The 111,170-nt window shown below is 47.7% G+C and overlaps 3 protein-coding genes across 13 annotated transcripts in view; 2 read left to right on the top strand and 1 right to left on the bottom strand.

Annotated features, from left to right (window-relative positions):
* The first annotated feature begins 4,003 nt into the window (after positions 1-4,003).
* Positions 4,004-68,233, top strand: FAF2 (Fas associated factor family member 2). The gene is made up of 11 exons (XM_032158777.2): positions 4,004-4,122; positions 36,098-36,166; positions 43,167-43,301; positions 45,769-45,845; positions 49,308-49,446; positions 51,107-51,192; positions 51,292-51,383; positions 53,639-53,816; positions 56,382-56,553; positions 57,463-57,606; positions 64,923-68,233. The coding sequence occupies exons 1-11, from the start codon at positions 4,060-4,062 to the stop codon at positions 65,103-65,105; spliced, it is 1,338 nt and encodes a 445-aa protein (XP_032014668.1). The 5' UTR covers positions 4,004-4,059; the 3' UTR covers positions 65,106-68,233.
* A 14,153-nt stretch (positions 68,234-82,386) lies between these two features.
* Positions 82,387-99,264, bottom strand: RNF44 (ring finger protein 44). Of its 11 annotated transcripts, none has more exons than XR_009213911.1 (12): positions 93,191-93,354; positions 87,871-88,021; positions 87,509-87,698; positions 86,970-87,137; positions 86,333-86,506; positions 86,067-86,228; positions 85,759-85,883; positions 85,405-85,492; positions 85,197-85,318; positions 84,962-85,061; positions 84,651-84,764; positions 82,387-84,422 (listed from the first exon to the last, which is right to left on the bottom strand). XR_009213911.1 is itself a non-coding variant. In XM_032158752.2 (11 exons), exons 2-11 carry the CDS (start codon positions 87,975-87,977, stop codon positions 84,702-84,704), a joined length of 1,299 nt encoding a protein of 432 aa, XP_032014643.1. In that variant the 5' UTR covers positions 87,978-88,021; positions 99,013-99,264; the 3' UTR covers positions 82,387-84,701. The 11 variants fall into 11 exon arrangements, 8 of the variants coding, with proteins under 8 accessions (XP_032014643.1, XP_032014648.1, XP_058296171.1 ...); XR_009213913.1 differs by having other exon boundaries at positions 82,387-83,294; positions 84,264-84,764; positions 93,191-93,353; XR_009213912.1 differs by having other exon boundaries at positions 82,387-83,083; positions 84,264-84,764; positions 93,191-93,353.
* The window catches only part of CDHR2 (cadherin related family member 2), a 54,648-nt gene continuing 41,944 nt past the window's right edge, over positions 98,467-111,170 (top strand). The window contains exon 1 of the mRNA XM_032158776.2: positions 98,467-98,522. The gene's annotated coding sequence lies outside the window, so the exon portion shown is untranslated. The remainder of the gene's footprint in view (positions 98,523-111,170) is intronic.

Raw genomic sequence — 111,170 nt, 5'->3', positions numbered from 1 at the left:
AAAAAAAAAAAAAAAAAAAAAAAAAGTTTGAGTTTCTTCCCAGGTCTGCTTCTCCCATGGCAAACAGAGGCTATGAGGCTTCTTCCAATTCTGGTTGACTTGCAGAGTAACTTTCTTGAAATTGACACCTTTTTTTTGAATTGAATTAGTTGACACCTTTTTTTTTTTCTTTTTGTGACGGAGTTTCATTCTTGTCTCCCAGGCTGGAATGCAATGGCGTGATCTCAGCTCACTGCAACCCCCGCCTCCCAGGTTCAAGTGATTCTCCTGCCTCAGCCTCCCAAGTAGCTGGGATTACAGGTGCGGGCCACCACGCCTGGCTAATTTTTGTATTTTTCATAGAGACGGGGTTTTACCATGTTGGCCAGGCTAGTCTTGAACTCCTGACCTCAGGTGATCCACCCACCTCGGCCTTCCAAAGTGCTGGGATGACAGGCATGAGCCACCGCGCCTGGCAAACACCATTTTTAAGTGGGGAGATTTCACATGGAAATCCAAATGTGTAGAATTTTTCTTTTCAAATTAGCATATTTTACTTTTTAAGGTGTACAATGTGATGTTTTTCAAATAAAATTTATCATGTATGACACAATGTTTTGAAATATGTGTACTTTGTGGAATGGCTAAATCAAGCTGATGAACATATGCATCACCTCACATTTATTTTTTGGGGGTGAGAACGTCTGCACTCTTAAAAAAATGGGCAGTTCTGGCAATACATGGAAGCCATCCTCTACAGCTAAAAGGCAGAAACCATCTGTTTTTTGTTTTGTTTTGTTTTTGTTTGTTTTTTTTGAGACAGGGTCTTGCTCTGTTACCCAGGCTGGAGTGCAGTCATGACTATGGCTCACTGCGACCTCTGCCTCCCGGGTTTAAGTGATCATCCCTGCCTCAGCGTCCTAACTAGCTAGAACTACAGATGCCTGCTAACACAGTCAGCTAATTTTTTTTTTTTTTTTTTTTTTTTGAGACAGAGTCTCGCTCTGTTGCCCAGGCTGGAGTGCAATGGCATGATCTCGGCTCACCGCAACGTCTGCCTCCCAGGTTCAAGCGATTCTCCTGCCTCGGCCTCCCGAGTAGCTGGGACTACAGGCACCTGCCACCATACCTGGCTAATTTTTTTTTATTTTTAGGAGAGACAGGGTTTCGCTGTGTTAGCCAGAATAGTCTTGATCTCCTGACCTCAAGATCCGCCCACCTCAGCCTCCCAAAGTGCTGGGATTACAGGTGTGAGCCACCGTGCCTGGCCCACACTTGGCTAATTAAAAAAAAACAAAAAGTTTGTAGAGGCAGTCTCACTATATTGCCTAGGCTGGTCCCCAACTCCTGGGCTCAAACAATCCTCCCACCTTGGCCTCCCAGAGTGCTGGGATTACAGACATGAACCACCGCGTCTGGCCAAAAACCAGCTTTGGACAGGGAATGGACACTCCGGGTTTTCACATCTTGTCCCCACACGGAGGCACATTAGAGTTTTAAACAAATGAATTATTTCTTGTAACCAAATCTTTATTGAAAGAAGAAAACAGGGCCAGGCGCGATGGCTCACGTCTGTAATCCCAGTACTTTGGGAGGCCGAGGCGGGCAGATCCCGAGGTCAGGAGATCGTAGACCATCCTGGCTAAGACGGTGATACCCCATCTCTACTAAAAATACAAAAAAAATTAGCCGGGCATGGTGGCAGGCACCTGTAATTCTCAGCTACTCGGGAGGCTGAGGCAGGAGAATGGCATGAACCCAGGAGGCGGAGCTTGCAGTGAGCCAAGATCGGGCCACTGCACTACAGCCTGGGCAACAGAGCAAGACTCCGTCTCAAAAAAAAAGAAAGAAAGAAGAAAACAGAAAGATAGACAAAGAAAGTGTAAGTTTCTTTGAGGAAGTGAAGAAATATTCAATGGTGTTTAATATAACTACAAATTAGGTCTGTTGAAAGAATATGTTACCCAGGCTGGAATGCAGTGGTGTGATCACAGCATATAACAGCCTTGAACTCATGGCCTCAAGTGGTCCTCTCACCTCAGCCTCCCGAGTAGCTGGGACTACAGGCATTTGCCACCATGCCTGCTGGCAAGTATATATCTTAAGTGAGAATTACACAATTCCTGAGGACATCTGACTTTGCCACCCCTCATTTAGTTTATCCGAACCCAACGTTATTAGTGAGATTGAACAACACTGAGTCTCCTTTGAGCTTTGAGCTGCTGTAATAAATTCTCTAGAGTAGCAGCTGTCTGCTTCCGATTTTACCTTCGGGGGTTTTTACTTAATTGACATATTATTCATTTATTTATTTATTTATTTTTGAGACGGAGTCTCACTCCGTCGCCCAGGCTGGAGTACAGTGGGGCAATCTCAGCTCACTGCAACCTCCTCCTCCGAGATTCAAGCGATTCTCCTGCCTCAGCCTCCCGAGTAGCTAGGACTACAGGTGTGAGCCAAACCCTGGCTAATTTTTGTATTTTTAGTAGAGACAGGGTTTCGCCATGTTGGCCAGGCCAGTTTCGAACTCCTGACCTCAAGTGATCCGCCCGCCTCGGCCACCCAAAGCGCTGGGATTACAGGCGTGAGCCAAAGAGCCCGGCCGATACCATTTTTAAATGGAAATATTTCATATGCAGATCCAAATTTGCAGGGTTTTTGTTTTGTTTTTCAAATTAGCACTTTTTTGGGGTTGTGTTTTAGGGCGTACAATGTGCTGTTTTTCCAGGACGTCGTGGTTTGTGCAGACCTGGTAAGACCTGAAAAAGTCCTGAAAGAAGCGGCCAAAATTTCATGTACTCTTCACAGAACCAGCTCTCAAAGCCTTTTCTGTCTCACCGGATCAACCCTGCAAGGGGATGAGAGTGGGGCGCAGGCAGCCGACAGCCTTGCTGGGAATCACGCAGGTAGTCAGTCAGTGGAAAAGCGTGTACCAGACCCAGGCCTCTCTGGAAGGTGGGCAGAGGAGGCGTTGGGCGGGAGAGGTGGAAATGAAAACGGGAAATCTAAAGAGAGGTGGCGGACTAGAAGGGGCAAGGGACGTGCAGAAGAAGATAGAGATTGAGGGCAGGTGACAGGGTAGTGTAAGCAGCAGAAGGGCAGGGGACTGCCTCGAGAAGAAAGGGCAGCGGCAGCACGTCAGGGGCTTTTGGGGGAATCTCATTCAACAAATGGCAAAATGGAGCCCAAGTGGTTTGCCCCAGGATGTCCAGCAGTTGGCAAGGTGGCAACTAGAACCCGCGTCTCCTAATCCCGGTCCAGGGATCTTTCTTCGCCTGTCACAGGGACAAGGGGCCAGTGCAGCGCTAGTGCGGAGAGACAAGGCTCCAGGCACGGAAAAGCAGACGCCAGGCCGGGACTCCAGCGCTGCAGCCACGGCGGTGGACGGAAAGCTGTGCGTACGGCTGGGGGCGCCATGAATCGTCGAGGATCCGGGGAGCCGAGTCCAGACCTTCCTAGCAAGTGACCCCGAAGCGGCAATGGAACGGTGGCCGAAGCCTGCCCACAGCTTCCGCTTCGAAGGCGGCGTCGGAAATGCCGCGCCAGTATCCAGAGCCCTTCGGAACCTCCCGAGAGATGGTCAGGAGCTTTTGGAAACTTTAGGTCAGGGGCCAACGATCAAAAGGCTGGTATTTCGGAACGGCTACATCTCCTGAGAAACCTCCAAGAGTATCTGAGGTTGCCGGAAAATGGCTTAATGAGCGGCCGAAATCAGCCGAATGCCATTCGGGATGCTCCGGAGCTTCTCGAGGCACATTCGGGCCCTCTCGGCTCTGCAAGACTGCACTGTAATCTTAGGTCTCCTTTCGTCGCCTAATCTTGGCAGATCCTTTCGTCGCCTAAATGGTAAGAGCGACTTGTACCGATAGTCCCTCGGCAGTTTCCGGAGGTGTTCGGGATAGGCCGAGCGTGACGCCCTCTGGCGGCGGCCAGCGGTGGGGTAGGGGGAGTGGGTAGTGGGCTAGCGCGCGCAGACGCAGTTGCGCGCCGGCGGCCGTTCAGACCGGATGTGGTTGTGGCTGAGGTCAGTTCCGGCGGGTGACGGTGCGGACGGGTCAGGAGCGTAGAGGCGGCGGCAAAATGGCGGCGCCTGAGGAGCGGGATCTAACCCAGGAGCAGACAGAGAAGCTGCTGCAGTTTCAGGTAGCAGCGAGTACTCGGTGCAACAGATGCCACCGCGGGATGGGGAGTAGGCCCCTAGAGGAGTTCAGAACCCTCCTCAGATTGGGTTCAGTTCCTTCTCAGACCAGCAGGCCGGTCCCCTCCCCCCAGACTCCAGCTGCTCTGATTCCCCCGGCCCCCAAGCCTCTGTTGGACCCTAGCTTTCCAGCCATCGCTGCGGCCAGACCCGCCTCGTCTGTGCCTGTGTGCCCTCAGCGTGTCAGCTTCCCTGGTTTCCCTTAGCGGCGTCAGTCATCAGCCATCCTTCCCAGCCCGGTTACCGGTCGGACCCTCTCCGCCCAACGAGTCTGTATCTGCTGGAGACGCTTAGTCCCCACCGCGGAGTTTGCGTCAGTTCGGGTCTCGGACAGGAAAACCTCCCGCCACCATCCCATGCCATTTCCACAAACACTCCCACAAACTGGGGCCTCTTGGATACCTCTTGGTTTCGTGTTGGGGGTTCCGGTCGGGGAGGGGGCACCTACACACAGATCTGGTCCCCGCCCTAGAGGTGTGGGAGGACACCAAGTGAAGAAACAATGCAAGATAAGTGTCATCAGTGGTCTGTCGGGATCTATTACTTTTGGCTTATTCCTGGATTCCTGTGCTTGACTATGCTTGAGGAGGGTGGTAACTTGCAGGAATGTTATGTTAATACAAGATGTTGTATTAAGAACATTTGCCACTAATCACTCCCCTGGGCTGGAGAATGGTTGGAGGATACCACTAGGGTGGGTAACCTTGGCACTTTGTTACCAGTTTCCTTATCTCTGAAAAGACTGTCTTAAAAATATCTACCCCCAGGCCAGGCGCGGTGGCTCACGCCCGTAATCCCAGCACTTTGGGTGGCCAAGGCCGGCGGATCACGAGGTCAGGAGTTCGAGACCAGCCTGGCCAATATGGTGAAACCCCATCTCTACTAAAAATACAAATATTAGCCGGGCGTTGTGGTGTAGTCCCAGCTACTCGGGAGGCTAAGGCAGGAGACTTGCTTGAACCCGGGAAGCGGAGGTTGCAGTGAGCCGAGATCGTGCCACCACACTCCAGCCTGGGCAACAAGAGTGAAACTCCGTCTCAAAAAAAAAAAAAAAAACTACCTCCTGAGGATGTTCTGGAGATCAAATGGACTTATGGATGTTAGAAGGGCCTTGCAGACTGCAAAATGCCCCCAAATACTATCTCTGCTATTAATTTGACTTAGGATAGACCTAAAGTTATTGATACACTTATTTCCTTATATAAAATGTGTAAATATTCATTTATTCAACTATATTTATAAAGAACCTTAGTGCGCAGCGCTGCTAGGTAGAATCCCACTTACTATTTCAGATGTAAGTACTTTGTAAACAGTTAGCATATATAACCTCATTTAATACAACAACCCTATGAGGTTCATACTGTTACAGTCCCTGATTTACAGATGAAGGGTATCAGGACTAAGAAATAAAATGCTTAGGTTACACAGCTAGAAAGTGATGGTGTCAGATTTAAAGCTATGTCCATCTTCCAGAACCCTTCCCAGGCTTCTGACTTCTGTCTTGTGCAACTTATATTTCAGTGTACAGTTGAGTGTGGAATGCAAATGCTGAGAAAATAAATATTTTTTTGGCTAGTTCTCACTTTTTTGCAATTTCCTTGAATAGACTTCACTATAATAAATTTTGAAGTGGTTATTTTTTCCCCTCTTAAATTGAGCAGTGGGTTGGAAGTGTATACATGGAAAAATGCTGTCATAGATGTAATTGACATTTGATTGGAATTTTTGGTAGAGAAATTGAATTGATGACCCAGCAAATTATTATTAGAGAATGAGTTAAACAGATAACCAGCTTACACTTCCAGGTAGACCACCAATTTCAGAGTGTTGTTTAACTTTGGCAGACCATTTTACCCCTTAGAACTCTTCAGGGGTAAGCTAACGTGGTTTAAGTGCAATGAAGTAATGTGAGTTATAAATTATGGTATATTTAGTCTCATACTGGAAGAGCATGAATATAAATTTATGATAGCATTTCTGAAGTGAAGTGCATAGGAACCTCCATTTTATCTTCTGCGGAGATCTTTTTTTTGAGACGGAGTTTCGCTCTTGTTGCCCAGGCTGGAGTGCAGTGGCGCGATCTCGGCCCACTGCAACCTCCGCCTGCCGGTTTCAAGCGATTCTCCTGCCTCAGCCTCTCAAGTAGCTGGGACTACAGACACGCGCCACCACATCCAGCGAATTTTTTTTATTTTTAGTAGAGACGGGGTTTCACTATGTTGGCCAGGATGGTCTCGATTTCTTGACCTCGTGATCTGCCCGCCTCGTCTGGGATTACAGGCGTGAGCCGCTGCGCCCGGCCAAAACTGTGGAGATCTTTATTAGAAGAGAGGTAGGTAGCAGGTTCGAGCTGTATTAAGATTGCCTTATGAAATTGGATTTATTGAGGGAAATGCATCTTTCATTTTTCTATTCTATAAGCAATCGCTGGATCAGATTCATTATCCAGATTGCTGTTAAACAAACATTTGTTGAAACTTACTAGATGCCAAGCATTATACCAAGCTGCTTGGTATAATGAAAATTATAGAAAAATATTTTAGGCCGTGTGCGGTGGCTCATGCCTGTCATCCCAGCACTTTGGGAGGCTGAGGCAGGTGGATCACCTGAGGTCAGGAGTTCGAGACCAGCCTGGCCAACATGGCAAAACCCCGTCTTTACTGAAAATACAAAAATTAGCCAGGCATGGTGGCATGTGCCTGTAATCCCTGCTACTAGGAGGGCTGAGACAGGAGGCTCGCTTGAACCCGGGAGGTGGAGGTTGCAGTGAGCCAAGATCGTGCCACTGCACTCCAGCCTGGGCAACAGAGCAGGACTCTGTCTCAAAAAAAAAATTTTTTTAAAGTAGAGACGGGAGTCTTGCTATGTTGTCCAGGCTGTTCTCAAACTCCTGCCTCAGCCTCTCACAGTGTTGAGATTACAGATGTGAGCCACCACACCTGGCCCCTTAACTCTTTTACACCTTTTAATATAACAGTGTAAAGGGTTAATCTTGTTCATTTTAATAATGAAGAAACAGGTTCTGAGAGGTCAAATAGTTTTCACAAGGAGTAAGTGGTAGAGATTTAGAAATTTATATCCACAACCATCTTCTGTGTAACTTAATGGAGAAGTCAAGTACACACATGAATAATGGGTATGCGATTGTGTGTGTGTGTGTATACGTACATCGTATATATACATATATGTATGTGTGTGTGTGTGTATATATATATATATATATTTTTTTTTTTTTTTTTTTGAGACAGCATATCTGTCGCCCAGGCTGAAGTGCAGTGGCGTGATCATAGTTCATTGCAACCTCAAACTCCTGGGCTCAAGTGATCCTCCCACCTCAGCCTCCTAAGTGGCTAGGACCAGAAGTGCCCGGCTAATTTTTATCTGTTTGTTTTTGAGACGGAGGCTTGCTCTGTCGCCCAGGCTGGGGTGCAGTGGCGCGATCTCGGCTCACTGCAGCCTCCGCCTCCCAGGTTTAAGCTGTTCTCTTGCCTCAGCCTCCTGAGTAGCTGGGATTACAGGCGCCTGCCACCATGCCTGGCTAATTTTTGTATTTTTAGTACAGACGAGGTTTCCCCGTGGTGGCCAGGCTGGTTTCGATCTCCTGACCTCAGGTGATCCACCTGCCTCGGCCTCCCAAAGTGCTTGGATTACAGGCGTTAGCCACTGGACCTGGCCAGCAGGTAACATTTATTAAGTATCTACTATGCCTTAGGCATGGTGTTAATGTATAACTATTATATTTAATCCTTACAGCAGTTTATAAAGTACCATAAGTGGTATGTGTAAGGAAACAGATCTATTGATGTATTTACTCTAGGTTATTAAGCTACTAGGTAGTGGAATTCTAGTGGGTCTAGATCTGGACTTGATGGCTGAGTTCTTACCAATATACCTTGCTACTTTGGAAGAGGAATAGAATTTCAACAGCTGTTGGGCAGAATATTCAAAGCTAAAGAAATAGCTTGCACAAAGTAGGGAGATGGGAAAGTGAAGTGTCTGTGGTGAAGAACTGAAGAGTATTGAAAGTGGACAATAAGCCTAGAAAGGTAAATTAAAGCCAGATTTTGGAGGCCTTTCAAAGCTATTCACAATGTTTAAACTTTAATCTGTAGACGAGGGGAGCCATCAAAGGATTTTTCAACTAGGGAGTGACACTAGGTTTCAGGTTTGCTTCACTAACAGTATGGAGTATGTGTCTGGAATCTCCACGGAGTCCAGGACAGAACAGGATGACACTGCTAGGAGTTGGTTCTCAATATGTTTCTTCATTTGGTGTATTGAAATCAGTAAAAGTAAAATATTTTGGAAATCTCAGGTTTCCTGTGTTTCCATTTTTTTGTGACGTTATTTGGTTAGAACTCCCCAAGGCACTTTATTTAATATCATGTGTCTCAGCCCATTTGATGTCTTCCAGGATTTTTCTACAGTTCTCCACTTCTGTTTATTTTGGAACCAGTTGAATATGAATAACTATTGCAGACAATTGTTTTCAGCTATTTCAGATGGGAAAGAATAAGAACATAGGTTTTAAGGAGAGCTAATGCAGGTATGTGGAAGGTTACTTTTATTGGCGTTCATTTTCCCAAATTTCCAAATATAGCAGACTCTCCTAGTGCCTTGGTTTACTGCCTCTAGGTTGCTGTTTGAACAACTGGAGAAGGATGACATGGACAGAGAGAAGGGGGAACTAAAGGAGTTATGCAGGCCAGCAGAGGAAGAAATGATCCCTTTTCTGCTTGCACAGGAGGAAGAAATTTATGACCCTCATCCTTTTAAATGATAGCCCGAACGCTGGGCTGTAGAATCAAATTTATAACTCATTTTGAAAGTCTTTCTTTTGGCTTCACCTGACTATTACCTAAAGGAAAAAAAACACATGGTGCTTTTTGTTTGTGTATTTAAAACAGAACATACAGTGGTCCATTTGAGGGTTTTTTTGCCAGAGAATTTGGCACTGTTGAGAAAACAAGAGCTTTGAAAATCCAGGCAAACATGACTTTTCAACAGCTTCTGGTGAGTTCTGTGATATTGAACAGGTTCTCACTTCTTAGAACCTCTTTCATTTTCTATAAAATGGAGATACTGGCTGGGCGCAGTGGCTCACGCCTGTAATCCCAGCACTTTGGGAGGCTGAGGCTGGCAGATCACGAGGTCAGGAGTTCGAGACCAGCCTAGACAACATGGTGAAACCCCATCTCTACTAAAAATACAAAAAAATTAGCTGGGTGTGGTGGCAGGCGCCCATAATCCCACCTACTCGGGAGGCCAAGGCAGGAGAATTGCTTGAACCCAGGAGGCGAAGGTTGCAGTGATCCGAGACCACACCACTGTACTCCAGCCTGGGCAAGAGCGAGACTCTATCTTAAAAAAAAAGTTGGATATACTATTATCTAGTTCACAGCATTCTTTTTATTTTTTTACTTTAAAAAATCTAGTAGGCTGGGTGCCGTAATCCCAGCACTTTGGGAGACCGAGGCAGGCAGATCACTTGAGGCCAGGAGTTCGAGACCATCCTGACAAACATGGTGAAACCCTGTATCTACTGAAAATATAAAAATTAGCCAGACATAGTGGCATGCACCTGTAATCCCAGCTACTCGGGAGGCTGAGGCAGGAGAATCACTTGAATTCTGGAGGTGGAGGTTGCAGTGAGCCGAGATCGTGCCACTGCACTCCAAGCCTGGGCAACAGCGTGTGACTCCATCTCAAAATAAATAAAAATAAAAATACAAAAAAAGTTAGCCAAGTGTGGTGGCACAGGCCTGTAATCCCAGCTACTCAGGAGGCTGAGGCATGGGAATCACTTGAACTCAGGAGATAGAGGTACCAGTGAGCCACGATCGTGCCACTGCACTCTAACCTGGGCAACAGAGCCAGATTCTGTCTGAAAAAATAAAATAAAAAAAAATCTAATAATACATGCTTGTTGGAAGTTAGCAACATACGATTGTATTTTAAAAAATAATCAAATCTTATTTTATTTCCCCATTCTAATTCCAGGTTTGTTGTTTATCTTTGTGTATTTTTGTCTTCTGCATACACAGATCTAGAAACGCTTAATGTGGAAGCTCTCTTAACCTTAACCTTCACTTGACTGATTAATTGGAGCAGATATCCTCCCTTTCCTAAACTCTATTCTGTAATATGTTCAAGCATTTCTGCAAACTCTACCCTGTAATACGCTCAAGTGTCTCACCAGTCGAGTTGTACTTCTGACAAGGAGGCAGTTATGTTTGCTCCCAAACTAGTGTGTGCTGGTTATGTTTGTCATGTGCATTTAATTAAACACCACATAAACCTATAAAATACCAGTGCAAAAAGAGTTTTCATTGATATGAAAACTAAATTAAAAGCTTTAAACAGGCTCTGTCTGGGGAAATTGCTAAAAAAAAAAAAAAAGTGCTGTTTAGTTAGGTGTGGGCAAGTTAACTGTAAATGACTTAGGGAAAAATCATTGAGATACAACACTGTGCACTTACTGCTTGGCAAGTGTTTAAGGTTGCACTCCACTTAAAGAAATCCAATCAGTATGGGTTATGCTAAAAAGATCCCAGCCTGGGCAACGTGGTGAAACCTCATCTCTACTAAAACTACAACAAAAAAATTAGCTGGTCGTAGTGGCGCATGCCTGTGGGCCTGTGATCCCAGCTACTTGGGAGACTGAGGTGGGAGCATCACCTTAGCCCAGGAGGTGAGGGCTGCAGTGGGCCGTGATTGCACCACTGCACTCCAGCCCGGGTGACAGAGTGAGACCCTGTCTCAAAAAAAAAAAAAAGTGAAAAATAGCCGGGCACAGGGGTGCACACCTGTAATCCCAGCACTTTGGGAGGCCAAGGTGGGCAGATCACCTGAGGCCAGGAGTTTGAGACCAGCCTGGCCAACATAGTGAAACCCCATCTCTACTAAAATACAAAAATTAGCCAGATTTGGTGGCGGGTGCCTGTAATCCCAGCTACTCAGGAGGCTGAGGCAGGAGAATCGCTTGAACCTGGGAGGCAGAGGTTGCAGTGAGCCGAGGTCACACCAGTGCACTCCAGCCTGGGTGACAGAGCGAGACTCCCTCTCAAAAAACTAAAAATAAAAACTAAAGAAATTCCAAGGAGTGCCAGTGGATCCATTCCCTAAAGAAAAGGATAGGCTTTTATCAAAAAGTTGTGTTCATGTGAGTACTTTATGTTAAAATGAAATATTTACGTAATGTATAGAATATTTTTATTACTTTGACTTCAGTTAATTGATGAGTTATAGGTCTCATCCTCATTGGGTAAGAGAACTTCTGCCTTTGTCTTATAGAGATATGATTGTATTATACTTAACTCTGCATAGCACAGGTAAGTAGTCATGAAGACTGACTGGATTTGTTTGTTTGTTTGTTTGAGACAGAGTTTTGCTCTTGTTGCCCAGGCTGGAGTGCAGTGGTGTGATCTCAGCTTACTGCAACCCCCACCTCCTGGGTTCAAGCAATTTTCTTGCCTCAGCCTCCTGAGTAGCTGGGATTACAGGTGTGTGCCACCACGCCCAGCTAATTTTTGTATTTTTAGTAGAGATGGGGTTTCACCATGCTGGCCAGGCTGGTCTTGAATTCCTGACCTGAGGTGATCCGCCCACCTCGCCTCTCAAAGTGCTGGGATTACAGGCGTGAGCCACCGTGCCCGGCCCAAAATATAGTTTTAAAACTTAAAATGAACAACTCAATTAAAAGGTAGGGAAAAGATCAGGACAACTCACTAAAGAAGATATACAGATGGCATGTAAGCATGTGAAAAGATGCTCAAATCTTTAAGGATTTGAGGTCCTTAAGGAACTGCAAATTAAAACAACAATGAAACAGTAACTCTCCTGAGCTCAAGCAATCCGCCCACCTTGGCCTCCCAAAGTGCTGGAATTACAGGTGTGAGCCACTGCACCCAGCCTCAACTGGAATTTCTGTTCCATTCGTCTTTCCCTATATATGCCAATATTACGCTTAATTATAGAGGCTTATGATATATTTTGATCTGGAGGAACACCCCTGCCTCCACCCCGTTGCTCTTTTTCAGAGTTTTCCTGGATTTTCTTGTTTATTTGCTCCTCTAAAAGAAATTTGTAATCAACTTTTTAAAGTTGAAATTTTATGAAATTTGTAAATGAATTTCAGGGGTTGTAATTGACATCTTTATGTTGCTGAATCTATTCAAGAGCATAGTTATATCTTGGAAAGGTTTTGACATACTTATTCAGTAGTGTTTGTTGGCCTCCCTTTTTTGGGGTACTTCTTTGTTTGACAAGTACAGACACTTATGATCAAGTTGGTTCAAAATGCGTTATTTTTTCAGAGTGGGCTGGGCATTGTTATTGATGAACTCCTCTAAGTATTTAAGAGGAATATTTCTGAAGCTTGCAAAGTAGTATACATTCTGATTACTCTGAGTAACAGATTACCTTTACAGCAGATATTCTTTTAGAAGTAGCTCTTTGACTCATTAACGAGTTAATGGGTGCAGCAAAGCAACATGGCACATGGATACATATGTAACAAACCTGCACATTGTGCACATGTACCCTAAAACCTAAAGTATAATTTTAAAAAACCTGAAAAAAAAGAATATATTATATATAACCCAATATGGTCAAAATATTATGATTTCAACACAATCGATAAAATTATTAATTCAAAAAAAAAAGTAGCTCTTTGAGATGGGTATTGATAAAATTAGTTTTTTTGTTTTGTTTTTTTGAGATGGAGTTTTGCTCATTTCCAGGCTGGAGTGCAATGGCACAACCTCGGCTCACTGCAACCATTGTCTCCCAGGTTGAAGTGATTCTTCTGCCTCAGCTTCCAGAGTTGCTGGGATTATAGGCGCCCACCACCACTTCTGGCTTATTTTTTGTATTTTTAGTAGAGACAAGGTTTCACCATGTTGGGCAGGCTGGTCTCGAACTCTTGACCTCAGGTGATCCACCTGCCACAGCCTCCCAAAGTGCTGTGATTACAGGCGTGAGCCACTGTGCCCGGCCATAAAGGTTAATTTTGTCATTTTTATTTTGGACCATCTGAGGATTATTTCACATATTCAAGGACTCTAGCTGCCATTTCTCCAACATTGTATTTTTGCTTAAAATTAGTATAAAAAATGAAATAGTCATAAAACTGATTATTTGAACCGTTTTCAGGGAGGTGTGTGTGTGTGTGTGTTTAATACTACTGTTAGTGAGAGTGCCAGAAGTGATGAATAGCAGAAATCACCGTGAACACTTGAGGGGCCTGTGTGTGGGCCTTGGACTTTTCCACCAAGGAAATTATGAAAACTTTCTCACAGTCCTGGAATAAATTTGAAAGAGAACAATTTTTCTTTTCTTTTTTTTTTTTTTTTTTTTGAGACGGAGTCTTGCTCTGTCCCCCATGCTGGAGTGCAGTGGCGCGATCTTGGCTCGCTGCAAGCTCCGCCTCCTGGGTTCACGCCATTCTCCTGCCTCAGCCTCCCGAGTAGCTGGGACTACAGGCGCCCGCCAACACGTCCGGCTAATTTTTTGTATTTTTAGTAGAGACGGGGTTTCACTGTGTTAGCCAGGATGGTCTCGATCTCCTGACCTCGTGATCCGCCCGCCTCGGCCTCCCAAAGTGCTGGGATTACAGGCTTGAGCCACCGCGCCCGGCCTAAAGAGAACAATTTTTCATACTAAATCCTGGGGAATATTTTTAAATGTGTGTTTGTAAATTCTTATTGGAGTTAAAGTCACCAAAAGCCACAGTCCTTAGTTAACCCTCTTGTCATATGCATTGCCACTGCCTTAGTTTACACTTCATTTCTCCTCTGGACTAAACTTTTATAACTGGTACCCCCCATTTAAAGTCTTTTCAATTCAGCCTTCTTACTTTTTCCAGAATATTTCTATTCTTTCTCTTTTCTCTTCTCTTCTCTTCTCACTCCTCTTCTCTCTTCTCTTCCTTGTCAGAGTATCTGTCGCCCAGGCTGGAGTGCAATTGTGCATTCTTGGCTCACTGCAGCCTCTGCCTGCTGGGCTCAAGCAATCTTCCCACCTCCCTCTCTCGCGTAGCTGGGAGCACAGGCACGTGCCACCACGCCCAGCTAATTTTTGTATTTTTAGTAGAGATGGGGTTTCGCCATGTTGGCCAGGCTGGTATTGAACTCCTGGCCTTAAGTGATCCACCTGCCTTGGCCTTACAAAGTACTGGGATTACAGGCGTGAGCCACCATGTCCAGCCTCAGAATAATATTTTTCTTTTTCTTTCTTTCTTTTTTTTTTTTTTAAGACGGAGTCTCACTCTCTTGCCCAGGCTGGAGTACGGTGGCTCGATCTCGGCTCACTGCAACCTCCACCTCCCAAGTTCAAGCGATTGTCCTGCCTCAGCTTCCCGAGTAGCTGGGATTACAGGCACGTGCCACCATGCGCAGCTAATTTTTGTAATTTTTAAGTAGAGACGGGGTTTCACCATGTTGGCCAGGCTGGTCTCGAACTCCTGACCTCGTGATCCACCCACCTTAGCCTTCCAAAGTGCTGGGATTACAGCATAAGCCACCGTGCGTGGCCCAGAACAGTATTTCTAACAAAAATAATTGGAGTGGCATTGATTAGAGCAGCATAAAATTTTTCTTTGTACCTCATGGTCTGACTTCACTGTCAAACCTTACATTTTTACCCTTTCTATTTCTATTCCAGTGATACTTTTTAATTTCCCTAACATATTATTCCTTCTCATGCCTCCGTACTTGCTCTTCCCTTGTCCTGAAATTTCTCCTTCCACTAGTTTTCAGCTCAGAACCTTGATTTCTTCCTTGATAAGTTCCCTGAAGGACTTAAGGATTTGTTTACTGGTGTGTTGTAATTGTCATAATAATAAAATAATTTACATGTCTTTTAACTCCACAGAGTTTTGGGGGGTTCAAACTGATTTCTTTGTTTTGTGCTTGCCGCATGATAGATGCTCAATTAATATTTGTTCAATGAATAATTCACCAGAAATCTCAATCCCAAAGAGTTTTTTGTTGTATTCTTTTTTCTCTCTTTCTCTCTTTGTTAAAGCAATTCCAACATCATTAAGTATCCTATTTTTAGAAGAAAGAAGAAAGCCAAAATTCCAGTTAACCTTTTTTTTTTCTTTTTTTCTTTTTTTTGAGATAGGGTCTTACTCTCGCCCAGGCTGGAGTGCAGTGGCTCATTCATGGTTCACTGCAGCTCCAACCTCCTGGGCTCAGGCACTCCTCCCACCTCAGCCTCCCAAGTAGCTCGAAATACAGGCCCACGCCACCACACCCAGCTAATTTTTTTATTTTTATTTTTTGTAGAGACATGGTCTCCTTATGTTGTCCAGGCTGGTCTCAAACTCCTGGGCTCAAGCGATCTGCCTGCCTCAGCTCCTTTTTTATTTTTTTTTGTTTTTTGAGCATTGACAGTTAACCATATTCTCATCTTTGCAGCAATGTAGGGGAAGGAGGTCTATATTAGGAACTTGGCAATTTGAGATCTCTGACAGTTACTTAATCCTTCCAGGCCTCAGTTTCTGTATCTGCAGAATGACATAGATATTTGTGTGGGTGCAGGTGTGGTTGTTTTGTTTTTTCTTTCAACTTTCATTTTAGATAAGGGGGTACATGTGCAGGTTTGATACGTGAGTAAATTATTTGTTGCTGGGATTTGTTGTATGAATGATCCCATCGCCCAGATTGTAAGCATAGTATCCAACAGTTAAATTTTTCGACACTTGTCCCCCTCCCACTCTACCCCATCTAGTAGTCCTCAGTGTCTATTGTTCTCATCTTTGTGTCCATGCGTATCACTGTTTAGCTCCTACTTACAAGTAAGAATGTGGTATTTGGTTTTTTGGTTCTGCATTAATTTGCTTAGGATGACAGCCTCCAGCTACATCCATATTGCTGCAAAGGATGTGATTTTGTTCTTTTTTATGAGTACGTGGTATTCTGTACTGTATATGTACCACATTTTCTTTATCAGATCACTGTTGATGGGCATCTAGGTTGATTCCATGTCTTTGCTATCGTGAATAATGCTGTGATCAACATATGAGCGTGTGTCTTTTTGGTAGAACGAGTTATTTTCCTTTGCGTGTATACCCATTAATGGGATTGTTGGGTCAAATGATAGTTCTGTGTTTTTTTTTTAAGTTCTTTGAGAAATCCCCAGACTGCTTTCCACAGTGGCTGAACTAACTTACATTCCCACCAATGTTGTATAGCATTCGTTTTTCTCTGTGGCCTTGCCAATATCTAGTTATTTTTTTACTTTTTAGTAATAGCCATTCTGACTGGTACAAAATGGTAACTCATTGTGATTTTGATTTGCATTTCTCTAATGATCGATGATATTGACTATTTTTGGCCCTGTGTGTGTGTGTGTGTGTGTGTGTGTGTGTGTGTGTGTGTATTTTTTTTTTTTTTTTCCTTAGGGTCTCACTTCGTTGCCCGGGCTAGAGTGTAGTGGCATGATCTCAGCTCACTGCAGCCTCCGCCTCCTGGCCCTGTAAATGTCTTCTTTTGAGAAGTGTCTGAGGCGGGTATGATGGCTCACGCCTGTAATCCCAGCACTTTGGGAGGCTGAGGCAGTGGATCACTTGAGCTTAGGAGTTTGAGACCAGCCTGGGCAACATGGTAAGACCCCAACTGTACCAGAAATCCAAAAGATTTACCAGGCATGGTGGTGTGGGCCTGTGGTCCCAGCTACTTGGGAGGCTGAGGTGGGAGGATCACTTGAACCTGGGAGATGGAGGTTGCAATGAGCCAAGCAAGATGGTGCCACTGCACTCCAACCTGTGTGACAGAGTGAGACCTTTGTCTCAAAAAAACAAAGAAGTGTCTGTTCATGTACTTTTGCACCCACCTCCCCTTTTTTTCTTTTCTTTTCTTTTCTTTTTTTTTTAGACTATGTTTTATTCTGTCGCCTAGGCTGGAGTGCAGTGATGCCATCTTGGCTCACTGCAACCTTTGCCTCCCGGGTTCAAGCGATGTCTCTTGCCTCAGCTTCCTGAGTAGCTGGGATTACAGGCGCATACCACCATGCCCAGCTAATTTTTGTATTTTTAGTAGAGACAGGGTTTCACTGTGTTGTCCAGGCTGGTCTCGAACTCCTGACCTCAAGCAGTCCACCCACCTCGGCCTCCCAAGGGGCTGGGATTACAGGTGTGAGCCACCGCGCCCAGCTTTTTTTTTCTTTTTTCTTTTTTTTTTTTTTTTTTTGAGACAGGTTCTTGCTCTCTCTCTCTCACGCTAAAGTATAGTAATGTGATGATAGCTCACTGTGGCCTCAGAGTCCCAGCTCAAGTGATCCTCCCACTTCAGCCTCCAGAGGAGCTGGGACTACAAGTGTACACCAACCACACTGGGCTAATTTTTTTTTTTTTTTTTTTTTTTTTTTTAAGAGATAGGGTCTTGCTATGTTGCCCAGCTTGGTCTTGAACTTCTGATTTCAAGTGATCCTCCCACCTTGGCCTCCCCAAGTGATGAGGTTACTGGTATGAGCCACTCCTCCTGGCTTTTGCCAGTTTTTTTAAATGGTGTTATTATTATTATTATTTGCTTGTTGAATTGTTTCTCATATATTCTGGATATTAGGCCTTTGTCAGATTCACAGTTTGCAAAGATTTTCTCCCATTTTGTCTGTTTACTCTGTTGATAGTTTCTTTCACTGCGTAGAAGCTCTTCAGTTTAATTAGGTCCCACTTTCCAATTTTTGTTTTTGTTGCAAATGTTTTTGGGGACTTAGTCATAAATTCTTTGCCAAGACCGATGTCCAGAATGATCCTACTAGGTTTTCTTGTAGAATTTTTATAGTTTTAGGTCTTACATTTAATGACTAATATTTTAAACTTTACAGGGGTATTATAAGAAAGGATCAGAAAAGCTAGGTGTGGTGGCTCATGCCTGTGGTCCCAGCACTTTATGAGACAGGTGGGAGGATCACCCGAGGTTGGGAATTCGAGACCAGCCTGGCCAACATGGTGAAACGCCATCTCTACTAAAAATACAAAATCAGCCAGGCATGGTGGCAGGCGCCTGTGGTCCTAGCTACTCGAGAGGCTGAGGCAGGAGAATCGCTTGAACCCAAGAGACAGAGGTTGCAGTGAGCCGAGATCGCACCATTGCACTCCAGCCTGGGTGACAGAGTGAGATTCTGTCTCCAAACAAAACAAGAAAAAAGAGTGGATCAGAAAACACATACTATAGTGCTTGGTTAATTGATGTTTAATAGGCTGCACGCCGTGTCTCACCCCTATAATCTCAGCACTTTGGGAGGCCGCGGCAGGCGGATCATGAGGTCAAGAGATCGAGACCATCCTGGCCCACGTGGTGAAACCCCATCTCTACTAAAAATACAAAAATTAGCCGGACATGGTGGCGCATGTCTGTAGTCCCAGCCACTTGGGAGGCTGAGGCAGGAGAATCACTTGAACCCAGGAGGCGGAGGTTGCAGTGAACCGAGATTGCGCCACTGCACTCCAGCCTAACGACAGAGCAAGACTCCGTCTCAAAAAAATAAAATAAAATAGATGTTTAATAAATAGTTGAATCTAAATCCTAGAGCATCCTCTTGTGTCAAGTTTTAAGATTGAAAAGTGATAAATTTTTAACATTTTGTGACTTGACATTAAATTTTGCTAATGTATACACATCTTATGCATGTGAAATTCTAGGGGTGTGATTTCAAGCTATTTTGAAACATAATGGCAGAATTTGTCAGCCTAGAAGGGATGAGGGATGGGCAGGGGACAGGCAAGGTCAAATTACTAGATTATTTTTGGAGGACCAATAAAGTTTGCTTCCCTATAATGTTTTTCACAAAGAGGATAACAGAAATACCTTCATTTCTCTTGAAACAACGTTTCTGCTTGAATCTGAGCGGTAAAGTCACATTTAGGAAAGGTTGAATATAGCCAACATACTTTTTGTTTTGTGTTTGTTTTAGTGGAATTAAGTCTGTTAAGTGAAAGAATCAATACTAGAATAGGAATTAATGGGGGCCAGGCCTGGTGGCTCATGCCTGTAATCCCAGCACTTTGGGAGGCTGAGGTGGGTGGATCACCTGAGGTCAGGAATTTGAGACCTGCCTGGCCAACATGGCGAAACCCCATCTCTACTAAGAATAAAAAAAAAAATTAGCCAGGCATAGTGGCAGACTCCTATAATCAAGAGGGTGAAACAGGAGAATCTCCTGGCCCGGGAGGCAGAGGTTGCAGTGAGTCAAGAGGGTATCACTGCACTCCAGCCTGGGCAACAGAGTGAGACTCCATCTCAAAAAGGAATTAATGAAAGATAATTTATTTGGCCCCAAAATCTAATTGTATTACTTCAGAACCTTTTAAGCTAGTTCAGACTCATCTCACAGTGCTTTACAAATGTCTCCTTAATGTGTCCTTCATGTTTCTTTTTTTTCCTCACTCAGATTCTGGAAGACCTCATGTTTCTCAATAGTAACAATAGCTAACCTGTTTTAATCTGCACAACCCAAGGAATTAAGCACTATTTTTATTTACATTTTACCAATGAGGAAGCTAAACCTAAGAAAGATGCCTGAGGTTACCAAGCTAGTGCATGGTAGAATTAGAATAAAGAGTTATTGCTTGTTTTTTTGTTTTTTTGTTTTTAATTTTTCTTTTTTTTTTTTCCTTGAGACAGAGTCTTGCTCTGTTTCCCAGGCTGGAGTGCAGTGACGTGATCTTGGTTCACTGCAACCTCCGCCTCCCGGGTTTGAGTGATTCTCCTGCCTCAGCCTCCCATGTAGCTAGGATTATAGGTGCTCACCACCACACCTGGCTAATTTTTGTAGTTTTAGTAGAGACGGGGTTTCACCATGTTGGCCAGGCTGGTCTCGAACTCATGACCTCAAGTGATCTGCCTGCCTCAGCCTCCCATAGTGCTGAGATTACAGGCGTGAGCCACTGCGCCCGGCCTTAAATTTTTCTATTGCTGCTGCACAAATTAAAATTGCTTGTGTCTCTAACTTTCCAACAAAGCTCAGCCACTTCTTCCACTTATTCTTTTTTTTCTTTTTCTTTTTTTTGTAGAGACAGGGTCTCACCATGTTTCCCAGGCTGGGTGCAAACCCCTGTCCTTAAGGCCTCCTGCCTTGGCCTCCCAAAGTGTTGGGATTACAGGTGTGAACTGCCACGCCCAGCCCCCACCTATTTTAATTGCTTGGATAAAGAATATTGTGGGGGGTTTTTTTGGAAATGTTTATTCATGTAGTATTTATGTATATTTGAATATTTATACAGTAAACATCCACACTCGTGTAATGCCATTTGAGTCTAATCAGTTATCAAATATTTGAGAATCTATTATTTAAGATTAAGATATGGTTATATCTTGATTTGCACAGACCATTTGGTTCCACTTCTGATGTTTCCAAGCTGATTCTTTTTTTTTTTTTTTTTTTTTTTTGAGACAGGGTCTTGCTCTGTCACCTGGGCTGGAGTACAGTAGCACAACCATAGCTCACTGTAGCCTCGACCTCCCGGGCTCAAGTGACCCTCCCACATCAGCCTCCCAAGTAGCTGGGACTACATGCATGTACCACCATGCCCAACTAATGTTTTTATTTTCTGTAGAGATGGGTCTCACTGTGTTGCCAGGCTGCCAAACTGATTCTAAGTGAAAATTCTTCAAGGGATATTAGTATTTTTTTTAAAAGACCTTCCCTTATGTGAAGTTGTGAGATTAAATTTTCTTTTTTTCTAGAAGCAGAACCTTTCAAAGCCTTTACAAGATTATATTGCAAATTCCTAAAAGGGGTATTTGAAAAGAGGTATTTGATATGCACTTTTTTTTTTTTTTTTTTTTGAGACAGTCTCACTCTATCGCCCTGGCTAGAGTGCAGTGGTATGATCTCAGCTCACTGCAACCTCCGCCTTCCAGGCTCAAGTGATTCTCTTGCCTCAGCCTCCTGAGTAGCTGGGATTACAGGCATGCGCCACCACCATGCCCAGCTAATTTTTGTATTTTTAGTAGAGACGGGGTTTCACCATGTTGGCCAGGCTGGTCTCGAACTCATGACCTCAAGTGATCTGCCTGCCTCAGCCTCCCATAGTGCTGAGATTACAGGCGTAAGCCACGGAGCATGGCCACATATGCACCATTTTCTAGTCTTATTTGACCCCAAACCCTTTGTCCATAGAGAAAAACTGTATCAACATGTTTGTTGATCTTATGCCTAAAGGAGAACAGTTTTATATACATCTCCAGGCTGATATTCAGCTACTAGTATATACAATAAAGAAACTGAAATTTTCTTTTTCTTTTTCTTTTTTTTTTTTTGAGATGGAGTTTGGTCCTTGTCATCCAGGCTGGAGTGCAGTGACACAATCTTGGCTCACTGCAGCCTCCACCTCCCAGATTCAAGCAATTCTCCTGCTTCAGCCTCTTGAGTAGCTGGGATTGCAGGCACCTGCCACCATGCCTGCCTAATTTTTGTATTTTAGTAGAGACAGGGTTTCACCATGTTGGCCAGGCTGGTCTCAAACTCCTGACCTCAGGTGATCTGCCCTCCTTGGCCTCCCAAAGTGCTGAAGTTACAGTTATGAGCCACCATGCCCAGCCCAGAAATTGAAATTTTCTGAATTAAGGATTTATTGAAAGCTATTTTAGCCAGGCACAGTGGCTCATGCCTGTAATGGGCACCTGGGAGGCTGAGGCAGGAGAATCACTTGAACCCAGGAGGCAGGGATTGCAGTGAACCGAAATCATGCCACTGCAGTCCAGCCTGGGCAACAGAGCGAGACTTCATCTCAAAAAAAAAGAAAAGAAAACGATTTCAAGTAATAATGGGAGGCATTTTGGCATAAGAGAGAATCTGGGCTTTGGAAGTAATTAATCTAGATTTCAGTCTTCGCTCCACCATTTACCATTATCTAGATATTCCTAGACAAGGCATGTAACTTTTTGAATCTTTGGCTTTCTCAGTGATGAAAATAAGGGTTTCAATACTTACAGTATCCATTTGATTACACGGTAATAGATGTTTAGTAAATGGGAGGTGCTGGTACTTAATTTGGAGTATCAGTAATTCAATGTGAATAATAAAGATCTGAGTGTGTGTAAGAGTTTAAATTACTTTAGATCAGAGCCTAGCCATGATCACTTAATTTCCTGAACGGATTTCAGATTTCATTTCTCCTGCTACTATCAGAGAAGGCATACTGCCTATTATATAAAGCAAAGCAAAGCTGTCTGTGTGGTTGGAAGGAGAGAACAAAGATTCCTAGTTTTTGCCAAGTTTCTCTCTGGGAATAACTGAAAACAAGACCTAAAATATGCATTCTTAGCAAGCTAAAACCAACAAGCCAATTGGAATTTAGAGAGTACTTAAATCTCAGCTGAGATTTCACACCAACCCTGTGCAGCGTTTGTTAGTATAAACAGATGAGATATGGAAAGATAAACTCCACTTAGGAAAATGAGGAGATTACACCCTGGTTACCCAATCCCTATCCAAATAGCTGTTTGAGCCATCTGGTTAAAATACTACACACCATCTATTATTGTTTGTGATACCTTCTCTGAGTCATGCTTTAGCAAGAGATAGATCAGGGATCACAGTATTTCAAAAGCTAGTCTCTAAGTGACTGACACCTTCTTGTCTTCTGACTTGGGAGAGGAGGAAGTTTGACCAAAGCTGGAGTAGGAAAGTAGTTCACACACTTCTGCAATCTCCCCTATACATTTTACTAGATGTTTGACCAAAGCTGAAGTAGGAAAGTAGTATAGAATAGTTCACACCCTTCCCCAATCTCCCCTGTGCATTTTACTAGAGATTGATTGGGGTTCAGTCTCTAGTAAGATGCCCCGAAAGTAAATAATGCCTTTCTCCCACTGATACTATCAGGCAATTACATTTTTAACTTGCTGTAATTAAATGCAGTGCTCTCCAAAATCCTTGGGAAGTCAGTTTATGGAAGGGGAGTCATCTCTGAAGGCAGGAGGAAGGAGGGAAGGGATCATGGAGCAAGGGATTTTTCTCAGTAAGACAGATTGGGATGGGCCTGCCCAATGGCTGTTTTTTTTTTTCCTTTTTTTTTTTTGTCACCTGTCTGTCCCAGACCAGTGGGGGATTTATGGTAGCAATTGATGACATTAGACACTCGGCCCTCAAAGATTAGAGAGAGAAGGGGTTGTCATAATTAACCTTTGTATCCATTGCAGCTAATTTGTGCAATGCTATCTCAAGCCACCTTAGATGTCAGTAGACTTTTTTGTTTTGTTTTGAGTCAGTGTCGCTCTTTTTGCCCAGCCTAGAGTGCAGTGGTGCCATCTCAGCTCGCTGCAACCTTCATCTCCCAGGTTTAAGCGATTCTTGTGCCTCAGCCACCCGAGTCGCTAGAGATTACAGGCATGCACAACCATACCTGGCTAACTTTTTTGTATTTGTACAGAACCAGGTTTTGCCATGTTGGCCAGGCTGGTCTCAAATTCCTGGCCTCCCAAAGTTCTGGTATTATGAGCGTGAGCCACCACGCCCAGCCAGATGTCAGTAGATCTTAATGTAAACCAGAGTTCTAAAGAGGATGCCAGTTTTATTTGACCTTTATTAAGCACTTACTGTATACCCAAATTGGTATGGGATACTTTCACATAATTCTTTTCAAAGATTCAGTATTCTCAATTGATAATGGGCAAGATAGCAATATCTGTCTTACAGGATTGTTGAGGAAAATGTGAAGATAGCTATGTTAGTTCTTGACAGAGAGTAGGAATAAATGAGTAATAATGAGAAGATCAGTGTTTAAGAAACTAGAAGGCCGAGTGTGGTGGCTCACACCTGTAATCCAGTACTTTGGGAGGCTGAGGGGGGCAGATCACCTGAGGTCAGGAGTTGAAGACTAGCCTGGCCAACACAGGTGAAACCCTGTCTCTATTAAAAATACAAAAATTAGCCGGGTGTGTTGGTGGGCACTTGTAATCCCAGCTACTTGAGAGGCTGAGGCAGGAGAATCACTTGAACCCTGGAAGCGGAGATTGTGGTGAGCTGAAATCTTGCCACTACACTCCAGCCTGGACGACAAGAGTGAGAATCTGTCTCAAAAAAAAGAAAAGAAACTAGAGAGAGATAAACAAAAGTTGATTGTTAGACTGAGGAAGGATTCATTCATTTATTCAGACATTTCCTATTTTATGCCAAGGCATTGCACTGGGTCTTGGGAGTATAGTAGTAAATAGAGGCTGGGAGCAGTGGCTCACGCCCTGTAATCCCAGCACTTTGGGAGGCCGAGGCAGGTGGATCACAAGGTCAGGAGATCAAGACCATCCTGGCTAACACGGTGAAACCCCGTCTCTACTAAAAATACAAAAAATTAGCCGGGCGTGGTGGCGGGTGCCTGCAGTCCCAGCTACTCGGGAGGCTGAGGCAGGAGAATGGCGTGAACCCGGGAGGTGCAGCTTGCAGTGAGCCAAGATTGCACCACTGCACCCCAAGCTGGGCGACAGAGCGAGACTCTGTCTCAAAAAGAAAAAAAAATAGAAGTAAATAGATTCCCTCCTCAAAAGAAAGTTCCTTTTAAAAGAGAATTATGGGGCTGGGCACATTGGTTCACACCTGTAATCTCATCACTTTGGGAGGCTGAAGTGGGAGGATCACCTGAGGCAAGGAGTTCAAGACCAGGGTGAGCAACATAGTGGGACCCCCCAATCTACCCCCCCAAAAAACAAAAAGGTGAGTATGGTGGTACGTGCCTGTAGTCCTAGCTACTTGGGAGGCTGAGGCAGAAGTACTTGAGCCCAGGAACAGATGGTTACAGTGAGCTATGATCATGCTACTATACTCCAGACTGAGTGACAGAGAGACCCTGTCTCTAAAAAATATAAAAAATTTTAGGCTGGGCGTGGTGCCTCATACCTATAGTCCCAGCACTTTGGGATGCCAAGGTGGGCGCATCACCTGAGGTCAGGAGTTCAAGACCACACTGGCCAACATGGTGAAACCCTGTCAGTACTAAAAATACAAAAATTAGCTGGGCGTGGTGGCATGTGCCTGTAATCCCAGCTACTCGGGAGGCTGAGGTGGGAGAATCACTTGAACCTGGAAGGCAGAGGTTGCAGTGGGCCAAGATCACACCATTGTACTCCAGCCTGGGTGACAGAGTGAGACTCAATCTCTAAAAATAAAAATAAAAAATTGTAGAAAAAGAATTCACTGTAACCACAGGGAAGCTGAGGCGGAGGCGGATCACAAGACAGAGATCCAGACCACACTGAAACCCTCTCTACGAAGAAACCTCAAAAAATTATAATTGGAGTTCTGAAGAAATTAGTAGGAAGTTGAAGCCTGTGACTGATGTTAAGTCTAACATTCCTCTGCTTCTTTGTTTTACCTCTCTTCCGGAAGTGCTGATAGCCAAACATTATTTTATTGCTGAGCAGAGAATTGGTAGCAAAGCTAATGGAATGTCTCCAGCCAAAACTGCAGTATTCTTTCTCTCTGAACAAAGCTGGCATTGCAAAACTTAGGTTGGCACTGAAATGGCAATGAGTATTGGCTTGAGACGTACTTGGCATTTGACTCATATTGAATCCAGCCCTTGCAATGTAAATTGGAATAGTCCTTTGGAAATGCATTTTGGCACTGTGGGTCAAGAACTTTAAAAATAATGTATATTCTTTGGCTCCAAGTTTTACCTAGATGCAGAAGAAATCCTAAATACAGGCAAACTTTATAAATAGTGGTGTTCATCATAGTGCTATTTTAATAGTGAAAATTGGAAGCAGCCGTAACATCTATATGTAAATTGTGGTAGCCAGTTAGAGTATTGTATAACCATGGTTATGAAGAGTGTATTAAGTTTATGAAGAGTTAAAAGGGAGTATTTCATCAAATAATGTGCACAATGTCTGAAAGAGAGGAGTCTCACACAGGTAAGAGAAAATAGAGAAGGCTCCTCAAACCTTGACTTGTATGTAGTGATGTGAGAGGGTGGGGTGGAAAAGCTGGTTTTCCAGCCAGGAGAGAAAACACCAGAAGACTCCTGTAAAGATCAAAGGCAGAGATGAATGGATTTTCCTCAGCGTGCATACAGTCTAGAATGGAGAAGAAAAGACCATTAAACAGTTTCCCCTATAATAATTTTATTTAATTGTAAAAGAAGTTGAATCAAGCCCTAAACCTTTTCCTTGGAGTGTGGGGAACTGGAAGGAAATATGTAAATGTAAACCAGTTGTATTACTAATGGTTGGAACCACCACAGGGTAGCCTCTCACCCTGCCCCATTTCTAATCTTTCTCTAATATTTAAACTTTAACAGCCAGGTGTGGTGGCTCACGCCTGTAATCCCAGCACTTTGGGAGGCCAAGATGGGCGGGTCACCTGAGGTCGGGAGTTCGAGACCAGCCTGATCAACATGGAGAAACCCCCGTCTCCACTAAAAATACAAAATTAGCCGGGTGTGGTGGCGCATGCCTGTAATCCCAGCTACTCGGGAGGCTGAGGTAGGAGAATCACTTGAACCTGGGAGGTGGAGGTTGTGGTGAGCGAAGATCGCGCCATTGCACTCCAGCCTGGGCAACAAAGAGCGAAACTCTGTCTCCAAAAATATAAATAAATTAATAAATTTTACCTAATTTATACTAGGTTTAAAAACACACACACACACACACACACACACACACACACAAAAACTGATAGAAAACCCAGGTAACCAACCCTGTCTGAGTTATGAATGCAACTGTTTCCAGACAGTGGCAAATGCCAAATGAGTTCAGCACACTAGCTTACTTTGGCTTTTTTAAAAGATCACTAGAAAACGATCCTGCTGACTAGCAGTGAGGTCAGGTAGTTCTCACACAATGCATTTAGTGTGATGAAATAGTGTTTTTACCTTCATCTGGCAGTCTATTTCCACTTTTTCCCATTCTTTTTACCTTTTTAAAGCCACTCAAATTTAGCAATGAGGGGTTATATATCTCTTGTTCTTTTTAGATAGATTTACTTTACCATACATAAAAATTTCTCACAAAGGCAAATAGTTTACCTCCTTCTTTGTAAATAACACCGTAATTCCATTTGCGTAAGCCTATGAGTACACCTTAATATTTCTCTTCCACCCCCACATGTTTAATCTATCATCTGATCCTTTTGGCCCTACCTCTAAAATAAACCCCAAATATGTCCCTTTTCTGTTTCACTGCTGTCATTCTATTCTATGCCATCATTCTCTTTCCCCTGGACTTCATCTATATAATCTTCTTGCTGGTGTCTTGCTGTCTTTCATGCCTTCTACAATTACTTCATATGCAAACAGGATGACTTATTTTAAAATATGCATATGATCATGTCACTGGCACTAAATTTAGAATGAAGGGTCTGGATTGGTGATTCTCATCCCTCTCTGTACATTCTTTTTTTTTTTTTTTGAGACAGAGTTTTGCTCTTGTTGCCCAGGCTGGAGTGCAATGGTGCGATCTCAGCTCACTGCAACTTCTGCCTCCCGAGTTCAAGTGATTCTCCTGCCTCAGCCTCCCGAGTAGCTGGGATTACAGGTGCCCACCACCACGCCTGGCTAATTTTTGTATTTTTAGTAGAGACGGGGTTTCACTAGGCTGGTCTCAAATTCCTAACCTCGTGATTCGCCCTCCTCGGTCTCCCAAAGTGCTGGGATTACATGTGAGAGCCACCGTGCCCAGCCCCTATCTGTACATTCTAATCACCCGTGTAAGTTCCCTTTCCCTATAGGAAATAAACATGGCCTTTTCCTAGGCACTACCTTCAGAGAATCTGGTTGTAGAGACGGGGTTTCACCATGTTGGTCAGGCTGGTCTCAAACTCCTGACCTCATCATCTGCCCACCTCAGCCTCCCAAAGTGCTGGGATTACAGGCGTGATCCACCACGCCCAGCCTGTTTTTGTTTTTGTTTTTAAGCAGAGAACAGGGTCTTGCTATGTTGTTCAGGATGGTCTTGAACTTCTGGGCTCAAGTGATCCTCTTACCTTGGCCTCCCAGAATGCTGGGATTACAGGTATGAGCCACTGCACCGGCTTGTAGCTTTTTTTTTTTTTTTTTTTTTGAGACAGAGTCTTGCTCTGTCCCCCAGGCTGGAGTGCAGTGGCGCGATCTCGGCTCACTGCAAGCTCCGCCTCCCGGGTTCACGCCATTCTCCTGCCTCAGCCTCTCTGAGTAGCTGGGACTACAAGCGCCTGCCACCACGCCCGGCTAATTTTTTGTATTTTTAGTAGAGACGAGGTTTCACCGTGGTCTCGATCTCCTGACCTTGTGATCCGCCCGCCTCGGCCTCCCAAAGTGCTGGGATTACAAGCGTGAGCCACCGCGCCTGGCCTGTAGCATTTTTTTTTCTCTTTTTTTTAATTAATTTTTTTTGCACACAAACCAAACATTTTCTAAAAATACATACAAACAAAAAGATGCGTATCAAACATTAGGAAGGTTGCACATGGGAAGACGGGGAATAGAAATGGGGAATGGGAATTAAAGAAAATAAATGAGAGAGGGACTTTGTATGGATCAATGATAATAACTCAATCCTCTATTTGACGAAGAAGGAGAAGGAAGAGGAAGAAAAAGAAAGTGGGATAAAGGATCAGAAAGGGAGGAAAATAGAAAAAATTAGAGTATGACTCCAGGGTAGACCTGTTTTGTTGTCGCTGGGTTGGTTGGTTGGTTTGTCTGTTGTATTTTTCATATGTTTCGCCATGTTGGCCAGGCTGGTCTCGAACTCCTAGCCTCAAGTGACCAACCCGCCTCGGCCTCCCAGAGTGCTGGGACTACAGGCGTGAGCCACCACGTCCAGACCCCACATTGCTTCTGGCCTCCGTGGTAGACCTCCCAGACGGGGCGGCCGGGCAGAGGCGCTCCTCATTTCCCAGATGGGGCGGCCGAGCAGAGGCGCTCCTCACTTCTTCCCAGATGGGGCGGCCGGGCAGAGGCGCTCCTCACTTCTTCCCAGATGGGGCGGCCGGGCAGAGGCGCTCCTCACTTCCCAGACGATGGGTGGCCGGGCAGAGGCGCTCCTCACTTCCCCGACGGGGCGGCCGGTCAGAGACGCTCCCCACCTCCCAGACGGGGCGGCGGCCGGGCAGGGGCTGCAATCCCAGCACCCTGGGAGGCCAAGGCAGGCGGCTGGGAGGCGGAGGCTGCAGCGAGCCAAGACCACGCCACCGCACTCCAGCCCGGGGAGCACCGAGTGAGCGAGACTCCGTCTGCAGTCCCAGTACCTCGCGAGGCCGAGGCGGGCAGAGCACTCGGGGTCAGGAGCTGGAGACCAGCCTGGCCAACATGGCGAAACCGCGCCTCCAGCCAAAGGAGAAAAAGTAGGCAGCGGTGGTGGCGCGCGCCGGCAATCCCAGGCAGCCCGCAGGCCGGGGCAGGAGAATCACGGGAGCCGAAGGCAGGGAGTCTGCAGCGAGCCGACTAGATTCCAGCCTGGGCCAGAGAGGGAAGAAAAGAAAAGGGAAAGAGGAAGAAGGAAGGAAGGGAGGGAGGGAGGGCCTGTAGCATTTTTTAAAAAGTTCCTTCATACACGCGCACCATGGTGGCTCATGCTTTGGGAGGCTGAGGTGGGAGGATCGCTTGAGGCCAGGAGTTTGAGACCAGCCTGGTCAACGTAGTGAAATCTTCATCTCCACAAAAAAAAAAAAAAAAGAAAGAAAAAAAAAAGAAATAAAAGGGCTCCTTGTGTGGTTCTTGTACAGGTAAAATGGAAAAATATTGCCTGAAATGAATGATCTTTCCCCTGCCTACTTCTCAGACCTTACCTGTCAACTTGCCAAGCTGGTTCTGTCTCCAGTGCTTCCTCCCTTCTTGTTTCCTTCCTCCTTCAAGTTTTCTTTTACTTTTTAAATAAACTTGTCATTAGGAGAGATTTAGATTAACAGGAAATTGTGAAGATAATATAGAAAATTCCTAAAAATCTCATGCTGAATGTTTCTTATTAACACCTTGCATTATTAGTATGGTACACTTGTCACAATTGATGAACCAATATTGATACACTATTATTAACAAAAGTCCATTCTTTATTCTGATTCTCTTAGTTTTTACCTGATACTCTTTTTGTGTTCCAGGATCCCATTTAGGGTACTACATACCATTTAGTAGTCATAACTTAGGTTCCTCTGGGCTGTGACAGTTTCTTGAGCTTTTCTTGTTTTTGGTGACCTTGACAGTTTTCAGGAGTAACAGGTATTTTGTAGTATATTTCTCAATTGACATTTGCCTGATGTTTCTCTCATAATTGGGGCTGGGATTATGGGTTTTTGGCAGGAAGATTACAGAGGCAAAGCGCGATTTTCACTACATCAAAGCAAAGGTACTCTCAGCATGCTTTATCACTGTCGATGTTTTGGCCTTGATCACCTAGTTGCGGTAGCGTTGGTCAGGTTTCTCCACTGTTAATCCCCCCGCCACTGTTTCCGTACTATACTTTTGGAAGGAAGTCATCATGCCTAGCCCATCCTGGGAAGGAATGAAAAGTTATGTTCTACTTCCTTGAAGGTAAAGGTAAAATATCTACATAAGTTACTTGGAATTCTTCTGCATAGGATATTTTTCTATTCTCTCCAGTTTATTTATTCAGCCATGTATTTATATCATGCGTATTTATTTTATTACTGAAATTGTTCGAGCTTTAGTCTCTGGGATATTTTTCAGTTGACTCCTCTATCCTTTTTTTTTGTTGGTAGAGATGGGATCTTGCTGTGTTGCCCAGGCTGGTATTGAACTCCTGGCCTCAAGCGGTGCCCCCACCTTGGCCTCCCAAAGTGTTAGGATTACAGGCATGAGCCACCACTCCCAGCCTCCTTTATCCTTTTGACCACAAGATTCTCTAGGCACATCTTATGTATTTCCGGCCCCAGTCCTAGAATCAGCCACTTCTCCAAGGAGCCCTGATTCTTTTTATTAGAGAATGGTATTAGAAACCAAGATCTAAGCATTAGGTGTGCTTGCTAGTGGAATGTTGTTGCTTGTAGGGCCTTTCAGCTGACTGAGCAAGGGATATACATGTATGTATACTGAATTAAGTTTTTCTGTATGCAGTCATCTGTATCTGTATTAAGCCAAACATGAGTTGATGTTTCCAATTCTATCCATTACCACTGTATCCATTCTAGCCTTCTTCCTTTGGTTATCTGTCACCTCCCACTTCTACAGTGAGAAAACTGGCTTTCGTCATTCACCATCTTTTACTTAATTGTTCAAATCTGGGATACATATGCAGATATAGTGGCTTCAGAATTAATACGTACTCCCATGGAGAAAAGCCTTATCAAGTAGAGGACGGTGCTTATTTGTCGTTCCTGTTGCCTTTAGTCTTATAGACTTCATTTCCAAAGTTTCTTAGCACCCCCCGTCCTCCTTTGGTGAGGTTGTTTCACATATTTTCTAGACAATTAGATTCTTTTGTCAAAGTCTTTGTTCCATCCAGAGATCCTCTGATCTCTTAAATGATTTTTTAAATTTACATACATTAAGGTTCACTGTGCTGTAAAGTTCTGTGGGTTTTTATCTGCCTCACAGTTTTTGCATATGTTGGCCTCCTGCCTGGAATACTCTTCCCAGATATTTCCCCATGACTGGCCCCTTATCTTTCATTCAGATCTCTGCTCAAATATTATCTCCTTGAGGAGGCTTTCCTTGAGCACCCAATCTAAAGGAATCTTCTAGAACAAAATGAAAATTTTGTTAGTGTATTTTCTTCAGTATGTGTGGTTTGTTTTGACCAGTCTTCATTTACTAGGATGAAAATTTAAAGAGGGCAGGGACTGTATCTGTATCCTGGATATATAATGAATGTATGTTGATACATTGATATATGAATGAATAATCCTGTCCCAGGTGTGTCCAGCATCGCTTATTTCTAGGGCATAGTTTTAGTACTGATCAGTAGTGATTGAAAGCAGGCTTGTTCAGTTGGGTTTCCAGCTCACCCTGCTTCACTACTTAAAAAGTGTTTTGGTTGCAAATTAGGTTAAGTGTTTCAGTATATTAAAGATGGCAGTCACTCTGTTCTCTCCTGCAATGTTTATAACCATTTATTTAAAGTTATTATTATTATTATTGAGATGAGGTCTCTCTGTCGCCCAAGTTGGAGTGCAGTGGCGCAGTTTGCTGCAGTCTTGATCTCCTCAGGCTCAGGTGATCCTGAATAGATGATACTTCTTGAGTAGCTGGGACTACAGGCGCGCCACCACACCTGGCTAATTTTTTTTGTATTTATTATAGAGATGGAGTTTCTCTATATTGGCCTGGCTGGTCTTAACTCCTGGGCTGAAGTGATCCACCCACCTTGGCTTCCCACAGTGTTAGGATTGCAGGTGTGAGCCACTGTGCCCAGCCTAAAAGTTATTTTAGTGAGGGATTTATAATCTCTATTCCTACTTAGAATTACATATCAATACTGGCCGGGCACAGTGGCTCACACCTGTAATCCCAACACTTTGGGAGGCCGAGGCGGGTGGATCACCTGAGGTGAGGAGTTTGAGACCAGCCTGGCCAACATGATGAAACCCCGTCTCTATTAAAAGTAGAAAAACTGGCCGGGCCTGGTGGCAGCCACCTATAATCCCAGCTACTCGGGGAGCCGAGGCAGGAGAATCACTTGAACCCAGGAGGCGCAGGTTGCAGTGAGCTGAGACCGCGCCGTTGCACGCCAGCCTGGGGGACAAGAGCGAGACTTCGTCTAAAAAACAAACAAAAAAAAGAATTACTATCAATACCACGGATTTCCCAGCTCGGCTATACATTAGAATCAGCTGAGGAGCTTTAAGAACAGACACTGCTTCCTGAGCTCTTTCCTGACTTACTGATTTTCGGGAAAATTCTACAAATTCGTAATGTTTTAACAACCAGCTTGGCATCTAGTCAGAACATTTGAAGTTAAAAAACCCCAGTAGCCAGGTATGGTGGCTCACGCCTATAATCCCAACACATTGGGAGGCCAAGGCGGGAGGATCGCTCGAACCCAGGAGTTCAAGGCCAGCCTGGGCAACATGGTGAAATCCTGTTTCTACCCAAGAAAAATAGAAAAATTAGCCAAGCGTGGTGGCACGCACCTGTGGTTCCAGCTACTCAGAGGCTGAGATGGGAGGATCATTTGAGCCCGGGAGACAGAGGTTGCAAGTGAGCCAAGATTGTTCCACTGCACTCCAGCCTGGACAACAGAGCCAGACAGAACCTGTCTTAAAAAAAAAAAAAAAATCCCAAAACAAAATTAAAAAAAAAAAAACAGTGTATTAATGTAAAGTGAGATTTTGTGATAATATCTAGAGGATTTCAGCTTATAGCTATGATGACTGAAGCTTATACAAAAAGCTCCTTTTAACTTGGACTGATTCTTCTACAATTTAAGCCCATACTATGTGGTTGGTGCTAGTGAATATTACAGTGAATTGTTAACTGCTCTCAGAGAACTTACATTACACCCTCTGAGAAGGCAATAGAATGAATGTAAATAATCATAAGATAGGAAACAATAGGCACATAAGAGACAGGAAACAATTTTGGTATTTAGAGGAGGGAGCAGTCATTTGCACACTGGGAAGATGGTAAGATTAAGAGTCCAATTCTTTTTTTTTTTTTTTTTTTTTTGAGATGGAGTCTCGCTCTGTCACCTAGGCTGGAGGACATTGGCATGATCTCGGCTCACCACAACCTCTGCCTCCTGGGTTCAAGTGATTCCTCCGCCACAGCCTCCCGAGAGTATCGAACTACAGGCACGCAGCACCACAATGCCAAACTAATTTTTTTTTTTTTTTTGAGATGGAGTCTTGCTCTGTCGCCCAGGCTGGAGTGCAGTGGCGCGATCTCGGTTCACTGCAAGCTCTGCCTCCCTTGTTCACGCCATTCTGCCTCAGCCTCCTGGATAGCTGGGACTACAGGCGCCCGCCACAATGCCCGGCTAATTTTTTGTATTTTTAGTGAGACGGGGTTTCACCGTGTTAGCCAGGATGGTCTCGATCTCCTGACCTCGTGATCTGCCCACCTCGGCTTCCCAAAGTGCTGAGATTACAGGTGTGAGCCACTGTGCCCGGCCTTTTTTTTTTTTTTTTTTTTTTAAGTAGAGACAGGGTTTTAACCATGTTGGCCAGGCTGGTCTCTAACTCCTGACCTCAAGTGATCCGCCCACCTCAGCCTCCCAAAGTGCTGGGATTACAGGCGTGAGCCACCATGCCTGGCCTAGAGTCCAATTCTTAAAGAGAATCCACAGCGAGAAGGAGGAACCCTGGACATCCCAGTCCTTTAGTGGGTTGTAATATAGGACATTGAAAGTTAAGGGAGTCCTATTAGAAGCCAGAAGGGAATAGGCAAATGAGAAGAGTCCTGTAATGGTCAGGACCTAAAATCCAGACTCAGAACTGTCAAAACCAGTGGTTCTTAAAGGAACTTTTCTATTTCAGCATTTTAAACATTAACATTTTTTATTGCAAGTTTTTGTACTACATGTGTAATTATAAAAAATGAAAACTTGTATACCTAAAAATCCAAATTTCGGTTTTTGAATTTTGTTTCATTTTTTTCAGCTCTGGAAAAGAAATGCATTCCACATTAAACCCTTCACATTGCACATAAAAGAAACTAAATTCAGAGTTAAAATGTGCCTGTCCATGGCCATAGGGTGCAGAATTAGGCAAGAACTTCAGTTTTCAGACTCATCAGTCCATACTACTACATTCTTGTCAGGTTGAGATCAATCTCTTTGCCCTGAAGCTTACTGATTGTTTAGAGGAGTTTCTTGAGGATAGAGACTATATCTTATTCATTTTCTGTTCCTCCAACATAGTAAGTGCTGTACAGAATAGGCATGTAGCACACATTTGTCAAATGGAAGGATGGATGGATAGATGGATGGTTTTGGCTTTTATATTAGACTTTGAAGGAATGCTAGAGTTCAGCTCTGTGGAAATTCTGGGCATGAAATGTATGCATGAACTGTTAGATTTGCTGAATATTGGACATCTGAAGGGAAATAGTGAGAAAATACTGTAACTGCAGTGGCTCACGCCTATCATCCCAGCACTTTGGGAGGCTAAGGCAAGAGGATTGCTTGAGCCCAGGAGTTGGAGACCAGCCTGGGGAATGTAGAGAGACCCTGTCTTTACAAAAAACATCCAAAATTTAGCTGGGTGTGGTGGTGCATACCTGCAGTGCCAGCTACTTAGGAGGCTGAGGTGGGAGGATCGCTTCAGCCTGGGAAGTTGAGACTGCAGTGAGCAGTCATTGCGCTATTGCACTCCAAACTGGGTGACAGAGCAAGACCCTGTCTCGAAAAAAAAGTGGCAGCGGGTAGGGGGGTCGGTATGTTAGGTTTTACACAGTTCGTATTATAAACTAGGTTAATACCAGTATATAAAATGAAATAAGTTAATGAAAGGCATGACGTTTTGCAGGAAAGGTGCATTACATCATTATGTAGAGGTTGAGTATTCCTTATCCAAAATGCTTGGAACCACAAGTGTTTCAGATTTGGATTGTTTTGAGAATTTGGAATATTTACGTTATCCTGAATGAGCATCTCAAATCTGAAATGTTCCAGTATGCATTTCCTTTGAGACATGTCAGCACTCAAAATGTTTCAAAACATGTTGGAGCATTTTAGATTTCAGATTTGGGATGCTCAACCTGTACTATCAACAGAATAGCTGTTTAGCATTAAATAATATTTTGCTTAGCCCAAAGGTTGAAAAATCTTTAATTTTTTAAACTTGAATTTGAGAGGAGAATATTGATCTTAGTCAGTACTCCTAATTGAAAGCCTTGAAGTTTTAAAAGGAATTATCATTTTTTTAGTTCTTTACACATCTAGAACAGTTAGCTGTATAAATTCTGAATCAGTGAAGTTTTACCATACTTTAACACCCACTTTTAACATTTTTTAGTGTATTTTCCTAGCAGTATTTGGTGTAAAAATACTCACATGTGTACTCTTGGTTTTTCTCTAAGTAACTTTTTGTTTTCATCCTTCTTTTCAGGATCTCACTGGCATAGAATCTATGGATCAGTGTCGCCATACCTTGGAACAGCATAACTGGAACATAGAGGTATAATAGGATGTGCTCTGAGCTTATTTCTTTTTCTCTGGTCTGATTAAGAATCAAAACCATATGTTTTTCCATAGCAGGAATCTTTTCAGTAGATTTTTTTCAGAATTATGACTCTAAAAATAAAAGTGCAGGAAGGTAAAGAATGTGAGAAAGTTTATAAAATCATAGAAAAATTTGTGACTAAATCCCTCAATATAGTGCCCCACCCCCTACTGATTGTTAGTATCTTGTTGGGAAAACAATTGGTTTTTGTATATTTAGTTTTTAACCAGATGTCTTGATGTGAACCTTCTTCTTAAATATTTTATAGTTTATTCTTTGGGGTTGTCTAGGTAGTCATGTTCTCTGCAATTCTTCTCCTTGACCATTGAATTAGCAAGAACTTTAAAACACTGTCAGTTGATAATGGTAATAGCATTTTGTCATCACTATAATGCCTCTGATTTTTTTTTTTTTTTTTTTTTGAGACAGAGTCTCGCCCTATCTCCCAGGCTAGAGTGCAGTGGTGTGCTTTCGGCTCACTGCAACCTCTGCCTCCCAAGTTCAAGCGATTCTCCTACCTCAGCCCCCTGAGTAGCTGGGATTACAGGCGCACACCACTGCACCCGGCTAATTTGTATTTTTAGTAGAGATGGGTTTCACCATGTTGGCTAGGCTGGTCTTGAACTCCTGACCTCAAATGATCCGCCCCGTTCAGCCTTCCAAAGTGCTGGGATTACAGGCGTGAGCCACCGCACCTGGCCATGCCTCTGATTTTTTATTAGCAAGTGTGATGTTAGTTGTTAAGAGCAGAGATTTTTTTGTTTTGTTTTTACTGCTGTATTCCCAGCATATAACATGGAAATAAATATCTGTTGGCTTTTCCCTTCCATTCTTAGTATATTAATAGTTTATACTGAGTGGATGTTGAATTTTGTCAAACACCCTTTTGATCCCAAATTACTGTTTTAAATATTATATGCTATCTAAAAAGGGTGCTGGATTCCTAAAAACGTATTCCTTTTTTTTCCAGTTTTTTTTTTTTTTATAAAACATATTCCTAATATGATTTCGTTATTCAATACATTTTTTGAGCAATTAAACTCTAGGCTCTGGCATTGTATTAGTGAAGAAAAATAAGTCCTTACTCTTTTTTAATTTTTTTAAGACGGGGTCTTGTTCTGTCACCTGGGCTGGAATGCATTGGCATGAGCATACCTCACTACAGCCTTTGACTTCTGAGCTCAAGCAATTTTCCTGCCCTAGCCTCCCAAATAGCTGGGACTACAAACATGTAACACCATGCCCAGCTAATTTTTAATTTTTTATGGAGACGAGGTCTTGCTGTGTTGCCCAAGCTGGTCTTGAATTCCTGGGCTCAAGCAATCCTCCTGCCCCAGCTTCCCAAAGTACTGAGATTACATGTGTGAGCCACCACATCCAGCCAAGTCGCTACTCTTATGGAACTTAATTCTAGAGAATTTCAGTTTGTAATAAATGACGGGAGGGGAATATCACACACGGGCCCTCTCGGGGGGTGGGGGGCTGGGGGGCTAGGGGAGGGATAGCATTAGGGGAAATACCTAATGTAGATGACGGGTTGATGGGTGCAGCAAACCACCATGGCATGTGTATACCTATGTAAAAAACCTGCACATTCTGTACATGTATCCGAGAACTTAAAGTATAATTTAAAAAAAATGAATAAATGACAAATGAGACGAGCATAGGAAATGGAACAGAGGATCTAGAGAGTTTTGCTTTTTGTTTTTTGTCTTTATTTATTTTTATTTTTTTGAGATGAAGTTTTGCTCTTGTAGCCCAGGCTTGAGTACAGTGGTGTGATCTTGGCTCACTGCAACCTCTGCCTCCTGGGTTCAAGCAATTCTCCTACCTCAGCCTCCTGAGTAGCTGGGACTACAGGTGCCCGCCACCACACCTGGCTAATTTTTTGTATTTTTAGTAGAGACGGGGTTTCACCGTGTTAGCCAGGATGATCTCGATCTCCTGACCTTGTGATCCACCCACCTCGGCCTCCCAAGGTGCTAGGATTATAGACATGAGCCACTGCACCTGGCCTTGTTTTTTTCTTTTTAAGAGACAGGGTTGGGCCAGGCGCGGTGGCTCACACCTGTAATCCCAACACTTTGGGAGGCTGAGGCGGGCAGATCACGAGGTCAGGAGATCGAGATCATCCCGGCTAACATGGTGAAATCCCATCTCTACTAAAAATACAAAAGGATAGCCAGGTGTGGTGGCGGGCGCCTGTAGTCCCAGCTACTCAGGAGGCTGAGGCAGGAGAATGGCGTGAACCTGGGAGGCGGAGCTTGCAGTTAGCCAAGATCGCGCCACTGCACTCCAGCCTGGGGGACAGAGCAAGACTCTGTCTCAAAAAAAAAAAAAAAGAGAGAGAGAGACACAGGGTCTTACTCTGTCACCCAAGCTGGAGTGCAGGTTTGATCATAGCTCACTGCAGTTGAACTCCTGGGCTCAAGCATTCCTCTGACCTCAGCTTCAAGTAGATGGGACTATAGGCCCACGCTACCACACCGGGCCCTAGTGTTCAAGTTCTTGTGTGAATATGTGTTTTCATTTCCCTTGGGTCTATACCTAGGAATGGACTTTGCTGAATCATATGGTGACACTATGTTTAACCTTTTGAAGAGCTCCCAGACTGTTTTCAGAGTGGTTATACCATTTTAAATTCCCAACAGCATTGTAGGAAGGTCTGAATTTCTCCACACCCTCACCAACACTTGTTAATATTTGTCTTCTAGATCATACTCACCCTAGTGAGTGTGAAGTAGTATCTCTATGTAGTTTTGATTTGCATTTCCGTAGTGGCTAAAATGATGTTGAATATTTTTTCATATTCTTGTCGAACATTTGTATGTCTTCTTTGCAAAAATGTCTATTCAAGTCCTTTGTCAGTTTTTGAATTTGATTATCTTTTTCATGTTGAGCTGTGAAAGTTTTTTTTTGTTTTTTGTTTTTTGTTTTTTGTTTTGAGATGAAGTTTCACTCTGTGGCACAGGCTAGAGTGCAGTGGTGTGATCACGGCTCACTGCAACCTCCACCTCCCAGGTTCAAACAATTTTCCTGCCTCAACCTCCTGAGTAGCTGGGACTACAGGTGCCCTATGCCCGGCTAATTTTTGTATTTTTAGTAGAGGCGAGGTTTCTCCATGTTGGCCAGGCTGGTGTTGAACTCCTGGCCTCAAGTGATCCACCTGCCTCGGCCTCCCAAATTCCTGGAATTACAGGCATAAGCCACTGCGTCTGGCCAGTTTATGTTTTTTGAGACAGGATTTCTCTCTGTTGCCCAGGCTGGAGTACAGTGGTAGTATTATGGCTAACTGCAGCCTTGACCTCCCAGACTCAAGTGATCCTTTCACTTCAGCCTCCTGAGTAGCTAGGACTACAAGCATACACCACCACACCCAGCTAATATTTTATTTTTTTACTTTTTTACAGATGGGGTCTCGCTGTATTGACCAGGCTGGTCATAAACTCCTGGGCTCCAGTGATTCTCCCACCTTATCTTCCCAAAGTGTTGGGATTACAGACGCGAGCCACCATGCCTGGCGCTTATCTGATATTTAATTTGCAAATGTTTTCTCCCTTTCTGTGAGTTATCTTTTTATTCTCTTGATAGTGGTTTGTGGTTTTTGTTTTTTTTTGTTTGTTTGTTTTTGTTTTTTTTTTTTGAGAGATGGAGTCTTGGTTTGTTGGCCCAGGCTGGAGTGCAGTGGCATGATCATAGCTCACTGTAACCTTGAAGTCCTGGGCTCAAGAAGCCTTCCTGCCTCAGCCTCCCTGACAGTTGGGACTACAGGTACATGCCATCTTGCCCCATTCATGATAGTGTAATTTGATAAAGAAAAGTTATTCATTTTGATGAAGTCCAATTTATCTACTTTTTTCTTTTGTCGCTTGTGCTTTTGTTGTCGTATCTAAGATACCTTTGCTTAATCTGAGGTTGTGAAGATTTATACCCTTGTTTTAAGAGTTTTATAATTTCAGCTTTTACATTTAGGTTTTTGATGTATTTGTAGTTAATTTTTATGTATAGTGTGATCTAGGGATTAATCCACTTTCTTTTGCATGTGGATATCCAATTATCCCAGCATCATTTGTTGAAAGATTATTCTTTCCTCATTGAATTGCAAAACTAGGGGACTACCTGATATTAGCCAAACTTCAAAGTTTGAAGCCAGTAATTGAGTTTAGAGGGCACACTGCCCTCCTAAAGACCACCTTCACTTCTGAAACCACCTGCAGTTTCAAAGAGTCGCAAAACCATCTTCAGATTTGCTAATTCACTAGAACTCACTGAAAGTTGTTATAGTCATGGTTATAGTTTATTATAGGGAACATATAGATTAAAAGCAGCTAAAGGAAGAGACAACTCTAAACGAGAGTTGGCCGGGCGCGGTGGCTCACACCTGTAATCCCAGCACTTTCGGAGGCCAAGGTGGGTGGATCACAAGGTCGGGAGTTTAAGACCAGCCTGGCCAACATGGTGAAACCCCATCTCTACTAAAAATACAAAAATTAGCTGTGTGTGGCGGTGCGTGCCTGTAATCCCAGTTACTCGGAGGATGAGGTGGGAGAATTGCTTGAACCTGGGAGGTGGAAGTTGCAGTGAGCTGAGATTGCACCACTGCACTCCAGCCTGGTGACAGAGCTAGGCTCCGTCTCAAAAAAGAAAAAGAAAAAGAAGAAAAAGGGGGAAGAGTCTAAAAGGATTTTGGACACGAAGCTTGCATACTACGCTCCTGCAGAGTCAGGACATATTACCTTCTTGGCATAGATGTATGACAATATGCATGAAGTATAGTAGCCCCCTCCACCCACAGTTTCACATTCTGTGGTTTCAGTTACTCGTAGGCAACTGTGGTTTGAAAATATTAAGTGGAAGATTCCAGAAATAATTCATAAGTTTTAAAATGCATGCTGTTCTGAGAAACATGATGAAATCTCACTCTGTCCCATTCTACCTTACCCGGAATGTGAATTATCCGTTTGTCCAGCGTCTCCACGCTGTATACAAGACCCACCTGTTAGTCAGTTAGTAGCCGTTATCAGATCAACTGTTGTGCCATTACAGTACTTTTGTTCGGGTCCTCCTATTTTACTTAATATTGGCCCCAAAGCACAAGAGTAGTGATGCTGGCAACTCAGATATGCCAGAGAGAAGCCAGGAAATGTGTCCTTTAAGTGAAAAGGTTAAAGTTCCTGGCCAGGCGCGGTGGCTCATGCCTGTAATCCCAGCACTTTGGGAGGCCGAGGCGGGTAGATCATGAGGTGAGGAGTTCAAGACCAGCCTGGCCAAGATGGTGAAACCCCATCTCTACTAAAAATACAAAAATTAGCTGGGCACAGTGGCAGGAGCCTGTAATCCCAGCTACTCGGGAGGCTGAGGCAGGAGAATCACTTGAACCTGGGGGGCAGAGGTTGCAGTGAGCTGAGATTGTGCCACTGCACTCCAGCCTGGGCGACAGAGTAAGACTCCATCTCAAGGAAAAAAAAAAAAAAAAGGGTTAAATTTCCTGACTTAATAAGGAAATAAAAAAATTATATACTGAGGTTGCTAAGATCTAGCTTGTGTTCGTGAAATTATGAAGAAAGAAAAAGAAATTCATGCTAGTTTTGTTGTCACACTTCTGCAAAAATTGCAGCCACATTGCACAATAAGTGCATAGTTAAGATGGAAAAGGCATTTTTTGAGTGGAAGACATGAAGAGAAATAGCTTCCAATGACAGCATTCAAGTTCGGTACTATACATGGTTTCAGGAATCTACTAGAGGTCTTGGAACATATCCCTGTGGTTAAGAAGGGACTACTGTATTGCCAACCAGGGAATTCCTGCTTCCAGTGTATTTATTCCACTGTATGAATTCAGTGCTTCCAGAGCATTTATTAGGGCATCATTACATACGCACGATTGATGTGCTTGGCTGCCCACATGGTTGAACTCAATCTTCAAGTCAACTGATACCAAGTTGTCCAAAGTTCCCCACCCTAAACCACATGGTTGGTCTTTCTGGCATGGCCAGCTTTCACCCTAAGACTACTGGGTGTTGCAGCTGCAACCTAAAATCTGGTAACAAAGACGTGCTTATCAGGTCTAACATAGATTACCTCCCAAAAGGGAAAGGCCAGATATCTCTTTGGGTAAGGTCAACTTTTTTTTACTACATTGAGACTAATACCTATTTCAAGGACAGAGTTAAGAAGGGAATGAGTTTTTTAAACTGAATATCAGTAGTCTGGCAGGAGTTGTGTTAGGATCTTTACGTATAGCCAACTCATTAAATTTTCAGATTAACTCAGAAATATTGTTCCTTTATTTTGCACATGAGGAAACTGAGGCTTATATGTTTTTTTCTTCTTTATTTTTTATTTTTAGAGACAGGGTCTCATTTCATTGCCCCAGCTGGTCTCGAATTTCTGGTCTCTGGGCTCAAGCAATCCTCTCACCTCAGCCTCCCAAAGTGTTAGGATTACAGGTTTGAGCCACCGCGCCTGACCTGAGGCTCATACATTGAGCAACTTTTCTGAGAGATGGAGCTAGCATCAGACTGAAGTTTCTCTGCTGCAAACCCCTTCATCAGATGCCACTCATCAGGACTGCTTCACTGCATAACTCCAGGAGTACTGCCCACATTGTATTCTCTGAGGATGGCTTTTCTTGGGATTGTACAGTGAAGCACTTTATATCCCAGCCACCCTAAATAATACATACCATCTGAATAAAGGCAGTATGCTTGCTGCATAAATGTAGCTTCCAGACAAGTTTCGTCATCTCCTACTGTGTATGCATTCTGGAGCCATCACTCCACATTGCCTCCAAGTATAGCTGGTTAAAAGGTCCGTGAAGGTACACTCCTCAAATGACCTTTTGGTGTATTAATGTCCATCCTATTTTGGAATACCACGCAATAGTTGCCTCACCTCTTTTTCTTGGTTGATTTTAGCATCGCTGAAACTCGTGCCACTCTGTTTTCCTTCTCAGGCTGCTGTACAGGACAGATTGAATGAGCAAGAGGGTGTACCTAGTGTTTTCAACCCACCTCCATCACGACCCCTGCAGGTTAATACAGCTGACCACAGGATCTACAGCTATGTTGTCTCAAGACCTCAACCAAGGGCAAGTTATTTCATAGCTGGAATTTCCCCCTTTTTCATTTATAAGTATATTCACTTGGTTATATTGATCTCCCTGTGACAGGAACAAAATAAATACTTAGAATGTAAACCTGTTAGTTAGACTTGGCCCCTTGGGTGTATTATTTTGCCTTGATTCCTCAAGGAATTGCTACAGAAACTACTCATTTTTTTTTCTTTTCTTTGGCAGTTATTTGGAGAGTGTTTTCTACCTCTTAAGTTACAATTTGTTTACTCAAGTTCTTCGTTGCTTCAGTTTACTTAATCTTAAACTAGTTTTGAGGAAGTACATTGGAATCTTTGTAGGAGCTTTGGCCACGTCTTTGAAATTAGCCTTGAAGGGCTAGTAGCAAGGAAGTGGTTCACTTAAATTCGACAGACATTTAAGAGTACTCCAATAACCTGGTATCTTGCTATTGGAGATCCAGACATGAATAAACAGCCAGTCGTCCCATTTCAAATTCAATTTCTCCCAGTCTAGTGAAGGAAGTCAGATGTGTACACTGATAATGAACTCTAAAGAACTTCTTGGACTTTTCTTTTTCTTACCCTTAGGGTTATACTCACCTCTTACACTTTTATACCTGCATTTAGAATCCTAAGAAAACACTCCCTTTAACATTGCAGCAGTTAGAATTTACTCCATCATCAAGCCTTTTTGTGGAGTACTTGATTTTTGTTTTGTTTTCTTCTGTTTGAGACAGGGTCTCACTCTGTCGCCCAGGCTGGAGTGCAGTGGCATGATCTTGGCTCACTGCAGCCTAGACCTCCCGGGCTCAAGCAGTCCTCCACCTCAGCCTCCTAAGTAGCTGGGACTACAGGTGTGCGCCACCATCCTGGTTAATTTTTGTATTTTTTTGTAGAGATGGGGTCTTGCTATGTTGCCCAGGCTGGTCTTGAACTCCTGAGCTCAAGTTATCTGCCCACCTCACCCTCCCAAAGTGCTGGAATTACAGGCTTGAGGCACTGTGCCTGGCCTACTTGATGTTTTAAAACATGTTTCTAAGTAGTGCTCTGTGGTTTTCTGAAGTACAGTAGCAGATTCCCACGTCAGCCATGGGGCTCCAGAGCTTCCTGGCCACAGACACAGAAAGTGTCTGAGGTTAACACAATGTGACATCTGTGAAATGCTTTATAAACTATAGAGTCCTGGATGTATGCTAGTTTTAATAATTAATAACAGCAATAATAATTAGCATTATTACTAAGATAAGCAGCTATATGGGGATTTGTCGTTGTGGTTAATATAATTATTTAACATTTATATACCAATGTCCAAGGTTAGTAATAGTGATTATATTTCTTGCTATTTCTATATACATTATTTTAGGTTTTTATGTTTGTTTGTTTTGTTTTGGGACAGCATCTCCCTCTGTTGCCCAGGCTGGAGTGCAGTGGTGTGATCTCAGCTCACTGCAACCTCAGCCTCCCAGGTTCAAGTGATTCTCCTGCCTCAGCCTCCCGAGTAGCTGGGATTACAGGCGACCACCACCACGTCTGGCTAATTTTTGTATTTTTAGTAGAGACGGGGTTTCACCATATTGGCCAGGCTGGTCTCTAACTCCTGACCTCAAGTGATCTGCCTGCCTTGGCCTCCCAAATTGCTGGGAGTACAGGTGTGAGCCACCACACCCAGCTTATTTTTGTATTTTTAGTAGAGACAGGGTTTTACCATGTTGACCAGGCTGGTCTCGAACTCCTGACCCCAGTTGATCCATCTGCCTCATCCTCCCAAAGTGTTGGGATTACAGGCGTGAGCCACTAAGCCTGGCCTATTTCTGTACACCATATTTTGATGTGTAAATCTAAAAAGGAAAGAATGAGTGTGTATCATTTGGGGGACATTAATTTGCAATTGAATTTGAAAAGTCTATAAGTAGCTGCCAAAAATAAGTATTAAAGCAGTTTTGGTTTTTATTTGTTTGTTTGTTTTTTTGAGACAGAGTCTTGCTCTGCCCCCAGGCTGGAGTTCAGTGGCGCGATCTCGGCTCACTGCAAGCTCCGCCTCCTGGGTTTAAGCGTTTCTCCTGCCTCAGCCTCTCTGAGTAGCTGGGACTACAGGTGCATGCCACCACGCCTGGCTAATTTTTGTATTTTTAGTAGAGATGGGATTTCACCATGTTGGCCAGGCTGGTCTCAAACTCCTGACCTCAGGTGATCTGCCTGCCCCCCTCAGCCTCCCAGAGTGCTGGGATTACAGGCAGGAGATACAGCTCTGGACCTTAAAGCAGAGTTAATACAAAAATTCTGCGAAGAAAAATGATAGTAAGATGAAATAAGACCAAAGATGGTGACACTTAGAAGGATGAGGTGGCCAGGAAGAAGGAACTGTATTTTAGAGGAACAATTCACATGGAAGGACCAAAAAGAGTGAGAAAATCTGACCTAGCCGTTTGATAAAATATTAGGAATTGAGAGAATTGTCTCTAACTTTGTTTTTGGACTTTCAGGGGCTGCTTGGATGGGGTTATTACTTGATAATGCTTCCATTCCGGTTTACCTATTACACGATACTTGATATATTTAGGTATGTACCTTTGGATTTATGTATTAGTAAGACTTTGGAGCTAAAATTTAGGCCAAAATAAGTTTTATGCTCCATCAGTGTTGACTTACCAATTTGTCATGAGATCGAATACTCTTCCCGAACTGTCTTTTAATACAATATAAAAGTATTTTAAATTGTTGAAGCATTGGCAGGCATTGTGAAATGGAATTGTTTTTAAATTAATCTTAACTATTGTTTGCAGGCCGGGCGCGGTGGCTCACGCTTGTAATCCCAGCACTTTGGGAGGCCGAGGCGGGCGGATCACGAGGTCAGAAGATTGAGACCACGGTGAAACCCCGTCTCTACTAAAAAATACAAAAAAAAAAAATTAGCCAGGCGTGGTGGCGGGCACCTGTAGTCCCAGCTACTCGGAGAGGCTGAGGCAGGAGAATGGCGTGAACCTGGGAGGCAGAGCTTGCAGTGAGCCGAGATTGCGCCACTGCACTCCAGCCTGGGCGACAGAGCAAGACTCCGTCTCAAAAAAAAATAAAAAAATAAAAAAAAAACTATTGTTTGCAAAAACCAGTCTGACTATATTTATTTGTCTCCCCGTCCTCCCCCCACCATATTTGTCACCTCTACACTTCCTAGTTGATGTCCACACCCTTTCCTTTCTAACCACTATCATCTCCTAGCTTCACACGCCTTAGAACTTTTTTCCTAAACTACTTCTCCTCCACCTGACTACTCACAATCCCAACAAATTCTCTTGCTCTGAGATTACCCAGTTTGCCCTTGATTCCTCCCACAATAGTTGGACCTCCCTAGACACTCCTGTTACACCTTTTCTTTCTTTCTTTTTTTGAAACAGAGTCTTGCTCTGTCGCCGTCACCCAGGCTAGAGTGCAGTGCCACCATCTCGACTCATTGCAACCTTCACCTCCTGGATTCAAGCGATTCTCATACCTCAGCCTCCCAAGTAGCTGGGATTACAAGCATGCACCACCACGCCTGGCTAATTTTTGTATTTTTAGTAGAGACAGTAGAGATGGAGTCTCATTTTGTTGGCCAGGCTGATCTTGAGCTCCTGGCCTCAAGTGATCCACCTGCCTTGGACTCCCGAAGTGCTGAGATTCCTGGCATGAGCCACCACGCCTGGCAGCTTCGGTACCTTTTCACTTTGCCCTGGCAGCCCCTAGGTTGCAAACGCTGGAACCCTTTTATGTATATACCCACTTGCTTCATACCTTCACCCTTCTTCTAGCTTCCTTCATGTACCATTAAAAGAGCTAATCATTGGAAGCTACAGAGGGTCCAAGGCCAGAAAATGAGTGGGGCACAACTGGCCGGGTGCGGCGGCTCACGCCTGTAATCCGAGCACTTTAGGAGGCTGAGACGGGCGCATCACGAGGTCAGGAGATCAAGACCATCCTGGCTAATACGGTGAAACCCTGTCTCTACTAAAAATACAAAAAATTAGCCGGGTGCGGTGGCGGGTGCCTGCAGTCCCAGCTACTCGGGAGGCTGAGGCAGGAGAATGGCATGAACCCGGGAGGCGGAGCTTGCAGTGAGCCTAGATCGCGCCACTGCACTCCAGCCTGGGCAACAGAGCGAGACTCCATCTCAAAAAAAAAAAAAGAAAGAAAATGAGTGGGGCACAACTTCTTAGCACGTCAGGCTTGGGTTATCTGGTCCAGAGCCACGTCTAGGCTTTATGGGGAACTAAAATGTTCATGGGCATCCAGGCCAGCAAATGGAGCTGGGATATGTAGTCTGGGCCTTGTGTATACAGGAAACCTGTACTTCCCTTCAAATATGGGACAGCCTTTACCCTGCTCTAGGGAGCAGAGGCTGAAGATGTGGGTCCAGCAGCTGCATAAGTACAAGGGTCAGGTAGTACCTTTTATATTGGCCCCTTGGTGTTTTATGAGGCTATCTGCTTAATGGCTTTCTTGCTTTAGCAACGTTCTTCATGGTCACTAATTAATTGCTTAGTACTCTTTCCATCCCCATTTTAAGAATGAACATGTAAAAATCTTTAAAATCATAATGAAAACTAAGTTGACATCTCTGTTTTTTTCTAAAAAATAAAAAAAGCTGATTGTCCTAAATTGTGTAGATTGTGGGAATATTGTGTAATGAGGAAAAAAAAATAAAGCCTTTAAGAGATAATTCTAAAATGCTTAATTTCAAAGAAAGTAGTTAAAACATCAGTCTTCTGAAGAATTTCTAACCATTCCCCCCACCCCCCCCAGTATACAACTTACTACCTTTTGTGCTTTTAATTCACTCTGGAATGTTGGTGTCAATGAATTTGGTTTGATTACTCAGGAGAAATTCCAAGTAGAATTGTATACACGGGGAATTTATTGGGATAATGAATTGACTCACTTTTTGTTAAGGAAAGTATCATAGTTTAATCACCTTGTCTGTGCTGAAAATTTTTCAAGTAAATGCATATTGTTTGCTTTTCTAGGGAAAATATGCATGGCATGTTATTACTAATTTTTATGCAGCTGTATCATCCAACCAACTCGTTTAATGTTAGGTAACACATTAGCCTCTGTCCCATTGCCTTCTCTGGAAAACCAAAGGATAAATAAATGGCACTATACAAATAGGGTAGGCCCTTTAGAAACAGATGTGTGGTACCACTAGGTATGTATTCTTCACTTTACAAGAGCTGCCAGTACTCCACATCTGCCAGGGTACTGTGGAGCAGTTTAGTAACTTCCTCCATGGATACCATCAACCATAAATCATCAAGCAAAATGTACTTGCCCCTTTGAAGAGCAAGTAAATCATAACCGCAACTCCAGATTTGAAGTTCCTATCCATAATTTGAATAATTTGGGGTTGTGAACTAAATATTTAAAATCCCAGGAAAACAGAAAGGAGAAAGAGGGGCAAGTAGGACAACCAGAAAGTGACTTTTGTTCTAGAGCACTGTCCAGTAGAACTCTCTTGATGATAGAAACGTTCTGTATCTCCGCTGTTCAATATGAAAGCCATTAAACACGTGGCTATTGAGCACTTGAAATGTGACTAGTATTACTAAGGAACTGAATTTTAATTGTGTGTAATAGATTTAAATTCAGAATAGCCACATTGGACTAGTGGCTACAGTATTTAGATGGTGCCATTCTAGAGAGTCTGGGTGCATGGCCTGACACATGATCTTTTTGGATACTGTGTCTTCCCTTCCAAACTCTTCTAGCCCTAAATTGTTCTACAAGAAATACTCAGGATTTATGTAGGCCAGTGTTGGAATTTATAATCCCAGTAGTTTGCATTCTTCCTGAACAGGCAACAGAATAACACTTGCTGCTTTATGGCTTTTGAACCAGCCTCTACTCTCAGATTTGATGGTCCACTCACAGACCGTTCACTTCCCTTTGTTGCCGTGCCTCTGGCTCTGTTACAGGAATCTGTACAAATTGGCCCACTCCATATGCACTATAGTAAGCTGGATTCATGTGATATTTATTCCTTCCTCCCCAGGTTTGCTCTTCGTTTTATACGGCCTGACCCTCGCAGCCGGGTCACTGACCCCGTTGGGGACATTGTTTCATTTATGCACTCTTTTGAAGAGAAATATGGGAGGGCACACCCTGTCTTCTACCAGGGAACGTACAGCCAGGTCAGTGCCACAAACCATATAGATGCCAACTTACCAAAATGATTCTATCCTCAAAGGAAAGCATAGCCCAGCACTGATCATGTCCTTTTTTTACTCAAAAACCTTAATTAGCTCTTCACTGCTTACGGGGGGGTAATAAAAAAGACCAAACCTTTTAGCGGGCCCCTCTTGGATCTAATACTGCCCTTCTTTTGAGGTCTTTTCTGCATAACTTATTTTACCATACCCTCAGTTCCAGCTGACTCATTCCCTGAACATAGCCTGTACTTGCCTACCTCTGTGCCTTTGCTTTTGCTGGTCCCTCCACGTGGAATGCCTTCCTCACATGTTTGCTAATTGGAATCTTGCCAGTCCGTCAACTAGATCATGTCGCTCCCCACTTACAGCTATCCCTGATTGTTGTGCCCTGTCCTGCCCTATTTCATAATCTAGAATACTAATCTTTCCCTTTGTTCTTCCACAGCTTTTAAAAATTGATAGCAATTTTATATTCTTTCCTATATCACTTGTGTTCGTGTCTAATCTCTGCTACCAGACTGAAAGCCCCTTGAAGGCAAAGCCTACATCTTCTTTGATCTCTCACAGAATTGAATAAGGACATAGACCATAGACTCAGGGTAGCACATCTCATTCAACCTCAGCCATGTAGACCTTTGACTCAAGACCTCACCATTCAGGGGAGGAAAAATTAGAGTTCTGTGGGTGTTTGATATATCTCTAGTTTGCCAGAGAAATACATAGAATTAACACTATAGGAATAGGGAAAACTATGGGAATGCTGTGGGAATAGGCAAAAAGGGGTTCTATTATGCAGCCTCCAGAATTCCTGAATCTATCTGGAGAAAGAGAAAAATGCTCACCCTTGCTTCCTGCTTTCATTTTCCCACATCTGCTTTTTATCATAGTCTCCTCGCTGGTTGTTCCCACCACACTCAACAAAAACCGAGCACCTACTGTATGCCAGGCAATGTCCTCAGTGCTAGAGATACAGAGATGAGTGAGATGAGCACCTCTCGTGTACCCTCTCTGCTATGATCCTGAGGGGAGACCAGTACTGCTGGCCATGTCAGCAGTTGTACAGTGTAATGTGCTCAGCAGCACGCACATGCAGAAGCACGCACAGGAGTCTTGGACACTAGCCCTGTCTTTGAAAGTCTTTTACACCCTATGCTCTTTAGAATGCCTTTGGATCGTACAGTCCATCATTCCTACTCGATATGTGGCCTGGGATCAGGGTTGTCTTCGCAGTTATTTTTTACTTACAAGGATGTTGTAGCTGTGAAGTAGAAAAATTCTCACCTCCCTTTCATATGGTCAGATTCTCCTGTTTTTATCTTCCTTAGACTGTGGGTGCAGCTGACTTTTCTGTGATTGTTGGGAACCTGTGTAAGCCTGTCTACTCTCATGTGTCTGTTAAGTTTGAATCCTAACAACACTAAAACCTTTTCATTAAAGCTTGTTAGCATGGAGTTTCTATAGGGAGAACAATGCCAGGGGTGTGAAGGTAGGAGCTCAGGAATTTTCTGATTTCTCGCTCACCTTTTTTCCTTGTTTTTCCTTTTGTTCCTAAATACATAACTGTATCCATTAGGACCCTTAGCCTAAATATAAGCTCAAGGCACAGTCTTCTTAATAACGAGTGATCTTCTCTTTCTCACAGGCACTTAACGATGCCAAACGGGAGCTTCGCTTTCTTTTGGTTTATCTTCATGGAGATGATCACCAGGACTCTGATGAGTTTTGTCGGTAAGTGGATTGATTATTTTCCTTCTCTTTTCTGACTCTTTCTGGTGACAGTTTGTAGTCAGCAGGTTGTTCTCATGTCCTTTTCATACCTTTCCACAGCAACACACTCTGTGCACCTGAAGTTATTTCACTAATAAACACTAGGATGCTCTTCTGGGCATGCTCTACAAACAAACCTGAGGGATACAGGGGTAAGTTGTGTTTCTTCTGCCTCATTGAGATTGTTGGAGTATCTTTGGAATAGTCTGGAAAGACATGCCAGGCCATTTATTACAAGTGTGTTCGTTCTGTGGTAGATACGATGCTAGTTGCTGTTTTATATTGTCTCATTTAATCCTCTCAGCAGTCCTGAGAGATGGGGGGGTCATACTACCTTCGCTTTGTGGTTTAGGAAATAGGCTCAGAGAGTTTAAGCCACTGGCTGAAGATCACACAATTAACAAGTTTTATTTTTTTGTTTTTTATTTAATTAATTAAAAAAAAATTTTTTTTGAGATGGAGTCTTGCTCTGTCGCCCAGGCTGGAGTGCAGTGGCGCGATCTTGGCTCACTGCAACCTCCACCTCCTGGGTTCAAGCGATTGTCCTGCCTCAGCCTCCTGAGTAGCTGGAACTACAGGTGTGCACCACCATGCCCAGCTAATTTTTTTGCATTTTTAGTAGAGATGGGGTTTCACCATGTAGCCTCAAACTCCTGGATTCAAGTGAGCAGCCCACCTCGGCCTCCCAAAGTGCTGGGATTACAGGTGTGAGCCACTGCGCCCCGCCGTAATTAGCAAATTGTAGCATACGATCGGGTCTGCCAGATTCTAAAGCCCATTCTTCACATTCAGCATTGCCAAAGCCTGCCACATTCATAGAAATACCCAGTCTTGGCTAGCAGCTTGCTTTTAATCTGAATGGGCTTTTTACTGAAGAGTTTATTCTTTTCATCAACAATTTTAACAGAGCCCTTGCATAGTGAGTCAGTTGTTTGAGTACCTTGAGTGCTGATATGGATTTGTAAAGTTCAGATCTTTGCTGACAATAACTCTTCTTTGGAGATAAGTATTTTTAGACGGTTAGTAAAAGATACGAAGGTGTCCAGTGAGGAAAAATGTAGTCATTTTTGTGGCTACTTCTATCCAGCAACCTTTGAGTTTATATTAGCATGCCACATACTGTGCCATGTCTTGAGAACCAAAGATGTGGCAGATGTTGTCCCTGCATCCCAGAGTCTGAATCTTAAGCCTACTTGTTTTTAAACATCCAAATTCCTGCATGCATTTTGCCATTCTAATATGGCTTTGTTGTGGGGTTGGGGTGTGGGGGGGGGGGGGGGGGGGCGCGGGGGGGAGGTTGTGAATAGAAGGAAGGTAAGGATTTTTTTTTTTAATAGAAGTTTATAAAATCTCTTATTTCACACCATAAGGAAAACATAGGTAAAACTCTGTTATGGTAAAAATCTTGGTCATTTGGAAACCAATTTTCTTTTCTTTCTTTCTTTTTTTTTTGAGACCAAGTCTTACTGGGTCACCCAGGTTGGAGTGCAGTTGTGCGATCTCAGTTCACTGCAGCCTCCACCTCCCAGGTTCAAGCGATTCTCCTGCCTCAGCCTCTTGACTAGCTGGAATTACAGGCGTGCACCACCACGCCCTGCTAATTTTTGTATTTTTTGTAGAGATGAGGTTTCATTATGTTGGCCAGGCTGGTCTTGAACCCCTGACCTCAAGTGATCCAACCACCTCAGCCTCCCAAAAGTGCTAGGATTAAAGGTGTGAGCTACCAGCCCAGCCTCAACTTTCTATTAATAAGCTTCTTTGGAACAGAAAAACTAACCTTTTTAAAGGTAGAGAAAAGATACATGGGGAGAAAGATAAGGAAAGGATTAGGCAAGAGAAAAAAATGATGATGGAGATTATTATCAGTATCATCAGGCTGAGACTTGCAGCCTTGTGTGCTTTTAGGTTTGAGCCCTTGTATAGGGAAAAACTGTGCCAGATTCTTTATAGATCCTTTTCCTACCATCAAGTAGACATTATCCTTAAACTCTGCAGCCTTCCCTGGCATCATCACAACAACCACACCGCCACCAGGAAAGCCTGTCCTATTCTAGTCAAGCACCTAGGGATAGGCATGCAAATTGATAATAAAAACAAAAGATTACAAACTGGGAGGAACTGGGCATGGTGGCACACTCCCATAATTCCTGCTACTCAGGAGGCTGAGGTGGGAGGGTCACTTGAGCCCAGGAGTTGGAGACCAGCCTGAGCAACATAGTGAGACCCTGGCTTAAAAAAAGAAAAGAAGGAAAGAAACAAGGAGGGGGAAAAAGCAGAGACTAAATGATACCTCCCGTCTTCCCCAACCAGGATTAAAACAGTTCTCTCTCACTCATTGTGGAAAGTCTAAGGGTTGATCTTTTTCACCGTCAAGTCCTGCCCTTGATCTGTTGGGTCTTTTTGTCAGTCTCACAGGCTTTACGAGAGAACACCTATCCATTCCTGGCCATGATTATGCTGAAGGATCGAAGGATGACTGTGGTGGGACGGCTAGAAGGCCTCATTCAACCTGATGACCTCATTAACCAACTGACATTTATCATGGATGCTAACCAGACTTACCTGGTGTCAGAACGCCTAGAAAGGTACAAGGGAGTTCCCTTCTGGAACAGAGAGAGACCAGTTGCAAATTTGGAGGGCTGACCTCTGGGGCTCTACCAATCCTGACTTCATCTGTGCATCAGGCCGCTATTAGCTTTTAGCTTTGCCCATTTATTGTCAAAATATTTACATACTTTGACCTAAATTACTCTATATCAGGTAATCTGTTCTTAGAGATGTTCAAAATAAAGACAAAGGCTGGGTGCAGTGGCTAACACCTGAAATCGTAGCACTTTAGGAGGCTGACGCAGGAGGATTACTTGAACCCAGACTGGGCAACAAAGCGAGACCTCATCTCTACAAAAAAATAAGAAAAAATTAGCCAGGCATGGTGGTACGTGCCTGTAGTCCCAGCTACTTGGGAGCCTGAGGCAGGAGGATTGCTTGAGGCCAGGAGTTCGAGGCAGCAGTGAGCTCTGATTGTGCCTCTGCACTCCAGCCTGGATGACAGAGCAGGACCCTGTCTTTAAAAAATAATAAATGAATGAATAAACAAAGACAGGCCTCTATGCTCAAGAATGTATATTGTGGCATTTAGAATAGCTGAATATAATATAAAGAACTTGATGTAAAAAAAAAGTGGAATGGTTATAATTCCTCTCCACTACATAAGTTACGTACATTAATTATAGGAAATCCTAAAACCACAAAAAAGCACAAGGAAGAAATTTAAGATCACTGATAATCCTACCACCATTGAACATTGTTATATATTTTTTTAATTTTATACACAACACACACCCCTATATACGTACACATTTATTGGTAAAATTGGGATAATACTTTTTTACAACCCTTCTTTATGTAAGAATATGTCACGGCCTTTTCCCTCATCATTAAATATTCTGCCACATTTTAAAAATTACTGCATAGCATTCCATTATCTAAATACATCATAATTTAACCAGGCCACTCTCGTTGGATTTTTAGATTATTTCGGTTTGTTACTATTATAAATAGCATACATGGAGATAATTTTTCGCAATTTGTGATGGTTTCCTTAGATTAAAATTTAAATTCCTGGAAGTGCAGTTTCTGGGTGAGACAATATAAGTATATATTAAGGCTTTTGATTTGTGATGCCAATTTGCCCTCAAGAAAGTTAAACAAACTTAAATTTTATAGAAAGCTTTTAATAACATGGGGACATGCTTGTTACATATTAGAAAAATGCAGGGCCGGGCGCGGTGGCTCACGCTTGTAATCCCAGCACTTTGGGAGGCCGAGGCGGGCGGATCACGAGGTCAGGAGATCGAGACCACGGTGAAACCCCGTCTCTACTAAAAATACAAAAAAATTAGCCGGGCGTGGTGGCAGGCGCCTGTAGTCTCAGCTACTCGGAGAGGCTGAGGCAGGAGAATGGCGTGAACCCGGGAGGTGGGGCTTGCAGTGAGCCGAGATTGCGCCACTGCACTCCAGCCTGGACGACAGAGCAAGACTCCGTCTCAAAAAAAAAAAAAAAAAAAAAAAGAAAAATGCAGAATCAGGCTGGGCATGTTGGCTTATACCTGTAATCCCAGCATTTCGGGAGGCTGAGGTAAGAAGACTGCTTGAACTCAGGAGTCTGAGGTCAGCCCGGGCAACATGGGGAAACCCCATCTCTACAAAAAATACAAAAATTAGCTAGGCGTGGTGGCACACTCCTGTAAGCTGAGGTGGCAGGATTGCTTTAGCCTCGGAGGTTGAGGCTGCAATGAGTCATGATCACACCTCTGCACTCTAGCCTGGGTGACAGGCTAGCCCTGTCTCCAAAAAAAAAGAAAAATGCAAGATGAAAATCCTGTAAATATAGTGTTATTTTAACTGTGTAAAAAAATGTATAGAAGAGGAAACTTTCTGAGGTAACTGAAATATTCTGTCTTGATTGGAGTGGTGATTACGTGGTTACATTTATCAAAATTCATTGAATTGTACATTTAAGATCTGTGCATTTCACTGCATGTAAATTTTATCTTAATTTTTAAAGAAAGTATAAAGCAAGAATGTTTCATCTGTTCAACTATTTTGATTGGCTAAATATTTTGGCTAAGAAAACAGAAATTTGTTGGAGAGAAAATAGGAGGTATGCCAAATGTTACAATGTTTTATCTTTGATTAGTGATTCTGTGAATAACTCTGAAAACTCTACATTTTCAGATCTGCTACAATGTGTGTATGGATATATATGTGTGTGTTTTGGTTTTATGATATCAGTACAAAAATGCAGTAACCCAAAATGGTATTTACTTGTAAAATATGATATTGATGATCCCTTCATAATAACAGTACTGTGTTACATTTGTTAGAATTAGGGGAAAAGTTTTATTTTAAAAGAGGAGAGGAAAGCTTGCTGTTTCCTTTTCTGCCAAATTAAACTGAGAAAAAAGGTGGCTTATTCAGATTCTGCCATGCTCTGCTTTTGGAATGCCTTATGGCAGTGTGAAATCGTCATCTGCTAAGAATGTCAACATTTTTACACACACACACACACCCAGAAAATTTCAATATAAGAAAACACAGAACTTGGTGAGAGTGCCGTTTTTCTTCTCTTGCTTTTGATCTGTTCACAGGGAAGAAAGAAACCAGACTCAAGTGCTGAGACAACAGCAGGATGAGGCCTACCTGGCCTCTCTCAGGGCTGACCAGGAGAAAGAAAGAAAGAAACGGGAGGAGCGGGAACGTAAGCGGCGGAAGGAGGAGGAGGTGCAACAGCAAAAGTTGGCAGAGGAGAGACGGCGGCGGGTAATGGACCTGTGGCTTTGCTCCCTGTGGTTCCCAAACTGCCGAGACTTTGCCATCTTGGTCTTAAGTGTGAAAGGAAAAAATGATAGCCATCTTAAGCAGACTTAGAGGGAAAAAAAAAAAAAAGGAAAAAGGAAAGAAAAAAATAGAACATGTTGGGATTAGGGGTGATTTAAATTTTTCATACCATTTAAATATTCATTCTTTTTTAAATAAAAATTTAAAAAGAGAGACGGGCTTTGTCATATTGGCCAGGCTGCTCTCGAACTCCTGACCTCTCGTGATCTGCCTGTCTTGGCCTTCCAAAGTGTTGGGATTACAGGCGTGAGCCACCATGCCTGGCCCTAAAAATTCATTCTTAATACCAGTATTAGCTGATTTGGCATTTTACTCATTATCTTTTTGTTTTTGTTTTGTTGTTGTTGTTTTTGTTCCCTAGCAATCAGACTGAGATATACATTATCTTATTTGATTATGTATTACTACTTACTATAACCAGTGTCTTTTAACCATTTCTTTTATTTCTTTTTTTTTTTAAGAGACGGGGCCTTACTGTGTTGCCCAGGCTGGAGTGCAGTGGCTATTCACCAGTGCAGTCATGGCACACTACACCCTGAAACTCCTAGGCTCAAGCAGTCCTGCTGTGGCCTCTCAAGTAGCTGGAACTACAGGCACACACCACGGCACCCTGCTCCCTTTCCCCTTTTTCTCAAATAAATACCTAGACATAATAAAGAATACATGAGATGCAATTGTAATTTAAATTTAGGTTTTTTTGACTATTCCCAAGAGGTTTTTCTTAGAATACTTAGTCATTAATTTTTCTTCTGACGACTGCATAATAAAGCTACATGGTCATTGTATTTATTTCTTGAGCCATAGCCTCACCTTTGCTTTGTGTCTCTGCAGAATTTACAGGAGGAAAAGGAAAGGAAGTTGGAATGCCTGCCTCCTGAACCTTCCCCTGATGACCCTGAAAGTGTCAAGATCATCTTCAAGTTACCCAATGATTCTCGAGTAGAGAGACGATTCCACTTTTCACAGTCTCTAACAGTAAGGACCACCTAAGTTCTGTGAAGTGTATGTAGCATCTGGGCTATAGATTTGGAGCTTTTACTGACTCTTGAGAGTGGTGTTGGTGTATCTGCTGCTCTGCTAAACAGGGAACAGAGAGAGAGAGAGAGATGGGTATGCCATCAGTGGACACCAAGAAGAGTACCATGGACTGCTGTAGGCTCCTTCAGTTCTAGCTTCCAACTCAAAGCGATTTTTAAGTTTTTGTTTAATAATGTTTCGGCTCTGGTAAGAAAAAAAGGTACCTTACATAAGTCCCTCAAAAGACTTGTGTGTTTGAAGACTGGAGGCTCTTCCATGCTGTCTTCTTGCATTGGCTTCAGAATCCCACCAGAACCCCTGCTCTGTAGGAAAAGCTCTGTCTCCAGTGACCTAAAAGCATTGGAGTGACATATCTGAATATAAGTGCACTGGAATGACATACCTGAATATAAGTGCACTTGCAGTTTGGATGCAGTTGTCTCTCTCTTTCTACTCAGCCCAAAAGAAGCCCCATTTTCTGAGGCTGCTTTGTGTATATGATAGCCATGTAATAGTGTTTTTCATTTCCACATGGAAGTCATTAAAAGCAGAAACTCAGAGTCTCACAGCATGAGGATCAAATTTTCATTCTTCCAGGGTTACTAGATGTGTTTCTTTGGTCTTTTTATTTAATTTCTAAGCCTCAATTTCTTCATCTGTAAAATGGGTTTAATAATAGGCACGGCTGGGCATGGTGCTCATGCCTGTAATCCCAGCACTTTGAGAGGCCGAGGTGGGTGGATCATTTGAGGTCAGGAGTTTGAGAACAGCCTGGCCAACATGGTGAAACCTCGTCTCTACTAAAAATACAAAAATTAGCTGGGCGTGGTGGCAGGCGCCTGTAATCCCAGCTACTCGGGAGGCTGAGGCAGGAGAATCACTTGAACCCGGGAGGAGGAGGTTGCGGTGAGCCAAGATCGCACCACTGCACTCCAGCCCGGGCAACAGAGAGAGACCCTGTAAAAAAAAAAAATAATAATAATAATAATAATAGGCACTCCCTAGTAGAATTGTTGTTAGGATTAAATTCTCAACATTGTGCCTGGCTCCTAGTAAGCGCTTAAATACTAACTACTATTTTTGGTATTTGTAACCAAAAGAAAATTTGTTTATACCGAGAGTCAGTATGTCGCCTTTCCAAATTTATAGCTATAGTGGATTCTGCAGTTTCCCTGATCACTCAGAATAATCAAGGGTAAACTCATAATTAAAAGAGGATGCACTGTAGTCAGGTGAGGCTGGGTAGTACATTCATTGCTTCTGCTTGTTTAACTGGACAACATCGGGCAAGTTGCAAAACTTCTACAGGGCCTCAGATTTCCCGTTAGTGAACTGGAACTATAATCTGCCCTCTGATAAGTTTAAACTGAAGATAGGTATGTCATGCACTGAGCTAGATACTCTAGGGATCATTTAGATGAGTGAGACATGGTTTTGGAATTCATGGAGCTTATTGGTCAGTACAGAATGTAAGACTCAGAGAACTAATACAGAATTAAAGTTATGAAACATTCTGGTAAGAGAGAAGCAAATAGCTTCCTTGTTTTATTTCTCTCTCGTTTATGCATTTATTTATATTGGGGGAAGTGCTTATGTCTCTAACTTCGTTTGTTTTGAGACAGAGTTTCGCCTTGTCACCCTAGCTGGAGTGCAGTGGCACTATCCCAGCTCACTGCAACCTCTGCCTCCTGGGTTCAAGCAATTCTCCTGCCTCAGCCTCCCGAGTAGCTGAGATTACAGGAACCCGCCACCATGCCTGGCTAATTTTTGTATTTTTTTTTTTTTTAGTAGAGATGGGATTTCACCATGTTGGTCAGGCTGCTCTCGAACTCCTGACCTCAAGTGATCTACCCCCCCCTCGGCCTCCCAAAGTGTTGGGATTACAGGCGTGAGCCACTGCGCCTGGCCCCATGTCTCTAACTTTGGATTTTTAAATTGAGATAACATGGATGTGCCTCACACTGTATCCACCACATAGTAGGTGGTTAGTTAGCATTAATTTCCTTCCCCTGGTGTCCCATTTCTTAACTATGGGTTTGTGTATGTATTTTAGCTTTCATGTTCACTAGCAATTTTGCTATTGTACACATGAATTACGTGGAATTTCTACCCCAAAAATTCTGATAGATAAAACTATATATGAAAAGCCTAGGCCAGGCGTTGTGGCTCACGCCTATAATCCCAGCACTTTGGGAGGCCGAGGCAGGCGGATCACCTGAAGTCGGGAGTTCAAGACCAGCCTGACCAAAATGGAGAAAACCTGTCTCTGCTAAAAATACAAAATTAGCCGGGTGTGCTGGTGTGTGCCTGTAATCTCAGCTACTTGGGAGGCTGAGGCAGGAGAATCGCTTGAACCCAGGAGGCAGAGGTTGCGATGAGCCGAGATCATGCCATTGCACTCCAACCTGGACAACAAGTGTGAAACTCTGGCTCAAAAAAAAAAAAAGAATGAAAAACCTAACAAAAATTTACTCTCCTGAGAGTTTTGGAGGAAAAATCTGTTAGAACTGTGGAACAGAATAGGCTTGTGGCCAAAAGGGAACCAACCATTCATTAACTATTTGATCCTTGAAGACTTTTAAATGGGTTCCTCACTAAAAGCTGTTTTTTAAAAAGAGTATCGGCTGGGCGTGGTGGCTCACGCCTGTAATCCCAGCACTTTGCGAGGCCGAGGCAGGCAGATCACAAGGTCAGGAGTTCCAAACCAGCCTGGCCAATATGGTGAAACCCCGTCTCTACTAAAAGTACAAAAATTAGCTGGGTGTGGTGGCGGGTGCCAGTAGTCCCAGCTACTCGGGAGGCTGAGGCAGGAAAATTGCATGAACCTGGGAGGCGGAGGTTGCAGTGGATCAAGACTGTGCCATTGCACTCCAGCCTGGGTGACAGAGTGAGGCTGTGTCTCAAAAAAATAAATAAAATAAATAAAATAGAGGCCGGGCGTGGTGGCTCACGCTTGTAATCCCAGCACTTTGGGAGGCCGAGGCGGGCGGATCACGAGGTCAGGAGATCGAGACCACGGTGAAACCCTGTCTCTACTAAAAATACAAAAAATTAGCCGAGCATGGTGGCGGGCGCCTGTAGTCCCAGCTACTCGGAGAGGCTGAGGCAGGAGAATGGCGTGGACCCGGGAGGCGGAGCTTGCAGTGAGCCGAGATCGCACCACTGCACTCCAGCCTGGGCGACAGAGCGAGACTCCGTCTCAAAATAAATAAATAAATAAAATAAAAATAAAAAAGAGTATCATGGCCACGTGAGGTTAGTCTAAGAGAAATGCTTGGTCATAAATGGGGCTTAGAGATGGAAAGAAGTGTATAAAGTAGCAGTGCCCTGGTGGTGCTGGCCTGGAATTTAACATTCACAGACATAATTACATAAAACCAAATAATACTGTAGTGTGTTTTAGTACCCTTAAAGACCTTGTGTTGGCCGGGCGCGGTGGCTCATGCCTGTAATCCCAGCACTTTGGGAGGCTGAGGTGGGCAGATCACCAGGGGTCAGGAGTTTGAGAGCAGCCTGGCCAACATGGTGAAACCCCATCTCTACTAAAAATACAAAAATTAGCCAGGCATGATGGCACGGGCCTGTAATCCCAGCTACTCAGGGGGCTGAGGCTGCAGAATGACTTGAACCTGGGAGGTGGAGGTTGCAGTGAATGGAGATTGTGCTATTGCACTCCAGCCTGGGTGAAAAGAGCAAAATAGGCCGGGTGCAGTGGCTCACGCCTGTAATCCCAGCACTTTGGGAGGCCGAGGCGGGCGGATCACGAGGTCAGGAGACCGAGACCATCCTGGCTAACACAGTGAAACCCCGTCTCTACTAAAAATACAAAAAATTAGCCGGGCGAGGTGGCGGGCGCCTGTAGTCCCAGCTACTCGGGAGGCTGAGACAGGAGAATAGTGTGAACCCTGGGGGGCGGAGCCTGCAGTGACCCGAGATCGTGCCATTGCACTCCAGCCTGGGTGACAGCGAGACTCTGTCTCAAAACAAAAAAGAAAAGGCAAAATTCTGTCTCAAAGAAAAAAAAAGACCTTGTATCACCTTCCTGTGAACTTGGTCCTTTGTAAATAATCTCGAGGAGTGACAGATTTGTAGGTAATGCTCAGCTCTGGAAAGTAGTGAAATGCTAAGATAAAAGGGATACGCTGCAGAAAAATCTCCAGGTCCCATGAGTGGTCATAAAAGAGGCAGCTGACTTTGTTTTAAACAAATGTATAAGAGATCCAAAGCCCAGAACTAATTTTTCTGTCCATTGCAAACCAAAAGGGACCTCTAGTAGTAATGCAATCTGTTTCCTGATGGTTATCAACCCTTTGCCATTAGCAATAAAAAATGCCAGCCGAGTGCGGTGGCTCATGCCTGTAATACCAGCACTTTGGGAGGCCAAGGCAGGCGGATCACTTAAGGCCAGGAGTTCAAGACCAGCCTGGCCAACATGGTGAAACTCCATCTCTACTGAAAATACAAAAATTAGCCAGGCGTGGTGACATGCACCTGTAATCCCAGCTACTCTGGAGGCTGAGACAGAAGAATGGCTTGAACCTGGGAGATGGAGGTTGCAGTAAGCCGAGGTCGTGCCACTGCACTCCAGCCTGGGCGACAGAGTGAGACTCCATCTCAAAAAAAAAAAAAAAAAAGAAAAAGAAAAAAGCCAAGTTGGTACGAGTGTTAGGTATTCTCAAGCAGAGATTAAAAAGAAATCAGAAAGTATTTTTTTGGCCAGGCATGGTGGTTCACACCTGTAATCCCAGCACTTTGGGAGGCCGAGGCGGGTGGGTCACCTGAGGTCAGGAGTTCAAGACCAGCCTGATGAAACCCTGTCTCTGGTCCGGCTTGGTGGCTCACACCCATAGTCCCAGCCTACTTTGGGAGGGCAAGGTGGGTGGATCACGAGGTCAGGAGTTCAAGACCAGCCTGGCCAACATGGTGAAACCCCATCTCTACAAAAAACACAAAATTTAGCCGGGCATGGTGGTGCACGCCTGTAGTCACTGCTGCTCAGGAGGCTGAGGAAGGAAAATCGCTTGAGCCCGGGAGGCAAAAGTTGCAGTGAGCCGAGATCCTGCCACTGCACTCCAACCTGGGCAACAGAGCAAGACTCCATCTCAAAAAAAAGGGGTTTTTTTTTTTTTTCACTCATATTGGTTTCATACCAAGAATACTTGGTGTACGTCTAATTGATGCATCTTAAGAAAGAGCGAACATTAATGGGAGTTGCAAAGAGACAAGGAAACTGCTGAAAATGAGTTAGGTTGATAGACTAAAATATGAGAAGTTTATAAAATCATGAATGGATTAGATAAGAGGAACATGGATTTACTATTTAAATTCTGGATTATAGCCCTTTAAAAATCCATAAAGAGGGCAACACGGCAAGACTCTGTCTCTACAAAAAATTTTAAAAATTAACCAGGCATGGTGTTGCACATGTGTGATCCCACTTACTTGGGAGGCTGAGGCGGGAGGATTGCTTGAACCTGGAGGTCGAGGCTGCAGTGAGTCGTGTTTGCACCACTGCACTCCAGCCTGGGCGACAGAGCGAGACCTGTCTGGAAAAAAAAAAGTTCCCTAAAGCGGTAAGTTTAAGAAATGAAGGACTGCTTTACACAGAGGGGTATAAAACCCAGAGAATTGATCATTTTGAGAGGTATATCAAAAAGAAAATGGAATAGATTACTCCCAAAAAGGAAAAATAACTTGAATGGCACCTTTGTCATCTTTGGGGTTGATCTGAATGAGGTTGGCAGAATTGTTGTTAGAAGTAGAATGCTAGATGGAGAGGCCACAGAGCAGAGACAGGGAGAGATGACAGTGGCCTGTTCCACAGGCGTCTCACACACAGTTCAAGTTTTAGCATCATGGACTCTCCTGATACTGCCTCCCTTCTCACTAAGGATTTTAGCTATGCCTTGTCAAAGCCAGAGCAGGGTAAGGAGGGCATTCCCACAGAGAGGACATTCATATGAGGTGCAACACATTTATTTTATTGTATTTTTTTTGTCTATAGGTTATTGGGGAACAGGTGGTGTTTGGTTACATGAGTCAGTTCTTTAGTGGTGATTTGTGAGATTTTGGTGCACCCATCACCCAAGCAGTATACACTATACCCTATTTGCAGTCTTTTATCCCTCCCCCCTTCCCACTCTTCCCCACAAGTCCCCAAAGTCCATTGTATCATTCTTTTGCCTTTGCATCCTCATAGCTTAGCTCCCACATATTAGTGAGGACATACATGTTTGATTTTCCATTTCTACTTACTTCGCTTAGAATAATAGTCTCCACTCTCATCACGGTCGCTGTGAATGCTGTTAATTCATTCCTTTTTATGGCTGAGAAGTATTCCATATATATATATATATCACAGTTTCTTTATCCACACGTTGATTGATGGGCTTAAAACTGGATCCTTGGCCGGGCGCGGTAGCTCACACCTGTAATCCCAGCACTTTGGGAGGCCGAGATGGGAGGATCACAAGGTCAGAAGATCGAGACCATCCTGGCTAACACAGTGAAACCTCATCTCTATTAAAAATAAAAAAACATTAGCCGGGCGTGGTGGCAGTTGCCTGCACTCCCAGCTACTCAGGAGGCTGAGGCAGGAGAATGACGTGAACCTGGGAGGCGGAGCTTGCCGTGAGCTGAGATGGCGCCACTGCACTCCATCCAGCCTGGGCGACAGAGCGAGACTCTGTCTCAAAAAAAAAAAAAAAAAAAACTGGATCCTTTTGCTATTATATAAAAGATAATTGGCAAAACTTGAATAGGGCCCGAATAATAATATATTATAGAAATAATGTGTCGGTTACATTTCCTGATTTTGAGAGCCAAGTTGTGGTTATATAGAAGATTGTCCTGTTAGTCTGTGATCACCTCAGAATACTTGAGGCCATGTGTCTTACAGTTGGCACTTCACTGTCAACTGATTTAAAGAAAAAAATTGGTGTCCTATACTTCCAACTTTTCTATAACTTTGTGATTATTTCTAAGTTAGCATTTTATCAGACACGTCAAAGAAGAGACAGATTAATTCAGAGTAGGACTAGTGTTGGGCTTGTGTAATTTCTTTTAAAAGGGCCGCCCCATGTATATGCCGTGGGAAATGAAAAGATCTAGAATTCTAGTGTAACGTGATTCTTTCCTAGAGAGTCATCCTGGGGAGAGTTGGGGGATATTTGACTTCAGAGTTTGTGTGTGTGTGTGTGTGTGTGTGTGTGTGTGTGTGTGTGTGTGTATTTCTCTTTTTCTCACCGCCCTTTTTTTCTGTATGACCTCTGCAGGTAATCCACGACTTCTTATTCTCCTTGAAGGAAAGCCCTGAAAAGTTTCAGATTGAAGCCAATTTTCCCAGGCGAGTGCTGCCCTGCATCCCTTCAGAGGAGTGGCCCAATCCCCCTACGCTACAGGAGGCCGGACTCAGCCACACAGAAGTTCTTTTTGTTCAGGACCTAACTGACGAATGACATTTTTTTCTTCCTCTCCCCTCCTACCCCAGTCCCTAAAAGAAATGGGGAAAAAATAAAACAACAACAACAAGTCAGAAAAAAAAAAAAAAAAAACGAGAGAGAGAAATTCATATTATGATTATTATTATAATACAATATTTTTTTTAAAAGACTGCTGCATCCTTAGGAAGGATCAGAAACCATGCTGCCCGTAAGAGTCACAACCTGTGTGTGTGCGTGCAAGGTTAGCAACAAACGTACCCACTCGGCAAGCCCACCCTTCCTATGGCCTCTGTGCACGCACCTTCCAGTGAACAGAGACTCTTCACCTTCAACCCATCCATTGTCCCAGCTGGGAAGGGGACATTCCCACTAGTTCTCATTCATTCTTGCTTTTATGGAAAATAAAAGTGAAAAACCTCCATCAACCAGCTACTTGCAGCATCTCCTGAGGACTTGCTTCTCCTGCCTCTGGGGAAGAGAGGGAAGAGAAAGCACAGAGCAGAGAAGCAGAGATGTTCCTTCAACTGCCCACAATTTTTGAATAACTTTTGTTTCTGTTTTGTAATGACCAAAGGAATGAGGCTGACATAGGTATATATATTTTTTTCCTTTATTTGATAAAGAGCCAATTCTTTAAACCCATGAGTTTATGCCCTGGGCTCCTTAGCCCACAATAGTGTAATAAAAGTGCCCCGGGCTGGTTTGTGCTTATTTCTGCCATTGTCCCTCTCACGTTCCCAGAGAGGTCATTCTTTTTGGTCCAACTCTTGCTGTCCTTTCTTACCACCTGTGCACCCCACTTGGAGCAGTGGGAGGAAATCTGGGTTTGTGGCCCCACAAAGGCTGTATATGTAAGGATACACCTATGTATGTGGTGGAACTCACCTTTACACACAACTGCAGCTTTTCCTTGGAGTCTGTACCAGGTGGTGGTTATGGGGTCTGAACCAAAGGATAGCAGCTCTTCATTCCTCTTCTGACATGTGCATGCTGCTCCTCCCAGCCCTGGGCTTTCCTGAATTGCCAAGCCTGGTGCCTTTCCAAAGGACTAGCAGGGCCTGTGGTGGAGCCAGCAGAACCACAGGAGACCTGTCTCAGTGGAAGTGTATTACTGTTTTAAGGATAGAAAGAACCAGAGGCCTTGAAGGGAGCCAAGACAGAACTCCCAGCCTGTGTAATCTATTGGAAGGCACATTTTCGTTTCTGATGCAGCCACCTTCTGGAGGCAGCTTTTATCCTTTCTCTCTATTGCTATGTTGAAGTAATAGGGTTTTTTTTAACCTCTGGATGTCTCGTCTGTGGTTGAGTTTATGGTAATGGGTACATGGGTCAGGCCATGTATTAACAGATGCCAGTGCGCTCTGACAAGTATTCCAAAGTGTTCTGTAGCTAGATTGGTGCAGGCTTGTTGTACCACTGCAACCGACTGATGTTACTGTAGTTCCTAGAACGCTGTGAGGGCAGGGGGGTTCAGATCAACATAAAGCGTAACTTGCTGGAGTTGTAGTCTCAAGGCTTTCTCTCTTGCTTAACTAAAACTTAAGGACCACTGTTTTTGTAGCAATTATATGGTTACTATCCACTGCAGTCCTCAGTTGTTGGGGTAAATCCCACATGACAGAGTAAGGCACCCCACAGAAATGAACTTGGAGAGCCTGAGAAATTCCCAGTGGCCTTGGCATAGCTGTCTGGAACACCATCTCTAGGAAAATTTAATTCTGTCCCTGGCCAGCTATTGTTCTTCCACTTTGTTTTCTGCTGTCCCACGGCCAGATGAGTGGAATCACCATCTGACTGTTGTCAATAAAATGTATCTGGAGTGAACAGCAGGATAACCCATGTTCTCCACATAAGGATAACCTTACGTGAAGCCTTCCTGCTGACAACCATGCAGAGGAATTTTTCCACTTAAGTCAGAGCCTTCCTCCCCATCTGGAATTAACAGCTGTTCCCTGGCAGCACACAGGAGGGTATTAAGGACCTTTGTGAGGCTAGGTACACTGTCCACACCTCTTTGGGGAAGTTATGATTTTCTTTCCATCATAATTCAGTCTCATCTTACTCTACAGTGTGCACTTTATGCCTCTTGCCTTTTGATAATAGTTGTTCAGTGAAGGAAGTCAGCTGCCAGAATATTAAGAAGGGTCTCCCTTTATGTCAGTACAACTGTTGGGGCGGCCTATGCATTTACTTTAGGTTTCAGGAGGATTCACCGGAAGCACATGCCCCTGTCTAGTCCCATTTGAAACAGTTCTGCTTTACTGAGACCCTAGGCCAGTCTCCTTGCTGACCCTAGTGCTGCTGCCTAGGTGCATTTCCTTTCCTCCTAAGTCAAATACAGGCTGCACATTTTGTCACTTAATGCCAGTACAATCTGTGTTACTCCTAAGGACTTTTGAGATTTTGATGAGACCTGCGAGGGAGAAGACACTGAGAAGCTGGTGATCTGCAAGCATTTGCTCTTGTTTCCACATCACCTCTGGGATATTTCAGCTGTTGTTTCCAAATGGCAAGTCATCAACTAAAAGCACTTGTTTCAAGTTTTGTTCTGCACTCCCAAGGCTGAAGTTGTAGATCGAGCTCAATAACCATGGGAAGTGACCAAGCAAAGACACCTGATTGGAGTCAGTTGAATATTTGTACCCTCAGTGGAGCCCTTCTGGTCTTTTCTTCCACTTCTGCAGAATTTCCTCTAGCAAATACTTCTTTCTCCTTGCTTGCCTCTGCCATGATATTTGAATAAGAGATGGCCAGAGGATAACACTTATCTCTCTTAAAAACTAAGCTAAAAAGAACCTAGAACCTTCAACTGAGCAGTTGTGAAAATTGCTAATGGTGCCAAGGCCAAGCAAAGAGTTTCAGAAAATGAGAAGGAGCGATAACCCCCAGAATGCAAAATCAGGGGCATCATTATCCGGTGCTTGAACAAGGAGCTCCACTCTACAACTGGTTTTTTAGGACTTGTGAGGAACGCAGCAACGGAAATCCATCCACAAAGGATGCAGTGCCCCAACTTGTACTGCGCCTGAATAGTCATGTGATAATTTACTGAAGAAATCTAGTGTACTTTAAATTTTTTTCATAAAAGTTTACATTGTATTGTAGGTTAACATTAAATGTTTTATAACAAAAATTTCATAACAGGCTGTGGGTCTTTCTGTGTAGGACAGATGTGGTAGATAATTTTCTATGTGTGAAGGAGAGGTTGAAAAACACCGGGAGGGAACAGCATGGCGTGGCATTGCCAAGAAGGAAGGGAGAGTCAAAGAGAAGGATGGAGTTAGGTCTTCCCTGTTCTATCCCTGTGGAAAAAATAGCAACTTGGTATGATGGAGAGAGAGAGCAGACAGGCCTGGGTTCAAATTTGGGCTCTCTGGTTTGTTAGGTTTGCAATCTCGGGCAAATTCTCTAGCTTCCCTGAACTTGAATTTCCCCAACTATAAATGAAGATGCCATGCACCTCAGGATGGGTTTATAGATTCAATCAAGTAAATGTATATGAGGCTCCTGATACATAGATGTCATTAAGTGTTTGTTCCCCATCTATGGGAGTGTATTTTGTAAGAATATTTTCTTTTTTTTTTTTTTTTTGAGACGGAGTCTTGCTCTGTCGCCTAGGCTGGAGTGCAGTGGCGCAGTCTCGGCTCACTGCAAGCTCCGCCTCTCGGGTTCATGCCATTCTCCTGCCTCAGCCTCTCCGAGTAGCTGGGACTACAGGCGCCCGCCACCACGCCCGGCTAATTTTTTTTGTATTTTTAGGAGAGACGGGGTTTCACCGTGGTCTCGATCTCCTGACCTTGTGATCCACCTGCCTCGGCCTCCCAAAGTGCTGGGATTACAAGCGTGAGCCACCGCGCCCGGCCTAAGAATATTTTCTTGCAATAACATTTTCTTAAGGAATTTGTCACTTTTGTTGGAACCAACTTGTGTCCTTGCAAAGGAGTGGCTAGAAGAAGCCTCTTCTGATCTTACAGATTCTGGATGATTGGCATTCTCCTAGGTATTTTTGCTCATGTTTTTTTTTTTTTAATTTATTTATTTTAATTAATTTATTTTTTTGAGACAGAGTCTCACTCCGTCGACCCAGGCTGGAGTGCAGTGGCGCGATCTCGGCTCACTGCAAGCTCCACCTCCCGGGTTCACGCCATTCTCCTGCCTCAGCTTCCCAAGTAGCAGGGACCATAGGCGCCCGCCACCACGCGCGGCTAATTTTTGGTATTTTAGTAGAGACGGGGTTTCACCATGTTAGCCAGGATGGTCTTGATCTCCTAACCTCGTGATCCGCCTGCCTTGGCTTCCCAAAGTGCTGGGATTACAGGTGTGAGCCACCGCGCCGGGCCTCATGTTTTTATTTTTATTTGTATTTTATTTTATTTTTTTGAGACGGAGTCTCGCTCTGTCACCCAGGCTGGAGTGCAGTGGCGCGATCTCCGCTCACTGCAAGCTCCGCCTCCCAGGTTCAGGCCATTCTCCTGCCTCACCCTCCCGAGTAACTGGGACTATAGGTGCCCACCACCATGCCCGGCTAATTTTTTGTATTTTTAGTAGAGACGGGGTTTCACCGTGTTAGCCAGGATGATCTCAATCTCCTGACCTCGTGATCCTCCTGCCTCGGCCTCCCAAGGTGCTGGGATTACAGGTGTAAGCCACCGCGCCCAGCCTTCTTTTTTTTTTTTTTTTTTGATACAGAGTCTCGCTCTGTTGCCCAGGCTGGAGTGCAGTGGTGTGGTCTCAGCTCACTGCAACCTCCGCCTCCCAGTTTCAAGCGATTCTACCATGCCTGGCTAATTTTGGTATTTTTAGTAGAGATGGGGTTTCACCATGTTGGCCAGGCTGACCTCGTGATCCGCCCACCTCAACCTCCCAAAGTGCTGGGATTACAGGGGTGAGCCACCACACCCAGCCTCATGTTTTCATTTCTGAGAGGAAATTTAAGCCTCAGTTTTCTGCCTTTCTCCTGTGCAGATACTCAGTTTTGTGGGTACAGATTCTTGGTACCTTCAGAGTTGTCCCCCTGTTACTAGCCAAAGATTTGGGGCCCTCATTTTTTAATGTGCATTAAGTGTCAACTAGAACTCTATTGCTCAGTTAATAAAGTGTGCAAGAGTTTAAGGTGAGAAGCCACTAAAAACATTTCACAATTGATTTTGAAACTTAAATATAAGCTGGGCATGGTGGTTAATGCCTGTAATCCTAGCACTTTGGGAGGCTAACGTGGGCAGATCACCTGAGGTCAGGAGTTAGAGACCGGCCTAGCCAACATGGTGAAACCCCGTCTCTACTAAAAAAAAATACCCGGGTGTGGTGGCACATGCCTGTAGTCCCAGCTACTCAGGAGGCAATTGCTTGAACCCAGGAGACGGAGGTTGCAGTGAGCTGAGATCTCGCACTGCACTCCAGCCTGGGTGACAGAGTGAGACTGTTTCAAAAAAAAGAAAAGAAACAAGTATAAAAGTTTTAGCCGGGCATGGTGGTGCATGCCTGTAATCCCAGCTACTTGGGAGGCTGAGGCAGGAGAATCGCTTGAACCCAGGAGGCAGAGGTTGCAGTGAGCCAAGATTGCGCCATTGCACTCCAGCCCAAGCGACAAGAGTGAAACTTTATCTCAAAAAAAAAAACCCACAAAGTTTTGCTATCAATGAACAGAATCAGAGGACGCAAAACTCCAAGGCCAGATTACCCTTTTTTTTTTTTTTTTTTGAGATGGAGTCTACTCTGCTGCCCAGGCTGGAGTGCAGTGGTGCGATCTTGGCTCACTGCAACCTTCACCTCCCGGGTTCAAGCAATTCTCCTGCCTTATCCTCCCAAGTAGCTGGGATTACAGGCATGTACCACCATGCCCAGCCAATTTTTGTATTTTTAGTAGAGATGGAGTTTCACCATGTTGGCTAAGCTGGTTTCGAACCTCTGACCTCAAGTGATCTGCCTGCCTCGGCCTCCCAAAATGCTGGGATCACAGGTGTGAGCCACCACGCCCGGCCTACATTTGGGTTTAAATCCTGGCTCTGGCCATGACTGGCCAAGTGACTGGCTTCAACTCCCTAGACCTACATCTCATCTGTAAAATAGGGTTGATGGTGGCATTGCTGTGAAGTTGAAATGAATTGCTGTTGCAGAACGCCTGGCACGTAGTAGGTGTTTGGAATACCTCCTGTTGCTGTTTTCAAAACAGTTGTAGCTTACTACTGAAGATTTACCCTAGATGTGGCTGAGTGACTGGCATTTTTTTCTTCACACCTCTCTCTGGCGTGGCAGGCAGAGCTCCATGTGCACTTTTACCCTGAGGGAGCCTCGGGCCCCCAGGATCCCTCATGCCTGTGAGCTCAGCCACTGCACTGCTGAGCCCCTCCCAGTCTTCCTTCTGCCCTCCCCTGTCTGTCTGTCCTCACTAACAGAATGATGCCCCAAAACTCCCAGGTTTCTTCCCCTTTAACTGAAACCTGGTTTTCCCTTGAAGATGCCACTTCAAAAAACCCTTAAGCAAAGGCCACTCATTTTCCCATGAATCTTGACACCAGGAGGCAGGATCTGTATTTCTTTCCTTTTTTTTTTTTTTTTTTTTTTGAGATGGAGTCTCACTTTGGCTGGAAGACAGTGGCATGATCTCGCCCTCACTGCAACTTCCGCCTCCCGGGTTCAAGCGATTCTCCTGCCTCAGCCTCCCGAGTAGCTGGGATTACAGGTGCCCGCCACCACACCTAACTTTTTGTATTTTTAGTAGTGACAGGGTTTCACTATGTTGGTCAGGCTGGTCTTGAACTCCTGACCTCAAGTGATCCACCGGCCTCGGCCTCCCAAAGCACTGGGATTACAGTCATGAGCCACCGTGCCCAGTCTCCATTGTTAATATTCTGATGTTTATCTTCCTAGACTTTTCATTGCACATAAAAACTTTTCAAGCAGGACACAGTGCCTCATGCCTGTAATCCCAGTACTTTGGGAGGCTAAGGTGGGTGGATCACTTGAGGCCAGGAGTTCGAGACCGGTATGGCCAACATGGCAAAACCCAGTCTCTACTAAAAAATACAAAAATTAGTGGGGCATGATAGCACAGACCTGTGATCCCAGCTACTCAAGAGGGTGAGGTGGGAGGATCACTTTAGCCCAGGAGCCAGAGGTTGCAATGAGCCTAGATTACACTCTAGCCTGGGCAACAGAATGAGACAGAAATGGGATATAATATAAATACTGTATTATTTCAAGTTCACACATTCTTCTGTATCTTATTTATTTATTTATTTATTTATTTATTTATTTACTTTGAGTCTCTCTTTCACCCAGGCTGGAGTGCAGTGGCGCGATCTTGGCTCCCTGCAACCTCCACCTCCCAGGTTCTAGCGATTCTTCTTCCTCAGCCTCCCAAGTAGTTGGGATTACAGGTGCCCACCACCACGCCCAGCTAATTTTTGTATTTTTAGTAGAGATGAGGTTTCACCATGTTGGTCAGGCTGGTCTCAAACTCCTGGTCTCAGGTGATCCGTCCACCTTGGCCTCTCAAAGTGCTCGGATTACAGGTGTGAACCACCATGCCCGGCCTCTTCTGTATCTTTTTAAATGGCTGTACAGCATTTCACTAAACAGATGTACCATATATTGATGAAAATTATCTTGTGACATGGTAAACTTTTTTTCTCTTTTCTAAAATAGCAAATTGATAAACATCCCCATACCTGAATGTGAACATCTGTGCTAGTTTCCTCAGCAGAAAAAAATAACAATCCTAGAACTGCTTAGTCAAAAAGGGATACAATTTTTTCTTCTTTTTAATGTTTGTGTTATCTTCAAATTGTAGTCCAGAAAAGTCATTTCTCTTCCTGACAGCGGTGTACAAATGTGTGCTCAGCCTCCCACCTGTCACCATGTTCAGAACGTTCACCAAAAATCATCCCCTTCTAAACCGCTTGGATCTCTTTATCTTCTCTCTAAAACTGTTTGGAGCCCCCTCCCTTACAAAATCTCAATCCCAGTTTACCCACAAGTTGCTGCCAGGATCCTTTACACAACCAGCCTCCACTTCCTTCTTAGCCTCCTGTAATTGAACTTTCACCTCCACTGACCATCTCTTATGGTCACCTGTGACCTCCTAATTACCATCTTCATTGGCTTCTTACAAAACTTCCTTGAACATAAAAGTTCCCCAGTTGGTACCTGACACAGAGTAAGTTCCCTTATCTCTGCTCCCACAAGTTTGAGGTCAGATTGTGTGAACTAGGTTAAGGAACTCACACTTTGCCCCAAGGGCCATTGAAGGGCTTTATCAGACATGGGTTATAGGTAATTCTGTCACCATGGGGATTAGAAGGGCGGTGTGTAAGTCCGTTTTCATTCCTATAAAGAAATACCTGGCCGGGTGCAGTGGCTTATGCCTGTAACCCCAGCACTTTGGGAGGCCGAAGCGGGCAGATCACCTGAGGTCGGAAGTTCGAGACCAGCCTGATCAACATGGAGAAACCCTGTCTCTACTAAAAATACAAAGTTAGCCTGGCGTAGTGGTGCATACCTGTAATCCCAGCTACTCGAGAGGCTGAGGCAGGAAGGAAATCGCTTGAACCCGGGAGGCGGAGGTTGTGGTGAGCCAAGATCACGCCATTGCACTACAGCCTGGGCAACAAGAGCGAAACTCCATCTCAAAAAAAAAAAAATCAGCCAAGTATGGTGGCAGCTGCTTGGAGGGCTGAAGAGGATAATTGATTTTTTTTTCTTTTTTCTGAGATGGAGAGTCTCACTCTGTCACCCAGGCTGGAGTGTAGTGGTGTGATCTCCACTCACTGCAACCTCTGCCTCCCAGGTTCAAGTCATTCTCCTGCCTCTGTCTCCCACGTAGCTGGGACTATAGGTGCCTGCCACCATACCCAGCTAATTTTTTTTTTTTTTTTTGAGACGGAGTCTCGCTCTGTCATCCAGGCTGGAGTGCAGTGGCGCAATCTCGGCTCACTGCAAACTCCGCCTCCCGGGTTCCCGCCATTCTCCTGCCTCAGCCTCTCCGAGTAGCTGGGACTACAGGCGCCCGCCACCACGCCCAGCTAATTTTTTTGTATTTTTAGTAGAGACGGGGTTTCACCGTGGTCTCGATCTCCTGACCTCATGATCCGCCTGCCTCGGCCTCCCAAAGTGCTGGGATTACAAGCGTGAGCCACCGTGCCCGGCCCCCAGCTAATTTTTGTATTTTTTGTAGAGACAGAGTTTCACCATGTTGGCCAGGCTGGTCTTGAACTCCTGACCTCAAGTAATCTGCCTGCTTTGGCCTCCCAAAGTGCTGAGATTACAGGCAGGAGCCACCGCGCCTGGCCAGGAGGATTGCCTGAGCTTGAGAGTTTGAAGCTGCAGTGAGCACCACTGCACTCCAGCCTGGTCAACAGAGCAAGACCCTGTCTCTAAAAAGAAAAAAAGAGGGCCGAGCATGGTGGCGCACAGCTGTAATCTCAGCACTTTGGAAGGCTGAGGCAGGTGGATCACTTGAGCTCAGAAGTTCGAGACCAGCCTGGCCAACATGATGAAACTCCGTCACTACTAAAAATACAAAAAATTAGATGGATGTGGTGGCACATGCCTGTAATCCTAGCTACTCAGGAGGCTGAGGCAGGAGAATCACTTGAACCCAGAAGGCGGAGGTTGCAGTGTGCCGAGATCGTGCCACTGCACTCCAGCCTGGGCGACAGAGTGAGACGCTGTCTCAAAAAAAAAAAAAGAGAGAAAAGAAAAAGAATTGCAGAAAAGTATAAAGAAAAAATAACCATTATTCCCACCATCCAAAATGATAAACATTAATATTTTGGCATACTTGCATCCAGCTTTTTTAAATTTTTAATTTTTTTTTTTTTGAGACAGAGTCTCGCTCTGTCACCCAGGCTGGAGTGCAGTGGCATGATCTTGGCTCACCTGCAACCTCTGCCTCCTGGGTTCAAGCGATTCTCCTGCCTCAGCTTCCCGAGTAGCCAGGATTACAGGTGCCCGCACCATGCCTGGCTAATTTTTGTATTTTTAGTAGAGACGAGGTTTCACCATGTTAGCCAGGCTCGTCTTGAACTTCTGACATCAGGTGATTCGTCTGCCTCAGCCTCCCAAAGTGCTGGGATCACAAGAGTGAGCCACCGTGCCCGGCCAGCTTCCAGCTTTTTTCGTGAATATACTTTGGTTAAAATAATAGAAAATGTGGGCTGGACTCGGTTGCTCATGCCTGTAATCCCAGCACTTTGGGAGGCCGAGGCGGGTGGATCACCTGAGGTCAGAAGTTCAAGACCAGCCTGACCAACGTGGTGAAACTCCGTGTCTACTAAAAATACAAAAATTAGCGGGCTGTGGTGTGGGCGCCTGTAATCCTAGGTACTTGGGAGGCTGAGGCAGGAGAATTGCTTGAACCCAGGAGGTGGAGGTTGCAGTGAGCCAAGATTGCGCCACTACATTTCAGCCTGGGTGACAGAGCGATACTGTGTCTCAAAAAAAAAAAAAAAATCACAGAAAACGTTTATAGATATGCTAAAATAAATCCATGCTCAGCAGATGTGGCTAACATCTAGCCAAGCTGGACTTTGGTGCTTGCCCCGGGCAGCCCTGTCAGCATGCTCAGCACTGATCAGCCATGAGTCTTCCGTGTGAGGCTCTCTCCAGGGTGCCCTCTCTCCAGAGCCTTCATCTCGGGTAGAAACAGCAGCAGAGGCCCATGGATGTGAATGAGCTTGTCTGATCTGCAGTGAGGAGGGGTGTAAGGAGTCATCATTATGCAAAAGAAAAATCGGAAACGGGACAGGTAACAGGTCATTTCACTATGCCGGGGCACTGGAAAGAGAGGGCAGGGCCTGTGTAAGGGCACCTGGGCCCAGGGGTGGAGTCAGCTCCGCACACACTTTCTGTCCCAGCGGCGCACTCACTTGCTCGCTTACTCAGCCACCTATTCAGGAGATACTCTCTGATGCCCGCCGTGTCCATTCCCTCTTGCTAGGTCTGGGAACATGGCAAACATGATGGCCTTTGGTCTAGTGAACGTGGGCAGTCAGCGGGATCCATCCTGACAGGTGAGATGCACAGAGAAGAGCCACCTGCAGGTGTGCAGTGGAGCCCAGGGTGGAAGCGCGGCTGCTCGGGATTGAGGGAGGGGTCAGGGCAACTCGCTTGAGGAGAGGACATTTGCGCTGGGCTCTGGAAAAGGAGCATGCTTGCCAGGAGGAGAAGACACGTTAAGGCATTTGAGGCAACGCAGGTGATAAAAGGGCAAAAGGGTGCAGGGGCAGATGACCTGGGTCTCAGTCCCAGCTCTGCTGTTTGTTGGTTCTGTGACCTTAGGGAAGTCATCTTCCCTCTCTGAGCCTCTGTTTCTTCAATGGGAACTAGCAGGAAGGTAATAACAGTTTTACTGTCAAGAAAACAGAAGAGCCCAGGCATGGTGGCGCACACCTGTAAGCCCAGCACTTAGGGAGACTGAGGTGGGAGGATGGCTTGAGTCTGGGAGGTCAAGGCTGCAGTGAGCTATGATTGCGCCACTGCACTCCAGCTTGGGTGACAGAGCAAGACCCTGCCTCTAAAAAGGAAAGAAGGAAAAAGAAAGAAAGAGAAAGAAAGCAGAAGGGTCCCGCAGGGGTGAGGTGGCAGCATGGCGGGACAGAGTGTGAGTGGCCTTGGGCAGAGGGAGCACACGCCCTGCATGCTGGAACGAGTACTGGGGCACCACAAGGGTTGGAGCATGGCTGGAGGGGAGGAGAGAGAGGTGGGAACCGACAAAGTGCGACTAGATTAGGATACTGGTTCTTCCACCACCTCCATCCCTCCCGCAGGGAGGCTGGAGAAGACGGGAGGGGAGAGAGAGTCCAGCTTGCAGACTTACCCCTTTGAGAGCCTGCACCTTCCTCTGAAATGGCAAAGGAGATGTAAGTTCAGGGCTGGATTCAGTCTACTTCAGTCTCCTCATTCAATAAAGGAGAAAAGTATTCTGTTGCTGACAGCCCCCCAAAGATCCCTCCAAGGGCCAGAGGCCTTTTGCTTCCTATTGTGGCAGGGCAGTGGCGGTGGCGGTGGCGGTGGCAGGAAGGGAGGGCACACCTGGAGCTAGCAGGAGGCAGGAGGGATAGGCTGAAGAGGGAGCCTCCGAGGTGCAGAGGCCAACCAAGCCGGGGGACCTCCATGCAGGCTTTCCAAAAGTGGATTCTCTGACTTGGGGAATGCAGGAATGGGGACAACAGAACTACCTGATACTCCCATTTTCTAGCTGGGCCTAGACCCAGGCCGTTCTAAGCCTCGTTTTCTCCAAATAGAAACAGAATATAATAAACACCTCAACTCTAGATGCCGAGATGCAAATGAAATACCAGGGTTTGTGAGGCCCTGGGACCTGGCCCTGCTCCTGCCCCCTCTGCCCCCTCTGCCACCTCACCGGCTCCCAGCTCCCGTTCAAGCACCGCCCTTCCTCTGCCTTGCTCATTCTGGGTCCTGTGTGGAATGCTCGTCTCCTGACCAGCTCCTTCCCACCACTCAGGCCTCACTCATCTCAAGGTTGCTTCCTCTGAAAGGCCACTCCTATGTCTGGGTCCACAGACCCTCTGTGGCTTGTTACTTTTCCTTCATGGCCCTCGTTATGCTCTGAAGTAATTGCTGACTTCCATATTGTCCCGCTGTCCTTTGGGAGGGCCAGTTTCCTGGAGACAGCAGCTCCATCTTGTCCACCGGGGTAATCCTGATGCCCAGGACAGTGCCCGGCTTGGGCAGAAGCACTAGGCAAGTTCTGCTGAATGAATGGTTTGGCACAAATGACCCTTTTAAATTTTTGAAATAATTTAAGATTCATAGGACATTGCAAAAACATTACAGAAAGGACCTATGTACCCTTGGTTTCCCTCAAATGGCAGCATCTTGTTTAAAACCAGAGAATTGGCATTACTACAATTTACAGATTTTACTAGTTTTACATGCACCCATTTGTGTGTGTGTGTGTGGTGTGTGTGTAGTTCTGTAAATTTCATCACATGTGGATGTGTGTAGCCCACACTATGATCAAGATACAGATCTGTTCCATCAGTGCAAAGATCTTCCTCATGCTGGCTCTTTAAAAGTCATGCCACCCTCTTCCTATTCCCTATTTTTTTTAAAACGGAGTCTTGCTCTGTACCCCAGGCTGGAGTGCAGTGGCGTAATCTTGGCTCACTGCAATCTCTGCCTCCTGGGTACAAGCGATTCTCCTACCTCAGCCTCCTCAGTAGCTGGGATTACAGTCGGGCGCCACCATGCCCGACTAATTTTTTTTTTTATTTATTTTTTGAGACAGAGTTTCGCTCTCGTTGCCCAGGCTGGAGTGCAGTGGTGCGATCTCGGCTCACCACAACCTTCGCTTCCCGGGTTCAAGCAATTCTCCTGTCTCAGCCTCCTGATCAGCTGGGATTACAGGCATGTGCCACCACGCCCGGCCTTAATTTTTGTATTTTTAGTAGAGACGGGGTTTCATCATGTTGGCCAGGCTGCTCTTGGACCCCTGATTCAAATGATCCCCCTGCCTCGGCCTCCCAAAGTGCTGGGATTACAGGCGTGAGTCACCACGCCTGGCCAATAGTCACTATTTTTTATTTTAGTTCCTTTTAATAGGTGTGTAAAAAATACCTCATTGTGGCTTAATGTACATTTCTCTAATGGCTAAAGGTGTGGAACATATTTTTGTGAGTACATGAAATATCTCTTTAGTAAAATGTATGTTGATCTTCTGGGTTTTTGAGAGTTTTTTTTTCAGCTTTCTCAGGTTGAAATTGAGAGTTTTTTATATATCTGAGATGTGAGTTATTTGTCAGATATGTGGCTTGCAAATTAAAAGTTTTAATCTTGATAAGGTCCAATTATAGATTTTTCTTTTATGGATTGTTTTTGGTGTCATGTCTAAGACCTTTTCACCTAGCCCTAGATTTTCACCTGTTTTCTTCTAAAAGTCTTCTAGTTTTATGTTTTACCTTTACATCTATGACCCATTTTAAGTTAATTTTTGTTTAAGTTGTGGGGTTTATTTGTTGAAAAGAATATCCTTCATTGAATGTTTATTTTTTATTTATTTATTTATTTATTTTGAGACGGAGTCTCGCTCTTTCACCCACGCCGGACTGCAGTGGCGCGCTCTCGGCTCACTGCAAGCTCTGCCTCCCGGGTTCACGCCATTCTCCTGCCTCAGCCTCTCCGAGTAGCTGGGACTACAGGTGCCCGCCACCACGCCCGGCTAATTTTTTGTATTTTTTTTAGTAGAGACGGGGTTTCACCGTGGTCTCGATCTCCTGACCTCGTGATCCGCCTGCCTCGGCCTCCCAAAGCCACCGCACCCGGCCCATTGAATGTTTAAAAATCAGTTGGCTATACTTGTGCGGGTGTATTTCTGGGTTCTTAATTCTGTTCCATTGATGTATTTCTCTATCCTCTGCAAATACCACATTGTCTTGACTAATACAGCGATGACAGTAAGTCTTAAAATCAGGTACAGTTGATCTTCCCATTTGTTTTTTTTTTCCTCCTCCCTCCTCCCTTCCCTTTCCCTCTCCCCTCCTCCTCCTTCTTCTTCTTCCTTCTTCTTTTTTTTTTTTTTTGAGACAGGGTCTGCCTCTGTCACCAAGGCGGGAGTGCAGTGGCATGATCTTGGCTCACTGCAACCTCCACTGCCTGGGCTCAAGTGATTCTCCTGCCTCAGCCTTCCAAGTAGCTGGGAGTACAGACATGTGCCACCATGCCCAGCTAATTTTTGTTTTGTTTTGTTTGTAGAGACAGGATTTTGCCACATATGTTGCCCAGACTCATCTCAAACTCCTGAGCTCAAGCAATCTGTTTCCCTTGGCCTCCCAAAGATTACAGGCAAGAGCCACCATGCTCTGCCTATTCTTGTTTTTTTTTTTTTGAGACGGAGTTTCGCTTTTGTCGCCCAGGCTGGAGTGCAATGGCGCGATCTCGGCTCACTGCAACCTCCACCTCCGGGTTCAAGCAATTCTCCAGCCTCAGCCTTCTGCGTAGCTGGGATTACAGGCATCCACTACCATGCCCGGCTAATTTTTGTATTTTTAGTAGAGATGTGGTTTCACCATGTTGGCCAGACTGGTCTGGAACTCCTGACCTCAGGGGATCTGCCTGCCTCGGCCTCCCAAAGTGCTGGGATTACAGGCGTGAGCTACCACGCCCAACCTATTCTTGTTTTTCAAAATTGTTTTAGCTACTCTCATTTCTTTGCCTTTTCATATACATTTTAGAATAAGCATAAGCATGTCTGTATCTTTTTTTTTTTTTTTCTTGTAGAGACAGTATCTTGTTTGAGACCAGCCAGGCTGGCCTTAAGTGATTCTCCCACCTCTGCCTCCCAAAATGTTGGCGTTAGGCCAGGCGTGGTGGCTCACACCTGTAATCCCAGCACTTTGGGAGGCCAAGGCGGGCAGATCACTTGAGGCCAGGAGTTCACGCCCAGCTTGGACAACATAGAGAAACACTGTCTCTACTAAAAATATAAAAAGCTGGGCATAGTGGCCCATACTTGTAGTCTCAGCCATTTGGGAGGCTGAGGCATGAGAATCTCTTGAACTCAGAAGGCAGAGGTTGCAGTGAGCCAAGATCATGCCACTGCACTCCAGCCTGGGTGACAGAGCGAGAATCTGTCTCAGAAAAAAAAAAAACCAGAAAAACAGGGCCAGGCATGGTGGCTCACGCCTGTAATCCCAGCACTTTGGGAGGCTGAGGCAGGTGGATCACTTGAGGTTAGGTGTTCGAGAGCAGCCTGACCAACATGGTGAAACCCTCTCTCTACTAAAAATACAAAAAATTGGCTGGGTGCGGTGGCTCACTCCTGTAATCCCAGCACTTTGGGAGGCCAAGGTGGGTAGATCACCTGAGGTCAGGAAATCAAGACCATCCTGGCCAACATGGTGAAAACCGGTCTCTACTAAAAATACAAAAATTAGCTGGGCGTGGTGGCGTGTGCCTGTAATCCCAGCTACTTGGGAGGCTGAGGCACAAGAATCACTTGAACCCAGAAGGCGGAGGTTGCAGTGAGTTGAGATCGTGCCACTGCACTCTAGCCTGGCGACAGAGCCAGACTCCGTCTCAAAAAAAAAAACAAAAAAACAAAAAACAAACAAACAAAAATTAGCTGGGCATAGTGGTGCGTGCCTGTAGTCCCAGCTACTCAGGAGGCTGAGGCAGGAGAATCACTTGAACCCAGGAGGCGGAGGTTGCAGTGAGCTGAGATCGCGCCATTGCCCTACAGCCTGGGCGACAGAGCGAGAGTCTCAAACAAGCAAACCAACAAGAACAACAACAACAACAAATCAAAGTGTTGGCATTACAGGCTCGAGCCACGGTGCCCAGCCTAGGCATGTCTGCGTCTTAAAAAACAAACAACAAACCCTTGCTGAGATTTTGATAGAAATTGCATTAAACTTACTACAGATTGATTTGAGAAGAAATGCCACCTTTACTATATTGAATATTCCAATCCAAGTACATGGTTTGTTTCCATTTATTTAGGTCTGATTTCTTTCATTAGTTTTGTAGTTTTCAGCCTGCAAATCTTGCACGTTTTGTTAGATTTAGTCCTAAGTATTTCATTTTTCTTGATTGAATATTCCAATCCAAGTACATGGTTTGTTTCCATTTATTTAGGTCTGATTTCTTTCATTAGAGTTTTGTAGTTTTCAGCATGCAAATCTTGCACGTTTTGTTAGTCTTTTTTTTTCTTTTTTTGAGACGGAGTCTCGCTCTTTCGCCCAGGCCAGATTGCAATGGCGCTATCTTGGCTCACTGCAACCTCCACCTCCCGGATTCAAGAAATTCTCCTACCTCAGCCTCCCGAGTAGCTGGGACCACAGGCTTGTGCCACCACACCTGTTTTTTTTGAGACGGAGTCTTGCTCTCTCACCCAGGCTGGAGTGCAGCAGCACGATCTTGGCTCACTGTAAGCTCCACCTCCCAGATTCACGCCATTCTCCTGCCTCAGCCTCTCTAGTAGCTGGGACTACAGATGCCCGCCACCACGCCCAGCTAATTTTTTTTTTTGTATTTTTAGTAGAGACAAGGTTTCACCGTGTTAGCCAGGATGGTCTCAATCTCCTGACCTCGTGATCCGTCCACCTCAGCCTCCCAAAGTGCTGGGATTACAAGCATGAGCCACCGCGCCCGGCTAATTTTTTTGTATTTTTAGTAGAGAAGGGGTTTCACCATGTTGGGCTGGCTGGTATCGAACGCCTCACCTTAAGTGATCCACCAGCCTCGGCCTCCCAAAGTGCTGGGATTACAGGCGTAAGCCTCATCCCCATCCCACCTCCCACCAAAAAGACACGGGCAGCCAAAGACAGCGTGGGCGGTTGTTGGTATACATCATACATTTATTAGTGAATATCCCTCTGAAATCAGCAACAATATTAAAAAAAATAATGATTGCACTACTTGGTCAAGCAGAACTAGCAACTTTCATTTTAAAAAAAGTACAAATCTGTTAAAAATTTCAATCAGTATACACATATATATAATACAACATACTAGTTATGTTAAATGCTACAAACCAATGTGAATCCCATGGAATGGAAAAACCACACATTTAAGCTTTAAGAACCATTTTTTTCTCTATATATTAGCATTTTCTCAAATACATACATGGGAAAAATGAGGTAACTGTAAAATGTGCAAGGAACAGGGCCCCCAAAATTACATATATTTCTACATATATATGTAATTTTATATATATATAAAACCTTTCTAACACAGAACACAGGCGCTGGGCCCAGCCGGGGCTGGGGGAAGGTGCCCACTGTCATGCCTAGGCCAGAAGTTGGTAAATGAAAGAGTAAACAATGGCAAGCCCCCACCACAGGAAATCATTGGTAACATGGCATCTATAGCAAGGTCGGCAAATCACAAACATCCTAAGTAACTGTTGTATAAATCTTGTTTTTTAATGATGATTTTTTTAAATGCTGTGTTTCCCCCCCAATAGCTGCTTGTTGGAATCACTGCTGCAGCCGACACACAATCTGTGAGCCTGTTTCCGCCTGCCCCAGGAACTGTAAGGGGTTTGAAAACGTTTTGTTGGGGTCGGGAAGGGAGGGGTTGGAGAGGGTGGTTCTGTGTAAAACACGTGGGTTTTCAACACTGCTATAAATATAGAAACGTCACCTGGAGTTATATACAGTAAGACTTTGGGTTCTCCATGGGGGTGGGACCAGGCTGACGGGCCCCACAGCAGGCTGGGGCGGGAGGTGGGAGCCAGGGCCGCTGCGGGGAGAACGAGGGTGGTTGGAGCATCCCTGAGGCAGCAGGCGCCAGGGGCTGCCTGCTAGGATGTGCCGGCCCCACACGCAGTTCGTTCAGGGCAGCAACCCCAGCTGGGTATATGACAAGAAAGGACTGGGACCAGGGAAAGAGGGTGGGAAGCTCAGCCAGACCCTACAGCGGCCTCCTCCAGAACTTGGAGGACAGGGATCAGGCTGGGAAGGCCCCCTGGAGATGGGGGTCCACAGCCTTCCTGATCCCCATCCTCCTGGGACTTCCTTGGAGGAGACTCGCCCAGGCAGGTGGGAGATGGGCCCTGGCTGGAGGGAGAAATGCCCTGAAAAGCGTCGGGTCCCGGTAGGCTCTAGGGACGTGTGCAGTACAGTGCATGGCAGTTATCAGCTGAGCACAGACCCCCAACCCTGCCCCACGACCGCCAGCCGCCCAGCCCAGCCCGGCACACGCATGCACACAGGCTGGCCAGCACGACTGTGCTCGGCCCCCTGGGCACTCGGTCCCAGTTGGTCCCTATACCCGCCCCTATTAAACCAAAAGAAAAAGGAAATTGTCTTAAATATCCACATCCCCAAATCACGCCATTTTGGGCCAAATGAATAAACAAAAACTGCTGCTCCTCACGTTCATGCAAAACGACAGAGGGAGGAGACTGGGCACGGGCCTGGCTGCATCCCTGGGAGGCACAGCCACCGGGAACACAGGGCTCCCTCTCCCCGTATGGCCCAAGCCCCTCAGGATATGTGTGCCCCAGCTCGGGGTTAGGCTGGGACGCCCTCCAGCCTGAGGGTGGGGCTGGAATGTTGTGCCTGGGATGAGGGTCCCCTAGAGAGCCAGACTCAGCCCTCACAGCAGCCAACACAGAGCCGGCTGCCTGAGTTCACCGTTTGGGGTCAAGGAGGGAGGATTCAGCCCTGGGGCTCAGGAAATGGCTCGTGACACCGTCTGTCTACGCACCTGGCAGTGCCACCTGGGCAGAGGGCACACCATTTCAGAGCACGAGACCTTCTGACCCAGGATGGTGCTCTGTCTGCCCATCCTGGGGCCAAGGATCTCCACCGGCCCCACCGAGGGAGCGGACCCCTGGCTCTCAGTGCCAGCAGGAAAAGGAGGGACCTGAGGGTGCACAGGAGGGAGATCCGATTAGGGACACTCAGGCAGCTCCGTGGCGGGCGGACGGGCAGGCAGACTAGGGAGGGAGTCTTTGGAGCTTGGCAAATGCAGGGGCTTATTGCAGGGACTCCTTGCCGGGCTGACCCTGGCACCAGCTCTGGAGATGCAGGCGGGAGCGAGACGGGGCAGGCCTGGGCCACTCCCTCCCCATCCTCCCTGGGCCCCACCCACAAGTTTCCAGAGCTTCAGGCAGGGTTCTCCCGGGCGGGCGGCTGTGTGGCCTCACTCAGCCTCCCTGGGCACCTCGGAGGCATCAGCCCGGCAGATGGGACACGTCCGGTTGGCCTGTGGGAACATGCACGTCAGGCGTTGCTCTCACCAGCCCCAACCCACCACATCTGTGCAGCCGCCTGGGGGGACTTGGTCCCCTGGAGCCAGAACTTCCGAGATGATGACAAGGACAAGGAGGGAAACAGCCCAGGCCTGCCCATCCCCCCGTCACTGCATGAGGAATACCCAGGAGCCGGCCTGGGCAGCGTTACCTTCAACCACTTGTCAACACACTTGGTGTGGAACTCATGGTTGCAGGGGAGGACTCGGAGCAGCTGCCGCGCCTCGAAGTCACTGAAGCAGACCACACACCTGCGGAGGGGCACGGAGCGTCACCTCCACACTGAGGGCCACGGGAAGGCTCAGTGGAGTGTGACTCCCCTGAGAGGGGCGTCCCATGGCAGCCAGCTGTGTTCAGAGGGGTGGAAGGTGGGGCACGGTACTCACAGCGTCTGCTCTGACTGATGGCTGTCCGGGTTAAAGCGGTACGACGGGAGCTGCTCTATGTCTGCTTTGGTGAGGCCCCGGGGCTTGGCATCTCCCAGCCGCTCGGCCAGGTTCAGGAGGGCCTGCATGCGGGCAGGAGACGGGGTCAGCGGCGCCCAGGGCTGCAGGTCCCCCAAACCCTACCTCCCAGCATGGGGCTCCATGGGACCTCATAGTTCTCCATCTCCACGTCATCCACGTCCAGATCCAGGCTGATGGTGGGCCCCATTGCTGTTGGTGACATTGGCAGCATCGAGCTAGAGAGAGACAAATGTGGGGGCCCAGGGTCAAGGTCAGAAGGAGTGGGGCACACAGAGCCGCTCTCCTGACTCCCTCCTTGCAAACAGAGCCCAGAACGTTCCAGCAGGGAAGGGAGCCCAGCTGGCGTGCCTGTCAGGCTTAGGGGGGAACGCCAGATGGCTTCAGAGGCTCTGGGGCCCCTGGAGTTGTGTTTAGGTCTAACCACTGGACGTTCCAGGAGAACAGGCCATCAGGGACCTGGGGCTGATCTGCGGATACTTACAGGAAGTAGGGCAGGAAGCTGGGGTAGTAGGGTGGTGGGGGTGGTGGTGGGGGCGGCGGGGGCAGTGGCTGCTGCAGGCGGTATCTCTGGGTGCTCAGTCTCCGCGGCATCATGTGAGAATATGGCTGCAGGAGGGGCCAGGTGCAGGTCAGCCCGGCGGGCCTGCCTCCCAGCCGCCCCAGAGCCCAGGTGGGGGTCAGCCCAGCAGGCCTGCCTCCCAGGCGCCCCGGAACCCAGGTGCGAGTCAGCCCGGCGGGTCTGCCACTCAGCCGCCCTGGAGCCCAGGTGGGGGTCGGGGTGGCACTCACCACACCAAAGGACAGCTCCTGGTGCAGTGGATCGTGGGGCAGGTAGTGCAGGGGCACCGACGGGGAAAGGGCTGGGCCAGGTGCAGAGGTGGAGTAGGTGAAGCTACCCAGGGAGGGTTGGTCCCCACGCAGGTCCACATCGTTGTCGAGCCGCTGTAGGGGCTGGAAGAAGCGGCGCTGGGTCAGCAAGTCAGTGAGACGAGGCTGTCCTCCCCCCCGCTCCCCCCATGCCATCCCCCTCCAGCATCGGACCCACGCTGACTCACCATCCGAGGGTGCTGGGTCTGCAGAGACACAAACTGCCCCAGGGGCGCCATGTGGGTGGGCTGGGGAGGTGGGGCCGGTGGTGGGGGGTGCAAGATGTAGTGGTCACTGGAGATGAGGTGGGGGTAGGCCTGATAGGGCACAGGCAGCTGCTGCATGGTGCACGCCTGGATAAGCTGCCGAGAGAGGGGGCGGGGGGCTGAGAACGTTCTCCTGGGCTCTGGGCCAGGTCTACGCCATGCCACCCAGCAAAAGGCCCCCACTGGGCACACACCCAGCAGCTCCAGGGTCTGCACAAGAAACCCTGTGGAAGGCCCATCCCTGTCCTAGGCCACCCAGGCGGGACACTCCACTGTTAAGGCCCACAGCCTCAACCCCTGGGCCTCGGCCAAGCTGTAAGGCAGGTACAGGGGTACTGGAAGGTCCCTGAACCTTGAGACACTCTATTACCAAATGTGAACACACGTATGCTTTCCCGGGGAGGCCAGGCAGGTGCTCTGACAGCCAGGACGGCTGGATAGTTCAGCCCAGTTCAGGGCTGCCCTGGGCCCGCTGAGCCACTGGCCTGTGCCCGCTGAGCCACTGGCCTGTGCCTGGGGCTTGCAGCTGGTGGAGGAGGAGCTGAAAACACTCACTCACCGGGGGCGGGAGGCAGCAGAGGGGGTAATGCTGCCCGCTGAACATCACGGAGCATGCTGGGAGCTGCTGGGCACTGCAGCCAGGGATGTGCTGGCCAGTAGGCAAGGGGAAGCCTTGGGTCGTCACTGTGGTGACCGTGTAGGACAGAGGGACAGGTCCCTGGTGCACCTGTGGGTGGAGAGAACGCCGGGAAAGTGAGAAGGAAGCTGGCCGCGAGGGCTCCTCTCAGGAGAAATCATCCTGCCACATCCAGCTGCCGGCTCCCTTCCCTTCTCCACGGCGGCCTACCTCAGTGTAGACCAGACTGTGCCTCTACTCCCAGCTCCCCAGGGCAGAGAAGGCCCCGTGGGAATCTAGCTCTGCTAGTCACCCAGTGTGGCCCCTTCCCTGGGCCTCAGTTTACCTATCTGTAAAGCAGGGCTAATAATGCCTCCCTGGAACGTGAAATGAAGCAAGCTAGGTGAAATCTAGGCCTTGCTGCCTCTGCCTCTCAGACTGGCTCGCAGGGCCAGGGGCACAGGGGATGGGGTTCTGCCTACCTGCTCGTGGAGATCAACCATGAACGGGCTCTGCTGGGTGGCTGGGTGCAGCATTCGGGGGCTCCCGCCGGCAGGAGCCGAGGCTCGGCGCTCCTCTACGGGGAGGTGTGGAGGTCGGGACGGCGGCTGCTGGGAGGGTAAGCGCTCATCCCGGGCAGGCGGGCTGGCCAGGGGGCCCTCGAGGCCAGGGCTGCACCACAGAGAGGAGGCCCCGATAGGACTGAGCGGGGCCACTCGTGCACAGAGCAGGGAGAGAAGCCAGGGTGACTCCCCCCATGGGGAGGGAAGGCAGCTCAGGGCCCTGCGCCCCACCCCTGCTGGCCCCCGTGCCCCAGCACCAGGACTGGGAGGCTCCTTCCTACCTTCCCCAGAGCTGGCCCGGGGTGCTGCCGGGTCCCGCAGAGAATCGCCGCTGACCCACGGGGGCGGAGGGTGGCCACCTAGTCACTGCCAGAGTCCATGGTCGCATCAGTGGGGCAGGGGCGTGGAGGGGCTGGGCCGGGACTCACAACCCTAGGAGGTAAGGAGACAAGAAAACTGAGGCGCCTGGACAACACGGTGAAACCTCGTCTCTACTAAAAATACAAAAACTAGCCAGGCATGGTGGTGGACACCTGTAATCCCAGCTACTTGGGAGGCGGAGGTTGCAGTGAGCTGAGCTGAGATTGCACCACTGCACTCTAGTCTGGTGACAGAGCGAGACTCCCATCTCAAAAAAAAAAAAAAAAAAGAAAGAAAGAAACTGAGGCACAGAGGAGTCCAGGCGCTTGCGCCATGAGGGGTCAGGACACAGAACCAAACCTCTGCAGTGTGACCCCAGGGACCAGCAGTGTTCGGCCGTGCCCCTCCTCCGAGCCCTGGGGTCCGGTGCTGACACGCCAGGACAGCTCAGCCTGCCAGCATCCAGGCCTCACCCACCTGCTGTGTGAAATGGGACCCAGCCCCCTCCGTTGCGGAGCTCAGCGGGCTGGCCAGCGTGCTTCCAAGCCAGTGGGGTCCCGGCAGGCTCCCGCTGGGCGGGGTCTCAGGGCACCCTGTCTTGGAAAGGGGCTTAGGGCCAGACCTTTCTCTGCCTTACACCAGGGGCTACAACTTGGCCTCCAGGCTGCAGCTGGGGGTACCTGAGGAGGGTCCACATCCTCCCTTCCCTCTGGCTGGTTCCAGCAAGGATTCCAAACAGGCCTGGGACCCAGTTCTCCTCTTACTGGCGCCAGGCAAGAGCTTCTAACCTGCTCCTACCCTCAGGGGCTTCCGGTCCAAAGCAAGACACTATTCTTTCTTTCCTTAACCTGCTCCCACTGTGCGCATCCAAGTGTGACTTCATCTACCTTTCAAGGAATGTACAGCTGGCCCATTTTACAGAGGAGGAAACTGGGGCTCAGCAAGAAGAAACTTGCCCGAAGCCCCACGGTAAAGTGTTAAAGCTGGGAGGTGGGCCAAAGACAGCCTCTCCCTGCGCTCTGCTGCCCACGGAGAGGACCAGCCCCAGGCATCATGGGAGGCGATGAAGGAAGCCGGCCTGGGGAGACCGTGGAGTCTGGCATGTAGCCAGGCCCTGGCTCTGGGGCCCCCAACCCAGCCCTCAAAGTGGGAGGTGGAGCCTGTTGAGAAAAAAGGGAAGGAAGAACCGAGAGAGGAAGTTGAATAGGAATGGCTTGGGGCAGGGTCTCCTGCCTCCGGTCAGAGATGAGGGTCCAGGTGGAGGATGTCAGGGACCTGGCTCAACCTCAGGGTTCCGCTCAACTCAAAGTTGGGACGAGGCCCTGGCAGGAAAAGCTCTAGAACCTGTCAGGCCCTGCAAAGCTGAAGGATGCGTCTAACAGGACCAGCTCTTTGTTGTTCCTGCGACAGGGAGGCTCCTTCCAGCCCTTCCCCATCTAACAAAACTCCTGTGCATCCTTGATACCCAGCTCCCTGTTGACACAGCCAGGGAGCCAGTGTAACTGTCAGCTCAACACCTAGTTCCTTCCTGCCAACAGCAGCAAGAACCATTTCCTCTGTGCTGCACTTCACAAGCCTAGGCCCTCCTTCTCAAAAGAAGCCCGCATGGGAGACGGGGCCCGACCGGCAGAGGGTGTGGGCAGGGCCAGGGACCACCTTGTGTCCAGCTCAGGGCAGGCCTGACGTGATAAATGTGCACGGAACAGAGCCAATCACACAGGTCCAAGGTCACCCAGTCTGGCAGCAATGACTTTAATGGCAACGACTGAAAATTGGGAGATTACAAAAAAACCTGGCTTCTCATGGCAAGCCTGGTCCCACTTGTTTCCGCCTGGCCCCCTCACTGGGAGCAAGAGCTTTCCCTCCAGGTCACCCAGGCCCATCCTCTACCTGCCCACCATCGGGGACTGGGTTTGTGACCCCTGGCCTGGGCCAAGTGCACATCCTGACAGGCATGTCTACACACACAGCCTCCCTAATTCCTGCGGACAAACCAGCCAAGCAAACAACGGCCAAGGGAGACTCAGGAAATCCCCAAATAACTGCAACAGCAGATGCCTGGCCCATCCCAGTCCTCCTGGACCAGACGCTTTAGAGGGATGGGGAACAAGGGCACCTAGATTTTTAACGAATTCCCCAGAAGTTGTCACAGCACAGCTAGGTTTGGGAATCTCTACCCTAGGTAACCTCAGAAAGCATGGGAGCCCATAGTTCTGCCGGTGCAGAACAGTCACCATAATAACCATGCTGTTTCCCCGGCGCCAACTTGGTGAGTCCTCCCAGCAACCCTGGGAGGTCAGGACACCAAGGCTCAGAGAGGTGAGGCCCAAGGCCAGTCAGCTGGAATCGTGAGTGCACAGGGGCATGACCTAAGCAGTCTGGCCATTAAGCACCCATGATTAGCCACCAAGCCAGCAGCCTTGACTGCTCCTCTTATGTCAGGATGTCTTGCAGATGGCTGAGCAGTGCCAGGCCCAAGGCACTCCTGCAGAGGCCCAGGCCTGTGGGTGTCTGCTCTGTGGCCAGCCCCCTACAAAGGTACCCACTCCCCAGGGCAAGGAAGGTGGTAAGGAGCTGTGAAAGCAAGCCAGGAGACAGAAGGGCCTCCAGCTGTGGGTAAGAGTGTCAGCCCTCACAGACTCACACATGACAGTGACTTCTAGCGAGATTCTTGCCTACAGACCGTGGGCAGGGGCTTCCCCTCCCGAGCCTCAGTATCTTCATCTGTAAAATGGGAACAGCCCAATAACTACCTCCCAGTTTACCATCGAGGACTGCTCCAAGGCAACAGCAGAAGCAACTTGTAAAGTTTGAACTTAGCTTGGGTGTGAATGATCATTATTAGAGAATACAACACGCTGACCTCCATTTCCAACCTCAAGCAGAGCTTGAAGGGTGCCACTTCCGGGGCAGCAGGCAGCTATGCTACTCTAGGGGAATACCTCAGCTGGTAAGAGTGGATCCTGATTCTTTAAGCCCTGCCAGGAACAGGGGTGGCATAGAAGGGTTACACCCACTTCACGGCTGAGAAAACTGGAGCCGAGAGAAAGGAAGTAAGTTAGTCTAGGCCACAAGGCTAGAGAGAACGGAATTGGTCCTAGTTGGCCTCCTAGGCCCAAACTTCCCCAACCCATAACTCCTTGTGGCATCAGTAGCTGGAGGAAATCACCTAATCCCGAGTCTCCAAGCCAACAGGAGGCTGGGAGAGCACCCTCTTTCGGGCACCCATCTTTAGCTCTGTAGTACAGAGAAGCAAGCAAGGCCCAGAGTTGGAGCTAGCAACTTGCTCAAGGTCAAACAGCAAGGGTGGCCAGGTGGCCTTCCCTAACAACTGCTCTGCCCGTCCACATCTCTGTGCTGTGCTATCACTGAGCTCTGTGTGAACCGGTCTTGAGAGTCCCGTCGCTGAGCCCCGTCTACCCCAGGCATGCAATGCATTTTGCAGTTAACGCCACCCCCCGACACCCACCCACGAGAGCCGGCCAACCCCTTAGGTTCAGTGCCCCAAGCACCTACCCTGACCTTGGTCTAAGAGCCCCAGGGATCTGTTTGCAGGAAGAGACACTCCCTTTTGCAGATAAAAAGTCAGACCCTGGGGGCATGAGCAGACTCAGCCAGGAAGAGAAGCCCCCCTTCCTACTTCCCCACACCCCACCCCAAACAAGCAGGCTCTGCCCAGCTCAAGCACAGCTTCCCAACGTGTGGTGCCTGGAGGCCGCTGAGGGCCGGACCACCAGACTAGGAGAGAAGACTCCCTGGGTGACCTTGGTCAAGGAAATCCCTTTGCTTCTGAGAGCCTCAGTTGGCACAACTGTAAAATGGGGGTGGAAATCTTTCCTTCCCACAGCGCCCAAAGAAAACCAGAAGAGTCCAGAAGAAACCAGGTGGTCACACTATTGGGGGAGGAAACCAGCGTCCTGGGGAAGCGGGGGGCACCCCAACGCGGGCCAAGTGCAGGTCGTGGGGCTCTGGGAAGCTTACCCAGCCACCCCTCCCCAGGCATAGTGCTGGGGGGCCGCGGCGCGGACATCTGCCCCGAGAGGGGCCTCCCTCGCCCGCTTCCTACTCTTTTGTGCCGCTCTCGGAGGGACACCGGGGGCGGGAGGCACGACTGCAGCGCAGGGGCCGGAACGCTGTGACTTTAAGAGCCGAGGATCCCGGACCATGTGCTCGGCGTGAGACAAAAGCAACAACAAAGGAAGTGGCGGCCGCAGGGGGAGGGGGGCGGCTCCTTCCTCTCCAACCGCAGCGCTCGGCCGCAGGAGAGGGGAGACATGACCCCGCCACGGGGGGCCCTGGGTGGGGGGTTCCTGATCCCTGGGGTCTCGCTGCCCGCAGTCTGGACTGCCCGTGATTAACCCCTGCGGAGCCAGCTAGATCACGGCCCCCATTCCCAGGGGAGGGGAACACAAGGTCCATGGGTGGGGGAATAGGGAGTTAGGGGCCCTGGCCCCGACTCACCTTTGGCCGCCCGGCCACACGTTGACTCCTTTGTTCCCGATCTAGGACGGCCAAACTGGGCAGGGGGCGGGGGGGGTGCCTGTCTGGACCCTTTAAGAGCTCCCGCCCTGCGGAACAATGTGCTCCCCTCCCCACCCCCGGGTCCGGGGGCAGCCCAGCTCCTTCCGGGGCCTCTTTGTTGTCCGCCCGACGGCGTCTGCCTCGCGAGGCCCACGCGCGATCAGTCTCTCTCGGCCCAGGCCCTCAAGGAGCGGGAGGCGGCGCAGGACGCAGCTGGGTCTGCGCGGCAGCCGGCGGCTGGCCCTTTAAGAACTGTCCGCGGCGGCAGCGGAATGTAACAAACCCCACATTTGATTCACAACATTCGAAGCGGCGGGGTCGCGCGCCGGGCGGGAGGGGGCTCGCGGGGGCGCGCCGGGAGGCTCCGGCAAACAGTAGCCGCTGCAAGCCCGCGGGGGCCCCGCCCCGCGCCGGGAGCTCCGCCCTGAGAGCCAATCACTCGCCGCGACCACGCACGTGACTAGTGGGCCGCCATCTTGAAATTTGTTTTAACCTCCTCCTCGCCCCCACCTTCGCACTTAAAGTGACCGCAGCCATAGTCAAAAGCAAGGGGCGGGGCCACATGTCCTGACATAAAGATGGGGAGACGCCAGGGTGGGCAAAACCGATCGGCTGCAACTCGAACTTGCTATGCAAACTCGCTAACTACTCGGCCTCTGAGGCTCAGTTTCCCTGCCGAAGAAATGGGTCCCGCCAGGAGAACCGGCAGGACGGACTTACTGTGTCATGGCCCCCTCCTCGGGGACAGGTGCCGCCTGAGATACTGAAGTGCAATGGGTCTGACCTCTGACGGGGCGAGAGCGGCCTCAAACCGGCCCAAGTGGTTAGGCGGGCTCTAACAACCCTGGGCCGGCCACCTTCCCGGAGATGACGTCACCCCCAAGAGCTGCAGCACCGCGCTGACATCATGGCCCGGCCGCCCCACTTCTCCTTGTTTATACTTCGCGGCGTCTTTAAAAAGCTGGGACGGCCCAGATTGCCCAACAGACCAATGGCGGGCCACCCATGCAAACGAGGTAACGTCTGCCGGGCAAGGAGATTGGCCCTGTTCGCGCTGACGTCACAGAGACATTTAACCGCCCCGCCCCCAGCGTGGCGGCGAAGGAAGAGAGGCGGGGAACAGGCTGTAGTTTAAAGTAAAACTGCAGGCGCCGGGCGCTCTAGCTGCTAGGCTGGGCTTGAGAGTTTGGTGTCCCCGCGGAGACCTCCCTAGCCAGGGAAACTGGGAACTAAGCCCAGTGAAGCCTCTACAGTTTTCTATTCCTCTCAGCAGCTATGAGACGGAGGGATTACTATAGCCAGTTCATTTTACAGATGGGGAAAGTGAGGGCCTTCCCTTACTCCAGATCACACAACTAGAAGTGTGGCAGAGCAGGAATTTGAACCTAATCCAAAGCCGAGCCTCGTTCTCCTTTGCCTCGAAGCCCACCCACCCGGGCGAAATTTATACAAAATGGGGTATTACCTCCACCATAATTATATAAGCAGAAAATCAGTAATTTCCTAAATATCCAAGAGCTGGAACAGGTCGAATAATGAACATTGGGTGCATGCATATAATCAATAACGACTCTTGGGCAGTTACCACAAAGAGGCAGCTGGAGGCGACATGGGGCTACCTCCAAGACAGCCGTAAACAAGGCGCCAATGCAAAATGTTAACATCTGTTAACCTGTGTGGTGGGCCATGGGGCAGGGGGATGGAGGGCTCATTTTCTATGCTGCTTTGGTATATTTCATAATCCTAAATTTTATATAAAAATTGAAACCAAGATGCTGAACAGGTGTAACAGTATGTATCAGGTTTCTTTAATTGGACATATACCACATCTGCATATATTTCTGGAAGGGTATACAGGAAACTGATTAACAATTGTTGTCCTTAGGGAGAACTGGAAGGGAGAAGTGGGTCAGGAGGATAGGCTATTGTATATATTGCACATTAGCTCTTTTTTAAAAACCCTATGCATTATAACCCACTGAAATTTTTAAAGAAAGCTATTATAAAGACTATGTCTTAAGTCTTTTAAGCCAGAAAACCTTTTGTTCCCTTAGAATCAGAAATCCCCTTTCAGCTTGGGGAACAGACATGTTTATGGCAATGTTTAGACCAGCAACGATCAGTATCACTGTGCAACACAATGACTGAAGATGGAACTGAGCCGGCTGTTTGCAGATCTCTAAGCAACACAAGAGCAAGTTCATGATGCAGTGCTATCGATGTTCCCCGGAACGCCAAACTCTATCCATCACAGTTAAAAATTACATGTGCATAAGTGTGGATATACAAGGTTATGTCTTTAACCCGTTCCTTATCATCAACTGTTCCTTTACCTCCAATGTCTCCTTCAACCTTTTGTTTTCCCCACCATATAAAAGCAATTTGAAAACCCTCCCTATGGCCAGGCGCAGTGGCTCACGCCTGTAATACCAGCATTTTGGGAGATCGAGGCGGGCAGATCACAAGGTCAGGAGTTTGAGACCAGCCTGACCAACATGGTGAAACCCTGTCTCTACAAAAAATACAAAAATTAGCCGGGCATGGTGGCGTGCACCTGTAATCCCAGCTACTCAGGAGGCTGAGGCAGGAGAATCACTTGAACCCGGGAGGTGGAGGTTGCAGTGAGCCGAGATTGTGCCACTGCACTCCAACCTGGGCGACAGAGTCGAGACTCCGTCTAAAAAAAAAAAAAAAGAGGCCGGGCGCGGTGGCTCACGCTTGTAATCCCAGCACTTTGGGAGGCCGAGGCGGGCGGATCACGAGGTCAGGAGATCGAGACCACGGTGAAACCCCGTCTCTACTAAAAATAGAAAAAATTAGCCGGGCGTGGTGGCGGGCACCTGTAGTCCCAGCTACTCGGAGAGGCTGAGGCAGGAGAATGGCGTGAACCTGGGAGGCGGAGTTTGCAGTGAGCCGAGATCGCGCCACCGCACTCCAGCCTGGGTGACAGACCGAGACTCCGTCTCAAAAAAAAAAAAAAGAAAAAAGAAAAAAAAACCCTCCCCACATTCGAAGGTAGCTACGTATTTGTTAGATTACTGCCTGCCTGCCCTTACGGATAGGGCCTACAGTGGCTCCCTACTGCCAACTGCATGGAAGCCTGGTTTTGGGGCTGTGCTTAACAAGCTCTTCCTGCCCAAACTTTTCAGGCTCGCCTCTCCCCAGTCCCTCCTCTCACACCATGGTGGTGCTTCCTCTGGCTTTCTCTCCCTGCCCCCTTCCTGCCTTTGCTCAGGCGAGACTGCCTGCCTGGGATGCCCTCTCTTTTCCTTTCTGCCAATCCATTTCACTTTTCAGCCGTTTGAAGCTCTGTTCCTATCTCACCTTTTACAGGAAGCTGCTTGTGACATCTCCAGCTATGCTGAATCCCCCATTTTTGAACGCAGAGCTAGATGCACCCCCAGCCTTTACCTCATGCCATTTAATTTGCACACAGTCCTGTCACAATCGCTGTGTGTCTCACTCAGTAATTCCCCTCCTGGCTGAAGGGGTTTGGCTTTTTTAAGTGCGCAGACATCCAGCCTTCACTGGCATATACGGGGACCCCAGCCTCATTTTACAGATGAGGATCTGAGGCTCAAAGAGGTGAAGTGACTTGTCCGAGGCCACACAGTGAGAACACCTTTACCATCCCCATCCCAGGAAAGCGACCCTCCAGCCACAATCTAATCCTGTACTTTTAAGCCACCAAGCCTCTGACTGTGGCATTCTCCCTGCTTAATGTGTCCTCAATATCCCCTACTTACTGGGCAAAATCCTGCTCACGCTTTGGGGCTCAAAGGCCACTCCCTTGGATGGAGCCTTCCCTGCCCTGCCGGCTTGCTCTGGCTTCCTCAGTCCGTTAGGACTACCATCACATCGCATCATGAGAGCAGAAGGCCGTCTCCACGTGACTGCTCCCCCTGCTCCCAGCAGGGCCCACAACACCAAGTCCAGGGCCTGGCTCACGCTGGGTGGCGGATGCCCAGGAATGGGGCTCTGGATCTGCCTCTTGTCCTGCAGGACCAGGAAACCCCTGCCCTGTCCTTGCCCCAGGAAACCCTCAGTAAATCCCCAGTCACTTGTCTCCCCTCAGCACCAGAGGCCAATAACACATCTCCCCCTAACCTGAAAAACCTTCGTGCGTGGATGTGAAATCACTCTGGAACAAGTGGGAAGGAAGGCATAATTTTCCCAGCATTTTCCACTTTTTCAAATGAAGCCAGAAATCTGAACTTTTCTTCGAATGCCTCCTCAGGGTCACTGATGGATCTTAGGCTTTGGAACCCTGCTGCGGCGACACGGCCTGCGCACCTACTGTGCCAGCCATGTTCTCCCCACACCCCAAGCCCTCGAAGGGAGACGTTGTTTACTTTCATCTCACAGAGAGGAAAGCGGTTCAGAGCCACGGAGAGGCAGACCCCCGCCACAGAGCCCAGAAGTGTGAAACCTCAGATGGGAGTGGCCCACCTCTGCTCTGGCATCTGCCGTGAGGTTCTATGGGGAAATGGGGGTCCTACAGTCTTCTACAAGCTCTGGGCAAGTCCTATCCTGATCCTCTCCTCATCATGATCTAAGAGCTGGCCACCAGCATTGGCCCGATTTTACAGATGAGGTGAGAGGTGACAGGACTCACCCAGAGTCATGCAGCCATCAAGGGGCAAACCTGGGATCCCATTCTAATCTCACATTAAGTGTGGTTTGTGCAGTGTGAACCAACACAGGGGCCCCGTGGTTGCTGAACAACCGAACAACCAAATGCAGATGTCCCCAGGGAAAGGGGAGAACACAGGCTCAGGGACTACTGGATGGCTCCAGATCAGAGTGGAGAGGAGCCTGAGAGGGATCCAAAGTTTGATCCTTCCAGCACAAAGCACTTGATGCCACATTCCGGCTTCCTCCCCCAGGCCTCCTCTGCAGGGGGGAGGGGCTTGGGCAAGCTGAGGCAGGAAGAGGAGGGCGTGGCCATGTTTCCTGCTGGGGCCCTGCCCGACTGGGGTTCTCACCTACCCCAGAGCCTGGACAACTGGCTGCCTCTCTCCCTCGGAATCAGAAAGTACCCCATTTCTTTCTTCCAGGGCCCCTCAAACCTCCCTCCAAAGAGGCAAGGCCCAGTCACCTTCCCAGGATGAGGCTGGTGGGACACAGAGGCTGGGGTACCAGCCAGGGACACAGCACAGCCTGGCAGAGCTAGCTCAGGGTTCACACCTCCCAGACACCAGAGCATCAGAGCAGGGCCCAGCGCCTCACACACCAGGGCGGGAGCAGACAAGGCCCTGCCAAGTCCTTTCCACTCAGGGCTAGCCTCAACAGCCCTAAGCCCCGAGTTCTGGCTCCCTTAAGTGGCTGTGCGTGCACATGGCGGCGAGGGCAGGGCGTGTGGAGAGGTGCTCCCCGTCTGGGGCTCTGGCCCTCAGCACTCGGGCTCCAGTTTTGAGACCTTGGGTAAGTGCTATGGCTCCTCTCCTCCTTGGTCTCTCCTCTGTAAAATCGGGCCACTGGGGGGGAAGGACTACACTGAGGGGTGAGACACAGCCCCTGAGGCCAGCCCGCCCTGCCTCTCGTTAGCCTGTGACCTTGGGGAAGTCAGTAAGATCTGTGAGGCTGTTTGTCCAGGTGGGAAGCTGGGTGAAAGCATCCTCCTCGGTGGGTCAACAGTGGTTGTGTGTGTGTGTGTGTGTGGGCCGGCCGACTTTTCGGGTCTGGGTCCGCATTTGGAGGTGTGCGCTGTGTGGGTGTGGCGTGGGGGCGTTCCCCTTTCTGACTCCTCCTCCCCACCCCGCAGTTCTCACTACTGGAACCCCCAGATTCTGCAAAGGGGGCAGGAACCGTCACATTGTTCAGTAATGAAAACCGAGGGCTGCAGGAGTGCGGTCCCTGGAAGATCCAGGAAGACGAGTCCATCCGAATCCCCCACTGTCCCTCCATCTTACTCGTCCTCCTCCCCCCACTTCCCAGCCCCCGGCACCAGCTCGACTCGAGCTTAGTGGCTTTTAGGCAACGGAAGCTGTGTGACCTTGGGCAAGACACGGACCCTCTCCGGACCCCGCGGCGTTCCGACATCCAGAATGCAGTAAGGACGGCGCTGAAGTGCAGCGGTCTGTTCCCCGGACCTGCAGCCGCTCCAGGGCAGGGCTTAGGCCGCTCTGGCTCCCCGGCGGCTGGCACAGGGGGCGTCGGGGAAAGGTTTAGGACGGACATGGCGAGGCCAAAGAACTGCAGCGCGTCTCCGGCTCGCGGTCCCGGACGCCTGGGTCCCAGCCGCAGCCGGGACCCGCCGGGGGTGGCGGTCGGGACGTGCGGGGGGCGCAGTGCACGCGGGGCTCGGAGTTCCCCGGGGCTCCCCGAGCTGGGGCGTTTGGACCTAGCGGACGGGGAGGAGAGCGGCGCAGCTCCCGCTGCCGGGCCCGGGACTGCGAGCTCCCGCCGTGCGGGCGCCGGCAGAGGCCTGGCGGGAAGCCCCCGCGTGCGCTCCTCCGCCGGCCCGCGGCCGCCCCCTACCGCTGCGTGCTCGCCGGCCCTGCGCCCGGGGCGCTCGGCGCAGGGTCCGGGCCCGGCGTTACCTGGGGCCGCGGCGGGGCTCCACCCCCACCCGGCGGCCGGCGCGTCGCTCCCGCTGCAGCCCCGGCTCGCGGTGCGGCTGCGGCCCGCGCGCCGCCTGCCGCGGCCCCTCTCCGGCCCGGTGCAGGGGAACCGTCCGCGGACCTCACCACCCGGGCGCGCGGGGCCCACACCGGCTGCGCAGCTTCCAGGACCCCCGCCCCGGCCCCGCGCGAATGGAGCTGCCTGGACCGCACCACGCGTGCGGGAGCGCGGGTGGCGCGGGCGGGGCGGAGCCTCTTTCGGCCGCGCCCGCCCAGCGTCAGTCGGCCAGGGATGCGTAAGGGGCGGTGGCTGGGGCCTGGCAGCCTCCGTGACCTTGGAGGAGTGACTTAGTTTTCTCGCCTGTGAAACAGGGGAAACAATACGACCCCATGGTCGTTCAGAGAATCTTCGCTTCCCGGAGAGTGTGTCCCCTCCCCCAGCCCCGGTGGGCGCGGGGGTAGCTAATAGAGAGCTGTCTGGGGTCAGCAGATCTTGGTTCCCCACTTTGGGCCATTCTCTGAGCCTCAGTTTTCAAGTCTGCGGAATAGAATTGATGATACCTTCTTTAGGAGGAGGATGGGAGACTCCAGTGACAAAAAACGAGGCGGCCGGCCGAGACATCCGGAGGGATTACGTTCCCCGCAACCCCTGTGTCCCCATCGCTAGAGCCAACCTGCATGGCCGGCACCTGCTCAGGCCGCGGGTCCCAGCCCCGAGGGTAGCCCCACCGTCCCCGCCTCCTGGTTGCATTAGGCCGGCGAGGGCTGCACCCCGCCGCGGGCCGCGCTCTGGCTGGCATGCAGGTGGTGGCAGTCCCTGCAGACCGCGCCTCCCACAAGCTGCACAACCAGGTCGTCTTCTCAGCCCAGGTTTAGCTCCTCTGCGGAGGGCTGATTAGACGGTGGAGCGGCTGCCTCCCGGTCTACTTAGTTTTTAAAGCTGCCGTTTGTTGACAGAACAGCCATCTAAAGGAGAGCTTTAGAGGGAATGAGTGCCCTGGAAGGAGGCTCTGGGGTGGGGAGAAGGTGGTCTCATGGGTCCCCAAGTTCTTTCTTTCTTTTCCTTCCTTCTTTCCTTCCTTCCTTCCTTCCTTCCTTCTTTTTCTCTCCCTTCCTTCCTTCCTCTTCCTTTCTTTCTTCTTTTCCTTTCTTTTCTTTCTTTCTTTCTCTCTTTCCTTTCTTTTTTTGACGGAGTCTTACTTTGTTGCCCAGGCTGGAGTGCAGTGGTGCGATCTCGGTTCACGGAAACCTCCGCCACCTGGATTCAAGCGATTCTCCTGTCTCAGCCTCCCGAGTACCTGGGATTACAGGTACATGGCGCAACGGCCGGCTAATTTTTGGTGTTTTAGTAGAGACGGGATTTCACCATGTTGGCCAGGCTAGTCTTGAACTCCTGACCTCGTGATACGCCCGCCTCGGCCTGCCAAAGTGTTGGGATTACAAGCGTGAGCCACTGCGCCCGGCCCCAAGTTCTCTCTAGGGTGGGAGGCTGTGAGTCTGTGACATCACGGGGATATTCTTGGGCTGGTTCCCTGACTGTAAGAGCAATGAAGGGACTTTGTACCCTGCAAAGTGCAACTTCTGGGGCTGATTGGGAAGTTGAGGGATTGAATGCATTCACACCAGAGAGTCACTCTCAGCCCGGACTCTCCTGGTCACCTCTGAGGCTGTGCACTAGGTGGGCGTCAGAGGTATTGCAGGTAAAGAAATGGTGGCTCAGAGGGAAGGAGAGACTTGCCTAACTCCGGGGCAAGCTAACCCTTGATTTCAACTTGATACATTTCTGAGTCTGCAGTGGGTGCACATAGCAAAGACAGGTAATGAGAAGTTTTCCTTTTCTTTTTTCTTTTTCTTTTTTTTTTTGGGGGGGGGGACAGAGTCTCACTCTGTCACCTAAGCAGGAGTGTAGTGGTGCAATCTTGGCTCACTACAACCTCCCCCCACCCCACCCCCAGGTTCAAGCGATTCTTGTGCCTCAGCCTCCTGAGCAGCTGGCACCATGGGTGCGCGCCACCACGCTGGGCTAATTTTTGTATTTTTAGTAGAGATGGGGTTTCACCATGTTCCATGTTTCACCATGTTGGCCAGGCTGATCTTGGACCCCTGGCCTGAAGTGATCTGCCTGCCTCAGTGTCCCAAAAGTGCTGGGATTACAGGCGTGAGCCACTGCACTCAGCCGAGAAGTTTTTGTGATTAAAAATAATTTTAAGGCACACACTTCAGACAGTGGCTGTGAAGGAACCCTGGTGTGTATCTAAACTGTTGCCTCGTGCACATCACCCCATTACTCACCCTGTGCTAAGTGCTGTCATGCATTACGTCATTACTCCTTAGAACAGGCCTATGAGGTGGAGTCTGCATTAGGCCTATTTTAGACAAGGACACCAATAGCGTGGGAGATAACGTACCTTGCCCAAGCCCCCAGCAGGTAAGTGGTGCCAGGTCACCTGAGTCCATATCCTGGGCTCTTAGTCCCACTCTGCCCGGCTGCCTGCTGCTCCATGAAGCCAACCCTGGACCTAGACCTGGACCTGGACCGTCACAGCCCAGATCCCTGTGTGCTTCCCAGGCTGCCTTGTGGCAGGTGGATGGTGCCCCTTGAGATGGGCAGGGCACCATCTGGCCATATGTGCCTCATCGTGACGGGTCCAAAGGTCTGGGCAGGCCAGGATACACCTCTGGCAGCCAGAGCAGTGACTCAGAGCTGTCGGCCTCAGCAGTTAAGGACAGGGAGGGAGGGCAGGGGCTTGGGTTGGGGTCTACCCTATTTGGGGCACAGCAGAGCGACCAGGCTGACTCCTATGGTCTGAGGCAGAGCGGGGAGCCTGGAGCCTTGGGTGGGGTCACCTGCCTCTCCTCTTACCAGTTAAGCCACCAGCGATGACTAGTGCCTACTTCCTTCAGAGAGGAATCTGACGGCTGTGGCAGGAAAGTCAGGGGCAAGAATTGTTGCACAGACACGCCAACATCTCGGTTCTGCCACCTTCTGTAATCTCGGGTGGTAATCTAACCTGTCCAAGTGTCTATTTTCCCATCTGTAATAGGGGAAAAAAATCATCCCTGGAGTTATTGGCAGGATTAAATGAGGCGATATTAGTAATAGTAATGCAATAGTCACCACCAGGCCACCAGGAAAACTAACATTCATTGAGACCTTATTGTGTTGGGCACTGTGCCCAGAACTTTCAATGCGTGACTTCATTACATCCTCACCATCACCTGCCCAGGTAGGCATCGTATATTACCTGCAACTTACAGATAAGGAAGCAGTCTTAGAGAGGTTATGTAACTTGCCCTGCCAAAATTGAACCCATTTGTGAATATACAGTAGATAAACAAAAATAATAAAAATTAAGTTAAAAATTGTGGCTGGGCACGGCGGCTCACACCTGTAATCCCAGTACTTTGGGAGGCCAACATGGGTGGATCATCTGAGGTCAGGAGTTTGAAACCAGCCTGGCCAACATGGTGCTAAAAAAAAAAAAAAAAAAAAAAAAAAAAAAAAAAATTGAACCCAGCAGTCTGACCCCGGAGGAGCCTGGTCTCTTAACCCCTGCATTGTAATAGTCGCATCAACTGCTACCCAGTGTCTGCAGCATCCTTTCCTCAGAAACACTTCTCAAAAAGAGGAAAAGCCTCTTGGGTATCAAAACTCAGAACTGCGTCATAGCTCCCAGAGCCTGGCTATATGCAAAGTGGTCTTTTTTTTTTTTTTTTTTTTTTGAGATGGAGTCTTGCTCTGTCACCCAGGCTGGAGTGCAGTGGGACAATCTTGGCTCACTGCAACCTCTGCCTCCCGGGTTCAAGTGAATCTCCTGCCTCAGCCTCCTGAGTGGCTGAGATTATAGGCACCTGCCATCGTGCACAGCTAATTTTTGTATTTTTAGTAGAGACAGGGTTTCACCATTTTGGCCAGGCTGGTCTCGAACTCCAGACCTCGTGATCCACCCGCCTCAGCCTCCCAAAGTGCTGGGATTACAGGTGCGAACCACGGTGCCCGGCCTATGCAAATGTTTTAAAATGGATGTATGCTGGACTTAATGGATCTCAATTCCCTTTTTGCTTTGCCTGCTGGGAAGCTTAGAACCTAATTCATGACCCACCTCTACAATTACTCAGAACTTGAAGGCAAATATATATATAATTTGTTTATTTTTTGAGAGACAAGCTCTCGTTATGTTGTCTAGGCTGGAGTGCAATAGCTATTCAGAGGCACAATCTCACTACTGATCAGCACCTGAATTTTGACCTGCTCTGTTTCTGACCTGGGCTGGTTCACCCCTTCTGAGGCAACCTAGTGGTCCTCTGCTCCTTGCGGTTCACCATATTAGTGCTGAATTTAGTGTGGACACCCCGTCAGCATAGTGCACTACAGCACAGAAATCCTGGTCTCAAGCTATCCTCCTGCTGCAGCCTCCCAAGTAGCTGGGACTACAGGTGCACACCAGTGCCCCCAGCTCAAGACAAGTATTTTATGGCCTCAATTCAGGTGTAGATTACCCTTGTTTTTCTCATTTGACTTCCCTTCATCTGGGTTTCTTCTCCTTTTTATGCTCGTGGCATACATATTTTGTTAATATGTTTTACATTTGGAGAGTTGGGAAACAAACCATTAAAATGCCTGACTATAGCAACTGCCTGATACACAGTCACACATCCCTTAACAACGGGGACACCTTCTGGGAAATGTGTTATCAGGCAATTTCGTCGTTGTGTGAACATCATACAGTGACTTACACAAACCTAGGTGGTACCACCTACTACGCACCTAGGCTCTATGCCACCGCCTGTGCTCCCGGGCTGCTAACCTGCGCAGCCTGGGACTGTACCGAACACTGCAGGCAACTGTAACACAGTGGTAAGTATTTGTGCATCTAAACAAAGAAAGGGTCCAGTGAAATATGATATTATACTCTTATGGGACCGCTATTGTATGTGTGGTTCGAAACTGACCAAAACACGGATATATAGTGCATGACTATGTATCTATTGTGAATTAGACATGTCCTCTGCCCACAAGAAGAGGGCCACCCAATGGTGACGACTCACTGGTGTGCCTTAAGAAAGTTGTGCCCAGGGTCCCCTTTCTGTGTCAACTGTGATGGCTGGGCCAAAGGGAGGATAAGGAGGATTTGCGGCTGAGCCCCTTCGGGAGGCCACCACATCAGGCAGCACTTAAAGCCAGCCTGGGGGCTGGGCTCCGCGGCTCATCCCTGTAATCCCAGCACTTTGGGAGGCCGAGGCAGGCGGATCGCCTGAGGTTAGGAGTTCGAGACCAGCCTGGCCAACATGGTGAAACCCTGTTTCTACTAAAAATACAAAAAAAATTAGCCGGGTGTGGAGGCCCACGCCTGTAATCCTAGTTACTCAAGAGGCTGAGATAGGAGAATTGCTTGAACCTGGGAGGCAGAGGTTGCAGTGAGCCGAGATTGTGCCACTGCACTCCGGCCTAGGTGACAGAGCAAGACTGACTCAAACATAAATAAATAAATAAATTTTTAAAAAAGGCAACCTGGGGGTGGATGAAGCCCCTGGGGACGGGCAGATGCCTTTTGGGGATCTCAATGCGGGGTCAGATCAGTGTCAATAGGCTCGAAAGTGGGTTGTCCAGGCTCAGGTAGCCCCCAGTCCTTCACGAGAACCTCACGGGGCTGGTCTGGCCACGCAGTGTTTGATTGTTACACTGTTTTACCACTTCCCTCTGCTGACTTAATCCCCCACTTGTCCACAGATTCCCTGTCACTGAAGACTCGTAGCAGGGAGGGGACGGGGGCTCTGGCATCACCTTCTGACTGTCACCGTCCCCGCCTCCAGCCTGCCCCAGGGCTGGGCCTTGTTCCCAGGTCCTCTGAGCTCAGAGCCGGTCAGGCCCCGTCTCCTGTGGTGTGGGCCTCCAGCCCCAGGAGCACCAGGAGCTCTGGCGCCTTGGTTCCTTCCTCTTGTCCGGGGCCCCCAGCTGTACTCTGCCTCGATAGGAGTCGGCCCCCTCCTGGGAGGTGTGGTCTCTGGCAGGGTTAATGATTGCTCAGTGGAGGTGGAGATGGTGCCAAAGTCTGCTGGCCACATAGCTGCAGGCCGCAGAGGGTGCCCACCCGTGCGCCGGCACCTGTCGGGCGCCTGCCTGCCGCCTCCGTGGCGAAGGGGACACAGGTAGGGACTATCCAGCCCATCGGGGGTCTCTGGGCCAGAGATATGTGGGGGTTCGGGGGATCCCTAGAGCCAAGGCAGGCTCGGGGGTCTCCCCTGAAGCTGGGCAGGGGAAGTCGCACGCTAGATGGGGCAGACCCGGGTCAGGTCCCAGCCTGCTGTGAGGCCTGTTTCTTCGGTAAACGTGGGATAATAATACCTCCATCCCTGGGGGCTGATGGCCCCCTTCCCATCCAAGTCCTCACAGGATGATTCTTCACAGGATGCAAGGGAGGCAGGCACCCCCGGGAAACGAGGTAACTGGCCTAGCCCCTTCACAGGATGCTCAGGGGTTGAGGACGGGGAAGCTGACCTGGGCTCTTACCCCAGCTGCTGGGTTCACATCCCAGCTCCACCCTGACCTTGGTGGGCTACTTAACTCTTCTGGGCCTCCATTTCCTCATTTATCAAATGGGGATGAGAAGAGTTCCAGAAAGGGCCTGAAAAGCCCTGAGGCAAAGGTGGGCATGTGGCCTGTGACTGAGCCCAGTGCCACCTCAGCCAGTGCTAGGAAGTATCGGGCAGGGACTGACCCAGGCTGGCCCCAGCTCTGCCCAGTCCGGGCCCTGCACATCTCTCTGCCCTGGTAGAGGAGGTGGGGACCCAGCTGAGAGTCAGGGCCATGCTGCATCACTCAGGCAGGCCTGTGCTGGGTTGAGCACCAGGCACAAGGCAGGGTCCCAGTGAGCACCGAGGTCCCGCTGCTGGAAACAGGTCATGGCCCGTATGTAGACTCCGTGATTTTCATCCTCACTCTGCTTCTCAGCAGGGGAAACTGAGGCCTGGAGAGGGGAGAGGGCTTGCCTGGGGTTGCACAACAAATATGTGAAATGCTGCCATCTGAACCCAGGGCCATTTGAGTCTGTGTGTGTCTGCTGGGCCAGGTGGCCTGGGCCATAGGCACTGGGGGGGCGCGTGGTGGGAAGCTGGGTGCTCAGGTCCCACGTCCTTGCTCCGGGCACCCAGGCTTGGCTGGAGTCTGCTCTGTGGGTGCAGGCATGGCCTCCTGGATCAACGGAGCCCAGACCAAGGCTTGCCCAGGGACCCCTGGATTTGGAGGACCCCTGAGTCTAACCTACTGCCCCTGGCTCACCCGTCTCTGGGCATCTATGAGCCTCGGTTTCCTTGGAATAATAGGGTAGGATGATTCCTGCTTGGGAACAGCTGTGAGAAGTAAATGAAAAAGCAGAAGTGAAAGTGCATGGCGAGCTGGCCGTGTAGCGGTGGCGGTGCTGGGGGAGCTCTGTGGCATCGTGGCCGAGTGCACCCCGGGGACTCCCCGCACTGAAGGAGGACCCACCTCCCCACCCTGACCCTCCTGGAGGCCCTGGGCAGTCCGGGTATCCTCACTCCCAGGGGTTCCAAATTCTAGAAAATCTTGGCGCCATGGACTGCTCTGAGATGCGGCTGAAGCCCCCTTCCAGCGGAGGCTGAAGAGCTAGCACCTCCTGCGCCAGGTGGGACCAGTGAGGATTCCTGGAGACTACACATCTCATGGCGTGGGGGCCAGAGCCTCCCTGATTCTCCTCTGTGTCCTTTTTGGTCCTTCCCTAAGCACTTTTTTTTTGAGATGGATTCTCACTCTGTTGCCCAGGCTGGAGTGCAATGGCGCTATCTCGGCTTACTGCAACCTGTGCCTCCCTGGTTCAAGCAATTCTCCTGCCTCAGCCTCCTGAGTAGCTAGGATTACAGGTGCATGCCACCACGCCCAGCTAATTTTTTTGTGTGTGTGAGACGGAGTCTTGCTTGTCACCCAGGCTCAAGTGCAGTGGTGCGATCTCAGTTCACCACAACCTCCGCCTCCTTGGTTCAAGTGATTCTCCTGCCTCAGCCTCCCGAATAGCTGGGATTACAGGTGTGCGCCACCATGCCTGGCTAATTTTTGTGTTTTTAGTAGAGACAGGGTTTCACCATGTTGGTCAGGCTGGTCCAGGCATTTTTTGAGAGCAGGGAAAGAACAGGAGTGGCTGGAGGGCTTGAGAACAAGGAAGCAGTACTTTCTGGAATATAGATAGTCCCCATTTTTAATTATTTTATTTTATTTTTATTTTTTGAGACAAAGTCTTGTTCTGTAGCCCAGGCTGGAGTGCAGTGGCGCGATCTTGGCTCACTGCAGCCTCAACCTTCTGGGCTCAAGTGATCCTCCCACTCCAGCCTCCCAAAGTGCTGGGCTGTGTTTGCTCCTTTAAAAAATGAGAACTATTGGTATTGGCCTGGATTGCCACCACAGCTAGCCAATAGTTCTCTCTCTCTTTTTTTTTTTTTTTGAGACAGAGTCTCGCTCTGTCGCCCAAGCTGGAGTGCAGTGGCGGGATCTCGGCTCACTGCAAGCTCCGCCTCCCAGGTTCACACCATTCTCCTGCCTCAGCCTTTGAGTAGCTGGGACTACAGGTGCCCACTACCACGCCTGGCTAATTATTATTATTATTTTTGGAACTTTTAGTAGAGACGGGGTTTCACCATGTTAGCCAGGATGATCTCGATCTCCTGACCTCGTGATCTGCCTGCCTCGGCGCCCAAAAGTGCTGGGATTACAGGCGTGAGCCACGGCGCCCGGCCAGTAGTTCCCATTTTTTAAAGGAGCAAACAGAGAAAAGAGCCCCGGGGTATGGTTGTGCAGTGACTGGGGACTTGTTGCACATCCATGCGTTGGCCTGAGGCTGCCCCAGCAGGGAGAAACCGGTGCCTGTCCGCAAGTCCCAGCCCAGGGGCAACTCCATTCACTCGTTTTCCATTTGCGCCTTGCTCCTGCCCCTTGCTGGGGTACCAGAAATCAGGAGCCCAGAGTGGGGGCCACCAACTGCCTGAACACAGCTTCACAGCTGACCTGGGCCTTACAGAATGGAGAGAATTTGCACGTAGGCAGAAGGCAAAGAAAGGCATTCTGCGCAGAGGGAACAGTTTAGGGAAATGAAGGAGGAAGGAAAACACAGGGTGTGGACTGAGAACAGGAGCGTTCATCACCACTGGACCTCAGGAGTGGGAGAGCAGCTTGTGTGGAAAAAGCAAGACCCAGGACCTCCAAGGACCTCGCCTGTCAGGCTGAGGGGCAGGCAGTGTGTCCTGCAGCCAGTGGGAGCCATGGAGGAGATTTGAGCTTGGGAGTGACGGTGCCCATGATGGGGAAGGCTTAGCATTGGGGCAGGCTGTCATTGTGCCTTCCCCAGCCCACACAGACACTGTGCTTTTTCCCCAAGTGACCGAATCCAGAGGCAGATGCTCTGGACTGTAGAACGCCAGCCTCATCATGATCATGGGGAGGCAGGACTGCGAGAAACCCCAGCAGAGCAGGAGGCAGGCGAGGCAGGGATGAGGCGGGAAGAGCACTGGCCTGGGAGGCAGACAGGGTGGCACCCCCGCTCTGCCTCTGACAGCCTTGGAGCTGCTGGGCAGGAACCCTGGCCTCCTGCGCTCATGTCTGTGTGCCGAAAGGGGATTGATGAATCCAGCTCTTCCTTCCAGGGGGATGGCTGGGCCCAGATGCAGGGGAGAGACTGTGTGTGCGTCACACAGATGCAAAGGGGCGTCGCTGTTGCTCTGAGTGAGGGTCCACAGGCTTCTTGAGGCCCTGCGTCCTGTGAGATGGGGAGGGGGGAGTTGGGAGACACTTCCATGAGGGAGAAGCGTGGCGAGTATGGGGAAGGGGCTGTAGGGGGAGGCCCCTCGGGGACTGGGTGAAGGTCCTGGTTCGGGCTGTTCTCTCTCAACGTCACACGTCTGTGGGCTCAGCATGACCTGTGGGAAAGTCGGGCAGCTCAAGAAGGAAAACCCAGGAACCTAGAAAAGAGAGAAGGCACAGGCCTGGCTAGGGTTCTGGTCCCATTACTGGCTGGGCCGTGCCCTTTCCCCTCTTGGACCTCAGTTTGCTGAGGACTAAGTGGTAATGGGGGCAAAGTGCTAGCCTCGGCACACGGCCCTTTCTTGCCAGTTGCCATTTTCCTCTGGGACTGGGAGGAGGGACCCTGAGGGCAGGAATCTCCTGTCCTGCAGGCTGGACCCAGGGGGACTTTGTAATGATGATGAATCCATCTCGATACCTGCTGGCTGCACACCTAGTGACTAATTGTCCTGTGGCAGTTGACTCATTTCTGAAGGAAAGAGCATGAGAGAAAACAGTGATGAGGGAGGTAGGTCCCAGATGACAGCTTCAGAGGGATGCCAGGGCTGGACGCATCCAGCCCCTGGCTGTTCCTCACACAATAGACGCCTGCAGTCTAGCAGTTCCACTAATGCCCAGCTCACCTGCATCTCCACTGCCAGCCCCACCACCACCACCATCTCCCTCCCACAACTGTCACCTCCACCAGCTCCACCTGCGTCTCCACCTTCATCAGCACACACATCATCAGCACGTCCATCCCTACTTACCACCACCAGTGCCGCCCCTACCCCCGAGGGGTCCCTGTCCTGATATTGGACCCTGCCTCCATGACCACCTCACTCACTGCCCTTGTCTCCAGCGCTACCATGTCGCCCTCCAGGGTGTAGCTGTACCCACATCGCTGTCCCTGTCTCACTGAGGACTGTGGCTCAGCACTGCTGGGGATTCTGAGGACTGAGAACTTACTAATTCCCCTGAGCAGCGGGGCACATCTGTATTTGTCAGTCTGGCTGAGTGCAGCCCTGCCGTTCAGCATGTGGGCTGTCCCCAGCTGTCATCTCCGGGGTTCTTGGCAAGCCAGCATTTTCCACAGCAACTTCCCAAGGTTCCCCTGGCTAGAGTCACGTGGAAGGTAGCATCAGAAACAGCCCCAGGGCTCCTCCACACACAGCCGTGGCCCTGCCCGTTTAGCTCTGACCTCTGCAAGCAGTCTCAGACCCTGGGGAACGTGGATGGTCACCAGGGAGGGAGGAAGCGGTTTCCATGGTGATTGCAGTGGGAGGAGCAGGCATAAGGTGAGGACAACCCCACGGAAGGAAGAAGGTTTGCACTCGCTGAGCGCCTATTGTGTGCCAGGCGCTGAGGTGGCACATTCTTGTTCCCACTCATCCCCTGCTGCCCACCCTCATCACTTAGCGGGGTTATTATTCTCACAGGGGAGGGAATGCTTAGAGAAGGGCAGTGAACTGCCCAGCGAAGCTCTGCTGCTTCTTGACTCTGTAAACTCAAGCCAGCCTCTTCACCTCTCTGAGCTTTGTTTTCCCCATCTGTAAAGTGGGTAGAATGGTACCAATCTAGAAGGGTTTTTTGTTTTTGTTTTTGTTTTGGAGACGGTGTCTCGCTCTGTCTCCCAGGCTGGAGTGCAGTGGCACGATCTCGGCTCACTGCAACCTCTACCTCCCGGGTTCACGCCATTCTCCCGCCTCAGCCTCCTGAGGATTACAGGCACATGCCACCACACCCCGCTAATTATTGCATTTTTAGTAGAGATGGGGTTTCACCATGTTGGCCAAGCTTGTCTTGAACTCCTGATCTCAAGTGATCTGCCCGCCTTGGCCTCCCAAAGTGCTGGGATTACAGGCGTGAGCCACCACACCTGGCCTCGAAGGGATTTTGTGAGCATTACAGAGTGCCTGGCTCCAGTTGTGAGAGGCAGGAGGTGCTTCCTCTCCGCGTCTGTTGCTATTCATTGCCGTAATGTTTAACAGTTGCCGAACATCCCACCCGGGGCTTGTCCACATCTTTCTTTATCATTGCCTGTGTTTCATGTTACGGTCACTTCCAGCTTCCCATGATTATAAATAATCACTCATGGTGAACAACTTTCTGCAAAAAGAGCTTATTCTATGTTAGTTGGATGAGTAGGTCAACAGGGCAAACATGTTGAAGCTTTGGGGTCCACATCTGAACTGGGGTTTTCTCCTCTTGCTCGGGCCCTGGGGCCACAGGAGGGCTGCCTCCTTCTCCCTGCCTCAGGGAGAGGCGAGGGCCTTGGGCTTGGAGGGTGGCTGTGAATCCCACTCACTTTCAGCCGTGAGGGCCTCAGCAGAACACTCCCAGCAAGATCCCA

This window comes from Hylobates moloch, unplaced genomic scaffold (genome assembly GCF_009828535.3).
Source record: "Hylobates moloch isolate HMO894 unplaced genomic scaffold, HMol_V3 SCAFFOLD_6, whole genome shotgun sequence".
In the NCBI taxonomy this organism is placed as follows: Eukaryota; Metazoa; Chordata; class Mammalia; order Primates; family Hylobatidae; genus Hylobates; species Hylobates moloch.
Note: the sequence above shows the minus strand (reverse complement) of the source record. Positions and strands in the feature narration are given on the sequence as shown.

Coding starts and splice junctions, on each gene's coding strand:
- FAF2 (XM_032158777.2), top strand. CDS start 4,060: ATGGCGGCGCCTGAGGAGCGGGATCTAACCCAGGAGCAGACAGAGAAG. Junction 49,447..51,106: donor ACCAGGGAACGTACAGCCAG/GTCAGTGCCACA, acceptor TCTTTCTCACAG/GCACTTAACGATGCCAAACG. Junction 51,384..53,638: donor CAAACCTGAGGGATACAGGG/GTAAGTTGTGTT, acceptor TCTTTTTGTCAG/TCTCACAGGCTTTACGAGAG.
- RNF44 (XM_032158752.2), bottom strand. CDS start 87,977: ATGCGACCATGGACTCTGGCAGTGACTAGGTGGCCACCCTCCGCCCCC. Junction 85,062..85,196: donor CATCAGTCAGAGCAGACGCT/GTGAGTACCGTG, acceptor GCCCCTCCGCAG/GTGTGTGGTCTGCTTCAGTG. Junction 84,765..84,961: donor GTGTTGACAAGTGGTTGAAG/GTAACGCTGCCC, acceptor ATGTTCCCACAG/GCCAACCGGACGTGTCCCAT.